Source organism: Lynx rufus, unplaced genomic scaffold (genome assembly GCF_022079265.1).
Source record: "Lynx rufus isolate CCGP_SWC_20201006 ecotype Redwood Valley unplaced genomic scaffold, mLynRuf1.p SCAF_6, whole genome shotgun sequence".
In the NCBI taxonomy this organism is placed as follows: Eukaryota; Metazoa; Chordata; class Mammalia; order Carnivora; family Felidae; genus Lynx; species Lynx rufus.
Genome location: NW_025814878.1, coordinates 56,666,004 through 56,810,182, shown reverse-complemented (window position 1 = coordinate 56,810,182; position 144,179 = coordinate 56,666,004). Strand labels below are relative to the sequence as shown.

At 43.5% G+C, this 144,179-nt stretch overlaps 1 protein-coding gene and 1 pseudogene across 1 annotated transcript; one reads left to right on the top strand and one right to left on the bottom strand.

The window, feature by feature from the left end:
* The first annotated feature begins 60,678 nt into the window (after positions 1-60,678).
* Positions 60,679-60,767, top strand: LOC124529485 (uncharacterized; annotated as a pseudogene).
* Positions 60,768-72,732: 11,965 nt separating this feature from the next.
* On the bottom strand, positions 72,733-143,440 carry FAXC (failed axon connections homolog, metaxin like GST domain containing). The gene is made up of 6 exons (XM_047102852.1): positions 143,149-143,440; positions 137,627-137,762; positions 123,191-123,387; positions 114,436-114,659; positions 81,667-81,783; positions 72,733-73,539 (listed from the first exon to the last, which is right to left on the bottom strand). The coding sequence occupies exons 1-6, from the start codon at positions 143,412-143,414 to the stop codon at positions 73,250-73,252; spliced, it is 1,230 nt and encodes a 409-aa protein (XP_046958808.1). The 5' UTR covers positions 143,415-143,440; the 3' UTR covers positions 72,733-73,249.
* Between the last annotated feature and the right edge of the window lie 739 nt (positions 143,441-144,179).

Below are 144,179 nucleotides of genomic sequence, written 5' to 3'. Positions count from 1 at the left end.
TTGTTAATGTGGTTTTACTGATTTGCTGATGTTGAACCATCCTTGCATCCCTAGAATAAATCCCACTTGATCATGGAGTATGATCCTTTAAATGTATTGTTGAATTTGGTTTGCTAATATTTTGTTGAGGATTTTTATCTGTATGTTCATCAGGGATATTGGCTTGTAATTGTATGTGTGTGTGTGTGTGTGTGTGTGTGTGTGTGTGTGTGTGTGTGTGTGGTGTCCTGGTCTGGCTTTCATATATTTCTAGCCTTGTAAAATGAGGGGTAGGTTCAATTTTTTGGAATAGTTTGAGTAGGCTAGGTTTTGACTCCTCTTTGAACGTTTGGTAGAATTCACCAGCAAAGCTGGTTAGTCCCAGACTTCTATTTGTTGGGAAGTTTTTCACTGCTGATTCAATCAGCCTACTCAGGTTTTTAATTTTTTCAGTCTTGGATTCAATCTTGAAAGATTGTAAATTTCTAGGAATTTATCCATATTTTCTAGGTTGTCCAATTTATTAGTGTATAGTTGTTCATAGTAGTCTCTTATGATCCTTTGTATTTCTTGGATATCAGATGTACCTTCTCTTTCATTTCTTATTTATTTATTTGAGACCCTCTTTTTTTTGATGACTCTAGCTAAAGATTTGTCAATTTTATCTGTTCAAAGTAACAGTTCTTAGTTTCATTGTCTTCTTAGTCTCTATTTCATTTATTTCCACTCTGATTTTTATTCTTTCCTTCTATTAACCTTGGGTTGCATTTGTTTTTATTTTTTTAGTTCCTTTAGATATAAAGTTAAATTGTTTATTTGAGATTTCTTTTATTTCTTGAGGTAGGCCTATATCATTCTAAACTTCCCCTTTAGAACTGCTTTTGCTGCATCCCACAAATTTTGGTGCCATATTTCTGTTTTCATTTGTCTTTAGAGGTTTTTAAAATGTGTTTATTTACTTTTAAGAGAGAAAGACAGAGTGTGAGTGGGGAAGGGCAGAGAGAGAGGGAGATACAGAATCCAACGCAGTCTCCAGGCTCCGAGCTGTCTGTCAGCACAGAGCCCGACGCCAGGCTGCAACTCACAAACCGTGAGATCATGACCTGAGTCGAAGTCAGATGTTTAACTGACTAAGCCACCCAGAGGCCCCTAGGGTTTTCTTTCTTTTTTTTTTTTTTAATTTCTCTTTTGATTTCTTCTATGACCTAGTTGTTCAGTAGCATGTTGTGTAAGCTCCACATATTTGTAGCTCTTCCAGTTTTATTCTTGTAATTAATTTCTACTTACATACTATTGTGGTTGGGAAAGATGTTTGATATGATTTTAATCTTCTTGAATTTATTGAAACTTGTTTTATGGCCTAACATACGATCTATCCTGGACAATGTTCCACGTTCACTTGAGAAGAGTGTGTATCCTGTTGCTTTGGATGGAATGTTCTATATATATCTATTAAGTTCATCTGGTCTAATGTGTTATTAAGGCCAATGTTTCCTTGTTGGTTCTAATAGGATATCTATTTATTGATATAAGTGGAGTGTTAAGGTTTCCTACCATCATTGTATTGCTGTCAATTTCTCCTGTTAGGTCTGTTAATATTTGCTTTATATATCCTAGTGCTCCTATGTTGAATGCATATTTGTGTATAAATATTATATATTTTTGCTGGATTGACTCATCATTATGTAGTGCATAATGTCATTATCTTTTATTACAGTCTTTGTTTTAAAGTCTATTTTGTCTGACATGAGTATAGCTACACCAGCTTTCTTTTTGTTTCCATTTACATGGAATATCTTTTTCCATCCCTTCACTTTCAATTTGTGAGGGGATTCTGAGTGAGTCTCTTGTAGGCAGTGCATAGATGGGTCTTGATTTTTTACCCATTCAGCTACTCTATGTCTTTTGATTGGAGAATTTGGTCCACATATATTTAAAGTAATTATTGATAGGTATGTATTTATTACCATCTTGTTCACTGTTTTCTGGTTGCTTTTGTCATTCCTCTCTGTTTTTTTCCTCTTCTCTTTTTCTCTTCCATTGTGGTTTGATGATTTTCTTTAGTGTTATGTATAGATTTCTTCTTCATTTTCTTTTATTTACCATAAGCTTTTGCTTTGTGGTTACTGTGAGGTTCACATTGATCATCCTGTGTATATAACAGTCTCTTTTAAATTCATATTAAACACATACCCAAACTCTAAATTTTTAGTGTCCCTCCACATTTTATGTATTTGATGTCACTTTTTATATCTTTTTATTTCATGTGTCCCTTAATTAATTATTATACTTTTAATTCATTTTATTAGTATTTTTTAACTTCTTAGTAGCATTGTAAGTAATTAATCCACTAACTTTATTATACTTACCTTTTCACTGAGATTTTTACTCACATTTATTTTCTTGTTTTTAATTAGTGCCACTTCTTTTCAGTTTAAAAAAGTCCCTTTAATATTTTTTGTAAAGCTAGTTAGTAGTGATGAACTTCTTTAGCTATTGCTTGTCTAGAAAACTCTATCTCTCCTTCATATCTGAATGATAACTTTGCCAGGTAAACTTTTCTTGGTTACAAGTGTTTTCCTTTCAGCACTTCGAATATGTCATGCCACTACCTTCAGACTTGTAATATTTCTACTGAGAAATGTGCTGATAGCCTTATGGGATTTCTCTTCTATGTAACAATTTGTTGTCCTCTTGCTGCCTTTTAAGATTTTCTCTTTATCTTTACTTTTGACATTTTAATTATAGTTAAATGCTTAGCTGTCTTTTGTTTCATATTCTTTGGAACTCTCTGTGCCTCCTGGGCCAGGATGTCTATTTCCTTCCCCAAGTTAGGGAAGTTTGCAGCCATTATTTCTGCAGATGTGTTTTCTGGCCTTTTCTCTCTTCTTCTGGGCCCCCTATAATGTGAATGTTATTCTTTTTTTTTTTTTAATTTTTTAATGTTTTATTATTTATTTTTGAGAGAGAGTGTGTGAGTGGGGGAGGGGCAGAGAGAGGGGGAGACATAGAATCCAAAACAGGCTCCAGACTCTAAGCTGTAAGCACAGAGCCTGATGCGGGGCTCGAACTCACAAGCTGTGAGATCATGACCTGAGCTGAAATGGGACACTTAACCGACAAAGCCACCCAGGTGCCCTGTGAATGTTATTCCACTTGATGTTGTCCCAAAGGTCCCTTAAGTTATTTTATTTCTTAAAATTCTTTTTTCATTTTGCTACTCTGTCTGGGTAAACTTAATTGCTTTATCTTCCAGGTTACAAATCTATTTTTCTGCTTCATACAGGCTGCTGTTGAACCTTCCTAGTTTATTTTTCAGTTGTTATTGTATCCTTTGGCTCTGTGATTTTTGTTTTTACTTTCTTATGTTTTCTATTTTTGGTTGAAATTCTCACTGTGCTTATCCATTCTTCTCCCAAGTTCAGTGAGCATCTTTAGGACCATTACTTTGAATTCTTTATGAGGTAGATTACTTATCTCTGTATCCTTAATGTCTTTTTCTGAGGTTTTGTCTTCTTTTTGAATTTGGGATGTATTTCCCTGTTTTCTCATTTTGCTTGACCCTCTGTATTTGCCTCTACATATCAGGCAAAATAGCTACACTACCTCTCTCAGTCTTGAAAAAGTAGCCTGTGTACATGATGATCCTTCTCATTTAACCCATCCCTAGCTCTCAGTTGTCTCTCAAACCTTTGCAATTGTCTAAACTGCTTGATTTATTCTTGTTGAATGTGTTCCAAGACTTCTCAGTGATCCAAGACGAGGAATCTCATTTAGCACCTACTTTCAGGCTATGTGGAAGCCAGACCGACAGGCAGCAGCTTTTAAAGTATGCAAATATGTATAATCCTGTGGGATCACAATTGTAATCCCTGATGGCATCCAGACCAGGAGATCTGGAGATGTCTCCTGAGCAAGTAGCAAAAATTGGGGCTCCAGACGAGTATATAAGCTCTTTTCTGGGAAATCTTCAACCTGTAGCAAGGCCAAGGGGGTGCACACGAATGGTGTCTCCCTGCTTACATTCCCTAGGAGTGCCTTCTTAGTCTCTAGATATGTAGGAAACCTGAAATCTGTCCCTCAAACTGAAGTTCCAGGCTAAATAAATAGGTCCTTTTCACAAGAACACTAGGGCTGGGTTTTAGTGCCCTGGGATGGTGGCCTGCCGAGAGCTTCTTTCTGATTATTAAAGTCCCATGGAATTCTGGTACACTAGCCTTCTTGGCCATGGGGCCAGGAGATCAAGAGGTGTCCCCTGTGTGGATCACATGCCTCCCCTGGCTTTAACGAGGCAGCTGGAGAGTGTAGGGGGCAGGGCACTCTTGCCAACTTCAGACAAGCAGTGGAAAAATGTCTTGTCCTGTGCATGCCCACAGGCGTCAGCAATGCAGCAAGAGAATGCCTTGTCTGTGCATGTGCCCCAGCTTTAGGCTAAGAGCAGGAGAATGCTGTGACAGCTTGTAGTCACCAGCCCCAGCCAGGGCATGGGGGAGCACTTGCAAGAGCCTGTGCTCTCTGGTCTCAGCCAGTGCCGCAGCTGCTGGCTCCACCCATCCCAGCAAGGTGGTGAGAAGATGCCACATCGGAGCCTGCCCGCCTGCCCATCCCAGCCGGTTATATGGAAAGTGCAACGATGGTGTCTACCCGCCTCTCTGACTGACCTCCCTAGCTCCTCTAGCCAATCCCCCCAGATTGGTAAAGGTACGTCCCTCACGAACAATACAGGCACTTTTCAAACTGCTGTTTCCTCACCGGATCTTGGGTCAAGCAGGACCAAATGTGAGCCCTTCAAGAGGGGTCTCTGTTTCTCTTAGCACCTGGGGACACCCAGATGTCAGCCCCATTGGTTTTCCAAGCCAGGTGTTCTGGGGGCTCAGCTTTCCGGTGCAGATCCCCAGGGCTGGGGTGCTCCATGTGGAGCAGCAATCCCTTGCTCCTCTGGGAGAAGCACTTGTCTGATAAGATCCCTCCCTATTGTAGTTGCTGTGCTGGGGGGGGGGGGGTGAGGTTTTCTGCCTCTTCTCCTTGTCTCCACATTGTCCTTTTATCCTTTGTTGTGGAGAGCAGTTTATCGAGTTTTCAGATCTTTTTCAGAGGGAAATGATCCCTGGGTAGCTGTGGATTCAGTGTGTCTGTGAGAGGAGGTGAGTTCAGGATCTTCCTGCACCACCGTCTTGGAGGCCCCCTGACACATCTAGTATAACGCTTCTAACACAGCTCACCTGTTCGGTCCCATTTAGGAATAAGCAATACAGCAAAATTAAGTGAGGAAGAGGGGGAGAATTGGAGACTCAGTTCATTCTCACGTGTACAAAGAAAGGTTCCCACCTTGCTGAATGTTTCTGGCAGGTTATCATCCTTCATGATGAAAGCACAAGAGAAGACAGGTAAGGAGGGCATTTAGCACAATAGTAAGATTAGAAACATAGTAGTTGAGGGGCGCCTGGGTGGCGCAGTCGGTTGAGCGTCCGACTTCAGCCAGGTCACGATCTCGCGGTCCGTGAGTTCGAGCCCCACGTCGGGCTCTGGGCTGATGGCTCAGAGCCTGGAGCCTGTTTCCGATTCTGTGTCTCCCTCTCTCTCCGCCCCTCCCCCGTTCATGCTCTGTCTCTCTCTGTCTCAAAAATAAATAAACGTTGAAAAAAAAAAAAAGAAACATAGTAGTTGAGACCCTAAACAACCTCATACTTCATGAAGCTTAAAAAACCCAAAAGGAGAAGTTTCAGAAATAATATGAACATCACTTGAGTGTTTACAATGAATAAGTCAAATATTTACCATTTCTTCACCCACAACCATGATGAAAAGGTCTATGGAAGATGTTGTAAACAAACTCCTACTTTTTAGCTAAAGACAGATAAGTCTCTAAATTTATTAACTCTGTTTCTGCCTTTGGCTGGCTGTATGCAATATGCTCAACTTCCTTTAAAACCTTGAGAACTATTCACCAGCCTTGAGGTAAAAGGGAAATTGAGGCAGCAGCAACCAAGCTGCCAGAAGGAACAGTTCAAATGTTTCCCAATATCCAGTCAACACCTGGCAAGCATCTAGAGGTTGGAAGAGTTAAGTGTGCCCCCCAGGAATAGATGTGAAAAAATGGATAAGGTGAACAAACACATCCAGTGTTCAAATGTTTCTTGCTTTATTTTGGTTTGCTGATGTGAACAGACTGCCGCCTCTTTCTGATTCTCCAGCCCTTTCCGATCACAAGGGTGTCAGAAAGCACAGTGGCGACTGCCCCGCAAGAGGGCCGGTGGGTGCGGCTGGGAAGGAAAGGAGACCTGCTCACTCCAGCTACTGCCTCAGGCTGTTCAGACCACCCCCCCCCAAGTCCCTCCCCCCCACCCCTGGAGAATTTCCGACCTCCTCCTACAGGCCCCTGCTGAGAGTTAGACTTCTAGGTACCTCTTCCTGTTTTTGTGTTCAACTTGCTCATTCCCTCCAAAAAGGACTTTGCTCTAGATTAAACTGCTCACCTCCCTCTACCATTTCTCAGGTTGCATTCAGAATCAGAAAATCCAAGAAATATATTCACAGATGTTCCCTTGTTTATTTGTTGACTCTGTGTAATTTGTTTGCCCTAATTTGTTTTTGTCTACCTTGGGACTTCCCTTTTTAATTTCCCTTTCTCTGTTTACCCCTCTTTGTGGAGCAGCGGTCTGTTAAGCTGTGAGAGGCACACGCCAAATTAAAAAAAAAAAAATGCACTGCAGATTGTTTTAAGCATGGGCTGCCCCTTTGGGCCTGAAGGCCTTGCTTGAAGCCTGCACCTGCTCCTCCTCCTGAGACACAGGGCTCCTGATCTTTATCCCTTGCCTTTAAGCTGCCTGATTCCTATTATCCAAAGTCAAACAGCGTTCTCTACATTCACGCCTCCAGCACTTGGCATGAAATTAATAAGCCTGGCTGATATATTTCCCTGGAAGCCTGCCACTCTTTAACAGTGGTGTTAGATTAAAAATTTTGGCATGGTTAATGAACAGGGGAAAGCTGAAGCCAAAAGTTTCATGCAGCAATGCAAAGATTTGGGGGTTATGAAAAGAATACCAACTTTCCTCATATTTTCTGAATGCCATCCTAATTACAGGGTTAGATAACAAACACAACTAGACAGTCAGCACTAGAAGAAAGAGTGCATTCTCAGGCTGTACTCATATTTAGATTTTATCGTCTGTCCTTTCAATCACATGGCCTTGTGTTAGACTGGGTTATCTAAAATTGTAATAATAGCTATTTGTGCTCTAAACAGGCTTCTCTCATGCCAGGTCACTATTTTCCTCATTAAAGGAGCACTGTGAATGATTTCAGGCCACAGACTGATCTTCCTGAAGTGAAAGTCAATCCAGTGAAAGGAGATTATTTGGAGTTTACTGAAGACCAGTGTCTCATTGTTGGAATTCCAGTACTCATTGTTTAAGTCTGTAGCCACGGTCCTTGAGTCGTAAAAACACTGCCTCCCCATTGCAGAAAAGGTGGACACTTGCTACCCACCCCTTTGTTCCCCACCCTTCTCTCAGCGCAGCACCCAGCCATAAAGGTTAGCCTCACTCAGAATATTTAAGACCCAGTGGGTACTCATGACTCATCCCACTGGCTAAGGATTTCGCAAAAGGGTTACAAGGGTTTGGCAAAACCCAGGCAAAGTCTTGTATCCAACACAGGGTCATCTCAGTGCAGAAAGGAGCATGAACACAGAGACATGAGTACTCTGCTCCTGGTTACCCACCTCTACTTCTGAGACGGGAATACCATGCAACCAGAAGCCTGGAAGCATGAAAGGACCAGAAAGTGGTGGGAGGCAGGAAAGGAAGAAGGAGAAAGAGGAAAATTATCTCTGCTTCGTGAAAGCACAAATATGCTCCACAACTTTGTTCTATCCCCTGAAGAATGGCTAGCACAGGTACATGCCATCCCCCTTTGGAAAGCCTTGGCTTTGAATTCCATGGTCCAGCAAAGGCAAGATCTCGGGTGCTATAGAGCTCCTAATTCTTTGGTCCAATTTGGAAAACCTGAGCAAAGAACTCAGAAAGGGATACTCGGCTGATCAACACAAGATTTGTTTTTTATGTACTCAAAAGTGTCAGATAAAATCAAACTAAACCTGTCTATGATCCATGGGTAATATAAATCCAAGAGACTGTTATTTTTAGGTTTTACATTAGTTTTCCTGGTCGCTGGAACAGTTGTAAGAAAAAGCATCATGTCAAAGTCACCAGTATCACTCAAAACATTTATTTACAACTGAAAAAAAAAACCACCCAAAGATAGATGAATGGAAATCATGTCACCTCCACTTGTATTGGCCAATGTGACAGCCATTTTGGCACAGATACCCTGTCTAATCAATGACTTGAAGGAGAAACTTAAATGGAATAAATACCCCTCCCTAGACTAAAAATAGAAGTATGACTAACACTCTTCCCTTAGGTTACTGAGAGGCAAAAGGCTTTTACAGCACGTGAGGGTTTCATCAGGAGACAAGAGTTGACCCTTGGTAGAGTCAAATCAATTTCATAGCAACCCATTACAACAGGAGTCTACTGTATTCATTATTGCAGGATACTTCAAAGCTTTTTTTCAATATAAAGAAAGCATAAAGAGATCAAAGCTCCTGGACCACACATAATGCAGTTGAAAGTTGTCCCAACATGTTCTCTGCCTGCAAGACAAATAAGTTAAATATATTTGCAAATGTCAACTTCGTCCCTTTTAATGCCTCTTAAATCAGGTCAGTGAGTCTGTTTTGGAAACAGAAGTAGGATGACTCACATATACTTGCTTGTCTCATTACTTGAGCTTAGACAACAAAGCAACTCAATTTTAAGCACTCTGGAGTTGCCCCCCTATGGTCCACATCCTTAGGACATTGTTATACTCAGACCATTTATATTTACAGCCCCGTGCCTTTGTTTGAGGACAGTTTGCCACTATTGTACACACACGTCATTATCAAGAAACCTGGGAGAAGTAAACCCATTTTAAAAATATATTTAGATTTTCTGGCCCTAAGACTAAATGCTGGTTTGTTCCTGTGGCTGTGCTGAGAGTTGGGTCTCTCAAACTAAACTTGTCCTAAATACTAGATTCCTTTCAAAGTAGGATGGACTTTTGCAGTAGATGATCTTCCATCTGATTTTTTTTTTTTTTAACACTTACTCATTTTTGAGAGTGAAAGAGACGGATCATGAGTGGAGGAGGGGCAGGGAGAATGGGAGACACAGAATCTGAAGCAGGTTCCTGGCTCCGAGCTGTCAGCACAGGCCCCGACGCAGGGCTCAAACTCACGGACTGCGAGATCATAACCTGAGCTGAAGTTGGACGCTCAATCAACTGAGCCACCCAGGAGCCTCATCTTCTGTCTGATTTTAAAGACACGTTCCAGTGTCCCAACATATTCATTTTATCTTTGACCCTCTGAACTCACATTGCCCCCTGCTAATACCTCTCTTGGGAAACAGCCTAATCTCCCTTGTAATAAAATCAGGGCCTGGTACTTGTCTCAGTTCCTCAGCTCAAGGGTATGTACTTCAAGGCAGATCCCATGTCCTTCTCTCAATGCTCCTGAGCATATGTATCCTCATGCTCGCTTATATAGAGGAGATATGTATCCTCATACTGGTTTATATAAAAAAAAAAAACCCTAAAGTTAATTTGCATTAAACAAATGAGTACATGTTTATAATCAGCCCAGTGCTATGAAGACAAAAACCTCTTTTTATGATTCTTCATGTTCAGAACAGCAAAAAACCTCCAGCAACAACTGCTTTGGCTGAACAAGAACACAAAGATTCCAAGTGGACAGTAGATTAAAAGAGGGACCACAAAAGAACTACATGTAAGTAGAAAATTGCTTCAAGTCTCCAAGTATCATTCCTGTGTCTTTCTTATCTCCTCATCATCCCAGTTGGCCCAGTTCAGAAATATCCTGCAGCATCTTCACAGGTGCCTCATGCCTGGCAACGATAGGTTTCCACCAGATAATCAGCATATACCAACCAAGAGAAAAACACAACATTGAGCTCAGTGGGAGCTCAGCCAATATTCCTACTGGCTTCCAGGTTGAGGGACAGACATCTTGGGCACTGTATTAGTTTCCTGTTGCTGTTGTAACAAATTACCACAAATTTTAGAGGCTTAAGATGACACACATTTATTATCTTACTGGTTCTGGATTTCAGGGCTTTCAAAAGGGTCTAGTTGGGCTAAAGTCAAGGTGTCAGCAGGGATACATTCCTTCGGGAGACCCCAAGGGAGAATTCGCTTCTTTGTTTTTCCCAGCTTCTAGAGGTCACCTGCAATCCTTGACTCATGGTCCCATTTCTTCATCTTCAAAGCCAACAACATCAGGCTGACTCCTCACATTCTTCCCTCTGGTTCTCTCCCTTCTGTCTCCCTCTTCCATGTATAAGGGTTTCTTATGCCTATACTGAGTCCACCTGGATAAGTATACTCTTCCCAATCTCAAAGTCAGCTCATCAGCAACCTTAACTCCACCTTCAACCTTAATTCCCTTGGCCATGTAACCTGACATACTCACATGTTCCAGGGATTGGGACTTGGACAGCTTTTTGGGCCATTATCTTGCCCACCACAGGCTTGCATAGCAGGAAAAGCAAAGCCCCAAAGTTCTGAGAGACGCTGGCCCAGAATGGAGCAGGAAAGGACCACATGCTAGAGAACATTCCCTATAGAGCCCTATCAAAGGGCCAGCACCACGCTCCATCCCCGGAAGCCCACTAGAGCACCCTGCCTCAAGTGTGGCCTCATTTCTCCTTTCAGGAAAGAGTGGAAAGTGATGGACTAATCTAGGCTAAAGGACTTCCCATGTCTTCCCATGACATAGGAGCTCCCTGAGAAAGGGCAACACTTGACACAGGCTAAAGCTTCAGACTTTATTTGGGAAGCCATTTGGATGATTTCTCAAAACGCATCATGTACTCACTCCTCTAGCCACCTTTGCAATTAGGCTGACCTTATACCAAGGCAACTACAGATTATCCCACATAAGGATGAAAATGAGACAAACCACAAGACCCAAATCCATATGTGCTCACACACATGTGCATACACACACACACAACTTTCTTATATTGTTCTTAGACATCTGAAGGATCTTTTTCTCAATTTGAAAGTCACATAGGAAAAGAGTAACTTTTCCATTATAATTTGCTGCTGCCACCCCCTTAGGGGTGTCTGCACGGGTCGCTTAATGCCCTGAGATGAGCAGGGGTGAGATTTTTTTATAGGGTAGTGTTTATCTTCACCATATGTTTTCTACTATTGACTGAGAGTGTTAATTGGTGTTTCAGGAATCAGGAGGGGGAAGATCAAGGGCATCTAGGGAGAACGCATCATCTAGTGTCCCCCTACCCTCAATTAGTAGGTTAACACATGTCTAAATACTCATAATTTGTGCTGATCTACTGCTTAGCCAGCAAATGGGTCCCACTTGGAATGTGCTGTATGTCAGCCTCACAATTTCCCTGTCTTCGACTTTACTTAGGAAAAAGGAGGGAGATTTTCTTTATGAATATGCTTCCCCTGCAAAATAAAAGTGAGCGTGACCACCCCAAGCTTCATAAGAAGTTGGAAGGTTTAGGTGGCTCCTGGATGTCCTAACTCCATCCCCTCCTCCCAGGAAGATCCCCCACCATCCTGCCCGAGCCTCATTTCCCCTCCTTGCCTCATATTCCCACCTGCCTTCCTGGGCACATGGACAGTAATCCCTTGCCACATCTACCACTGCCCTTCCCCCTCTTCTCTTATAGACCCAGTCCCATGTCTCCAGAAAGCCCCCAGAATGCTTTCGGAGTATTCAACCTCACTACAAATAAAGACATTCAACTTAAAACTGCACAGAAAGACGGACTCTCAAAATGAAAAAGATTCTACAGCTGATGGCGCTGAGTGTAATCAGGTTGCTGACAGCGTGAGTAAGCAGGCAGCGCCGTTTGGAGTATTTGGAACAACTTAGCTGGAGGACAACTTGGACACAATTGTGATGAGTCCTTTAACTGTTCATGTGCTTTGACTCAGTAATTCCCCTTTGGGAACCCATATTAAGGACATGGAAAAACTTATGTACAATGTTTTTATCACTAAGTTACTTGAAATTGAAAAAAGATCTTGGAAACAATGTGCTACAACCTGAGTGTTCGTGTCTTCCCAAAATTTGTATGTTGAAATCTTAACCCCTAAAAGTGACAGTATTAGGTGGGGCCTGAGCTAATGGGATTGGTGCCCTTGTAAGAGGCTCCAGACAGATCCCTAACCACCTTCTACCAGGTGAAGCTACAGCAAGAAGTCTGAAGCCCAGAAGAGGACCCTCCCCTGCCCAGCAGGCATCCTGATCTCAGAGTCCATCCTCCAGGACTGTGGCAATAAAACTCTGCTGCTTATAGGCCGCCCATTCTGTAGCATTTTGTTAGAGCAGCGCTAACAGCCTAAGACACAATGAATCCTAATGATAGAAAGGTAGTTGTATAGGGGCGCCTGGGTGCCTCAGTCATTTAAGCATCCAACTTCAGCTCAGTCATGATCTCGCAGTTCATGAGTTCGAGCCCCATGCCGGGCTCTGTGCTGACAGCACGGAGCCAGAGACTGCTTGGGATTCTATGTCTCCCTCTCTCCCTGCTCCTCCCCCCTCACGCTCTGTCTCTCGCTCTCTCCCAGTCTCTCTCTCAAAAATAAATAAACATAAAATTTCAAAAAGAAAGGTAGTTGTATAAATGATGCACTCATTAAAAATCATGTTTTGGCAAAATATTTAGAGACAGAAAATGGTGGAAATACAATTTTAAATAAAACAGCAGGAGACACTATCATCCCCAAATTTGCTTTATAGGTTGAATTATTTGCCAGAATGTCGCCCTAATATTCCTTATTACTCCTTCTCTTCTTGATGTGGCATTAATTACCTCAGGGAAGAGATGACACAGTATAAAGTAGAAAACACGGGAGTCAGTTGTTGACTCAAATGCCTCAGCATTTACACAAAGTAGTTGGAAAAATGTAATGTGAAGAAGAGCAGAGCCTCCCCCACACATCCTATCCCAAGATTGGATAAAGATCCCCTTGCCTGGATAGAGGAAGGGTTGGAGGAGATGTCACGAAGTAAAGTGCCTATTCATAGTGTGTGTGTGTGTGTGTGTGTGTGTGTGTGTGTGTATGCTGGGGGAAGGCGTGAAGTAGGATGCTAGGCTGGAAAAACTGAAAGCAAAGAGAACCTAGCCCCTTCCTGACCAGAGCCCTGGGATAAGAGCAGACTGATGCAGAGTCCCCTGTGCCCAGAGAAGAAATGGCCACGAGCCGGGTCTAGGCTGATAGGTCCTTCAACACACACACAGCCAGTTCCTGGGAAAGTGTGGGAGCCTCAGAACGAATCAGCAAATTAACGTTCAGGAGTAGCACAGAAAAGGCAGGCCCCCTGATGGCCTTGTGAAATCTCTGACAGCACGGGTGGCACCGAAACAGCCAAACAATCCCTAGGTGATCATGAAGGGAGGGAAGTGGCCGAGAGACAGAGGCCCAGCCTCAGAGGACCAGTGCACACCCTCCCTCAAAGCTCTAGCATTGCACCGGCCCTTTCATTCCTTCACCAAAGACCAGAAACAGAGTTCCCTCCCATTTTGCACGCCATGGTCAATGACTCCACCAGAGAGTCGTGTTTTAAACTTCTGACCTATATGAAATTAGTTATCAAAACCCGTGTCCAGCCAAGCCTGTCCACTGTGACTGCCCTCCTCAGACAAATCCCTCCTCCAGCACCATGACTGGACCCCTGAGCACCGGCGAAGGATCTCCCTCCATCCAGGCTCTTTCCTCATCATTTTGTCCCCCATGATGCCAGTGGAGTCATCCTCTTGGAACAGTCATCCCACCAGCCCTGCTTGGAAGCCTCCAGCAGATCCTCAGCCCAGAATCCAGGCTTCCCGTGGCCCCGACACCACATGATAAGCAGACCTGCCCAACGAATCCCCCGTACCTTCCCATTCTCTGCAACAGAAATCCCACTTCAGGTTCTATTTTCTTGCCTGATTCATTTTTATGATCCAAACTAGCCCCTCTTCAAATCCCATGTCAAGTCCTATTTCCTCTAGCAGCACTTCCCCATCCTTTTCGTTGCCATAGATCTGTCCTTTCTTCGATTCCTATAGCACTTATTATATACACCATCCCTTCAAACTCCTGACTACTCATGGCCTCATTATTTCGTAACTGAAGCACATTGTGTCTCTATGGCTCAACCACCCAACTAGGCCAAGCTCCTGGGGGGGGGGGCTAGAGCAGGTCTTCTCCACAAGCTGCCCAGTGATGAGAGCAAAGTGCTCTTTAATGCATTTGTCGAACATCAATTTCTTTTCTAGTCCTTCATTACCAGCTTTGTGCAGCAGAGGGGAAAACAGAGCAGACTGCAGAGAGGGGCAATGGGCAGTGTGAGGACCTAGGAAAGGATTCCAAACAGAGGCGGGAGTGTTCACTCTGGAGCACCACATTTGAAGGAATTCATTTAGCCCGTATTTGAGACTACATTGGTAGGACTTAAATGCCTAGACAATGTCAACACCACCAATGTGCATTTTAGATCTGAGATGAAGAGAGAAGCAAGGTTTTAAAGGAAAGAATATGAGACTAGGACTTCTTTATTGAAGTGATTTACACACAATTTACCAAACGATGACACAAAGCCAAGGCCACAGAGTAGCTGTGTGTGTGTGTGTGTGTGTGTGTGTGTGTGCGCGCATGCATACACATTCATGGCCAAGAGAGCTAAGAACTGGCCCATCACATTTTATAAGAAAGTGTTTAAATAGTATATGCTAAGACCAAGAAAGAAAAGTATATCTGCCATATCAGAAAAATAGATGAGGGATAGAAACAGGAAATTCACACACACACACACACACACACACACACACAAGTTCAGTAAACATAAGGAAAAAAATTCCACCTCATTAGTAATCAATCAAAAGCCTTTCTCCTCGACTCTGTCCTTACAGTCCAGGGCCATCACAAGTATGAATTTCAACAAACAAATCCGATTGAAGTTTGCTTTGCATCTACTATGTCAGATGCTGAGCGGCAATGGAAAGCCATCTATAAGTTCAAGAAAGAGATTGGGGGGGCGGTGGGGAGAGGGGAAAATGGGTGATGGACGCTGAGGAGGGCCCTTTTGGGGTGAGCACTCAGTGTTGTATGTAAGCGATGAACCATGGGAATCTACCCCAAAAACCAAGAGCACACTTTACACACTGTATGTTAGCCAATTTGACAATTATACTAAAAAATAAAATAAAATAACAATTTAATACAAAAAAGTTCAAGCAAGAGGCGACATGATCCTCTCCATCAACCCATTACTGTGGATGGTGACTGTGGAAGGGGACACGGGACAAGCCATCCTAATCGTCTGTGCTAAGAAACGAGGAGAGCCAGGATTAGGAGAGTGGTAGTGGAGGGGACAAGATTTGCTTCAAACCCGAATCATTCTCTTTTCCCCTCTAACCTATTTTTTCTTTTTCTCATTTGAATTCGCCATATCTCCCAATATTACAAGTATGGCAGAAAGGGTGTTCTCAGGAAAATCTAAAAACGGGCTTTTCCTTTTCACCAAAGTGTTGAATTCTAAACCTTGGAGGTTGTGTACAAATGTGCTCAGATTCAGGAGTGAAAACGAGCCATTTACTTTTGCTGCCTAAGTTAAGTGAACCGGAGATCAGAAGACAAATACTCCCCAGATGAAAAGTCAATTCGCTTCAAAGAATTATTTTCTCTTTAATAAATCATAAAGCCTGATTGTAAGTCACGTCGCACATAGCCAGTGCTCTGTGACTGATATTTGATAATGATGGTGACGGTGGTCATCTGATCAACAGCAAGTTGCTATTCGTTACACAAATGAAGAGAAAGACATCCAGGGCAGGGGGCCGATCTCAGATCTTCAACTACAAAGACACTGCATTTTAAGATATTCTGTTTTACTTGGTTTTTCTTTCTTTCTCTCTCCCCATCAAGTAAAACAAATGCTAGGTGTTATTTTATGAGAAGCCTTAAATCTTCTCATAAGGAAATAAGGAGCAGAAGTTCAGCTCCCGAGAGCTCCCGCTCACCTTAAATGCTTTCCTCCGCTGCTGGAGAACATGACTGGAATCAAAAGGCCCGATTGACGTCTGTGGAGATGGGCTCTCGGCTCCTGGCGATTTCCAAAAGGACAATGTCAACCTCCTAAGGTGGGATTTGGCTGTGAAAGAGCAATGTATTCTGTTAAAGACGCACATATTCGTGCCTTGGCTGGAAGTGAATCCCAGCCTGTTGTTTTCACTTGGAAAGGGTATATTTGGTGATATAGAATAATGCAGCACACGGAATCAACTCAGCTGGGAAATATTCTGGAGACCTGCTCAGGCCTCAGTTTATGGAATTGAAGAGAACCTGGAACGTTCTGCAATCCACTCCTCATGAACAGCACACACCTGGCCAATTCGGGGAAAGCCGAAATCAGCTGACTCAATTGTTCGGCATCAGGGAGACGTAACCGGGGTGTTGGAAGGTAGATACACTCCAGGGCCCTGGGTTGACCAGGAGTTTGCTACTGTTTGCTATTTTTCAGCAGTATGTGAGGCTAGAGAAGCTCCGTTAGAGCTTTCAAAACTGTTTTTTGGTCCTCGTGTTCCAAAGGGCATTCACTACGGCTCTAATGTTATCCTGTTCGATTTCAACAACTCAGGTATGAGCCCTCACAGGTGCCGGGTACTGCACTAGGCACAGCAGCGAGGAAGATCACCAGGACAGGAGTCCTCCTCCATGGAGCTCAGCACGAAGAGACCGCAGTTTTACTCTTGGGGGCCACCTTCCAGTCTAGACATCTGTTTATGATTCTTTTGTTCAGAGAGGGAGACAAAAATCTCCCCCTAAATCATATTTTATAACTGAGAGCATAAAGTGAAGGTTTCTTTTTTAAAGTCCACTCCCCTCTAGCAAAGGCAACACTCAAGGCATTTGCAAGTGAGGAGGGAGATAAATTTATCATGAAAAGCATAAGTTTGGGGCACCTGGGTGTTTCATTCGGTTAAGCGTCCGACTTTGGCTCAGATCATGACCTTGCGGTTCGTGAGTTCGAGCCCCACGTTGGGCTTTGTGCTGACAGCTCAGAGCTGATTCTGTGTCTCCCTCTTTCTCTGCCCCTCCCCTGCTTGTTCTCTGTCTCTGTCTCTCAAAAATAAATAAATGTAAAAAAAAATTTTTTCTAATTAAAAAAAAAAAGAAAAGGATAAGATTAACCAGGGGAAAGTTATTCGAAAATATGTTAAAAGATCTTATGACGAAGGCCTGATTGGCTTCAGGTGCCTGTTTGCCAGACTATAGAGTTAGCTGCAACCATTTGTAACATTTGGTGAGGTGGAGCTTCCGGGACCCACTGTAAGATCTCAGCAGCAGAAGGTTTCTGTACAGGGGTGCCTGGGTGGCTCAGTTGGTTGAGTGTCTGACCTTGGCTCAGGTCGTGATCTCACAGTTTGTGGGTTCAAGCCCCGTATCAGGCTCTGTGCTGACAGCTCGGAGCCTGGAGCCTGCTTCTGCTTCTGTGTCTCCCTCTCTCTCTGCCCCTTCCCTGCTGGCTCTCTCTCTCTCTCAAAAATAAATAAACATTAAAAAGGAAAAAAAAAGAACGTCTCTGCACAAACGTGTCCAAGTTTTTTGGGTGACTTTTTGAGTTTCAAGAATTGTCCTATTGAACCTTCCCTTCCCTGAACCCTCATCCAGGGAAATGAAATCATGAGAAAAATGACTCTTCCTGCCAAGAGTAGCTAGAGAAAGAGACCACACGCAAAGGTCATAAATGTCCAATGTAATCCCTGACACATCCTTCCTCAAGACTCCCAGAACATCTGCCTTCCTACTTGTAGCTCTGGCCATATCAATCTGTAGTCACTTGTGTATGTACAAGCGACTTATCTCCACCTTCTAGAATGTGAACTTCTCTGAGGCATAGGCTTTGTGGAATTCACCTTTGTAAATGCCCTCAGAAGAGGACCAGAGGAGCTAATGGCTGGAGGGGTTCTGCCTAGTCTTGACACTGTCCCAGGAACCTTGAGGGGTCTATAGAAAGAGATTCCAGGGGCGCCTGGGTGGCTCAGTCGGTTAAACGTCCGACTTCGACTCAGGTCATGATCTCACGGTCCGTGAGTTCGAGCCCCGCGTCAGGATCTGTGCTGACAGCTCAGAGCCTGGAGCCCGTTTCAGATTCTGTGTCTCCCTCTCTCTCTGACCCTCCCCTGTTCAAGCTCTCTCTCTGTCTCAAAAATAAATAAACGTTAAAAAAAGAAAAAAAAAGAGATTCCACACCCTTCCCTGAGGAAGAACCTCAAGAAGGGGTGTGAGCCACGGTCCCTGAGCAAGAGAAGTGTATGGCCTATAAGGGACAGGCCTCCTGTGAGACAACCCCATCACTAAGAGCAGGTACGTAACTCTCAGAGTCTAGTGCAAAATGAAAATGCACTTGTTCAAAAATTCAAAAATTGTTAGGAATTTCAAGACAGTGACAGCTGAAACCAAATGTAGGGCCCTGTGCAACTATACAGGTCCCATGCCCATGAAGCCAGCCCTGCTTGTCACCTCCTCTGCTTCACCCCACAAATGCCATCTGGTTGTACTACCGCTCATGCCTGATCGACTCTGACTCCAGTGTCTTTGGCTAAAGAGAGGAAATGGGGTCAATATTCATGACACATTAATGACCTAGACAGAATTGTAGTAATAGAAAGAGCTGTCCTTGGGTTCTTGGAGGACCATATTTAGCCAGCGACAAAAATAATAAGTACTATTTTCTACCAGATGTCTAGAGACATACAAAGCATTAGCTCATTTAATCCTCAGAACAGCTTTATAAGATAGGCACTATTCATATCTCCATTTTATAGGAAAGGAATCTAAGGCTTTAGAGGATTAAGTAACTGTTTAGAGGTCACACAGGAAGTTGGTGGCAAGATTCACATGCAGGTCTTCTGGAGACAAAGTCCATAGTCAATATACTTACAACCCCTTAGCCCCCAGTCTGCCCTGAAGGGCTCCGATTCAACAGTGGGAGAGAATGCACCTGGAGAGCTGCTTGAGACACCAATAAAGACATCATCACCTCCTCCAGGAAGCCTTCCTGGATGTCCTGCCTCCTTGATTAATCCCTTCCTTCTCTACTCCCTCTACACTATGTATTTACCCCTATTGTACTATTATTAACCCCTCAACTGATAATTATTTGCATGTTTTTTCCCTATTCAACAGTGAGTCCTTTGAAGGTAAAAATTATGTCTTCTTGATTTGTTCTCTCAGCTCTTGATACAATGCCTGACTGATAATAGGTGCTTTATAAACATGATTTAATTAGTGGAATCGGGGGGAGGGGGGGAAGAGTGGAATGGTGTGTCTTAGATTTATCATCTTTTCCATACATTCCAGAATCCTTTAGGTTAAAAGGGCTCTAGGGAATAGTGGTTTGAAAAAAAAATTTTGCAGGGGCGCCTGGGTGGTCGGTTAAGTGTCTGACTTTGGCTCAGGCCATGATCTCATGGTTTGTGAGTTCGAGTCCCGTGTCCAGCTTTCCGCTGTCACCTGGAGCTTGCTTCAGATCCTCTGTCTCCTTCGTTGTCTGCCCCTTCACCACTTGTGCTCTCTCTCCCCCTCAAAAATAAACAAACATTTAAAAAGAAAAAAAGAAAAAAAATGTGATTCAGTGGCTGTGACCCTCTTACCTGTTGAAAAGTGGAAATTTAATTCATTTCTGTCCTTGAAAAGTGGATGCTTCTCCATCTCTGCACCTTCTGTTTCTTTCTGAGCTGCAAAACAGGGCGAGCAAGGGTACTCCCAGAAAGAATAAGATAGATCCAATGACCTTTTCAACAGTCTTTTAGTCTTTTGAGTATAAATATTCATTTTAATCCTCAAAAGCAATCATTTTAGGATGTTTGCCTAACGACTGCTTTTAAGGGGCAGCTCCTTCATAGAGCAGCCCTGTGCAGTTTGCAGTACGGAGAGACCTGGGTCAATATGACTCCCTGCTCTGTGATCCCTGAGTTCTTACCTCCCAGTAACTAATTCTCAGAATCAGTGTTGTCCTGAGCCCTCTTCTGCCAGGACTGGCTTGCTCTGGTAGCATCTTGGTACATTTTCATGTAAGCTTTAATTAAATCTTGTCTGTTAAGGTGTCAGTGACCCTTGGTAGCTAAAAGGTAACACGTAAAAGTTAATTTCCTAAGGTCCTAGGGCACAAAACCCTGACAATGTGCAGGAGATACACATGTGAACTCATTTCAAAAGAAGCATGTCTGAGGGGTGCCTGGGTGGCTCAGTGGGTTAAGCGTCTGATTTCGGCTCAGGTTATAATCTCACGGTTTGTGAGTTTGAGCCCCCGCGTCCGTCTCTGTGCTGACAGGCCAGAGCCTGGAGCCTGCTTCAGATTCTGTCTCCCTCTCTCCTGCTCCTCCTCCACTTATTCTCTCTCTCTCTGTCTCTCTCTCTCTCTCTCTCTCAAAAATAAAGACTAAGAAGTTTTTTAAAAAGCGTGTTTGAAATGGACTGTTGGGAGTGAATACAATTTTTTTTTTAAATGTCTTCAATCAATGAGAAAATGTTTATAAAAGTTAAGATAAACCAACTCAAGTCTTGACTTACTGTTACATTGGGAATATGTGAGGCTGCTGGGGAAAGTAGTCATATGGGAGGGGGTGCCAAACAAGCCAGTTTGGACTAAGGAATCCTAGAACTGGACACCGACTAAGAGGCCTATAGTTATTAACACAATCCCCACAGCTGCTCTAGTCTCCTGCTGCTGCTGTTGCAAATTGGGTGACTTAAAACAACACAAGTATATTACCTTACTGTTATGCCCAGAATTCGTGATCCCCAAAGACCACCAGGGAGCCGAGTCCGATGCAAAAGCAAAAGAGCCTTTATTCGAGCTAGCTCGAGCTCAGTCCCCTACCTGCACCGACGCAGCGGTGAGATACCGGGGAGAGAGAGCGAGTTTCAAAAGCACAAAGGTTTTATAGGGGTCTAGGGGCAGCCGATTGGCTGGGGAAGGGTCGTGGCCTCGGCCGATTGGCTGGGGAAGGGTCAGAGTCCTGTTACGCAGGTCGCTGGGCGTGTTTTGATCAGGAAGTTACTCAAGGGGAGGAGGCGTGGTCTAGGTGAAGGACACAGAACAAGATGGAGTGGGCCGGCGTAGGCCCGCCCTTTCACTTACAACTCTGTAGGTCAGAAGTCAGACGCGGGTGTCTGTGAGTTAAAACCAAAGTGCCTGAGGGGCGCCTGGGTGGCTTAGTCGGTTGAGCGTCCTTCAGTTGAGCGTCCTTCAGCTCAGGTCATGACCTCATGGTTCATGAGCTCGAGCCCCGCGTCAGGCTCTGTACTGACAGCTCAGAGCCTGCAACCTGCTTCAGATTCTGTGTCTCCCTCTCTCTGCCCCTCCCCCACTTGTGCTCTGTCTCTGTCTCTCTGTCAAGTTAATAAACATTAAAAAATGTATATTAAAAAAAAAAAAAAACAAGATGTCTGTAAGGCTGCATTGCTTCCTGGAGCTCTAGGGGAGAATCCATCTCCCTGCCTTTTCCAGCTTCTAGAGGCCACCTGCGTTCCTTAGCTTGACGCCCCCTTTCTCCGTCTTCCAGGCAGCAATGTTGCATCTTTCTGACCATTTTTCTGTAGTCACATCACCCTCTGACCATAGTCTGGAAAGCTTCTTCACTCTTAAGAATCCATGTATGTTGATTGGACGCACCCAGTCTCCCCATACCTCCTCCTACATAAGGCTGCACTGACCTTTGGTTCTATACATCAGTGGAGACATAAGCTTCCCTCAGCTTGACCGTCTAACGACCTTCCAGTGGAAATGGCTCCTCTGCCCCTGGCCATCTGCATGGCCACCTCAACTTCTTGTGCCAACACCAACCGAAGCCCCACGGCAACCACAGGTACATACATCCACCTCCAACTCAAGGTGGTCAATAGCATTAAGCAACAACTAAGTTTACATGCATGAGCCAGGAAGAGATGGAATGTTTTTTTCTGGTTGCCTCTTTTTTTTATGTATATATAAGCCTTTTAAGGTCATTCCACTGTCCAAAATAAGAAACAGTATTTATAATGTCAACATCGTTATTTTCATTGGAACTTTGTGGTAGTAAAATATACAAATGTAACCCATAATATTTGATTAATGGACATGTATACCAAGAGAGAACTGTAACACTATCTTTACATCAAAATGCATTTCCCTCAGCATAATAGACAGGTTATAGAAACACACATAGTCCTTTGTTGCTCGGCTGAAATATGAGTCTTTTAAAAAGCATATGTAGACAAATTAATTAATAAAGTAATAGAAAGTGTAGCTGTCAATGTTATAAACACAGCTGTAACAGAAGAGAGTTCTCACTTATGTGTAATAAAAATTGTAAAAATTTATTTTCTCTCCTGAACAAAGCATATTTGGCTTTCAAATGTTTGCCTTCCCCTCATGGTTTCCAACCTCCCAACAAAAATAAAAGTGTTAAAGGTCCCTGTGTATGCAGAATTCCTTTTTGTCTGTTATCAAGCATACTACATTTAAATTACAGGCTTTTTAACACTGAAAACTGCAAAGTCTTTAATGCCTTTTCTGAGATGTGTGGGATGCTCCCCAGAGACTCTCTCTCTCTCTCTCTCTCTTTTTAAAGTTCATTTGTTTATTTTGAAAGAGAGAGCATGCACGAGTGCATGGGGAGGGGCAGAGAGAGAGAATCCCAAGCAGGCTCTGTGCTGTCAGCACGGAGACTGATGCGGGGCTCCATCTCACAAACCATGAGGTCATGACCTGAGCCAAAACCAAGAGTTGGACATGTAACTGACGGAGCCACGCAGGCGCCCCTCCTTTTTTTTTTTTTTTTTTTAAACTAGGTATTTCTCTCTGCTTCCTTTCGGCAGGGAGGAATGTATAAGACCTTCTCTGTCCAATAGATTACTTCTGAGTTCTTCCACTTTGGGACACTCCCAGGTCCAATCAGAGGGACTGCCTCAGGTGACAGAGATGAACTTGGAGCATCGGCTTTCTCAGAGAGCCCCAGTCAAGGCGGGGGGGGGGGTGGCAGGGTGGGGCGCTGCACCCAAAGCCTGGCACCTCGACAGGCCGGGAGAAGAATCTCAGTAAGGGCTCCCAGCCTGGAGCCACTTGTGACAAGTGACTGGAACCTGTGTGCTCCCACTGTGTCTCTGCAGTGCTCAAAACACAGGCCTATCAATTCATAGTTTATTAGCGATGAGGGTAAAATACTAGAGACTTTAAGAATACTGTCTAGCTTACTAGCCTTTCAGGGTGTAATGGAAATGAGAAAGAAATGGGAAAGGAAGAGAAAGGAGAGGAGGGCAGGAATAGAGTGGACATGTTTTGAGCATCTCCTGTGAACCAGGGGCCTTCCATACCTTGCCTCTTACAATCCTAATAGTCCGCAGCCATCATTATTGTCACTGATAGCAGGGAAAGGGGACTGCGGCTGGGCATGTTTATCAACTTGCATGTGGTCCAAGACTAATAAGCATCAGAGAAGGTCTGTCTTTTCCTGCCATCCCTCTATGATTCCAGCTCCCAAGTCCACTCCTTGCAAGCGGTTACACTGGGAGGTCACTTAATGCATATTAGGGCCCTTGCCCTCACCCCTCCTTTTGGGTGAGGTCTCGTCCTAGCACACCAAGCAATTCCCTTGACATGGCACATGGGTGTCACTTCTTCTGCCACCAGACCCTGGGTATCAACACAGTCCACCAGCATGAAAACACTTCAAGCAGCAGACAGCCTGAATCGGGGCCTCATTGTCTCCTCAACACTCCCACAACCCAAAGAATTTTCTGGGCTCCCCCCTCCCATCCATCCCAGTGGAGTCCAGCCAAGCCCCAGGCCCCCAGGGGTTTCTCCAGGCTGAGATCAGGCCCTAGGGCACTATCTGAGGGGTTTTAAGGCTTCCCCTCAGTGGTTCAGAGTAGTCTGAATTTTATAGGCTGCAACTTGAGTTGGTTTCCTACCATCCATGGGCAGCTGACAGCTGTCAGGGAGGCAGGTCTCCCTCTTGCCGCCGGCCAGTCCTGAGGCTCATTCACTGAGACAGGGACAGAGCCCAGACTGACAGACCGCTTTGGCTGTTTCAGTGAGGCCCCAGCAAACTGGGTTTGGCTGCCAACAGCAGAACACGCAGGTTTCTCGAACACCACTGGATCAGGTTACCATGAAATGGACATGAATCTGGTAAAAGACACTGGCCCCTACTGCCGATTGCTTTGTTTCAGCCAAACACGCTTTTCTCTCATTCCAGTAACGTCTTTTGAGCTCCTCCCATGTGCAAAGTCTGGGGATACAGAGCATCTGGAATGTGTTCTGCCCACACCTGCGCTGATAAAGCATAACGTGCCGTTTGTACATTCATTCGTTCATCATTTACTTATTCACTTATTCAGTGGATAGATACTCTGAAAAATACTGTTAGGGAATGTGGAAAATGAAAGAAGCACTTGCCAGGTATCCTGCCCTCGAAAAGGTTATACTTTAACAGAGGAGATAAATCACAGATACAACTCTCTAAGATGAGGTAAAATACAACAGATGCAACGTAAAAAGGACAAGTGGAGTGGGCATGTGTCTCAGGAATAGAAAGAAATTACTGGCATTTGGAGTATCAGGGAAGTTGTCTGGAGTTTGTTTCCCCAAAGGCAGATCCTGAGACAAGGATCTGAGTGCAAGTAGCTTATTTGAGAGAAAGAGGATTCCGGGAGGCACAAGTCAGCGAAGGGAGGAAAACCAAAAAGAGGTACTTTACTGAGTAGGCTACAGCTATGAGCTCCCCATGGGGAAGCCCTGGGAGAACACTGAACATGCCTCAGAATCATCGTGGTGAGGGATGAGGAGTGTTCATCCCCCAACTTGCATCTCTACATTGGGGCTCACTCCTGGACGTTAACTTCTTTTGCCTGGCACTCTAAACCCAAGTCTGTGGCCAGAGAGTACTCTCCAGAGTTGGGGGGGGTGGGGGGTGGGGGCAGGGAGTCCCAGTGTTTACAGTACTTGCCTGTGGATCCTCCAGGTGGGGTAAGAGAATGTGGGTGGGGTACCCAGCATATGCTATGCAAGTCTTCATGGAGAGTCAGTACTTGAGCAGGTCTGTCTTTAGTCCATTTGGGCCGCTATAACAGTTATACCACAAACTGAGTGCCTTATAAACAACAAACATTTATTTCTCACAATTCTGCAGGCTGAGAAGTCCAAGATCAAGGTTGTCTGTAGATTTGATGTCTGGTGAGAGTCCACTTCCTGGCTCATTGGCAGCCATCTTTTTGCTGTGTCCTCACATGGGAAGGACAAGGGAGCTCCATCAGACCTCTTTCAGGAGGGCAGTAATTCCATTCATGAGGGCTCCACCCTTGACCTGTTCATCTCCCAAAGATCCCACCTCACAATACTGTCATGTTGGGCATTATGTTTCCACGTATGCAGTTGGGGATGACACAAATATTCAGCCCATAGCAGGGTCTTAAAAGAAAGATAAGATTTGGCTTGTGGAGATGCTATAAGATCAATATGCAGGATGGATGGTTTGAAATAATTTTTTAAATATGGATGACATTTTAAAGATTCAATCCCTGCTTGAAGAACCTTCTTCTATCTCAGTGACGAACTACTTGACTTGACCAAGAGACCAGCTCAAATGGAATCTACTTGGTCTTTGTGTCTGTGGGTGGCCTCCAATATTGGTTGTGAAATGCTCCTGCTCCTCAGCTACAGTTATCTTTATGATCCACAAAAGATGCTTCAACTACGTCAGTGGCATGGCTCTCAGCATTGGTAAATAAGTACTTCAAAGCAATGAAAAGAGGTTGAATTTTATAGCCGAACAGTAAATAACCTGCCTCATCTCTTATATTTTAGAAATTCTCTTCCCTGGGTGTATCACCTTTCTACTGAGGACTTGCCTCTGCCTCTTGACTGCTCTGGAAGCAGATCATCTCCCAACAGCCCAAGCACACACAGGGACATTCAGCTCTCTGTAGAGGAGAACGCTCGCACTGAGAATCACCAGGGCCTGAAAGCCAAGGACTCAGATACAGCACCACCTGCTGTCCAGGGACTGCCTGTCCCCACGACTGCTGTTCCGCTGCATGACCCAAGGCACAGAGACAAGTGGGTGAATTGGAGAAATGCTTCGAATTCTGGTCTTAGGAATTTAGGTTTTAGGTCCACAGCAAAATTAGGGAAGTTCTTCTCCTTCGGGGTCAGAGCACCACACATTTTCTGACACCTTAAGGAAAATCAAACTTTTTTTTTTAATGGCTTTACTAGAAACAGAAGTATCTGAGTTCCTTAGTTCATGAAACTAACATGTCCTTAAAAGAAACGTGAAGATGAATTTCCCAAAGTTAAATCTTATTTTTAATTCAACATGGGAGCTTCCTCTTTAAACACATTTTTACTATGTAAGTAAGAAACCATTCGTAGTTCGAATCTTAACTTCCCTCACATCCAAACCAGCCCCACCATCTTATATATCTGCTTCCTAAACCTCAATGGTCTTGGGCTCTCTTAATTTGCAGCACATTCAATTAAAACTGTTGTTTTTCAGGAAACTTTTGAAGGTGATGGGTGTGTTTATTACCTTGATTTGTGCTGAGGGCAACAAGTTGTATACATTAGATACGTGCAGTTTTTTGTATATCAATTATACCTCAATAAAGCTGTAAAATAAAATAAATATAAATAAGTGAAATTTAGTTAATTAAAATAGAATAAAATAAAAGAATGTTGTTTGTCACTTGGCTCAGCTCCACAACTCTTTACTGAAGGCCTGCTGGGAGGAGGGAAGCCCTAGGCTGAGACAGAGAGGCAGAGGGGAATATGGTTCACTTCCTGTAGGCTGCCATCAGTAGTTGGCATCATTCTTTTATTTTCACTGAATGTCACAGTGGGCATTATCTCAGGACTATAGAAAAGCTAGATTTTTTTTTTTTACTAAAAAAATTTTTTTTAATTTTTTTAATGTTTATTTATTTTTGAAGGAGAGAGAGAGTGGGGGGGGGGTGGGCAGAGAGAGAGGGAGACAGAATCTGAAGCAGGTTCCAGGCTCTGAGCTGTCAGCACAGAGCCCGACACGGGGCTCGAACCCACAAACCGCGAGATCATGACCTGAGCCAAAGTCGAACGCTCAACCGACTGAGCCACCCAGGCGCCCCTTTAAAAAAATTTTTTTAATGTTTATTTATTTTTGAGAGAGAGAGAGTGTGAGCAGGGGAGGGGTAGAGAGAGAGGGATACACAGAATCTGAAGCAGACTCCAGGCTCCGAGCTGTCAGCACAGAGCCCCATGCAGAGCTCGAACCCCACAAACCATGAGATCATGACCTAAGCTGAAGTCCAGTGTTTAACCGACTGAGCCACCCAGACGCCCCAAAAAGCTGGAATTTTTTAATGCAGTGCTGAAAGGGTTACAATGATAGTAATTCTACAAACTAATGAAAAAAATATTGACCTCAATAAATCTTTTTAGATTATTTGCAAAGTGTCTAAAACCATAAGAATAGGCCCCTACTCATTTTCCTTAACTGAAATTAGAAGGCAATGTGTCAGATGAACAATAATCTTTACATTTTTATTGTCTCTCTCCATAGACATTTATAATTTTATTTATTTGCAAGAATTCCTGCCACATCTTGGAATTCTTTCCACAAGTCCAACTTCTGTTGGACAATCCTCATTTTTTTCTAATCATCTCAGACATAATCAGTCATATCAAAGTCCTTGACCTTGCACAGGGAAGTCATTAGAAAAGAATTTAGGAAACCCAGCAGGAACGCTTTCCTAAAACCCCTTCAACAGTGTGAGACCCAGGCTGGCTCTGGGCCTCAGCACAACAGGTCACCCCAGTTGGGCTACTTGTTCTCCATTTGCAAGCCCAGCCCCATTCCTGGTTCTAATTCCCAGATGGGGCAAAAGAGATCTAAGAAAGTCCCTTTGCACGTCTACTCTGTTCTGAATGCATTATACAATTTATTCAACATATTTAATTGTTGCACCTCCCCCCCTCCCCCACCGAGCTAGGTAGTGTTAGCTCTACTTGAAGGTAGAACAGACCTGGAGGCTTTTACCAACGGCACAAGCCAGTCAGCAGTGAGGCCAGGATCGAACTGAGGTCTGTCTGGCTCCAAAGCCTATGCCTCTCCAGCTGTACCACATGGCCAGTGCTAGACCCCCTCCATGCTCTTGTGCTGCATGTTCTAGGCATCCGGCATCTCTAAACCCTCACCCTCTGACACCCTGCTACCCACTGACTGGCTACTCACTGGAAATTCAGAACACTGAATAACTCTTTCTGCTGGGATCTGCCTCTCCGTTGGGGCCCCCAGCTACCTTTGTCTTGGATCCCCATTGCTGATTGCATGGCTGGGCTGGGCCAGGCCATGTCTCTGTTCCTTGGACTCTGTGCTGCTCTGGCCCCACCAGTCCTCTCGTGGCCTCTGTCGCTGACCGGGAGCTATTCCCAGCCTCTATCCAGTTCGCCTCAATCTGCCCCATCTGCATGTGAGCGTGTGACCCTGGGCGGTGTGTGTCTCAAACAAGGAAAGGAGGGGCGCCTGGGTGGCTCAGTGGGTTAAGCGTCCGACTTCGGCTCAGGTCATGATCTCACGGTTTGTGAGTTTGAGGAGCCCTGTATCAGGTTTTGTGCTGACAGCTCGGAGCCTGGGGCCTGCTTCAGATTCCGTGTCTCCCTCTTGCTCTGCACCTCCCCCTCTCAAATAAATAAACACTTTAAAAAATTAAAAAAAAAAAAAAAGGACAGGAAACACTAGGGCACCAGAGATGTCAGGTTAACAGCCTCCGTGATAGCACCATGTCAAAAGGCTAAGCAAAAGCCAACCTCCAAAAAAGTGAACGGGCTTTTGCCCAGAGCTTTCTGGATTTCTAGCCTCAGACTCAAGTATTCAACTTTGTTCCAACTTTGCTTAGAATTTCACTGACCACAGACAGCCAGGGCCAGACTGGCAGTGAGGAGAACTAGAGAACGAAAGCAATTTTCTTGAGTAGCAGCCAGCAGGCTTTGCAAGTGAGGCCCCACACCAGGCTGCTCCCTGCTGACACTCAGGCATGGGCCAGGGGGGTGGGGAAGCCTACCGACTCTCAATGGAAACCACATGCTGCAGGTCCTACCCCAATTTAGAAGATGCTTCTGTTCAAAGCTGACTCATTCCGTCTCAGAAGCACTCTGGCCTCGGATTGTCTCAAGCCGTGGCTATAGAATAAAGCGATCTGTTGAACTGAGGCAATTCTCTAAATACCTCAGAGCATCCCACAGTCTTGTCTTTAAGACCCAGATAAGGAAGACCAAAGCAGGATGTTCCTTTTCGAGCATGATCAGAAATCACACATTTTCTCGTGTATCAAGGACAGCAAAGCCCATGATTCACACAAAAAGTGGTTCAGAATGATTTTCTCCAAGTTGAAGATAATGAGGACGATCATATGGTCCCTACTATAGCCGTGAGCACCCTCTAAGTACAATGTTTCCTCAGTCCTAATGTGCTTAATTTTCTTTTCTTATTGCTAATAGCATACATTTATAGTAAAGAATTTAAAAAGTACAGAAAAGCACAAAAACCTGAAATCAATCATTATCCAGTAATTCGGAGATAACTGCTATTAGCATTTTAGTGAATATATTCCAGTCTTTTATATTATACGCATACACATTTCTCTCTTCTGTTTTTGTGTTTTTACAAAAATGGAAACATATTATATATGCTATTTGTATCCTGTTTATTTCTCTTAATGATCTATCTGAAATATTTTCCTATGACATTAATTTTTCTTCTATAAAATAATTATAAGGGTTACATAGTATTTACTGTCACATATTTAAGTTGTTTCTAATTTTCTCTGTTACGAATAACATCAGTAGTAAAAGTTCTTCTGGGTAATTCTCCTTGTGCATCTCTACTTATTAGTTTCTTAAGATAAATTCCTTAAAGTAGACAAAGTCAGGAAATATGAATGTTTTTAAGCTTTCGATTTGTATTCACAAGTTGCCAAACAAAAGTTGTACACATTTGTAGAATACACCCTATTCCTTTTTTTTTTTTTTTAATATGCCCTGTCCCATATATCTTTGTCAATTGTGGACATTTCCCTTTTTTTGGCCAATTTAATATATGAAATTGAGAGCACTCTGTTTTGTTTTAATGTTTGTTTATTTTTGAGAGGGAGAGAGCCCGCTCATGGGGGAGGGACAGAGAAAGGAAGACAGAGGATCTGAAGCCACCTCTGCCCTGACAGCAGAAAGCCTGTCACAGGGCTCGAACTCATGAGCCATGAGCTCATGACCCGAGCCAAAGTTGGTTGCTTAACCGACTTAGGCACCCAGGCTCCCCAAAGAGCATGCTGTTCTAATTGGCATTTCTTTGTTTACTAGTGAGATTGAATATTTTATCGTATGCTCTTTGGACATTCACTTAAGTATGTATAACTTTTATCTATTTTTTTATATTGTAGTATTTATTTTTATTTATTTTGAAGAGCTCTTTATGCACTAAAAATATCCATCTTTGGTCTAGCATATTGTCACCAGTATTTCCCAGAGGCTATCTATCATTTGCTTCTTAATATCACTTAGGACATTTTTTGTATTAGTTACAATTTATTTATTACTTACAATTTAATTTGGAAAGTGTTCCAAGAAGGAGGTAAGAACCCTAACATCCACTGGTGGGAACAACTCCACCATGTCACCCAAGCGCATCCACGCTGAAAGCTATCTGAACAACACCCCCGGTATGCACAGGGGCATGCAGTCATCCTGGGTTGTGCGTAGAGATTGCAAACAAACAAACGAAAAGGAGCTGAGACTTAGACTGAGATCCTACCTGAGTTGATTTCTGACCAACGATACAGGACACGGTGCAGCAAACTTTTTCTGTAAAAGGCCAGACAGTAAATATTTTAGGCTTTGCAGGCCATACAGTCTCTGTCACCACCATTCTTTTCTGCCACTGGAGCATGAAAGCAGCCGTAGACAATAAACAAATGAGTGCTTTTGTCCAAGTGAAACTTTATTTACAAAAACACGACAATCTGACTTTCATGTAATTTTCACGTATCACAGATATTTTTCTTTCAAGTTTTTTCAACCTTTTGCAAATCTAAACACCATTCTTAGCTTACAAGCCATGCAAAAACAAGCAGTGGCCCGTGAGCATTAGTCTGCCAACCCCTAATGCAGGATGAATATCTGGTTCATACGGATCTTCTAGAGAAGCCTGAGATAAAGGACATGTTTTGATTTGTGAGAAGAGATGTGTAGCACTTCCAAGTAGGATCTTTAAAACGCATCACATGACTGCACCATATTATCTTTTTCTCACTCCTAGCAATGTCCCTGCGGTGAGTCTGGATCCCAGAGGGAAAATATATGGAGCAGGACCATAGTCAACATGCAATGAACATGGAACGTGATTGAGAAATAAACCTTTGCTGATACAAGCCACCAAGATTTGGGGATCGCTTTATTACTGCAAATACCTTAGTGTGTGCTGACTGATACATACCCGAAAAGATTAATTTGTATTTGTATTTACAGACATTTGAGTTTAAAAGTCTGTTTTAAGCTATTTGAGCTTAAGTTTCTTCATCTATAAATTTGCAGTACTATTTACACTAGCAGGTTGTCGGGAGATAAGATATGTGAAAAATGCTTTATAAATCACAAAGCACTATGGGAAGGTTGTTATTATTTTTATTATCAAAAAGCCACAGAATAAGGGGCACCTGGGAGGCTCAGTCGGTTAAGCATCTGATTTTGGCTCAGGTCATGAACTCACAGTTTGTGAGTTTGAGTCCCACATCAGGCTCTGTGCTGACAGTTCAGAGCCTGGAGCCTGCTTCAGATTCTGTGTCTACCTCTCTCTCTGCCTCTCTCTCTACCTCTCCCCCACTCACACTCTGTCTCTCTCCCTCTCTCTCAAAAATAAATAAACACTTTTAAAAAAGCTATAAAATAAGACAGATTTTACAGATTTCTACTACAGAAGTAAAAGGGACTCTACCATAGAATCAGGGAGGGACTCAAGGTAATTCCAATCACAGAATTTTTTTTAAGAGAAAATGACATTTGAATAAGATGTTGAAAGATCAGCAAGATTCTAGTGGAAACGTGCACATAGACAGGCGGGGACAGCTCTACCTTAGCACAGTCTTGAATTCCCTGTGTCTCTACCCTTGTTCTAGGTCCTAAGACTGGTCTCTGTTCATTAAATTTTGAGAAGGCAAAAAAGAAGTTACATTACAGGTAAACAGTGTGTAATAGAAGAATGTTCATTCTGAATGCTAGACTTTGGGGTTCAGAAGCCAATCTAGGTGTGAACGGCTAGTATGATCCTCTGCTTGAGTCTATAACAGAGATTAGTGGTTAAGACCTCAGCCTCAGTTTCTTAGCCTCTGAAATGGGGATAATAACAGTACCTACTTCATAGTATTGTTCCAAAACTAAAATGGATATGTATGTTTAGCTATATAAGCTCTCTCTCACATATGTATGAATACATATATATATATATATATATATATATATATATATATATATATACTATATATATTCATTAGAACAGGGAACCTGGCAAATACTAAATTCTAGGTATGTGTCTGGTATTATTATTTTTTTTTGGGGGGGGGTAATATTTCAGCATCCCTGTTGAAGAGTTTCATGTCCTTTGGATATGGCTAAACAGTCATATTTAATTCATTCTTTGGATTTTATAGACTAAAAATAAGAATGATTCTCATTTCCCCCAACAGCTAGAGACCTGTTTCCTAACTGTATCCCAAACAGAAAGAAGGCATCGGGTGGAATAAAAGGTCCACAATCTGGGCTCCAGTAAGCACCTCCTCAAGAACGAAGCTTGTTTCTTCCATGGCCTTCCCCTGGCATCCAGGAACTGAGAATCTTGCCCATTAGAGCACCAGAAACAGTGATTAAGATGGACATCCTCTGAAACAAATCGGAAACTTTTTCTAAAGGGGAAAAAGGCTGAACTTCCACAGTATAAATATTACTAGATGGCCTCGGGCTCAGATGCCATTCACAAACTCCTCAAGCTGCGCTCTCGCAATTTCTGACATTTAACAGAGCCCCTGGAGAGAGCTTCAGTCCTGCCTTCGCTCTAGAGCCAAATATTAGCCTCCTTGTGTTAATGAGGCTGAGTCAGGGAAGAGTAAGAAGGGAGATCATTTGAGTGATTTTGCTTGTTAACTTTCAGACCTGTCCTCTCTCCCGTGCTCCAGAGAGAATGCTGAAAGCTTTCAGGATGAGGACTCAGTGTCCCCCTTCACCAGGCACCAATGCTCAGCCATAACAAAACTCATCGCCCCAAGTGTCCTGGGCTGCCGGAACCCCAAACCCCAGGTCACAGCTGGGAAGGGAAGAGGACAGGATGACACGCAGGGAAGAGGCAGGCACAGTGGATGGCACAGGGCCACTGGCCTAACCAAGGCCTGCCCCCTCTAGCCCCTCTCGTGCGAGCACCTAAACAGGTGTGGCTCTGATATAAGCATGTAGGCCTGCAGCAAAGGGAGGCTTTGTACTGTTATACAATGTAGGCGGCCAAGGTCCATTTCTGGGCGGGAGGCTATTCATTCGAATCAGCCCCATACCTCCTCCTACACCACAGCAGCCCTGACCTCCTCTTGAGTAGGGCAGCTATGCTCCCTAGGTCTAAGGTTGTCAGATTCAGTAAAGATGAATAATATTTTTTTAATTTATTGTAATGCTTATTTCTAAGAGAGATGGAGAAAGAGCACGAGTGGGGAAGGGGCAGAGAGACAGGGAGACACAGAATCCGAAGCAGGCTCCCGGCTCTGAGCTGTCAGCACAGGGCCTGATGCGGGGCTCGAACTCACAAACCGTGAGATCATGACCTGAGCCGAAGTCAGACACCCAACCAACTGAGCCACCCAGGCGCCCCAAAAGTAAATAATTTTTAACATAAATATGTGCCGTGCAATATTTGAGATACACTAAAAAAAAATTCTTCTTTGTTCATTTGAAATTCAAATTTGACTGGGTATCCTACATTTTATCTGGCAACCCTATCAAGGCCTCAGTTTCCCCATCTAAATGGAATATTAAGCCAGATCACTGATTTTCAAGCTCCTTTAAGGACAAAGTTCTTCTGTCAAAAGAACCCTTCCCCAGATGCACAATAAGAGAAATAGGTAAGAACAGAGTTGCCGTGGTTGGTGTGGAGGTGGGCAGCCAGAGCCCTCCTCCCACCTGTCCCTGAACTCAGATCTGCACTGGCTTCTGTTTCAAAACCAAGAGAGTCTGTCATCTTCCCCCCTCCCCTCTCTGACCCTCTGTTTCCACCAGCCCGGGTTTCCAGGGGCCTTCACAAACAAAGATCTTGCAAAATTTCGGGCCACTAGTGTCTGTTTGCCCCGGCACTAGAATCCTTCACATGTCCACGGTGGTGGGAGGTAAGAGGCTCGTCTTCAGATCTTTAGGTCATGATTCCAGGCTCACAAATCCATGAGACACGGGCTCGGCCCCTGCTCTTAGACTCATGCCATGGCGACGTAGCACTTCAGAGACTGTGTGTGCTGTGAGGGTGTCCCAGCCAGGCTGTGCACAGCAATGGGGAAAGCCTGGGCTCCACTGCCACTGTTCAGCTGGGTGACCTTGAGACTTAGCCTCTCTGGATATCAGTTTCATGGTAATAGAGTTATCCACATAATAATTAGATAAGATAATGTATATAAAAGAGCTTCGTGAATGAAGACAAATTTCCTCCACAAAAGAATACAATATTGTATGATTCCATAGACATAAAACTAAAAAATACAAACTGGTCCATAGGAACAAAAAGCAGATGAGAGGTTGCCCAGGGAGGAGGTGCCAGAGAGGGACTCCCAAGAAGCATAAGAGGACATTTGGGGGTGATGGATATGTTCAGTAGCTTGATTGTTGTGGTGTCGTGGTTGGATATACAGGTCAAAGCTTATGAAATGTATAGTCTTTAAATATATGCAGTTTACTGAATGTCATTTATATATTAATAAAGCTATGTCAAAATAAATAAGCACTAAATATTGAAAAAGTAATATACGAATGTTATTATCATCATTGTCATGCTTACTTTTCTGCTGGCTTTGAGAATTCCTCCAGGGTTGGAGGAGTGTCATTTTCTCCCTACAGCCAAGGGCATTTCTAACAAAAAGTTTTCAAGTTTGTGTGACCTTGTATATGCCCAAGGCTTATGGAATGTTATCACTTCAGAGGAGCAACGGACTCTGAATGTCATCTAGGCCAACCTTGTTTCAAACGCACCCGTTACTCTTCTTGCACCCCCGCATCCAAGTCCTGTTGGTTCTCTCTCCTGCCCGTCTCCCGTGTCTCTCCCCATTTCTCTACCTCCACTGTGCTCACCTGGTCCAGACACTACCCTGCCTTGCTAGACCATGGCAACAGCCTCCTGCTAAATTGCACACTCTAGTCTTGCTCATTTCCTACCCATTACCTACACTTCAGCTGGAGGGGTCTTTTAAAATGCAAATATAGGGGCGCCTGGATGGCTCAGTGGGGTAAGCATCCAACTCTTGGTTTCAGCTCAAGTCACGACCTCACGGGTTCATGAGTTAGAGCCCCGCTTCGGGCTTGCACTGACAATGCGGAGCCTGCTTAGGATTCTTTCTCTCCCTCTTTCTCTTCCCACCGCCCCCCCCCCTCACCTCATGCTGTCTCTGTCTCTCTCAAAATAAATAAATAAACTTAAAAAATAATAATACATAAAAATAAATAAATAAAATGCATTATAATCGTGTCACTTCGCTGCTTAAAACCTTTCCCCATGCCTTTAGAAAAAGACTCAAGCTGTCTAGCATGGCCCACAAGGCCTACAGGATCTGGCCCCTGCCTAACTGTCTGGCCACAACCTGTACCACTCTTGTTTCGTCTGTGCCAGCCAAACTGGGTTTCTTTAAATGGGTCCTTCTCAGTTCAAGTCCTCCCCATGTTTCCCATAAGCTACTTCTCCTGCCTGGAATATTCTCTGTCCTTGCTCCTATAGCCAACTTATCCTTTGGGTTTCAATAGGAATGTCACTTTCTCAAACAAGCTTAATTAATTCTCCAGACAAGCCCTGGTCCCCCTACTTTAAATACCAATGCATCCTATTTTCCTTTTGGTAATCAATTGTTCAGTATCCATTGTCCTTCCTGAAGGAAAAGGACAGGAATCATATCTACCTTAATCACTTCTACATCTTTACTACTGAACATAGTGGCTTACACATTGTAGGTTCTCAATAAATTGTTGCTGAATGAATTAATGCAGAAATGTCTGCTACATGCTACAGTCATGTACTATTCTGTTGTGACTCATGTGCAAACCTTCAAAATCCTTAAAATGTTACCATATTAACCCAAATTTGCGTGAAATTACAGAAGTGATCATTGGCCCTATAAGCCAGGATCACCTTGTGGCAAGACTTGAAGAAAAATTGAAGAACTTGGTCAATAGTGATTATGATTATAACATGAAAATATATTTTATCTCTTGGATTGGCAGAAATTAAGAAAATAGACACGCCTCTTGTTGATGGAGTTGTAGGGAAGCAAGCCCTCTCAATCACTGTCAGAGGGAATATAAACTCATACAACTTTTTGATGAGTCACTTGACATCATATATTTATATTTGAAATGAATATACCCTTTGTTATGGACTGAATGCTTGTGTTCTCCCAAAAGTCCTATTTTGAAATCCTAACCTCTAATGTGACTGTATTAGGAGGAGGGGCTTTGAGGTGATTACAGTAGGTGATTAGGTCATAAGGATGGAGCCCTTATGAATGGGATTAGTGCTTTTTACATAAAGGAGGCTCCAGAAAGATCCCTAGATCCCTTCCACCATATGAGGATACAATGAAAAATCTGCAACCCAGAAGAGGGCCCTCCCCAGACCATGCTGACACCTGATCTTGGACTTCCAGCCCCCCAGAACTATAAGCAGTACATTTCTGTTCTTTATATTATTTCATTATAACAGCTCAACAGTAGGTAGAATTTTACAAAACAAATATGGGGGAAGAAAGCCTAGAAGACATCTACTAAAGTGGAGATTAGGTAAAACCTTCCCTCTTTTACATCATAAATTTGTGTATTGTTTTAATTTTTACACCAACATATATTACTTTGGGAATCAGGTAAGTCAATACAGTTTTGTTTTGTTTGTTTGTTTGTGTTCTTTTTTTTAATATTTATTTATTCTTGAAAGAGAGAGAGAGTACACAAGTTGGGGAGGGACAGAGAGAGGGGACAGAGGACCCAAAGCAAGTTCTGTGCTAACAGTAGAAAGCCCAACGTGGGGCTTGAACTCACAAACCATGAGATCATGACCTGAGCTGAAGTCAGACTCTTAACAGACTGAGCCACCCAGGTGTGTCCCCAGTTTTATTTTTTTTATTTAGAGATGTCTTTCATCCAATTTCTTTGTCTTACTATTGAAGAAACTGGAGCCCAGAGAGGCAAGGAATGATTTCTGTCTTCCACATTTACTTTTTTGTCTGTCCAGCTTTTTCTTTGGGTAGCTTCCCTTCTGTCTGATGGAATTTTCAAACCCAGAAATGGGCACATGGTTCTGGCTGGCCAATCAGAATATACATCGCCCAGGACATAGAGTTTGACTCATGGGTGGAAATATGACATAAACACAATCAATTAGAATCATTTTCAGGAATTGGTGTGGATATGGAGGGAAGAAGATTTCACATCTTTCACCCTAGATTATTATTCATGAAAAATATTAAACAGTAATTTAAAAAATTCGTTCCATGTTTATGGTTTTTAATGACAGGCAAAATACCAAGATTGAGTGAAAAGGTAATGTTTATTTTACCTCTTCCATTTTACTACATCTAACATAGCTCAGAAATGTTTCACTAAAACTATCTCTAATTTGGGAAGGAAACTGACACAAGATAGCCAAGAGTTAGATTTGTGGAAGAGAACTGCAGTGGCAAATTATTATTATTTAGTTGAAATAATATCAGTGCATGCAATATACATCATTGAACACATTTTCAGTCATATCAAATATCCCTCACATCCTAGCTACTAGAGTCCCCGTGAATTGTTTACACAAAATCTTCGAACAAGTAGCCCCAGAATGATGCCCTTGAGGCAAACAACTGAGCGAGATGACAAGAGTGTATGTCGAATTACGTGAAGCGACCCCACAGGCGATTTTGGTTCTTCCAGACCAGTTACCCGAAGTCAGGCACACAGGAGCTCCCACATAACTGAGGATATTTCCTCTTTAAAATGAATATTCAGTGTGTCCCTTGAGATGCACTCATAACCAATGGGGAATATTTCTGTCCTGCTTCCTGCCTTCTGCATCAGTGACTGACATACAACTCATCACCTTACTATGTTTCTCTGGCAAGAAATCATGTTTCACCAGGCAATCTTAACCTTTAATTCTGCTCTTGAGAAGTAGATTAAAGATGTCATTAGTAAGGTAAAGATCTAGGAAGTATTGTTTACTTGGTTTACTGTAGAAACTATCCAGGAGTTATACTTAGAAGCAGTTCGGTGCAGTGGGAAAAGCTTGTGTTTTAGAGTAACAGAAACCAGAGTTCAAATCCTGGCTGAGCCTCTTTTGAGATATTTAGCCTGACCACACCTCAGTTTCCTCACAATATAATGCTCAAATACCCCTTTGCTGGGTGGTGATGAATTTGAGCCCTGTGCAGTGCCTGGCACACTATGGAAGTAATCAATTGTGAATGAATCACCTTACAATGCTTCGTCAAGTGCCTTTCCGTGCCATTCAGTGCTTCCCAAATTTTAAAGTTCACGGTGAAGTATTCTGGGATCTTGATAAAATGCAGATCAAGTCTGGAATGGGGCCCGAGCATTCTGCCTGGCTCCCAGGTGATACCAATACTGCTGGGATGCAGACCAAGACCTGAGTAGATTTTACACCATGGGCTCCCAAAGCTGACCCTGGAACCTTGCCAAGACACTTTTAAAAATACTAATGACTGGGTCCCACTCCCAGAGATTCTCACTTAATTGGTCTAGGGTGTGGCCTGGGCATTGGGATTTGTAAAAGCTCCCTTGGTAATTCTGAGGAGCACCCAAGTTTGAAAACCACTCTATGACCAATGGTAATTGTAAATTTGACAATTGTAAGTATTTGTAATTGTAAGTATGACCAATGGTAATTGTAAATTTGCTGAGGATCCAGATGATGGTGGTCACATTTAGGTAACATGTACTATAACACTTTTCTATAACAAATAATGTATATCATGGTGTAATAAAGAGCAGAGAGAGCCATATAACTTAGCAGGTAGGTCTTAGCTAAACAATTTGCCAAAAGAGCAGAAGAGGGTAAACCATTCAGAGTCTATGCGGACTTCAGAGTTTTCTAGACTTGAAATTAAACTACTTTAAATGAATTATATGCAATGCTCTAAAGAAGAGGGATTTTTTAAGGGCGCCTCATCAGATGAATTCCAGTGCGTGGCACAAATAGGGAGGTTTCTGTCCTGTCTTATTAACTAAAATGTTTGGGTTTCTTTTCACTGTGCATTCTCCTTTCCAACAGAGAGCGGGAGCATAAGACACATGATACAATAGGGAAAATGTCGAGGCCACGTTTTCAAACATAATCATCCAAATGTGAAGGGACACGCAGTTCAGAGGAAACAGAGTAAGATGATATAGCAAGGAGAGAAGAGAGCAGGTGACGCAATCTGATGTGACGCTGACATGCCAGATCAAAGACTCTGACGGGTGAGAAACATTTCATTTGGGAATCAAGTGAATTGTTATCAAGTTAACAGAGAGAAGGAGGACTGTGGAGATAATAGAACTGGCTTTCAGCCACCACATCTAAGGACTTTGCCCAGAGGAACTATTCAAGTACTTGTTCAGAACACACAGTCTGGAAGCTTAAATGAAAGTGCCCAGGATTCCAGTGGGGTCCGCTTGCTTTAAATGTCTCCACCCTAATCCCCGGGACCTCCGACCTGCCAGAATATGTCACCCATCGTCCAACAATCTTCCTCAGAAAGGACCAATCTCCTCACCTGAGATCTTTATGTATTCTACCAGTTCACTGAGTTTAGCACTTAATTTGCATGTTAGCACTTGCTATTGGACTAATTTGTTATACACGCCACTAATTTTTGTAACTTTAAAAAAAAAATTCCTTCACCACGTTTTCAGATTAAGTGTCTTTTCCTGCTCCTTCAAACCAACTAATTTTGTTATGTCTCCTTAATTTCTTAACTCTTTTCTACCATTTGACTGTTTTGCAGAACAAATTTACCACTTCAAAGAAAATAATGTTAAACGATTGATTTGCAAAGCTGAACAATAATTACCTTTGAGGAGTCTGAAGAGAGAGCAGTGAATGGCTTTCTCTCTGATCTTGCTCTCTGAGGTTGCCTGAGTTGGGCAAGACACTCCTTTTCACCTTGTTTTTCTCTGTGTTTTCCACAACTTTTTCCATAAGTGTCTTTAAAATATGAGAGATTTTGACAAAACGGTATAAAATTTCTCAGAAGGACACATTAAAATTTATCAAGGTGAAAGTAGGAGTGGAATTAATATGAACTAATTGCACAACTTAGAAGGAGTTTGAACATACCTGAAATAAGAGAATCATGTTTACATTGACCAGAGTCTGACTCTTAAAAAACTTCAAGGAATACCACAGAGTTAGTAATAATTGAATTCAAAATGTTAAACTAAATATGTTTATATGGTGACCAGAATCATAAAGAAAGAATGAAAAAGCTGAATTGAAGACCCTGTCATGAATGGTCAAATAAGAAATCTCAGTAAAGTGGGGCACCTGGGTGGTTCAGTCAGGTTGAGCGTCCAGCTTCGGCTCAGGTCATGATCTCACAGTTTATGAGTTCAAGCCCCACGTCAGTCTCTGTGCTGACAGCTCGGAGCCTGGATGGAGCCTGCTTCACATTCTGTGTCTCCCCGTCTCTCAGCCCCTCCCCTGCTCATGCTCTGTCTCTGTCTCTCAATAATAAATAAACTTAAAAAAACTTTTTTTAAGAAATCTCAATAAAGTATAACTAGACAGAGCAGCTGGAGGGGCCTGACATCAGGGAAGAATGTCCCATGACTGAATCCCTATAATGGAATTGAAGGATAGACCTAGTTATAAGCACTGGAAGGAAATATGGCCCGCTGGGTGCAATGTGTTCTTTAAAGAGTATAGTTACAGAAGATGAGGGGCACATGGGTGGTTCAGTCAGTTAAGCATCTGACTTCAGCTCAGGTCATGCATGATCTCACGGTTCATAAGTTCAAGCCCCACATCGGGCTCGCTGCTGTTAACTCAGAGCCCACTTCAGATCCTCTGTCCTCCTCTCCCTCTGCCCCTCTCCTCTCTCTCTCTCTCTCTCTCTCTCATCCTCTCTCTCTCTCTTTTTCTTGCATTGTCACAGAAAATGATGCCTGGCACACAGTAGACACTCAGTAACTCCTAGATGGATGGAGGAAGGAATGAGTGGATGGATGGATGGATGAATGAGTGAGTGCATGGGTGGCTGGGTGGGTGGGTGGAAGGATGGATGGATGGGCATTTAGTCAGAGTCTGTAAAGAGATAGTATGCTACCAATAAAGGTACCCAATTAGGGGACATGAGGAACACAAAAGAAACTCAGCAGCTCCAACAGGCAGGCAGCACCAGAGCTATCCATCAGCAGGTAGAAGGTATTTAGGGAGAAAGAACAGGGAGGCATCTAATAAGAGAAGAGCTCACATCCTGGAGAAACCGAAACAAATGGCAGATTGTCGACACAATAATTTGTAAGAGGCAAATAACACAAAAACTAAACTCTCCAATGAAAAAGCAACAACTACCAGACAGAAGATCAATTCTCAGACCTAGGGCACAGAGTGAGACGTTGTCTCTGGACCAGCATACAACTTCAGGTTATCAGAATTGGTCATGGCTGTACTCACACCAAAGGCCACTCATGCTGAAACATGAAACTCATTAAATCTCTCCTACCTGGAAATGGGACTCGTCCTAGGGCCCAGGGAAGAGCTGAGACTACAGATGTGTTCAGGAAGATCCAGCCTGGGGGAGAGGAGCCAACAGAGGCTGGAAATTAAACAATCTGGGAAGCAAACAGGACCCTAATGACTCCAGTAAGAAGAAAGGAGAACTGAGATCAGGTTCCAGAAAAACGCAAACACCAACATCTCATGGGCAATTCCAACAAGCACCACAAGCATCTGAAAACATATCCACCTGACAAATAGCTCTATAGTTGAGAAGCTTGAACCCTCATGTGGTCCCACTTCTATGTGCTCCAATTACGTCAGTAACCTAGTGACATTAGTAACCTAATAACACAAGTGCCACCAGCCATCAACATTCCCTGACTCCCTTCCGTGCAAAGAGGCCCTGTCCCAGGCCTCTGTCAGAAAAGAGAATTCCTGTGATTTAGAATAAACTACTGACAGGAATGCTAAGACTGAGCAAGGATTATGTGAAAGATATCCAAGGATTTCTCTTTTCCAAACTCGAGACATAGGCCATTTACTCAAGTAGCAGGGATTTCTGCCATCCATTGAAAGCAATGGGAAATGGTCCATTGGGCTCACAGGAATTCGGCTTGCTGAAATCAAGAAGCCAGAATGTACAGAAGGCATTTGCCTTTCCACTCAATAGTCCTCTTATACCCTCATCCAAGTTGGTCTCAGAGCCTGGGCCTCTCTCCAGCCACAAAGACAGAGCAGAAAAGCTGAAAGTCTGAGTCAGCGCCCCAGGATGTGAGCAATTTGCTCAGAGGGAAAGGAACGCCTTCTCCTACTCCTCCAGCCTGCGGTTTCAAGACACCTTCCCCACATCAGTATTCTAAAGGGGTCCTCCGGACGCAGTGGCATTGAGGCTGAGCGGTTGTTTTGGTTTTAGTCCATTCCATATTTTTAGCCCTCAGCATTGCCTCCAGCCACTTGCACTTGCTTAAGAGGATCATTTGCTACTGATGTTTGCTCGGAGCATCAGCAAGATGTGATGGTGCTGCCTTTGCTTAGCAAATAATCCCAGTTTCAAAGGAGGGAGACAAGCTGCCTTGCAAACCCAGAGCCGCTATGGAGAATTCCAGAAGGAAGACTCGACTTTTCAGAACCAGGGTCTGTGGTGCCTCACCTCACGGCTCTGTGAGGCACCCTGCAGCAGCACACTTCCCCCCCGTCCCCACCCCCCCCCGGGGCACACTGTAGATGTGACAAAAGAAAGGAAGGGCCTCCCCCAAAGTCTGGATCCCTGTATTGAAAACAAAGTGAAAAAACTATCTGAATTCTGAATGCTAATGAGATAGAAGCTACTGACCCAGAATTCAAGAATAGGAGAGTGCCCCCTACACTTATGCAAGATTCTTGTATCTTCCACCCCATAGCATCCTTGGTGCTGGCAATGATGCCAAAGACAGCTGGCCCCAGGGAGCCTCTCCTCCATTCCTGCCCTCCTGCCATTCACCAAGCAAAGAAGACTGGGTCTTCTTTGGCTGGGCCATTCGTGTCTCCTTCCTGTGAAAAAATGGGCCTAGAGGATCCAGATGGGGCAACTCTATCCATTCATCTCCACTCTCAGTCTGTGTGGTCTTTTCTTAGCTTAAACCACTAACATCATTCTCTTTCTCTGCTCCTTCCCCCTCTTCAAATCTTGCCCTCCTTGCATTCCCCCAGGGAAAAAGCAGGGTCGGGTGGGTGGTGGGGAAGGCTCGCAGGCAGGACAAAGAAGCTGAAAGGATAGATGAGGCTGGAGGTGGAGACCGATCCAATTGCTATTTTGTCACCGTTAAAGCTAGCCATATTGACAAGACCTTCCATTGTCGTCCTGGCAGAAAGTTGAAGATCTCTCTTCTCCAGGCTGTAGCTTTCTCTGTTGGGAAATGGGGATGATCATGCCTATCTTGCAGGGCTACTGAGGGAATGAAATGAGATGATGAGTACACAGAGCCCAGCACTCAGTAAGCGTACAATAAATAGTAGCAGTTACCATTGATTTTCTCCCCAACAGGGCATGCACATCGGCGCTCTGTACGCCATTCTCCGTAACTGGCTACCACAACCACCCCACGCAGTTCAACTCAGCCAGATGAGGCAGATGTAGCATTACTTCAACCTGACTGCCTTCAGCTGTGGCCCCTGGAGCTGTGGCCCTGTTTCTTATCACGGCCGGGTGAGCCCCAGAGGACAAACTAAGCTTTGCCTTTGGAGAGGACTAACTTGAAGCTGAAATGGAAATTGAAGTTCCTTTTAGAGTTCAGGACATCCAGATATCTGTCCTTTCCATCTTATAACGCTGCTCAGTATTTGCAATTACAGGCTGGCTTCAAGGAGCCACGCTGTAATTTGAAGGACAGGCTGTATCAATATTTTTGATCCACCTGAACCCATGTAAGTGCCTAAGAAGCTCCCGAACCCTGTAAGATTTACAGACCAATTTTCTCAACCAAAGTGGTTTGCATAGGCTTTGGATAAGAATCTGAAATCATGTTTCCTTATCTAAACTGGACCACTTTAAAAGAAGAAGATACAGGATCAGCTTTCTAGGGAGTGGTTTGTGGCAATACAAGACCAAGGAAAACAATTATCTGGAAAATGAGTGTCACAAATCAACAGTTCCTATACAGGACAGACACGAGACCACATTTCACAGAGCTTGGGAGAGTACATGTGAAATAACTACTATGACAGAAAAATCACTAATTGAACTCAAGTGGTATTATTTATCTGGACCCAGGTCACTATCTCCCACATTATAACAGAAGAGATGTGATAAGAAGAGATATTGTCTACCTGAACAGTAACTTGGGGTGGTTGGAGGTCATAAATCGGCACAGGTATTAACCTCCCATTACAGTCTATAACAGCCCGCACCATGGAAGTGATAATGGTGGCCATGCACCCATCCATCTCAGATAGAATAGAGACACGGAACTCCATGTAGCTACAGTGGAGGCCAGTGGTTTCTCGGGTATAATATCCCCTGTAGTCCATCAGTATTGAGTGCCCCTATGATCAACAGCGTTTTATTGGGAGCCTAAAAGCATATTCTTAGAAGTAGAAGTATGGTAACTTCAAATGGTTACCATACTGAACTGAAAAAAGTTAAAGTCTTGCCATGCAGGAAAAATGAAAACAAATAATAACCTTAAATAGGAAATGGTCTTTCAATAGATTTTTCAAGCATTTCTCATCTTTTTGACCATCTGAGGTCTTGATACATCATTTTCATCTTCAAATGGATTTGGGGCTATCATAGCATCTGTCCATAATCTCTCAGCAGTACCAAAATTAGCAAATTCCCTATTGCCCCCCAGGAATGAATCCCTGAGACCATTTGACGGGTAATAGGAGAAAAATCGAATCCCAATATACTGGGGAGTGCGGAGCAAGGAATATTTAGAAAATATCTGAATTCAACTTGCTGGCGTTATACAAAATAAAAAGACAAAACCCGAGACCGTGCTCTCCCATTCACTCCCACACAGCTTTCTTCCAGAAGGGCGTTGCCTCATGATGTCTCACAGTCCTGCTACAGAAGTGTTCCTAAGGTAAGAGCTGTCCACAGAAAAGTGATTCCATTAGCAGGATCCTCTAGCAACACCTCCAAACTTCACCTCCTTTTCTCCATCCTGAAAACTTTTCTGATTTTTCTTCTCTGCATCGATCCTTCTTGGCAGCATCAGCAAGAGCTGGGAACTTGTTCGAAATGCAGACTTTCGGACCCCACCCCACACGACTAAATAAGAATTTGCTTTTTATCAGGGCTTCCTCCCCATTTCCCTGCACACACAACTTGGAGAAGGCTGAGCCACGCTACATTCTCCCTATTCCTACACTCACTTGGCCCTCCTGAGTTCTCTCCCTTTTTACGAGCATCCCTGAAGATGTTCTTAGTGATCCTGTCCTGATTTCAGTCTCAAGTATTTCCCTTGGGGCTATTTTGTCCTCTCATAGAATATGAAGCTGTGTGTAGGAAGACATTACGTTTTCTTTTGTCTCTTGTGCTTGTCATTATCCATGCTTGCCCAGTTTTGCCCTGTCTCATTCCTTATACTGGTGGCTCGGTGAAAACCAATTAACCGCTTGTCTACTCAGAAAGAGCCTGTGTCCGGTGCTATGGTTACAAGAGTAGGTGAGAGGCCCTGTCCTCTAGGAGATGCAGTCTAAATGGGGACAGCTAGACTCTCTCTTCTCATTCACCCCAGCGGAGGCTCTGCTGTGAGCTCTCCGAGGGCACCAACACTTGAGAAAAGGGCTTCACCAGCCAAAACACAGCAAAAATGACAAAAAAAAAAAAATGATAGCTATTAGAGGTAAGATCTCATTGTCAATTAGGAAAAGCGCCTAAGTTTCCTTTCTGTACTTAGATTAGATGGTCAATGCCCAAAGCAAAGAGACACCAAATACCCTTTTCACCCACTACACTTTCCTATTTCTTCTTAATAAAACATTTGCCAGTGGACACAGACCCATTTGGCATCTTTATCAAAGCAAGAATAGAGAAGCCATTCACACCCTAAAATCCTTGGGGTCAGATCTATCTTTTGGCCTACGTTCGCCCATATCACTACGCAAAGTGTGAACATATGTAGTAGACTAAAGACAGCAGAAAGTGCTTTGTAACTCCCTCCATAAAAGTGTCATTTATTAACCACCCCTTGCATCTATACTGGCCCTCTAACATTTCTAATGATTAGATATGACACTAGGCCCGTTCCAGGCCTAAGCCTTGAGAAAGCCAGAAACTTCCATCTTTGTTCTTTTGGGATCCCTGAGTCACCGTGTAGGTAATCTGTCTACCCTGGTAGAGAATCTCCATGAACAGGTGAGGCTCTGAGACTATGGAGAGAGAGGGAGGCTCAGTCCTACCAGCTTCCAAGTCTAGCTTCAGATGACTCCAGTTCCATTTACCATCTGGCGACAGTCACATGAGAGACTCCAAGTGACGAATGCAGAACTGCTCAGCTGAGTCCAGTCAACCTACAGAACCAAATGAGAGCTAATAAATTGGCCTTTGTCTCAAGCTCCTAAATTTGGGGGGAGGGGAGGTTGTTATACAACAATAAATAACCAAAACAATGTATTTCTGGTAAATCAGGAATGGTCTTGGGATCTCAAGATGCTAGCCCTGCCTATTAGTAATCTACTTCCTGTGAAAGAAAATAAGCAACACGTCCACGTGACCCACCAACAGTTGAATGATGTCTCAGTTGTGGTCCCAGTGCATGTGGGAAACTCCTGTAATACCCAGACCAATAGATGAGGATTGAGAAAGGACAGGGAGGTCGGGGTCCAGCTATACTTACTTCAGAGTGAGGTACTGACTGTTTTCAGGTATGGCCAACCAGACCCTCAAGCAGCTGAGATAACCTGCCACCTTCCCCCCCTAAACTATAAACTTTGCCACTTTCATTAACATCTGAACTGCCAGCCTTCAGAAGAGAAGGAAAGGCTCTACCAGAAACTGGTCAGGCTTCTTGTAGAAGTGCCAAGATCTGATCAGGGATCATGCATGAGGAACGTCTACAGATGTTTGCAGTGAAAACACTTGGCTCTGTCAGAATCAAAAAGCCCCAGCAACTGTTTCCTGATCATCAAGTGCGCCCAGCCTTCAGGTCACAACCATCCACTCACTTTCTGATGCTCGATGGGAAGCAATGCACCCGAGACCTGAATCACTATGCAACCAGTAGTCATTAGTCCCAGAGTGCGGCCGAGTGAGTGCAGAGCGGAGGATCATCCGAGGCCGGCCGACCTGAGACCTGAGAGGCTGGACAAAGAAAGCAGCCACGTGCAGCCGATCGGCATCCCACCATCCACAGAGTTCATCATGAAGTGGTGAAATGCAAAAGCTCTACAAGAGGCCTGCGAGGTCCCAGCCTCAATCTCACACCGGACACATGAGAACCAGTGGGGGTGGTTTAACGGAATCACTGGCTGTAAAATAGTCAGCACCTAATGTATGGTTGGCAGTGCCCTGGGAAAAGACACATATAAAAACCTGCATCAAGATATAATCAACTAAAATTAGGGGAGTAATTAAAGTAATTAGGGCATATTTATATGAAACTTAATCTTGCCATTACAAATTACATTGAGGCAGAATATTGACGGTACAGTAAACGCTCATGAGCCTGCCTGCCTGGATGATCTTGGACACTCACCTTCCCTCGCCTCCATTTCCTCATCTATTAAGGGAAATAACAACACCATGCTTCATTAATTTCGAGATGCATGTTTTCTCACATTTTAACATCTCTGAAAAAAAAAAAACCATCATTTAAAGGGACGTACAACTAGTTGGTAGTGGTTTTTTCTTTCTCTCTTTCTTAGTGTACATAAAATGATGGTGCATCTTAGAACCCACAGCATCTTAGACTCGATGAAGAGGTAGGGCCCTACTGTGTTAGCTTGTTGCGAGGATTAAAAGCATTAATAATGGTCAAAATGTAAAACTGCCTTACGAGGGGCCAGTGCTTGAAAAAAATGTTATTGTCACTGTTACCAAAGGGGAGCTTTTTTCGCATGTAAGTACCCACCTCCACAGGAACAGTAAACTGTCTGCTGGAGAGGGGTGTGCAACACCCCTGATCCCTACCTAAACAAGTGTACCCTTCTCTTCATTTGGCTGCCTGGACTTCACATCACCTATCCCTTCCTGTCCACAAGGGCTGGGCTTCTCAACTCTGGCTGCACACAGGACTCACCTGGGGAGCTTTTTTAAATGTCAGTGCCTATGACATCACCCCCGTCCACACACCTACACACACACACACACACACACACACACACACACACCTTTAACTGGCCTGGGATAGGACCCTGGCCACTGGGATTTTTAAAAGCTCTCCAGGGGCGCCTGGGTGGCTCAATCGGTTGAGCGTCCGACTTCAGCTCAGGTCACAATCTCGTGGTTCATGGATTCGAGCCCCACGTCGGACTCTGTGCTGATGGCTCAGAGCCTGGAGCCTGCTTTGGATTCTGTGTCTCCCTCTCACTCTGCCCCTCCCCTGCTCACACCCTGTCTGTCTGTCTCTCTCTCTCTCTCTCTCTCTCTCTCTCTCTCTCAAAAATAAATAAACATTAAAAAAAAAACTTTTAAAAGCCCTCCAGATGATTCTGATGTGCACTCAAGTGGAAAACCACCACATTAAATTACAAGGTCTTTGAGACTAAAGGCCTTTCTAGGAAGAAAACCAATGGGCACCCCAGTTAGGGTACTGGAGTCAGCCACACATAGGTTCGAATTCCTGCTCCTCCCCTGGGCTAGCTAAGTGACAAACTGCTTAACTTCTCACAGCCTCGATTCCTTCATCTATAAACTTGGAATAATACCTACCTCATAGGGTTGTTTAGGGGATTCATTAAACATCATGATATCAGCTGGGCATACACAAATGTGTATAAATAAATAAGTTGTTGTTATTAGCGTCATTTGAGCACCTACCCAGTGGAGGTGCTTAATAAATATTTGTTGGTTTGGACCCGGAGACCACAGAAAGCCCCTCTCATGAGAAAGAAGGGCAGAGAGAAGGAGGTGATCAAAGGATGCCGGGTTAGGCCATCTCACAACTGAACCGAGGCCTGTCTGAGTCTCACCCTGCGGGCACACGGGAATAATCACACTCCATTCACCAACAGGGCAGTATTCCTCATGATGACCAATGAGGGAAAGTCCTCTGGCCTGGAGACATCTCTACCTGTTCAGTCTCCTGTTTGGGCACATTGGCAACTGACCAGCATCTGATAATTTGGGCCGAAGCACAAACTGAGGAATCTTTCACAACAAGGAGGTTGAAACAAGAAAAATACCAAAGGCAGGTCTGTGTTGTTCCTTTCCTCAGGAACAAATCCTGACCTTGAATGCTGAGCAGAGAGGAAGGCCAGGTCCCACAGGCCTCCCCATCCTGCCTGCTCGGGCCAGGAGACCACCAGCCGGGACTTGCCACACTCCAGCAGTAAGCCGTACTAACAAGGGTACATGAGAATTGTGCAAAAGCTGCACAGGGAAATGAACCCCGGGCCCCATTCCTCCCGTCAGCATCAAATTTTTATTTCTTAACTAAATAGAAGCTCTGTGGCAGAGAAACAAAACCGGAATGGAAATCATTTGCTGCCCTCTTGTGGGTGACTTGGTATCCTTTCCGCCTGGTTTCTGAGATTAGAGACCTGTAAAAGCAGGCGGTGGGGGGATAAATATGATGTCCAAAAGCCCTGCTCACCTCTTCAAAGGACTGGAAAAACTGCACGTCTGCCTGGTCCCCAACCATCCTGCATGCCCAGAAATCGGCCTAGTTCTGGATGGGGCCTTGGGTACCCATAGGAAGTCTGGGTATATCCTTAGCTTTGGAGGAAAAGGGGAAGGAAGAGAAACAAAAACAAACCAAAACAAACAAACAGAAAAGCTCTGATTTGTCATGGTGTATAATTTTCCTATGGTACCGATCTGGATCTGGGCTCTTGGCCTAACCCTAGGCCAGTCAAGGCGGCTGGGGGTTGGGACAGAGAGCAGGATGAGGTATTCCACGACCGATTTCTGAGGGTTACATCTTCTCTAGAGTAGCTGAGATCAGGGGCTTAGGCCTGTCATGAAATCCTGAACTAGATCAACCAAACCAGGCTCCAGGGAACAGGAGGGGAGGTGAATTCACACTGTAGTCTGGGTGGGAAGTAGACATGATGCCCCCGCCGCAGCCCAAGTGCCACCCCAAGTGGGCCAAACAAGACCTTAGCCCTTCAGGGGCTAAAAGGATTTCTTTGTTTTGTTTTTAGGAATGTTGAAAGATATCTTCCCTAGCTTGGAATATATCCAAAATGTGTGTTGAAGTCACAGTCTCTCTGGAGACTATCCTGTGCTAATGAAAGATTTAAGATTTCCCTGTTAGCCACCACGTAATTTGCAACTTAACTAGTGACAGATAAATGAACTAGGATGGATTTTTTTTAATTATTACCTTCTTAATATATACATGAAATTTCAGAAACCTTACAGAAATGCAGCATTCTAACAATCTAAGGAAAGAAGGGGACCTTAATAAAACAGTGTTTATGGGGTAGCTGGCTGCCTCAGTCAGTGGAGCTTGCAATTCTTGATCTCAGGGTCATGAGTTCAAGCCCCATGTTGGACACGCAGCTTACTTTAGAAAAAAAATAATAACATAAGTTTTAACAGTATTTTATGTGCCATTATCTTTTTATTGATATATCACAATACAATGGCTACTAACACTATTACTGGAGCATTCCTTCTGATCCCAGGAGTATACGCATTAGAAGAGCCTATTTTTTGAGCTTCCTCCAAACCAAAATCATCATTGTTTTCATTTTAAGGCTAGTTGATACAAAAATCAATGAATTTATTTTTTCCTTATTTGATTGTCGTAGAATTGCATAAATATAGCTTCATAGTAATAATTCCTCCAACGGAGGATTATCTAATTCTATCACTCACCTACCTAGAACTGCTTATGGCCCCACACGTTCTAAAGTTGCACTGTCTAATATGATGGCCACTAACTGTGTGTGTCTATTAAAATTTACATTTTAATTCACTAAGATCAAAATCCCTCCATTGCACTGGTCACATTTCAAGCGCTCAGTAGCTAAAAAGAAAAAAAAAAAACTCGAGGGCTCAGGAGCTACATGTGGCTGCCATAGTGGACAGCACAAATATCAAACGTGTCCAAAATCACAGACAGTGATCAGTAGTTTTGAACAGCATTTTTCTATAGGATGGCTAAAAGCCTTTGGCAAAACAAACAAGGCTCTTAACACCCTAGTCCTATCAGCCTTCCTACTCTCCTGTCTGGCCTCTTTCTCCAAACTTCCCTAATACGTAGTCCCCTAACCCATCGCTTACACTAGTCTCTCCAGGATGGCTCTCCTGTACTTCCCACCTCCACTACATCAGTGAATTACTACTTTTTCTTTAAGACACAGGTTAATCATCAGCTCCTCCCTGCAGTTGCCCATGATCCACTTTCCCACTCCCCACCACTATAAAGTCAATTGGCCCTTTGAGTAATTCCGTAACTGTTTAATAGTTTTATAACGTATTCGTCACTTATTAATTGTTCTCAATAATATATTTTACTGACCTATACAATATTTGATTATAAAACAGTTTCTTATCTAATACTAATTTCATCTTTAGAAGTTTTATGAAATAATTATTTTTATTTTTTTTTCAACGTTTTTATTTATTTTTGGGACAGACAGAGACAGAGCATGAACAGGGGAGGGGCAGAGAGAGAGGGAGACAGAGAATCGGAAACAGGCTCCAGGCTCCGAGCCGTCAGCCCAGAGCCTGACGCGGGGCTCGAACTCACGGACCGTGAGATCGTGACCTGGCTGAAGTCGGACGCTTAACCGACTGCACCACCCAGGCGCCCCGAAATAATTATTTTTAACACTAAATGTGAACCTGGATCCCACCCTAGTTTGAAATGCAGTTCTCAAAAAACACCCCTGTAGCTTCAGGGCCAGGGTGATCTGAAAGAATGAGGATTGAACCAGGAAACAGAAAACCTGAGTCAAATCCGCAGAGGAAGCCCTAAGTACCTGTGTGATCTTAGACAAGGCAACTAACCTCTCAGTTTTCTCATTTATCAAATGCAGATTTTGGCATGCTGATCTCTGAGAACTCTCTGAGCCCTTCCAGGACCTGTGTCTAAGGAGGGAGCCAATGGGAAAATGGAGGACAAAGCAGAGCAGTGCCATTGGGGGGGGGGGGGGACGGGATCAGAACTTCCCACTCTTCATTATGAAGCTTTGGGAAACTAAATCTAAATTTCTGCCTATTCTTCATACATCCATACCAAGCTGGGTAACTCCAAGGACTACTGCCTCATTCACGCCACCAAAGCCACCATGTTCTCAGAGCCACATCAAGAGTCATCACCTGATAGCGACGTACCTACAGCTGGGCCCTCAGACGTGCTGTGTTTATGATTCACTTTCAAATACTAGAATAACTGGGGAGGACTCAACACTAAACAAGTCAGATACCACTATTCCCCCCAAATCAATACATGGCAGTCTCCTGAGATGTTCAGACCTCGGCTCAACCGTCATCTTCTTAGAATGGCTTTCCCAGACCATGCGCCAGGCCAGTTGTCCTTCTTAACACTACCCCATTTTGTGTTCTTTATAACATTTACTGTTATCCTGTTTCCTTGTCTATTATATGCCCATACACACACTAAATGATAAGCCCCACCAGAGCAAGACTATATCTGCCTTATTCACCATGGTTTTCCTAACCCTGTAGTAATGACTCACACATGGTAAACACATAATAAGCATTTGATGACTGTTTGCTGAGCGAATGAGGTCAGCAAAATTATGGCAGAATCACCCCTACAGTAAAACTCCATTTGGTAGCGTCTTTAAACCTGCCACTATTCCCACGTTTGCCCTCCAGCACTGCAGAGCTGTTTGCAAAAGTCTTTTTACTGTCCTGACCTTGCTGTGTTATACACTAATGAAGCTCCATTCTCATATATTCCAGTGAGCACACTCTCTTCCTTTGGCACTCTCTTTATACTTTGCTGTCCCCTTAGTAGGCCTCAGTGGGGCTTACCAGCCTATACTGTTCCCTCTTTGCTACGAAGTCAAGGGCACAGGAGCTGGGTCCTGATGGCTCTGTGTATATGGAACAAAATTTTGTACCTCTGACTCCATGACTCAGAGCATAGTGAGTCAACCAAGAGTGGGGGGTCCAGGGACCAAGACAGCTCCAGGGACCTCAATGGCACCCAAGTGGGATCAATTAGATGTTTTTCATGAAGACTTTTGAAAGATAGAATGAAAAAACCCAGAGACTAGGAGTCACCAATCTCTAGAAGACATCACGAACACTTACCTGTAGAATTGCCCATTCTGAGATTTGGTTGTCCCATTCTTCCTTTAACGCTGTGAGATATAATGGTTTTTCTAGTTGATTTCCATTGCTTATAATCAAATGAACCTTAACTGATACAGGCAAAGGAGTACTCCATTCCACTCTGTATCAAGTGACTCTGTCACCAACATCCTATCTGGCAGATATCACTGTAGTTAGAAATAAATTAATTGTAGTTACAAATAAACTTACACCTTGACTGAAGTTGGCTGTTCAGCAGGAAGCTGCCGGCACACTGTAAAACGTGGGAATGTGGATGACGGCTACCAATCCAGAAAGAACCGAGGTTGCTGGGGAAAATTGTACAAAACCAAAATGATCAAATTTGATGGGAATAGCGATTAAGACTTAATGTTATAATCATCTACATAATCAGATATGAGGAGCTGGAAAGATCTGGCTTGTTGGCTTGTAAATGGAGAAGACATGAGGGTTTCAGCTGAGTCTAATCTCCCAATAAGCTAACATGATGAGCACTAATAAACTGATCAAATTTCCAGATCTTGATAGGTAATGATGACACTGCAGTCTGTGTGGATTAAATATTGTTTGAAGTATTGTATCTAAATCTGTTGCCATTCTCTAAGGGTGACATTGACTAGAGATCACCAAGGGGAGGGCTCTAAAGCGGTAAGAGATAAAGCATAACCCATGTGACAGGAGGAACCATTAACACAATCAGGGGTGTTTGGTTTACAGAAGATAAGGTTTAAAAAGTGCAGTTCCTTCATCACAAATTTTAAGACCAAACACAGGAAAGGAAACCTTCATTGAAACTCAGTAGACAGAACTAGGAACAGTGGAAGAAAATGGAAGGGAATCAGAATTTAATCTAAAGCATAGCTTTCTATCAGAATGTTCCAACAACAGAATAACACGTCTAACCAAGAAGTAGCCTACCTTCCCTGGAAATATTCTCCACCAGGCTAACTCTAGATATTTTAGAACGTGCTCCTGCATTGGTTGGATGAGTGGCACAGATGACATTCCAGGCCCTTTCGATACTAAAATGTGATGCTTCCCAGGCAGATCCTATCACTCACTGGCTGGCTTGAGCGAGGAAGTTAATTCCTCTTGGGCTTTTTAGCCTCATCTATGAGAAGGAGGAGACTAAATTAGATGGTCTCAAGGTCCCTCAAATTGCAAAACTCTGTAACTTACAACAGAGAGGGAATAGGACGGCTGAGGAGGGAAGGTAGGCTCGCAGGGTAGGAAAGATGAGAGAGAGGAGAGAGGACAGGCTGATGTTTACAACAGGAGAGAAAAGAAGGAATCAAAAATTGGAAGGAGAAGGATGAAAAGAAAATGGAGAGTTTCTGCCTTTCCCCAGCCCCTCCTCAGTCTATTTAATAGCTCCAGCTCCACCTTCATCATTGTTCAGCTATCTTGATAAATTTCAGCTGGCGTTAACATAAAGCATGTGGTTAATATCATAGTTTTAACTTCCAATTCAATTTTATTACTGAAAGCGTCTTTTTTTCCAAACAAGGATTTCTCTGAGACCCACTGCATTTTCCTTTTATATTCATCACATATTAAAGGTTTCCAGGAGCCCCTAAATTTCCCATTTATGCTGATGCTCCCATTTGGTATGCTGAGGGTACTTCATCGCCATTCGTTATGAATGAGCTACAACAGTATTGCAACAGCGCTCAGCAAACAGCTCCTGACTTTCAGGTGTCATTACATGCAAGTTAAACTAAATGGATGAATTTTTAGCAGGAATAATGTAGTTCATGTTGACATTATTCACAGCTTTCCCAAGAAGACAGGTATTAATCAGACAACACTCGTGTAGGTCTCAGTATATAAATATTTGGGTGTCTGGCTAAACAGTGCCCTAACCTTTAAAAGGCATATAGACCTTATGCTTTAAATAGGATCATCAGTATAAAGGGCAATTTAGGACAAATAAAAGGAAGAATTTCTTTGCACAGGAGTATGGATGTATATGGAACCCATTATCTCAAGAGTTTAAACAGCATACAAATAAAAATAGGCCCCCAAGAAGGATCTCAATAACTCAGTAATCACAAAGTTCTATGAATTCTTCCTTCAAAATCATTCATGCATCTGTATCTTCCCCTCTACTTCCACTGTCTTTACCTTGGACAATATACATTTACTGAGGCCTAGAGGAAAATTTTTTAAATATGGAAACTCAGGTGTCATCTCTGGAAGTTTATAATCTAGAATGTAGGATGTGGTATCCAACACGAGATAAATAGAAAAGCATATAGGCACATGCTAGGTGTGCTCAATGGACTGACAAACAGTGATTACTTCAGAAATTAAAAAGAAGGAACCATTTCTCAAAGCAGGAAGACTTCCTGGAGAAGGATGAATTTGATATGGCCATAAGGCATGGAATGGAAACACACAAGCCATTAAGGATGAAAACTCTATAAACCAAGGCATGAAGGTAGCCAAGGATATGACACAATTTTGAATAATGCAGCTTTTTAGGTGGAGAATACAGTGCATATCAAAAAGCTTCACATAGAGGAGCACAAAAATAATAATTTAGGAACCAGATATCGGAAACCTTTGACAATCAAGCTACTGAGTTGAGATTACTCTGAAGGGGGGTAAGGAATCATCAGAGCAAGAAATTCTGACAAGAAGCAATAAGGACCCAAGTTGAGAAGTTGAGAGCAACAATGTGAATAAAAAGGAAGGAACACTCTGTTCTATAAGACACTCTATTCTTCCCTTCTAAAACCCAATGCTGCTGGATTAATCTTCCTTTATCGTTTTGCTGATCTTCCTTCCACTTGAAAGTCCCCGTTGCATCCCACACCAAGTCCAAACTCCTCCTTTTGGCATCCACCATGCTCTAGTGTCTTTCACAGACCTGGTTACAAACCCATTTGCCACTTACTCTCACCAGGACCCCTCCACCGCATTCAACTAGTCAGGGGCACCACTATGGCACCCAGCACATAACACCCAGACTTTAAAAGCATTGATTTCTACTATTTTTATAAGTCTTAGATTAACCTTCATCTAATACATAGGCATAATTAAAACACAAATCATTTCAACTTCCCCGAATCACAATTTGGGAATAAACCTCTATGAAAAATTTATCCTTCATTCCTGGTTTTAGATGAGAAATTTTAATAACTAATCTTTCCCATCAAATTCCACCAGCTTTCCATAAGGCCAAGGGCTCCTACTAGTCACCAACCCAGGTCCCCTGACAGCCCCCCTTGCCCACTTGCCAGATACTTTTCACATATACATAGTTTATATTCTCATATATATTTAGCCCCTCCAAATCACTAGCACAGAACAAAGCACAAGGTGAGCAATAGATACCCATAGATTGATTATATGATTAATTTTTATATATGGATGTTAATTTCATTCTAAGTTACTGAAAGAAAAGGACACTTGGAAATATTCCTGTATACCAATGGGATAGATAGCTTCAGAGTTCCTCAGGATCTGAGAGCAAGATCAACCAGTTCACTGGACTAACAGAGAATATTTCATTCTCTTATTTTGCAGTGATTCTCTTATTTTGCAGGAGCCCATGAGAAGGAACAGGAAAGGTGCAGCTGCTTGGAGCACAGCCATTGTGATAAAAGCCTCCTACATCCAGCCTGAGGAGAGACACCAAAGTCCTGCCCATTTAGGTGAGGACATCGGTGGCTTATGACTAGCAAGCCCACATAAAAATTATTTGATTCTCTTTCACAGGTATATGCCATGTTTTACAGGACGTAAAATTGGGAGCATACCCTCACTTTCTACTGAGGCCCCAGGACAGTAGGCTCCAACGAATCCCACTCTGCGGTGGAGTCTCAAACCACGTAAGCAGGTCTAGCAGAGGTGGGGGAAGGGTGGGAGTAGTTTCCAATCACCCTTGGGGTTTGGTAGAGAGCTCAACATTTTAGTGGAGAGGTCTACATTTTAGCATGAAGAGAGACAGAGATGATGGCACCATCTTCAAGGCACTTTGCTCGAGACACTTTTGGAAAAGCGGTAGAGTTCCAACCAAGGGGAGATGAATTTGCCTGTCATGGGAACTGCCAGATGAAAGATTCCCAGTACCAGGGAGGTCTCCAAAATTTCTGTGAAAGTGCCCACCACAGAGGCATCTTTACACATCTACAAATATCTGCAACCATTTTGGTGGCAGTCAAGTTAGACATGTTTTCCTCTGCGTTCCTCTGCTCTAACCCTAGAATGGTCAGAAGTTATGGCTAGCCAATGCACGTATGGGGTGGGAAAGGGGTCAGGAGGTACAGGTCTACAGAAGACGCAAAATAAAAGTACCATGCTCTCTTCTGGTGGAGATTCGAGCAAAGCAAGGGAGCAGCTTCAGTGTTGAATGCAATTCAGAGTTTTGATTATTACACAACTACACATATCCATAACAGAACTGCACCTGTTTTGAGAGACTAAAGAGACCCCCAACTTTTCACCATGCAAGAGTAAGCAGATAAACAATGACACTTGCCTAAAATTTCACCCAGTGTTAGGGGGGCAACTAGTCCTACTGTGGCTAACTTTGCAAGGCCAGTTAAAAAAAAAAAAACAATAAGTTGCTTTATAACTGTACCTGACATGTCTGCTTTTAAAGTACTAGCTGCATATGTATAAGACCATCTATAGGAAAGAGAGCTAACAACAATAGCTATTCAATTACAATGAATTCAAATTCCTCATATCAGTGAAGGCTTGAAGCAGGAGAGGAAAAAAGTAAAGAAGAAGGCTTATCTCCTACCTACCAGGGATTTCTCCCTCTACTTTTGTGTGCAGAGATCAGGTTAAGTCCATACATGCTAATACTTGAGCAAAGAAAGCACCACTAACATCACTCTGCTTCCTATAGGATTCAAAAGCTGGTAGCTAAAAGGAATAAACTTCCAAGACCCCATAAGAAAGCCAGTTTTATTGGATGTAGTCTCATTAATAAGTTAAATACATTATAATACAGAAAAACAATATAAGACAAAGAGGAGGTGAATGTACCTCACACTCGAGAGGTACATACAAAAGATTTTGTTGGGCAGCATAAGACTGCAAGGGTGGAGAAAAACACAGTATACCAACCATGGGCAGGATTTGGGATTCAGATCCATGGTCCGTGTGTCAAGGAAATGGGAGCTATTTGAATTACGGGGCTATAATTCCATCGAGAGATCCTGAGGACTGCATAAACCACTTGAGCTTACAAAAATTACTACCCCATATTTCAGTCACTTGTGGTTTGTTCTATGAGTAATTTACTGGCTGCCTCTGCACAGTATGTCATTGCAAACTTCAAACTTTGGATATTTCTTAGCAATTTGATTTGTCTTTTACCCGAGGATGTGTCCATTCCTGTAACCAGTCTTTATTGAGCATTTACTATGTGTATCATGCTGTGGAAGAGGTGGAATGTGCGGTTCCCTTTGGGCCTCCACCTACTGCACACGAATCTTAAAGTTATCCAACACCCGAAATTGGACACTCTACAACCACTGGAGAGCCCTGCCTGGGGAATAAATACCCAGCAACAGCAAGTAAAGCGAATGTTTGCTAAGGATGCAACCGCAAGCGTTTGTGGGCGGTGCTCCGTCCTAAGAGTGTCCCAAAGCTAATATGCACTCATAGGAAAAGCTTCGGGACAGTGACTTGCAAAAGCTGCTTTTAAGGAGAAGGGGTTGATCTAGCTGATGCTAAGACATAGGGCACATCCACCCAGTCAGCCCACACCACCTGCCTCCGAGCAGCTGGTGTAATGCCCTGTCCTTCCCTGCCACAGATGTGTTCCACGTCCACTTTAACTCTTTAAAGACACCTCTTTGCCTCCTTTACCCCTTCAGCACTAATGTCATCTACCTGTCTGAGATGCTAATGGTGGAGAGAGGGTCCTTGACAGTGGGGTTTGTCTCAGAAAGATGAGGATCCAGCCGTACTGGTGCTCCTTACGCCTATTACAACTCAGATCACATGGTCTGTGGACCACCATTTTTAAACCTCCAGATTCCTGAAAGCCTTGTTAGCCAAAGAAACACACTGTTTCCTCCTTTCTGTGCTGGGAAGAGGGCCCCTCGGGAAGTGTCATGACTTGGAAAAGTGCGTTACCTTCAGGACTGCGAGAGCAGGGGAACAGTGGAGAGAGGCACAGTGGGCCCCATCTCTTGCATTCCTGGGCCGGAAGGACTCTCCCCACCACAGGGTCCAAGCCATCTTATTTGTCCCTCTCTTGGGGTATTTATCAGCATTTATCTTTTACCAGAGTTTTTATGTGTTCATGTCTCACCTACCGCTGAGGGTAGCGTCAGTGTCTGATTTATCATTCTATCCCCCACCACGTCAGATGAAAGAGAACACCTTTCTCCTTGGCTGTCTCTCCTTGGGGAAAGTCTGGCAAAAGGAAGCACTCAGCAGAGAAAACAGAAAAAAATCAACTACAGTCAACCATTTATTATCAGTGTAAAGAGACAAAAGATGCCAGTAAAAATTTTTTTTGACACAGCATCATTCCTTCAGTGGTGGAATGACAGGTAAAACAAAGTGGCAATTTCATATCTTGGTAGATCTGGAGTTTGGTGTGTGAAGATGGGAAGGGCAGCGGCGGGAAATATGGCGGGTGAGGGAGGCGGGTTCCAGGTCACGGAGAGCCATTTGTGCCCGTACTTCGTCCTGAACGCTACAGAAGCAACACGGACAGTTTCCCTTTTTGAGTAGCTTGACGGCGTTGGCTTCGGCGGCACACGTACTAAAATTGGAAGGATACAGAGAAGACTAGCACGGCCCCTGCACAAGGATGACGCCCAAATTCTCGACTCGCCTGGCAGCAAGGTGGAGAATGGGTACGGGGGAAGCAGACCAGAAGGAAGGAACCTAGTGGGAGGCCGCAGCCCCGGAAGTTCAGGCCGAGCTGAGGAAGGAGATGCATTTAAACTGTTTTCAGGAAGCAGAAGCCACAGGACTGGGTGACTACAGGGGTCTTGCTTAGACATTCGGTGGCTTGGAAACACTGAGAAATGGTAGACTGGGAGAGAGTTGACAGCTCACATCTGGACACGTGGAGACACCCACAGGCAGCGTCCCACGGGCATATGTGTACATGGGTCTGGAGAATGAGGAGCAAGGTCTGGGGTGAGAGGTGGAGACGTGTGCAGCATCTGCTTATAGGCAGTGGAGAACAATGTGCGCGGTGAGCTCCTCTGGGCAGCTGGCAGTAGACACCCTAAGAATCCTGCCTTTTTCAGTCATTCGCCCAGGAATCCCCTCCGTGAGGAGTCAAGGTGAACGAGGTGTGTGGGGCCAATGGCCGTGACCACCAGAAGCAAAGCGACTTGACCAGGGAAACCAGACAGCTCCCCACAGAGAACCAAAGTCTGTCTGAACATGGATCAGGGACCTGATGACAGGGTCTGTGTGTGTTCTGTAAGAAGGCAAACCCCGCAGGGCTGGCTGGGAATGATTCGGGAGAAGTGAGTTAAGTCAAGCCATTTCTGGTTCAACACAAGCACCCTGCATCTTCACAGCCTTGTACTCGAGAGGTTGTGTGGTCTGGGGGTGCAAATGCTAGAATGGTGTAGAGCTAGCGGGGCACAGCAGTGTCACAGCCAGGCTCTTAAACACAGACCATGCACTTGAACCCCAGCTCCGCTGTTCACTTGGCAGAGATCCGGGGTTAAGTTACTTAAACCCCTCTTTGCTTCAGTTCCTCATCTATAAACTACAGATGGTGATGATGGTGATGCTGAGGAGGAAGGTGGTGGTGACAATGATGGTAGTGATGGTGGCGGTCATTATGATGGCGGCAGTGGTGACAGTGACAGTACCTATCTCACCGGGCTGCTGTGAAGGTTAAATGAGTTGCTGCACATAGGTTGCCAAGAACACAGTGCTTGGCACATAGTAAGTGATCTGTAAATGTCAGCTATTGCTGGCTGATTTGCTCACTAAATTCCTCTTTCCAACACTATGAGAATCAACAAAGCAGGAGGTGGAATCGGTGTTTATTGGTATTAAGTGGTATTCAGCCATCGGGAACAATGAAAGGAGGTTTGAGCAAGGAGGGGCTTGAAGATCAAACTGCAAGACCCCTCATCTTATATACAAGGACACCAGGGGACATGGTCAAGGAGTTACTGAGAGACTAACCCTAAAGACAGTGGAACATACAAATGCAGGGTGCTAAAGACTTTTGTTTCAAGTTACTTACTTATTTTGAGAGAGAAACAGAGCACACAGCAGGAGAGGGGCGGAGGGAGAGGGGGAGAGAGAATCCCAAGCAGGCTTCATGCTGTCAGCTCAAAGCCCAAGGCGGGGCTCAAATTCACAAACCGCGAGATCATGACCTAAGCCCAAATCAAGAGTCCAACACTTAACTGACTGAGCCGCCCAGGCGCCCCAGGTGCTAAAGATTTTTACTCTCTCTCTCTCCAGCCCATTTGCTTCCACTTTTACCCCCTTCACAAGTTCCAGCCCTGCACCCCCTACTGGTTCCTCACATTCAGCGAGGCTAAAATCAAACACAGCTTTTCTCCAGACCGGTGTCCCTTTTCCACTTTTCCTACACCTGGCAGCCCCCAGCTCCCAGCAAGACCTCATTACCTTGGCCCTCTCCTTCCCTGCATCCAAGACTCGGCATGTCCTTGTGCTCTGTGGCTGGCATCTCCCCCTCCCCACTCCCCCTGCGCCCCCTGCCCCACTTCTGACTTCTCTGGGAACCACTGAGATTGCCCAGCTGCTCTGTTGCGGCCTCCTCTCTGAGGTGTCCTGTGTCCAGGTTGTCATCAGATAAACCTGAATTAAATATCCTCTCCTCGTGTGAGTCCCCTGCTCAGAAAACCTCCTCACCCTTATAGGGATGACTTCCACACAGTGTGGCCCAGGCTGCCTCCCCACTTACCTCCCATCTTACACTTGTACCACTGGTGAATCTGGACTATTTGACATCCCTGAGCAGCCCTAAGATTTCCACCATTTGCCTTTAAATGCACCAGCTAGTTGGAGGGAGATCTGTGAGGGTGGAGAAGGAAGCAGCAGCACACAATAAACGTGTGGATACAGTAGGGCTGGGGAAGGGGTCCGGGGCTGCTCCCTGCCACCCACAGCCCTTCCCTCAACTCTCCTCCTCCCTTTCGAGGCTCCCTGTGACGCTGTTTCAATCAGGGTTGACCTGGATACATGTTGAGCATGAGTCACTTAGGGTGTCTGCCCATCCTGGGTAAGGTGAACCTTCAACTCTAACAGGCCCTCAACTGGAGAGGACCCCTAAGCCTTCACAATGAGTGCACCACCATGAAAACAGACCAGGTACCTCTTGGACACACAAGGCAGCCACACTGTGAGGGAGGACACTGGTTCTCTTCCCTTCGTTTTCCAGAGTTTGCTTTCATCCACAGCATAAGCGACTTTAACCTTGGTAGGTTTCAAAAGAAAAGTCTGTTGCTAATGGGAACGAGCCCAGCTGGGAAGTGTTTAATGGGTGCTGACAGTGGCATCCTGTGCAAACAAAACAGGCGGCCCCTGAGAGAGCCAGGACACCAACTGCTCTGCCTCTCCTCTAAAAGGAAAGGAGGACAAAAATATGAAAAATCAAGTCATGGAATATTCAGGACAACTGGCAACAAGATACTTCTCTTAACACTTCTGAGAGCACAGCATGTTGGAAAGGCAAACACCCCCCTTCCTTCTGATGCCTCTGAAAGCAAGGAGAGCAAGCTTCCCTAGTGGGACAGACACCAGGCTTGAGTCCAAAACCCCCATACAAGTTCTAGAAGGGTCCGGAGCTCATTTAAGTTGAAGTGGATACACATTGTCTCAAAGCATTTTCAATTATGGGCCTATGTAATAAGGGTCTATGTTAATAAGCAATGCTGAATGGTTGGGATTTATTAGTCAAGAGAGAATGGGGGTCTGAAAGCCAAACTGTTACCTCTAGAATGTGGGACTAGGGGGTTCTCTCATCTTCCACTTAATAGATAGTCCCATGGTTTGGGAAGTTTGGGATTTTAGATGTTACCTTATTGCAATCTGCCCTAAATGCTAAGAAGCTAATATTTGGATAATAGTTGCTCAAATTTCTAGATAGGATTTCAAACACCCTAAATGTCTCCATCAATCCTGACATGCCTTTAGATCCAGCTGTCTTTCATGGTTCATCGCCAGGCACATATGGACAGAACACTAGGAAGTAAGATTTGTATTTCTAAAACCTCACTGCAAATCAATGACTTGAGCATGTCTTAGCCACTGTACCCTAATTTACCCCCCAAGCCTCTTTCCTCATCTACAAAACAGACATCACAATTACTTCACTGGAGAGGTACAAAAACTAATTTAGACACTATTAACAGAAGGGGAAGTTGCTCTATCATCAGGCCTCATACCCACAGCAAAGGTGTTAGAGTGTGTCCTGCTCCCCTCCCCCTTTTCTTCTCTCTACTAGTGGGTATCACTCCCCAAAAGCTCCGAGGGGCACACTGGGCAAGAACTAAAAGGCAGGAGAGGGTAGGAGAGCATATTCAAAGACCTGTTTTCTACTTAAGAAACATTCCGTTGAATTTCTATCTGAAAATCATATGCCTAAAAAATTAATTACCTCTGCTTTAATTATACAAAAACCTTACAAGAAAAATATCTTCCCGATCATCTAAGAGACTACCACTTAACAGTATGTTCGATGCAAAGATTTCAGATTTTCCTCATGAGTGTAAAGTTAAAACATTCAAATCTGCAAAGAGAGAAGCAAATTGGAATAAAGACATTCACAGCAAGCTATTTCATAACCATTAGTTATCATTTACACATCAAATACATACAGCATGAAGACCAAATGTACAGAATCTCCACATTTATATACAGTAATCAACATAGTGCACAATTCAAATCTATCTTACAATCAAGTATACAAGTTTAAATATGGCTTTATAAACTACTAACAATAACTGTGCTAAAGTAACTCATAGGTCCAGAAATAAACACTGGAATGCCACCTCGACATTGAGGCCCTTGTTCAGCAAGATGCTATTCATTGTGTTTGCAAAACAGGTGGTGCAGGTAAATGCTTCCGGGCAGTGTCCATCCATCAGCCCCCAAGCAGCTGAAATGTGGGTTCAAATTATACCATCATTGGTCCTTCCCATCTCAGATCTCTGAAAATAAATCTGTGCACCTTCCACACATTTGGTGACATTGGATTATAAACAAACAGAGAGAGATTTATAATCAGTGAGATGTTGGTTACCAGGAATTATCAAAACATGCTTTGCAGATTGGTATTGAAATTCTGAAGCAATGCATCCCGTATTTGCATTATTTGCTTTTTCCCCTCCTATCTTTTCTTATTTTGCTTAAGTCCATGTACTGTGAAATCTTTCAGAAATTTTCAAAACATTCTAGATCATGTGGTCCCAAAAACAGAATTAAAATAGCTCTTGTAAAGGGGACATCTATTTATTCACCATTCTCTTCCCCAACCCCAAATGCCCATTTTAAGTAAAAATACTTACATACATACATACATACATACATACATACATACATACATTCGTTGACCTAAAATCATGCGCCCATGCCTATTTTACATCCACTTTGCCACAAATGTTACATACACATTCTTTAATCAGTTGCAGCTTTCTAGGTGCTGCCTGTAAGTACTCCTTGCCCCATTCCCTAAACTCTACTGAGTCCAGAACAGCAGCCTTTGAAAATGTCTATGTTTGCCATGGTTTTTAATGTACATATCAGTACTACAGTATGAGCACTCTGTGTGTGTGTGTGTGTGTGTGTGTGTGTGTGTGTGTTTATAAATAAATATGCTAAAGGGCATGCTCAGAAAGTTTTACTGATGAGGTGAATGAGCACAAAGGTTTGGAGACCACTACCTAAATACGAATGATTTGGGGTGTCTCCACTTAAAGGGCATCTATAAAACAAATATATGTTACTTTGTACATTTTATATTCATGAGATGGAAACCATATGCCACGAACCCTTTTGAGAGAATAGAAGGAAGTTCCAGAATCAAAGGAACTGAGCAGAGGCCATCACTGTCAGCTGCTCTCCCATTTCCCAGGCTTGGCTTCAGATGGCACAATCCCAGCACTTGAGCATATAAATTAAGACAAAGATCAACATTATTTCAGTGCTTCCTGCACCGGTCTTTCATACATCCACAAACAATCCTTCCCTACAAATTGCATTTGTTTTTGATTTGTAAACCTGGATTTTGTATTATGTTACTGACGCCACCCCTTAGACAACTTGCGAGGTGCCTGACACGTCTCCAACACAGCCGTACCACGTGCTGCCTGAAGAGGCCACCTTTGTCACCCTTTCCTTCTCTCCTCCCGCTCAGTGAAATCTTAGCATCGCCAAATGAAGGATTCAGACCCTCCTCTTCCCAGCCATCATTACCGTTTGAGTCGTGAGACACGCTGCATGATGCACATTCCTGGGGAAAACACATGTTTACAATAAGCATGATCCCATGAGACTGATCACATGAGGTAATCATTTTGACAGGAGTAACACAAACATGTCGCCCCTACTGAAGCAGAGATTCCTTGAAAATTTGATACTGTTTTTAATCTTATTGCTGCAAAAGAATTCAGATACAATTTGTTTAAGGTAAAAATACAATCATCTGGACATGGTTTGTGTTTGAATAAGCCAAATGCGATCTCTTGTGGAGAGACAGAAGCAAATATGACAGAACACTTTCAATTCTGAACAACTGTTAAAGGGAAAAGTCCACAGATTGTTGTTTGGGGTTTGTTTTGTTTTTTAAGAGGAGGGGGATGGTAAATATCCAAAGCAGTTCTCTTTCCTAGCCCTCCACTCAACAACTGTACTCCCTCTGCTACCTGTTCAGTCACAGCTAATTAACATGGCAATTCAGCAGCTGACTCCTATTGGTTTCAAAGACATAGGTAGGTGTATAAAATACTAAAGAAAGACCAAAGGTTTAAATATTATTGATAAATGAAAGTTATTCTATTCCAGAGTCATAAAGTAAAAAAAAAAAAAAAAAAAAAAAAAAATTGCTTGCTATGGGGAGGGAGGGAGGTGAATGGTCATATGTAGCAATACTACTTTTTATAAAATTAACCAGTATCATAAATATATATTGCTCTACAATTAGTGGATTGTTTCAAAATATAAAGTTGTAATTAGGGACAACCAGAATTTTTTAAACTTCATGAAGGCCATCACGTTCATTGATGACATTATTTAATTGTGTACAGAACACCAAAGTACTGTATCAATCTTTTACTCTAACTTGTTTCTTCCACTAAAATGATCAGGAGTGTGGGTGCTGGCTAGACCACATTCATAAGTTACTTTATTACTGTGATGGGACCCTTTATCTATCTACACGTTTTACAATTTGGGGCATAATCTTCTTGAAATTTGAACATCACCACTTTGTCATAATCTAGCCAACAACAGAAACTTCAGAGAGCGTTGCTGTGGGGACAGGTTCCCTGCCTTGGCAGGAGCCAGCATGGTTAAGGAGGTCCCATTGTCAGCCCCAAAAGAGCTGAGTCACTTTCCTTTAAGCGGTTTTTTAGTTTCCTCTGTAACCATCTCTAAGGAGCAAGGCAGTAAGTTATCCATTCCAGTTATCTTATCCTAAACATTAAGGAACTGTAAATATCTTTTTTTTTTTTAATGTTTATTTTTGAGAGACAGAGAGTAAGCAGGGGAGGGGCATAGAGTGAGGGAGACACAGACTCCAAAGCAGGCTCCAGGCTCTGAGCAGTCAGCACAGAGCCTGACCCAGGGCTTGAACTCAGGAACAGCGAAATCATGACCTGAGCTGACATTGGACGCTTAACCGACTGAGCCACCCAGGCGCCCCTGGAACTTTAAATGTCTTTAGGATATCCTTTAAATTCAGGGACTAAAAACTCAAGTTTCTGGTAAGGAATTCAAATGAAGAAAATATTCATCATCTGTTGACATTTACTCCTGGTACTAGCAAAAGAACTCTGGGAAAGAGGGACCTCCTGCCCCACCTACCAAGGGGATCCTTTCAAACTTCACCCAGTTTCACCACTGGAAGCAATTGAAAAAAGGTCAAGCACTCCACAATCACACATTAATTGATGGCTGGACCTATTAAAGATGTGTTGCCAGAGTTCAGCATTCAGACTTGGAAGTATTTGTCATCGAATGTATTTTCACTGGTTCTTGTTCAACTTAAACAGCACTGCACATAAAGGAGAACAAAGGATCCTGGATCATAGTCAGGAGCAATAAAAATAACTTCACCCTGTAAAAAAACAAAAAGAAGAAGAAGAAGACGACGACGACAAAGAAGAACCTGAGTAGTTACCTATCAACAAAGGCACCATCCTTTTATTGAAAATACACTCAACAGTTATCCTACAAATGAATTAATGAATGATGAATACAGGAAAACTTGACTGTGCCGATCTTTTTCCTGTAAGGAAAAATCCAGCCTCTTCTCTCCTACCTTAATAACCCTAGGCCAAAGCCTACTCCTGCAGAAGTGGTGGGTTTGAGGCCTGAAATGAAGCTTACCTGGCCCTGAATTAATTTTGATAAACCAACTTTTTGGATGGTTAACAGATAACCAAGAACAATAACAATAAAACCTTGTCAGTTTCAAAATGCCAAGCCTGTCAAAACAAAGATATTCTCTCAGTTAACGTAAGACAGCTCTTCTTCCTTCCTTCCCTGTCACTCAACACACACCCAACACGGATAATAACAGAGATTGCTTTTGCATGCACATCCCATACCAATTTTCTTCTCTCTGCATATGTCAAAGGCAAGAAAGAATGAACACTAACAACAGTAGCTTTTAAAGACTCTTTAGAAGGCTTCTTCCACTGGGGTCCATGAGCCCCCTAAAGAATCCATGGATGACTTCAGGTCTCTAAATCCGAAGTTACATGTAAAATTTTGTATATTTGCATATATGTATTTTTCTGGTAATAAGGTATAGGACTTTCATTAGATTATCAAAGGAATCCCTGATGCAAACAGTTTAAAAGCACTACTTTCTAGTGTGTGGTGGCCTGCTTTCTAGGCATACCTTTCCCATGCAGCCAGCAGGGAAGCCAACGATGTGTGCTGTGTTTCTAGAGGAAGGGGAGATTATAATGAGCTGGGAAGTCTTCTTGCAGAACTGATGAAGTTGGGCCTTGGGAGGTGGGCATGAGTTGGGCCAGTGGACAGGAAGGGCAGGGCTTTCAGGAGGGAGGCTAGCAGAAGCAGAAGCAGAGTGGGGACATGAGGCATGTTTAGGCAATGGCAAGGAGACCAACCAGGATGCACTGGATGGCTCATATGGAGAAGCCCTGGGAGACGTCCCAGGAAACAAGATGAAGAAGGAAGAGCTGAGAATACCAGGGCCCAGAGAGTGACCCTCATCCTGAGGCAATATGGCACCCCATCAGGGCCAGAAATTCTTTTAAAAATTAATGGTGTAGGGTGGAATGGATCAGGGAAGTGACCAAGCATTTAGAAGAAGCCATTGCATTAGTCTGGGCAAAAGCGGATGCCCTAAAATCAGGGTGCCATGTCTGTTCTGTTCACCCTCTAGATCTCCTGTGGATCTCAGGGCCAGGAACAGGATAGGTGCTCAGTAAATACGCAAGGAGTGATAATATGGCATAGATTCTTTAAAAGATAAAAAACAAAGAATATGGAGTCTTGGTGACTTGGTATCATTCAGAGTCTAGCAGTGCCTTGCACAGAGTAAATTCTTGAATTGGTCTGGACTGGGCTGAACAGACATGGAGAGCAAGAGTGGAAGATTCCAAGCACTCTTTGAGAGAGGCTGGGGATGTGCTGATGGACACATGGACTGATTTCTCAGGGAATGTGGGTTTTAAAAAGAAACAAAGTCAAAGTAACGTAACGGCAAGAACCATCTAAGGCAAGGTGAAAGACTTCAGTTCAGGTCTTGCCTACAAATGAATATGCATGTGATATGGAGCCAATACGAACCTCAGAGGCTCTCTTGTAAGGGGCTTTCTACAACTAATCCATTACCCAGCTATATACATTCTTATGATCTTATGTTTTCTCTTAAATAACCTAGGCAAGACCCATGAAGCTAAAATTCCTAGCTCTTCCCTTCCTTGAACTCTTACTATTTCAAGCAAACGTATCCTAATACCTAATGCCACAGTATACACAGGCCGGGCTCACTGGAGAGCCAGACTACAGCTATGATTCAAGTTCTTGGGTCTGTGGTCAGTCACCAAGGTAGCTAGCTCATGGCCTCAACAACAGCATCACTGTTCACAATTCATTATGTCACAACAACAAAATGGTCAACTCTGACAATATAGCTTACCTCTGCCTAGCTGACATAGGCAGATTAAATCACACTGCTGCTGCTCCTTAATCCTGATGAGTGGGGACGAGGGGCAAAGGGAAGTGGATAGAGGGGCAGAATTTATTTTTACACTGAGAGGTAAAAAATAAAACAAACACACAAACAAAAAAACCGGACAGCTAGTGGGGCTTCTGTCCAACCAAAAAACATCTGTTAACATTAAAGATCACACCTCCTTAAGTCACTTTCCAGGAAAAAAAGAAACACAACTTGAATAAGTAAGCCAGATGACCAAAATGTCCCCTAATTTCTTGTTATATTTTCTTTTAAGTAGCACCTGTTCACCATATTGGAGAACACTTCAAATCTGGGGAACTTAGGAACAAACCAGGTAAAATTAAAGCCCTTCCAATAAAGACTACCTAGGTCATCCACCCGACAGTGATTTTGTCTTGGTCATTTTGTTTCCATAACCCACATTGGGAAGGTAAAACCTGGGTATATTCCAGGGTTCCAAATCAAGTTACACCTTCGGAATGTTGAGTGCCCAGTCATGAGCTGGCAGGCTAGTGCCCAAGACTCCAAGTGGTAATGTCCATTTAAGCCTCTGTGAGAGGCACCTGGAAAGAATGACTTATTTTACAACTTCACGATGAACACTGGCTCTCTATGTACTTGCCCTGCAAGCAATGCACAGTAAAACGATATGTGACTCTGCACAGCCATAACTTAAATCATTCTTGACGCGAGGACACAACACCCTTTGTGCTATACAGTGAGAATAAATTGCAGGCAAGATTGCAAACACAACTTTTTCCAGCTATGGATGGGGATAGGTCAACTCGGTCTTTGTGTGGCCGGGTCCACAGCCTAGCTGGTTATGACATTCACATTTGCAAGCCAGAAGTTTCCCTAGTCACACAGAACTACCACCAGCTGACCTTGGAACACACGTGTTAGAGACAGGCGAGGTGAAGAGTCCTCCCAAGTGTCGCTGGAGATACAACACGCTCATCCATTCATATCTTCTCCCCCACATTTTCATTAGGCACCAAACGGTCCTCTCAAAGATGAATGCTTTTAATAAGAAACTAACGACTGAGTTTCCTGTGGAATGAGAATCTCTAACTGAAGGTATCTCAGCATCTGTCCCCAGTTACACAGGTCCTACACTGTGGCTCCAATGGTAAACAGCCTCAGCAATTCTCCCCCTTTACCTCTTTGTGAATCCGCAGCATTTTAGGATTGTTTTGCAAAAGCCATATTCAAAGAGAGTCTTTTTCAAGCAAATACACGAACTTCTCAGCAGAAATTGCTGTCTCTTTTGAAAAATGCCTCTTTGGCCCTACCATGAATAACCATTACCCAGTGAGTCCGTTGAGATCAGAAGCAAAGCAGCTCTGCTTGCGGTTGTAAATCATAACACCGACTCTCCTAGCCCAAATCCATGGCCGTCACCCCAGCATCTTCACCCCATATTTCACTGGAAAATGTTCTAAGTCAACAAAAAGGATGTCTTCAGAGATAGAGCGCTTTAGTAAATACAGTAACCCCAAGGGTCCATGTGCTCTACAGGGACAGAGAGGGAGCACAGGGCAGCTACGGGAGATCCTTAAGAAACATTAAGATTTGTCCCCAGCATTGCCTTCCTCTCACGGGGCAATGGCTGAGAACGCCAGAAAAGTTGCATTAGTAAAACTGCATAGAGTCTACACTGCACAAAGTGCTTTGATACCTGTCACGTGATCCTCTTCAGACTTCATCTTTTCGATATGTCTTGCAAGATTTGTTTTCAAAAAGACATTACACGTTGGCAAGCATCTGCTTAGAAAAATCAGTCAGATCCTTTCCCCTTCACCTCTACGAAACCCATCATATTCCTGAGCTTTATTCCCTTCAAATAAATCAAACACAGGCAACTTAACACTCGGGAGTCTACAAAGGACAACATTCCAGCGTGCGGTCAGGCAACGGAAGAAAGACGTCTGCAAATACACAGAACTGAAGACTGTGTGTAGCTGTCGATGCTCTGTGAAAGCATTTTCAACGGTCTTTCAGTAAAAGATTTCCATTCAGGCAAGATCACAAAGAAGAATGGTGACAGAATCCTAACTGCGCCTTTGCGTGTGTTTTCGTCTGCTCGGCTTTGGCGAGTGACTGTGGCTGCTGTTGGCTGGATATGGAATTCCTCTGCCCTCAAATGTTCATACGCAGGAAGCACAATAAAGAATAAAATGTTGTGTTTATGTCACACCTCTTCCAAGAGGTGCTACCACATGAATCCTCACAACACCCCTGTGAGGTAGGTAGGTGGAGAGTATCGTTATCCCCACCTTACAGGTGGGGGAAATGAGGCACACAAGAATTAAGGGACTCGCCCGAAATCACACAGCTAGTCACTGGCAGGACTGAGAATAAATCTTATACTGATTAGCACCTAGCACAGTGCTTTGCACATAGTAGGTGTTCACTGAATATCTATGGATTTTTATTTGAATTATCTCAACATACAATATACACACATAAAATACAAGCAGCCACCATAGGATATTTGTCTCCTGGACATTTCCCCCGATGATTTCTCTCATTACTTGGAACCCCGGTGGGTGAAGGACGTTCGAGAATCCGTCTCACAAATAAGCCCTCGGGATGAAGACGATCTATATAGACACAATCCGCAGACAATCTGCTCTTGCCCCTGCTCTGCCACACAGTGTTAGTTTTCTAATGAAAACAAAAATGGATTTCAGGAACCATGCTTTTTTTTCTTTTTTTTCCTTTTTGCCTGTTTGTTTTAAATGGAGCCATCCGAATGGTTCTGTGTCTCGTTTGTACAAAAAGAAATAAGGCTGCTATCGTCCAGTTAGCTCGTGAGAACTGTGTCGAGCACGAAGATCTCCTCCCAGCTCAGATGGATTTCCACCTGGGAAATCGGACCAACCCCAGGGAGTGGCCGCTCCGGCAGAAGAGGGTCAGCAAGGCTGAACGTCACTTGCACTGTTCGTGGTCTGTGTAGTCCTCCATGTCCACGTCAGAATCAAAGAGCGAGTGTCCGGTGAAATCCGTGTCTGGGGTTCTGGAAAAACTGTTCTCTGCTCCCTCATCTTCAAAGGTCTCTGTCCTTGAGTAAAAGCTGAAATCCAGCAGGGGCGTGTGGGTTTTGCTCCCTTCGCTGCTCTCCTCGGACTCATAGATGGTGTTGTCATCATCATGGTGCCACTCAGGCCAGAATTTCCTCCTTATCCTCTCACAGTACATGGCAAGGTTGATGAGCTCACCTGCGGGGTGGTAAGGAAAGCCAGGGTTAATTCTCAAAGGCAGCAATCTGCCAGCAGCTTGGCCTTCTGCGGGGCTGGGAAGAACGCGGTGGGGTAGACCTTAACAGTGTTTTTCCAAAGACGGACTATCAGATACTTAGATTTTCATGCGCAGAAGAAGAAAGGCGAGTGGAAAAAGTTAAGTGTGAGTGGGCTGGGTGAGTGAAGTGTGAGTGGGCAGGGAGTCGTAGGGTGATGGTGGGGGTGGGGGTGGCGGTGGTAATTTATCCAGAATGGCAGCTCAACTACCATCATTGGGCGTTGTCAAGCATTTTAGTATTTTGTGTTTGCTTATCAAGAGAACTGGAACTTCCACTGGTTCATATTTAAATTAAGTTATGCCCCATGTAAATCCACCAACTGTCAGCGAGGTCAGCCAGCCAGAAGGAATTCCTCATTCCACAAATATTGGTGGTGCTATTAAGGGCTGGGTTCTATGCCACGTCGTTGAAGAAAGTCATGTTAAGATGCAAATTTTGCCCTAAATGATCCTAAATAAAATGGATAATTCACAATTGTCTACGGATGAGTGTGCCCCCCCAGGCACATTTAGTAAAACAGATTTTTTTTTTTAAATAAAATTGAACGGCTATACTTATAATTAGGTTCCCAACTCAGTTACTGGGCTACTTCTTTTTCCTGTGAATCAAAGGAACACTTCTGTTAAGTTGCTAAAATTGTCCGGGCATTTGTCTGAAACGTGACACAGAACTGACTTTCATTTCCAAATTCCAAATGAAAAATAAAGAGGGTGAATTTTTGCCTTTGATCCACCAGATGGCACTATTGCTTACGAATACATGATCTGGCACTCCCTTAACGGACTTCATTGCCCTAAGAATATTCCTTGGATTTTTTTTTTTTTTAAGTTATATAAACATCTACTTATTATAGAGGTAACCCAGGTTTTACTGAAGAATATTAGAAAATACCAACACACAGAAAACAAAAGAATTACTAATAATCACATTCACCATATTAACATTTCCGTTTATATTCTTGGATATACATTTACATATATTTACATTTGCTATTTAGCATTTACCATATACTGTCCCTTATGCTACTTTTTTCCACTTAACAACATATAATGAAAAACTGTCAATTTCACACTATCACCTTGATAACTGCACAGCAGTTCATTATTCAGATGTACCATAGTTTCATTTTGTTTTTTCCACACCCCCTTCAAGGCCATTTAGGTTGTTTCTACATTAACAGGTCTACTGACTATAGTCTTTAACTACTCTATTTTATTTTCTATCAAAGAAGATAATACATTCTCATTTGGGAAGATCAGAAGTCTGTATATAGAAACGCCATAAAGAAGAAAACAAAAGCCCCCTATAATCTCGTCAATCCAAGGTAATCACAGTAGCGTTTTGATGTAATTTCTTTCAGTACGTTTTCTATTTATTGTCATTATTAATGTTTCCTGTTACTTCGTATGATGTTGTTATATACATTTTCCCATGAAAGTTTTTCAACACTTGATCGCTGTTCTGCTTACATAAGCACATCTCCTGTAAAATATAACGAAGCAAATCCCCCTACTTCACAGATCCTATCAAGCAGTGAGCCAGTATTGGTTGCAGGTCACCATTTTCAGTTGTCTCAGATCATAACAGTTCAACTCATACCATATATGCGCCCATTCTGATTGCCCCTTCCTCGAAGAGTTTACACACACGCCCCGGAGCCAGAAGCCAAGGAGCCACAGGATTGCTCCTTAAAAAGATGCATGCCAAACCTTCACTTAGATCCTCCCTCAGGAAAGCAGTCATGAAACACCTCAGCAGGTATGGCTCCCAGTCACTGGTAACCAAGAATCGGATAAAGATGTGGAGGCGGCACCAAGGTTTGGTGGGAGGTGGTAATCAGAGATGGATTATGGTCACTTCATAGCAGGGTCTGGGGCCAGCCGTGTTTGCCTCAATCACGTCCATTCCCTATGAGCTGTTTAGGGAGCAGCTAGAAAGTCAGAATCTATTCCCAATAGCCACAGGATCTACACCATATACGATTCTATCCACTTCTTTTGTGGCTGTTTTTTCCACCACCTGTTTCTTCACTTTTCTTCCAGGAGAGCCGCCCTGCCTTTGTACTATGTGACATTAATACCACTTCAGTGTGCAATAATAAAAAGCAATAATAGCAATACAAATAGCCCTTACTGTGTACCGGGCACTGTTTGAAGTGCTTTTATGCATCTGTTGAATTAGTCCTCACAACAATCCTATGAGGCAGGAACTATTATTATCCCCAACTGTCATGAGAACACTGAAGCAACAGAGAGGTTAATTAACTTGCCTAAGGTCACACAGTAAGAAAGTGGCAGAGCCAAGATTTAAACACCAGCAGTCTCCAGACTCCATGCCCTTCACCACGAACCACCTCTCCCTCTCTCTCTCTCTCTCTCTCCCTCTCTCTCTCCCCGCCTCCCCCTCTCCCCCTCTCCCCCCCCCCCACTGGTGATCTCACAGCCTGACTTAAGAATTCATAGATGCACACTCCCTGTCACAGATTATTTTTCTCAAATTCTCTCTGGGGTACTAAGAATTATGAGAGGATAGGTGCTGCCCCTCAAAGATAATGAGTTGTCAAGAAGTGATCATTCTATCATGCAGTCCAGAAAGAGTTTGCTTTGATAAGCAAAAACTAGGAGCTCACATACCCATCCTCATTTCCTGCCACTGATAAAAAAGAGTAGAACGAAGAATGAAATTTTATGTTTGACTTTGCCAATTCTGTCTGGCTTTGCCAATTCCTTCTGTGCCTAGATTCTCCATCAGCGGACTCAACATGTCCCAGCCAAAAGAATAGAAAAAAGTTGGCAGTAGAAAATGGCTTTGTGTGTGTGTGCGAGATATTCCTTTGTCAACACAAATGCCTACGCTGAGGATGTAAACTTTGTGAAATAATGGAAAAACTGCATTTTTTAAAGTGTAGTCAATAATCAGGTAACAATTTCATCCATCAAACTGGTAAAAATTAAGATTTGATAACATCCAATGTGGAGGGTCAGGCATTGTAAGCACATGTCTGGTGGAATTATAAGATTGCTATAACCTTTTTTGGAAAATAATCTGATGTCATCTATTGAAATTTTAAATGTACCTGTTGGCCCAAAACTCCACTTTTAGTTCTCTATTCTACTAAAATAAAAGCACTAGTATTATAAACATATATGTATACCAACGTCGACAGCATTATGTCAGTAAAAAAGAAAGAAAATATGGAAACAGCCTGAATGTCCATCAATAGGGACTGATTGAATAAATTATGGTGTATCAATTCTATATAATATTTTGCAGATGTTAAAAAGACACGATATTCTATTAAGTGAAAAAAGCAGGGCACCTGGGTGGCTCAGTCGGTTAAACACCTGACTTTGGCTCAGGTCATGATCTCACAGTTCACGGGTTTGAGCCCTGCATCGGGCTCTATGCTGACAGCTCACAGCCCGGAGCCTGCTTCAGATTCTGTGTGTCCCTCTTTCTCTACCCCTCCCGTGCTTGCATTCTCTCTCTCTCTCCCTTTCTCTCTCAAAAATAAATAAACATTAAAAAACAATTTAAAAAAAAAAAAAAGCAAGTTACAAAGTAATGTGTATAATGCAATTCTACTGTTTGGTTTAAAAGTACTAAAAACAGGGGTGCCTGGGTGGCTCAGTCGGTTAAGCGTCCGACTTCGGCTCAGGTCATGATCTCGTGGTTCGTGAGTTCAAGCCCCCGCGTCGGGCTCTGTGCTGACAGCTCAGAGCTTGGAGCCTGCTTGGGATCCTGTGTCTCCCTCTTTCTGCCCCTCCTCTACTCATGCTCTGTCTCTCTCTCTCAAAGATAAACATTTAAAAATATTTAATAAAAAAAATTTTTTTAAGTTCAAAACAAACTTGAATGCTGTGATGAGGACACCACCTTCCCCTCATCTCCTTGAAGCTAAAGGATACAAATTCGTAGATCTCAAAATACAAACACCCACAAAAGTCATCTGAGCCATCCCCTTCCTGAGACCAGACCTCTTGCTGAACACTTCCAGACGGAGAACAGTAAGTGTGGGGGGGTGGGGATAGACTCGGCTATTTCTCAAGGATATCCAGCATTTCTTCCACCTTTCAATTAATCAAATAAGAAGCAAAAAGTCACCCAACAGTAACAAATGACTGCTGGTAAAAGAGCTAATGAATAAAGTGTTTCTCAGCACAAGAAGGTTGTGGTTCTCACACATCCAGAAAAATAGCATCGTGCTGTGGGCCTGCTATATGCTACAAGGCGGGCAGACAGGTCGCAGAACTCCTTCCCTTCTGGCACTTCTGTCCACTTTTCCACACTCTGTAGTGCTCCATGTCTGTTTCAAAGAGTGCCCAAATCCACATGCAATTCCCCAATAAGGACACTCTGAACAAAATGTCAAATGGGACTCTACAGGAGGAATTTGCTGAGAGTAAAACGGAGATTCTTTACTGGAAAAATGGCAAAAATTTCAAAATAAATTATATGCAATCTTAATTGGGGAACAAAATTCGAGGTACTTTCAGACGGTACTCATAAGAATATAAACTGCTACAGTCTTTCTAGAAAACAGTGTAGCCATACAGACCAAGGGCTTACACCTTTTGAGACAGAAGTTCCCCAACTACAAATTTAGCTTAAGGAAATAACCAGAGATAAGCAAGAATATATATTTATACAATATTCATTTCGGAATATTGGTAAACAAGTATGTGAAATAACCCATGAGACCAGAAAAAGATTAATCACATAAATTACAGTGTAGCCATAGGATACAGGATATTATGCAACTACTAAACATATTGTTTTAAGGTATATTGAATGACAAGAGAAATGAAGACACAGTTAATTAAAATTTATAGGTTTATAACTGTATCAATACCGTGATCCTGATTTTTAAAAATATATACATACATGTACTTGATGAAAGATGAGGATACATACCACAATATTCACAGTTGTCTGTGGGTGACAGGGACACAAGTTATTTTTTTTTTAACTTTTCTCTTTTTTCTAGATTCTCTCCAGCAAGGAAATAATATTTCATATATCTACATCTATATATATGCAAACACATACTTATGTATATTTTGAGAACTGTTGAATATTCAAAGTCTGTCCTCCTACTCACCTAAATTAAGGCAAGTTTCTCCCTACTTTAGATGGCTCCAGAAGCAGCCTCTGTGGCTCCCTACTGTAATTAATATCTAGGACCAAAAGCTAATATTTATGCATGTACACTCACACATTCACACATGTAGCAAGGCCAAAAGTGCCCTGGCTGTTCCAAAGCTAGGCAAAAAACTGCCTGATCTAAGCCATTCACATTCCTGGATTTGAGCCATTTCTAAATCATACAGGTTCTTAGTTGTTTCTGCTTCTCCTTCCTCTTGTTACTTCTTGGGAAAGTCTCCACCACAGAAAAAACAAAGGCAGAGAAAGAAGTTGAGACCAAAATATTAGTCTATTAGCAGCTCCAATCAGAAGATTTAGAAGGGCATGAAATCAATGACCAAAATGAGATTTAAAGACCCTCTGTGGACTTTTTTTTAATGTTTATTCATTTTTGAGAGAGACAGACACTGAGCATGAGCAGAGTAGGGGCAGAGAGAGAGGGAGATGCAGAATTTGAAGCAGGCTCTAGGCTCTGAGCTGTCAGCACAGAGCCAGATGCAGGGCTCGAACCCACAAACTATGAGATTATGACCTGAGCTGAAGTTGAATCCTTAACCAGACTCCCAGGTGCCCCTAGAGACCCTCTGTGGACTTCAATGACTCATGCTATACCAGTCCCCAGGGAGAACTGGAAGCTGCTACCTTGTTTAAGAATCAAAGTACATGAAACTGTGTGCCAAAGTCCCTCACAGACGATGGTGTCAGATTCCCCCAAATGTGTGGGTCTTGGGTGGGACTCAAAATCAATCCTCTAATCTTCCAATCCTCCAAAAAGGCTGGCCATTTCTTTAAAAATAACATTAAATGTTTCAAGTCCTTCCAGGAAGTAAAAGAGAAAAGGGCCAAGTCATAAATAATTTAACATAAAGATGCTTCATTCCTACAAGAAGGGATTCTATAGAATTTGAGAGTTCTACTGATAGTGAATACCTAAATGCTCTGACTAAATACCAGATGACCTCAGCCGCGCGCGCACGCACGCAGATGTGTGTGTGTGTGTGTGTGTGTGTGTGTGCACGTGTGCACGCTTGGGTACAAATGTAAGTCTATGTGTACAAGTGTATGGGATATGTGTGTATAAAAGTATGTGAGCAGAGGTGGTGATGTGTGTACATAGGTGTGTAAGAGTGGTGTGCTAGGGAAATGGAGAGAGGGAGCAGGAAGTAATAGGAACAGAAAGTAGATATAAAACAAACCTCTAAATTAACTAAAGGGAACCAATATATTTTAGGTGACCATGGAAAATCTGATTAAAATAAAGGGAAACTATTTTAAATACTATAAGTATCGTAAGTTCCAACACATCACAAGACAAGGACTATCTCCATGTTGATCATTTAGGAAATTAAGTATCAGTCCATACTATTCCTACCCTCACTCAGCTGAAGTTCTGGAAAACCTTCAGTCAATGCTTCCTCTATTTCAACCACATTTGGTAATGTATCTAAAGCCTCACCACCACCAATATGAGGATCTGGAGAATGACTCCTGCTGTCCATGCCCTGGTCTGGGCTTCTGGGCCTCACATGAATAAACACACACACACACACACACACACACAGAACTTCAGCTTTCACCAACCTTCCTATCCACTCACCTATGACCACCACACATGAGTGTTTACCTGCCTTAGTTTCTTATATGATTCTGCCTTGCTTGGTTCCAACCATCCATCCACCCAACCAACATTAAAAGCATTCTATATACTATTCACTGGTGATCTCATCTATACCCCCAGCCTACTCAGTTGGGGTATAAATACCTTGGTCAACTCTGTCACACCCTTTCCCAAACCCAAATATCGGACTTTGATCCCCACATCCCCGGGCCCGAGGCACTTAAGTGGAGATGACTCCAAACAGCTCCCATCTACCAACATAGGGGAAGACTCTCCCAGATGGCCCAGCTGCCATGTGCATCCCCCCACTTCAGTCTGCACCACCCCCCCCACACACACATCAAGATCTGGTCCCTTGACATCAAACCACATTGAGCTCACTTTCCCTGCTCCCTTGCTAACGTGAATTTTACTCCTGGCTTAACACCCCTACCTTCATCTCCACACATATATTCAATCTCTATGCTGGTCCCATTCATCCTCACTTCCACCCCTCCAACTATAAGTTAACTCTGGTAGGCCTTACAGCCAAGATCACACAACAGAGACACAAGGCTGTGTTTCTCTGGCTAAAATGTACTACTACTAGGGCTGCGGCTACTACTAACTACTACTACTACTAATAATAACAATATTTTGCATAGAACCAAGCTTGCAAAACACTGGTTAACATTGCCTCCATTTTTACCACTTGAACTTACTAGCTCTACTGCTCTCAATGGATCATCTACAGACACCCACTGGAAGGGGAGAAAAGAATGTCTTGAAGTCAAATGACACAGAAACATATGTTCCTATACCTACATGCGAAATATGTAAGACCAGTTCAGACTCAAAAGGAGCCTCGAGATGGGCAGTGAGCCCCATCAGCCCCACCCCACCATGGTTACTGCAGCACTGGATATACCAGAAAGTGGTGAGCCACCACTGTCCAAAGGAAATTAAGGAAGACCAACAAGACAAGTGCATGAGGTGGAACACAAGCCCTGTTTCAACAAGTGTTAAGTCCACTATGTAAGGAGCTGAAAGAAAAGCCCTGGTGTAAAACACGGTACGATTAGTGTCAACCTTGTTGACGCAAGATGGCAGGTAAGAAGCCCAGCGTCTCCTCAACCCCTACATATCCTAAGCACAATAAACTGACCCTGGCCCTGGACACGACAGCCTGATGTCTCCATAAAGCACAGTCAAGCTCACAGGCAATGGCCCAGAATTCTCTGTTGTGTTACCCCTGCCTTCACCCCACAGCGACTCCCAAGACCTGAAGAGGTTTGTAGGGCTTGCCTTTGATCAGCCGCTCAGGTCTTGTCCCAGGTAAGGTCCACATTGCCTGTGCCAAGTGTCCAAAGACAGTGGCATCGAGAGTAGAAAGCTTGGGCCCCATGATGTACTTCTTATCACCTGCAACAGACAGAGCACAGAGGTCATTGGGCTGGCCCACACTGCCCTACACAGTCACCATGGCATTCAGCACACATAAATTATAGGTTCATTTAACTGCATGTCAAAAGCTTTGCAGAGTCAAAATGCATGCACCCCCTTTCTCTTAAAAAAATTAGAAACAAAAGTAAAACAAATTAAATAATATTATGATATGTCAACCCATACAATAGCAAAACAGGGAAGTAACTGGGAACATATCAAGAGAAGCAGATGAGGGAGGAGGTTCATGGGCAAAAGGGAGATCTGATCACCCCCAGCCCTCTGGAGCCACCTCCTTGTCTCAAACGCTAGAACTGAAAGCCTGAGATGCTTGAGAACACCTGGAAGTTTGCTTACATGGTCTCAAAAGTAACTCAAACCAAGAACACCAACCTCAGCACTTGCTTTTTTAGATTAATACATTTCCTCAGGAAAAACAAGAAGCCTAAAATAAGTTACTTAGGAAGTTTGGAGGCGAGGTTGTCCATGCTGCCCCACGGTCTCGGCAACGCTCTCGCCACTGAGCACCAGCCTCCGCGAAAATTACAGAAAATAAACAGAAGCCATGAAGTTACAGGTCCAGCCCTGGGATCAGGCTCACATATGACGGTGTTTCGAACTGCTGCTCCCATCTCTCCTTTTCCATCACTACTGAACTAGTTCAGTCCTCGCCACCTGGACTATCACACATGACCTGTTAAAACGGCCCCCGGACGTCTCCTCAGGTGCTGTGGCATACAGAGGCAGCACAGGTGGTTTATATCCTGGCAACATCATTATTCACTGTGGTAGGCTGGTCAGTACTTAACCTCTCAATGCCTCAGTTTGCCCACCTGGAAAATGGGGATATTACCAGTGCCCATCCCTTAGGGGTATTGTGAGGCTGAATGGCATCATGCACCGTATCTATGTACCTCACACATTAGCTTCCACGACAGCAGCCCCTCTGTTTCTCCAGCCCGTTCCATATCCCACCTGAACTTAAGTCACCATGACAAGACTTTTCACCATGTCACTCCCTTTCACAAATACCTTCAATAGGCTGTAAAATGGGTTATGAAATAAAGCCCAAACTCAGAATTCCAGGCTCAGGATGCTCTGCCTCCAACCCATGTTCCAGCTTTATCTGTCACTCCTCCCTTATTCTAGCACACCTGGGGAACACCTGCCATTCCCAAGCACACTTCGTGCTTCCCAAGGCTACACTTTTGCCCATGCTGTGCCCACCCCTTTCCCTGCCCCCTACAACCTGTATGTGCCCCCCACTTCTCTCCATTTGGTAAATTCTATCCATCCTTCAAGGTCCAGCACCAGCCTCCTTTCAAAGCTTTCTCTATTCTTTCTGGTGGTAATGGGAGCTTTCAGTTCACACAGCTCTGTGTTCAAATCTCGCTATTACACACATGACCTTATAGGACTTTAAGGCCTTTTGCGCCTACTGACTTCAATTTATGAACCACAAAATGGGAGGAATTGCTGGTTGTTTAGACGAATAAATGAGGTGACCTGAGGAGAACACACAGAAGATAGTTCTTCGGGCGCTTGGGTGGCTCAGTCAGTTAAGCGTCTCTTTTTTTTTTCTTGAATGTTTATTTTGAGAGAGAGCACACATGTGCCAGCAGGAGAGGGGCAGACAGAGAGGGAGAGAGAGAGTCCCAAGCTGGCTTGTGCTGTCAGCGCAGAGCCTGAAGCAGGGCTCCATTTCATGAACCGTGAGACCATGACCTGAGCCAAATCAAGTTGGATGTTTAACCAACTGAGACACCCAGGCACCCCTAGCATCCTACTCTTGATTTTGGTTCAAGTCATGATCCGAAGTCGTGAGATGGAGCCCCACATTGGGTTCTGTGCTGAGTGTGCAGCCTGCTTAAGATTCTGCTTCTGGGGCACCTGGGTGGCTCAGTCGGTTGAGCGTCTGAATTCAGTTCAGGTCACAATCCCATGGTTTGTGAGTTCGAGCCCCATGTCAGGCTCTGTGCTGACAACTCAGAGCCTGGAGCCTGCTCTGGATTCTCTCTCTCTCTCTCTCTCTCTCTCTCTCTCTCTGCCCCTTCCCCACTAGTGCTCTGTCTCTCAAAAATAAATAAATGTAAAAAAAAATTTTTTTTTAAGATTCTCTCTCTCTCTCCTTCTGCCCCTCTCCCCCACTCACATGCTTGCTCTCTAAAATTTAAAAAAAAAAAAAAAATTAAAAAAAGAAGATAGGGTCTTGCCTCTTCTCACCCTGCCTCTTGAGTAGCATTTTTTTTTCCATAGTGTGCTCTGTGCTGGTGGGTTTTTATCTTTCCAACTATATGGTAAGTTCTTTGAAAGTAGGAAAAACTTATTTTTATGAAACAAACTCAAATACAATGTTTACTACATGCCAGCATGGTTCTAGATGCTGTACTCTAAAAATATCCACCCACTTCACTGTTCTTGAGCAGCAAGCTGACAACACTAAGTATCCAATGACAGTAAACAAATTGGGAAGAGAAATGGCTGGAGGTGCGAATGTGACTTAACAGGCCAACATGGCATAAGTAAAGCTGGAGGCTAATGCTACAGCGCTACCCATATGTAAATGTATCCAATCAACACTTTGTACACCTGACACAATGTTTCATGTCAATTACATCTCAATTTTAAAAGGAAGTTAAAAACAACAACACAAGGACCAAGGAAAGCCCTACAATTTGCTGAACATGCCCAAATTGTCTTTTCTGGTGACTACGAGCAAGCTGTTCAGGCCAGAGCCCTCAGGGGTTTCCCATTGCCAACCAACATATCCCTTATTTGGGTCTTACCCTGGGATCTAAAAGCCCACTACCTGTATGCTGGGAACACACGGAAAAAATACTGTCTGGGCAAAATAACAAAGCAAACCTGGGTAAATCATTTGTTCTCAAGAGTGTCAGTCATTTCTTAAATGGCGCTCCCTGCTGGTTCCATGCCTTGGCATTAGTGCTGGCATGAGAGACGCAGGTTGGCCAAAGCACCCTGGCCCCAGAGCTCTCATGCCACTGTGCAGGGGCGAGAGGTGTGCCAGCCAATGGTCCCTCCAGGATTGTGCCAGGGCTCAGCCCATTCAAGGCCCTAACATAAGAAAACTTTTCTTCCCTCCAGAAAGAAGAAAAACAAGATAGAGGACAACTACGGTAGCTTCCTGATCAAAAGAAAGAAAAGAAACTGTGGATCCCCTTAGTTTGATTAAAAAAGAGAGAGAGAGTCTAAGGGAAATGCCAGAATGAAGTCAGTAAATTGTGATGGCTGTTGTAGAATCCAAAGACTCTGGGGGCAAGAGGCAAAAATGCATATAGATAAACAAAAAAAATTGGGGGGGCACCTGGGTGGCTCAGTCAGTTAGGCATCCAAGTCTTGATCTCAGCTCGTCATGATCTCATGGTTCGTGAGTTCAAGCCCCGCATCAGGCTCTGTGGTGACAGTGTGGAGCCTGGAGCCTGGTTGGAACTGTCTCTCTCCTTCTCTCCGCCCCTCACCTGTTTGTGCTCTCTCTCTCTCTCAAAATAGATAAATAAACTTAAAAAAAAAAAAAAAAAACCTTGGGAAACCTAAAAACAGAGCACATGGGACCTTGATAAAAACAAAAAATTAATTAAAAAAATATAATCATTTGAGGGCACCTGGGTGGCTCAGTTAAGCATCTGACTTCAGCTCAGGTCATGATCTCATGGTTTGTGTGTTCAAACCCTGCGTCAGGCTCTGTGCTGACAGCTCAGAGCCTGAAGCTTGCTTCTGATTCTGTGTCTCTGTCTCTCTCTGCCCCTCTCCTGTTTGTTCTCTGTCTCTGTCTCTCAAAAATAAACATTAAAAATTAAAACGAATATATACATATAAAATCATTTGAATCCGTACCTCAAGTAGTACATATAGTATTCAGCCCAAATTTCCCATTTAGTGTCAGAGCATTAAAACTAAAAGTTCACAGAGTTAGTAATAGAACCAGACTAATAAGGCTGGCATCAGATCTTTTTTTTTTTTTTTTAATGTTTATTCACTTTTGAGAGACAGAGAGAGACAGAGCATGAGTGAGGGAGGAGCAGAGAGAGAGGGAGACACAGAATCCGAAGCAGGCTCCAGGCTCTAAGCTGTCAGCACAGAGCCCAACGCGGGGCCCAAACTCACTGACGGCGAGATCATGACCTGAGCTGAAGTCAGACATCCAACCGACTGAGCCACCCAGGTGCCCCTGACATTCAGATCTTCTGATCTCTGGCCTCATACTCTTTGCTCCCTGCAACATGCCTCATATACACAGATCATAGTCTCAGGGATGTTCCTTCTGGAACAGAAGGAGGGTTGAGCTGTGATCATTTACAAAAAAAAAAAAAGGCTTTAGTTAGGAATACAGAATATAGAAAAAACAAAAAAGGAAAGAAAAGAAGTCTAGGATTTTTAAATGTGCCTCCAAAAAAAATGGATGGAGTTTAGCATTTGTGGAAAATGCTGACTGACAGATACAACATTACAAGTGTATGCACACACACACACGTTATAAATTTAGAGAATATTAAAATATACTCTGCTATTAAAAAGTCCTCAAGTACCAAATGGCAGGAAGCTTTTTAAAACCTTTTTATTTTGAGGGGCACCTGGGTGGCTCAATCGGTTAAGCATCCAACCTTGGCTCAGGTCATGATCTCGTGGTTTGTAAGTTCAAGCCCCATGTCGGGCTCCGTACTGTGAGCCTGCCTGGGATTCTCTCTCTCCTTCTCTCTGCCCCTCGCCCACTCGCTCTTTCTCTAAAAATAAATAAATAAACTTTTTAAAAAAAAATACTTAAACACCTTTTTATTTTGAAATGATTTTAGACTTACGGAAAAGTTACAAAAACAGAGTTCCTGTTTACCTCTTAATGAGCTTCTGCTTATATCAACATCTTACATAACCACAGCACATTTATCAAAACTAAGAAATTAACACGAATACAGAACGATTAACTGCACTATAGACTCCATTCAAATTTTATTAGTTTTCCAACTGACGTCCCCTTGTGTTCCAGGAGCCAGTCTAGGATCCCGCACTACATTTAGGTGTCCTGTATACTTAACTCCTCCAAACTGAAACTTCCTCACTCTCCTTGTCTTTCGTAACCTCAACATTTTTAAAGAATACTAGTCAGTTATTTTGCACCATGTTCATCAATTTGAGTTTGTCTAAGGTTTTTTATGATTAGATTGGGTCATGCAGGGATGCCTGGGTGGCTCAGTCAGTTAAGCATCTGACTTAGTTTCCGTTCGGGTCATGATCTCACGGTTGATGGCTGCAAGCCCCATGTCAGCACAGAGACTGCTTGGGATTCTCTCTCTGCCTTTCTTCCTTTCTTTCTCTCTCTCTCACCATCTCTCTTAAAAATAAATAAACAAATTTTAAAAAACAGATTAGGTCATACATTTTTGGCAAGAATTCCATGGAAGTAATAATGCACCCTTCTGTGATAGGTAATTTTATGTGTCAACGTGACTAGGCCACGGAGTGCTAAATTATTTGGTCAAACATTATTTTGGACATTTTTGTGGGGGTGTTTTGGATGAGGTTAATATTTAAGTGGAGACTGAGTATAGCAAATTACCTTCTCAAATATGGGTGGGCCTCATCCAATCAGTTGAAGAATAAACAAAAGTTCTGACTCTCCCCAGAGTAAGAGAGAATTCCTTCTGCCTGACTGCCTTCAAATGGGGATGTGGGCTTTTTTCCTGACTTTGGACTCAAATTGGAACATTGGCTTATCCTGGGTCTTGAGCCTGCTGACGTTTGGATTGGAACCACTCCAACAGCAATCCTGGGTCTCTAGCTTGCCGACTCACCCAGCTTATCTTGTGACATCAGCCTCTATAACTGCATGAGCCAATGCCTTATACTAAAACTTTATACTAAATACACATATACCAAATATATTTATTTATTTACATACAGCTTATTGGTCTGTTTCTCTGAAGAACCCCCGACTAATATGCCTTCTCAGGGCATCATAATAGAGGGTCCATAATGTCTGTGTGTCTTATCATTGGTAAGGTTAACCTTGACTATGTGGTAAAGATGGCACCTGTGAGATTTCTTCACTGTAGTGGTACTGTTTTTCCTTTTGCAATTAAGAATCTTGGGAGAGCTATTTTGAAACTATATAAATAGCATGTTTCTCTGCAAACTTTGGCCCACTGATTTCAGCATTACTACTATGACGTTTGCCTCATCAGGATTTTCTGTTTCTCTCACTCCTTCTACCTGTATTGATTAGTATTTTACTATTCCCTACATCCCCCATCTACTAATGTATTCAATTATTTATTTATGTAAGTATGTATTCATCAATACTTATCTTATTCTATGGCTTATAATCCAGTACTTTCATTATATATTTTATTGCTCAAATTGCTCTAGTTGTGGCCTTTTGGACGTTGGCAGGAAGTAATTTTAAGAGGGAAATTGAATTTAGATTTGACTCTGCTTAGAGACAAAGAGGCCAAGCTAAGGTCTCAAGACTTCAGCACTACCAGCTTTCACCAAGCAGTTTCAGATCTTGCAGCCAGACATTGCAAAAACAAAACACGAAGAGCAGTTTTGAAGGGTACTAAAGGAACAGGCTTGGGGGATGAGGCAACTCGAGCTTTATCTTCAGTAGGTAAACTACCCCCACCAGCTTCTGTAGGGAGGGACAGAAGCAGCTAAGAGATATCGGAGCACCCACAACTCCCTGCCAGCCTCCAGGCTGGGAGCGTGGACCAGAACCACTGGTGAGGGCAAATGAAGGCTGAACATATCAGAAACCCTGGGAGGTGAGGGATATCAGACTCCCTGAGGGATACTCCACCAGAGGCCAGTCTCCAAGCACCTGGAACACCTCTCCCTTGCAGAGCGCTCCTGACTATAAGGGTGAGCCCCCGTCACAAAAGAGTGTGGAGTATATCCAGCAAATGACGGCAGGGTGACTTCAGGTGCTCAGGGTGATTTCACAGAACTCCATGCCCTGATCTTCCAGTGGTCTTCTTGAGAGACCAGTGAAGAAATGCAAGTACAGGGACCAAACAGCCAGAGGGGAGGAGCCATGGAGAAGAAAAGCCCACAGCAGGGGCAAAAGGAATTGGCTCCACTGAGGGCTAGGGAATGCTAGCTGGTCCTGGGTGTTTCTAGAATCTGATCTTACCTTTCTTGAGTGGTTTGGGCAGCTCCTCTCCATGACAAATGCCATGATGCAGATGCAGTAACCATTGGGGCACCCAAGGATGACCAGAATTGAGTGGGGGTGCTAAGTTAAGAATAACAAAAATGTTCTGGGACCCTAGAGGATATTTGCTCTTTGTACCTCAGACTTGAGCTGTGATTGGACTTTATCAAGATCACTGGTCAAAATCTTGTGGTCCCATTAATATAAGGCTGCTTATCCTGACGTCCAAGCCTGACCTCTGGCTCTTTCCACAGTACCTTCCACTTCTCCTGTCATAGACAGCAACACAGGGCTGTCCAGGAGACACCAGAACACAACAAAGATGAGAGTATATGGAAGAAGACTGAGCATGTTGGCCAGGTCCCTCACCCCCATTAGGATGGACTGAGATGATGGGTAGAAATGAGGGGAAAGGGTGAATATGGAGAACGAAGCCACAGAGTTGTCCAGGGAGAACTAAACCAACATGGAGTCTGAGAAGAATGGTCAGAATCCAAGCCTGAAGATTCAGACCAAACTGAGAGAACAAGCTGTAGAGTTGAAGCAAGCTAGGTTTGGTGAGCAGGGGAATCAAGGGAAGAGGAGAAAAGCAGAGAACTTTTCTAAGTGGGTCTTAAAAGTCTCACTTAGAGGCAGGACCACATAATGGCGCAACTAAGAAAGAACTCCGGGTCCTAGGCTGTTTGCCTGCCGCCTGGCTCTCAGCCTCCACCTTGGGGAGAACAGGTGAGAGCTGACAGCTGCTAACTTTCCTGAGTCCCCAGCTGGGCACACCAAGGTCTAGCTAGTATGCATGCTCTACTTCAGTCAAACATGCTGAGTGTTCATCCTATTCCCCCAGCCTCAAACAACTTCCTATCTGACCTAAGTCTTCCCATCAGACTCAGATCAGGTCCTCCCTCTTCTACTCGGTGAAGACCACCCTCACTGTCGTGGTCCCACAGAGTACCTCTCATTTCCCACTCTTTTGCTAAATCCCAGAGGTATAATGGCTTAGAGCAAGGCTACTCAAAGAATAATCTGAGACCATGAGCATCACAAATTCTCACATCCCATCTACTGAATTAGAATGTCTGGGAGTGAGACTAGAAAAATCTGTGTTTCAATAAGCTTTCAGGTCAGTCAAAATCACCTGGAGGGCCTGCAGAGCTTGGGCCACACTTTGAATGACACTGTTCTAGGTGATTCTTATCGTGCTAGAGTTTGAGAAGTATTGGTCTGGACGAGATCAGTGATCTTCAACTCAAGTACACATCATAATCACCTGGAGGCCTTTTAAAAAACACTGATTGATGCCCTTAACCCCACACCAGGAGTTTCTGATTGAGTGGGACTCAAGAATCTGCATTTCTAACAGATCTCAGGTAATGCTGATGTTGCTGGTCCAGGGACCACACTTCAAGAACCACTGATCTAGCTCTCTCATCAGGTAATTCATACATGCCATCTCATAGTCTTATTTACGTGCATGTCCTGTCTCCTCACATAGTTTTTAAGCTGTTTGAGGACATATAACCCTCTGGTTTACTTTTCTGTCCACCAGGTACCTATCACAATAGAAACTGTCAATTAGATGATAATAGCTGTAATTATGTTTGATCTCTGCCCTTTCTTAGAATGGAGAGCTATTGTAAAGATTAAAAGATAAAATAATGTGAAAGTACTTTGCAAACTAGAAGTGCTATTTTTTTTTTAATGTTTATTCATTTTTGAGAGACAGAGACAGAGTGTGAGTGGGGGAGGGGCAAAGAGAGAGGGGGACATAGAATCCAAAGTAGGCTCCAGGCTCTGAGCTGTCAGCACAGGGCCCAACGCAGGGCTCGAACTCACAAACCGTGAGATCATGACCTGAGCTGGAGTCGGACACCCAACTGACTGAGCCACCCAAGCGCCCCTAGAAGTGCTATTTTTTTATTTAAATTTTTGTTAATGTTTATTCATTTTTGAGAGACAGAGGGAAACAGAGCATGAGTGGGAGGAGGGGCAGAGAAAGATAGAGAAGCAGGCTCCAGGCTCTGAGCTGTCGGCACAGAGACCGACACAGGGCTTGAACTCCCAGACCGCAAGATCATGACTGGAGGTGAAGCCAGACACTTAACTGACTGAGCCACCCAGGCACCCCTAGAACTGCTATTTTGACCCCAGTAGTCACAACAAGTCCTGCCTGTGGACAGAACCAGTCCAACATCTATCCCAGTGTAGAAATCCCTTCTCCCACTTTCCCACCACCTATTTCCCAACCCAATCCTGCTGGGGACTTCTCCATCACTTCTCGGGCAGGACAGACTATTCTATGGTTAGACAGTTCCAAACACTGGACAAAAATATGACTCCTTAGAACTTCCATCATTCATCCCAGCTCTTTCCTTTGGAATCACAACAGAAATTATGGCCATATTTACTCTACCCATTCCTAGGAAAATAAATCTCCACTAACATATTTCCAAGTAAAAGCTGACCACCTGCACATATATCAGTACGGAATAGTGGGTAGTAAGTTTACTTCAGGGCATTGGAAATAGCTACAGAGATGAACCTCTGACTCATGCCTGTTCCCTCCCTTACTAATTTTGCTCCCGTTTTCCACTGGTCATGACCAACTCTGCTTCTGCCATTTAGCTTAAGACAAAGAGCTCTGCGGGGTACCTGCGTGGCTCAGTCAGTTAAGCGTCTGACTTCGACTCAGGTCATGATCTTGCCACTCCCGAGTTCGAGCCCCGTGTCAGGCTCTGTGCTGACAGGCTGGAGCCTGTTTCAGATTCTGTGTCTCCCTCTCTCTCTGCCCCTCCCCTGCTTGCACTCTGTCTTTCTCTCTCTTAAAAATAAACATTAGGGGCGCCTGGGTGGCGCAGTCGGTTAAGCGTCCGACTTCAGCCAGGTCACGATCTCGCGGTCCGTGAGTTCGAGCCCCGCGTCAGGCTCTGGGCTGATGGCTCAGAGCCTGGAGCCTGTTTCTGATTCTGTGTCTCCCTCTCTCTCTGCCCCTCCCCCGTTCATGCTCTGTCTCTCTCTGTCCCAAAAATAAATAAACGTTGAAAAAAAAAATTTTTTTAAAAATAAAAAAAAAAATAAACATTAAAAAAGTTAAAAAGAGAGAGAGAGAAAGGGCTTTGCTAGAAAATATAAGTTCAAGAGAGAAATTAAAGTCAAAAAAATTTCAAGCATGCATTTTTCTGTTAGTCTAAGAAATAAAGAGAAATTGTGAATTTCCTTCTACTTGAGCACTGATATGACTTATAAGCAGATAATTCCAGTGAAGTCAATGTGGACACCACCAATATTTCTATTTGTCCTTCTCTCACCTTTAATTAGGAATTTGAGGAAAATTGAGAAATAAAAATTACTGAATACTTTCCCCAAGGATAGCACATGTCACAGAATCTTGCCAGCCAACTTTCAAGAAGACACATTAAGCTCTTTTTCCGCATATGAATCGCCAACAGAGCAAAGCTACAAGGAAAAATAAAATCTAGTCTCTGTTCTCTCTTACACTCCTGACCAGACCCTCTTTGTTGGGCTACTTCCTTTAAAGAGCTCTTGTCCATATTCCCAGCATACTCTAAAATCGCTGTGTATGTGATTCTTTCCATTACGGGGGAGAAAGGAGCTGCTATCTTATATGTGAAGTTATTAATCAAGGAGAACACCAGCGGAAGCACCTAAATTTAATGCCTCCTCAGATTTAATTCTAGAAAGCAACTAGCTAGCCCTGCAATTTTCTGTAAGATTCTCTGAAAGAACACCCAAAAAGAATTTTTCTCAGCTTGTATGAATCATCTTGACCAAGTCCCCACTGACCAAAACCAATCATCTCGCCTCTCCCTCCCCATCGCCTCTTTGATGATGTCCCGGCTCTTCAGATGCTCTATGGATGAGACCAGGAAGTATATACCATCCCCACTATAAGGAAGGAGTTGCATTTGTTCTTCTGTACTTCAGTCCTCATAATGCGTCCTCATAATGTGTTCATAATGTGTCCGACCTTATGAACGTCACACACCCAAAGCCTCCATGGGCATATAACTGTAACTTTAGAAAACTTGGAGAAAGGATTTGCACCAAGTGGAAAAACTTCACACATGGGAAATCTAGATTAGGAAAGTACTCCAAATGCCTGCTAAAACTCACGTATTATTATAATTTAATATCATTAAACAGTAGCTCCTGGAAATCACAAAGAACTACAACTAACCTCTCAAATGTTATTTGTTAGTAACAACCTCTGTAATGTTACTGACTCACTGATGATTGGCCTTATTCATCTCTCTTCTTCTTTTTTTTTAATTTTAGAGATGGGGAGACAGAGAGCGAGAGGGAGAGACAGGCAGAGGGAGGGAGGGAGAGAAAGAGAGAGAGAGAGAGAGAGAGAGAGAGAGAGAGAATGCTAAGCAGGCTCCATGCTCAGCATGGAGCCCAAGGTGGGGCTCAATCCCACGACCCTGGGATTATGACCTCAGCTGAAATCAAAAGTTGGATACTCAACCAACTAAGCCACCCACGTACCCCATTCATCTCTCTTCTTAAAGTTGCTACAATACTGCTGCTTCTGAGTCTGACTACACATTGGACTGAAATCTGAAGGGTTTAAAAATCACATGGGTCTCCCCAATCTCACCTCACCTTCCCAAGTACACCTTCTTTTTTCTTCTTTTTTAAGTTTGTTTATTTATTTTGAGAGAAAAAGAGAGAGAGAGCACAATCAGAGAAGGGGCAGAGAAAGATAGAGAATCCCAAGCAGGCTCCACACTGTCACCACAGAGCCCAATGCAGGGCTTGAACTCATAAACCGTAAGATCATGACCTGAGCCAAAACCAAGAGTGAGACGCTTAACCAACTGAGACACCCAGGCTCCCCCACCAAGTACACCTTCTGAGGGTAAAGAATACATATCACTCAACTCAAACTACATCCCAGGAGAGGCTTTCCCCTTAATTTCATTTCTGTCTCGGCTGCCCTGTATTCGGTCAAAGGAACCTGCTGTTCCATCTCTGTATTCAATAAGGACTATCTGCTAGCCCCCACATTCTGGTTTGGTTAGTGAAACAACACATCAGACAGAACTCAATGTCACATTGAATTTAAGTTCAAATCCTTTTATAAGGAACTTACCCTTTTAAGAAGACTGACCAGTAGTGGATTCCCATGGGAGGTTTTGTGTTTGGCCATCAAGGCCATGCAAGCAGTCTCCACAGCCCTCAAGGACTTTTATTCATTTTATAGATCTCAGGTTTCACCTTAGTCAGAACCCAGGATCCTCAACCATTTCTAAACATTGAAGCAAGCACCAAAAACTGGTAAAGATCTTTCACCACCAGAACTGTTTAGGGCCTGCCCAGAGTGATGGATCTTACTCAGATTCACTCAATGGGCACAGGTCCGTTGGGGTAAAATCAAAGCTATCGATTTTATCTTTAAACATGGAAATCCTATATGTTCTTAAATGCTATGCCCATGACCATGCTAAATATCACATCAGAGTTCTGTGTGAAGCTTCTTCTTAAGTGCAGGACGGAATTCTTATCCTACTTTATAGGAGACCTTATTACTCCTGTACTGAATGCTTTTGTCCATGTATCCTGACCATTACACGGTTTAAAACGTGCCACATTACTCTCTCCCCAGTGCAGACTGCGTTCTCCAAGATCGCTGAATCCTGAGACAGAAACCTCCCACGTGCCAAGCTCTGTTGCTTTGGAAAAGATACAGATTTCTTCAGAGCCAAGACAAAAATAACCCTTTAAGAATCAGAATGGGTAATCATAATAGTATCTTGAGAGACGGGAAGATAAGATTCTACTTCTGAAAGATGTAAAACCTTTTACTGAAAAACTTGAGGCAAATGAGATCTGATGCCTGCCACCCACCACAGCAGGATAAGCACTCTTCGGTCTGCTGACAGCCTGGCATCACTCTCCACAACTCAGCAGTCACTAAGTCTCCTGCCGGGATTAACAGGACAGGAGCCATGTAAGAGTATTTCTTATTGCTGAATAACAAAGCACCCAAAACTCAGCAGCTTAAAACAACAAACATTTATTGCCTCACAGTTTCTGTGGGTCCAGAATCCAGGCAGCCTTAGCTGGGTCCTCAGGCTCAGGGTTTCTCACAGGCTATAATGAAGAAGTTGGCCAGGGTTGCAGTTAACTCAAGACTTGACTCAGGGAGGCTGTTTCCAAACTCATTCACAGGCCTCGGGTATTTGCTGGCTCTTGGCCAGAGATATGCATTCCCTGCCACATGGACGTCTCCATAGAGCAGCTCACAACAGTGCTGGCTTCCGTCAAAGCAAGCGACAGCAAGAGCAAGAGAGAGGAGATGCCCAAAATGGAAGCCACAGTCTTTTTATAACCTCACCTTGGAAAGGATATCCCATCGCTTCTGCCATATTCTATTTGTTGGAAGCATATCAATAAATCTAGCTTACACTCAAGGGGAGGGGATTATACAAAAGGATGAACACCAGGAGGCAGGAATCACTGGGGGCCATCTTGGAGGCTGCCTACTACAGAAGGAATCTATCAGGGCTACATTCAAAAGCATTTGGAAGTTTAATGTCATGATACCTGTAGTTTACTCTAAAATACTAGCGCGCGCGCACACACACACACACAAATTAGCGAAAGCAAATATAGCAAAATGTTAACAATCATTAAATCAAGATGACGATTATAAAACTATTCATTGGACTACTATTCTACTTTTCTGTGTCTGGAAAGTTTCCTAATTAAAAAAATCAAAACCACCTGATCTTGTTCAGTAATAATGGATCAAGGAGGAAAATTGTATCAACTAGACTAAATCTTATAACATTATAACATTTGGCAGAAAACCTCAATGTTTAAACAGACTATACTAAACCACCCTCATCTAACAGGTTACTGAACTGAACTACTTGGGGTTTATTTGGTACCCAGATGCTCTGACAGTCTCATCAGAATGGTTCCTTGTGACTCTGTCTAGATTGTGAAATCAATGAAGAAAGAAATCACATTAGATGATGAGCACTACTTGAGTGCTAACACGGTACCCCCAGTACCCAGCCCCATGCCCCACACCTAGTAGGTACTCAGTAAACATATCAAATCTTTTAGACCAAAGTTATTCCTCCCATACGTGATGGCATAGAACTCTTGGATCTAGAACTCCGGGGCACAACCAAAGGCTTGTATAGGTGCTTGAGCTAATAGTTCACGAAGAACTATTTGGCCCTGTCCTAGACAGCTACAGCTCACTGTTCCATGGAGGCAAGATGGCCTTCTAACCAGGTAACACAATGAGTCAGGACCTTAAGTTCTCATGAGAGAACATCAAAGCCTGGACCACCTGGTTTCTAATGCAAGGAGAACTGTCTTAAACCAATAACATGGAAGAGCTCTACCTCTGGTAGTCACCAAAAGAATTAAATATAAAAGAGCTGACTCAGGGCTAGCTAAAACTTTCCCTCAACTTCTGCCCCCAAAACTATCTTATATTAAACGGTGGGTCTATGAGGTGCCTGTGCTATGGCTATAGGATAAGTTATAAAAACCTTTAGGCTCTCTAACCTCCAAGTCTATAATAACTTATGTCAGAAAATATATATATAGAAACTACATTAAAGTAGGTCTCCAGGGGTGCCTGGGTGGCTCAGTCAGTTAAGCGGCCGACTTCAGCTCAGGTCACGATCTCGCGGTCCGTTAGTTCGAGCCCCGCGTTGGGCTCTGTGCTGACAGCTCAGAGCCTGGAGCCTGTTTCAGATTCTGTGTCTCCTGTCTCTCTGACCCTCCCCTGTTCATGCTCTGTCTCTCCCTGTCTCAAAAATAAATAAAACGTTAAAAAAAATTTTTTAATAATAAAAAATAAAGTAGGTCTCCAGAAATATGCCTTTGGAACAGCAATTCAATGCTAGACCTAGAGCTTTCGCTAAGGAAAACTTTTATAAATGTTTACATTCAAAAACACTATCTAGGGGTGCCTGGGTGGCTCAGTCGGTTGAGCATCCAACTTTGGCCCAGGTCATGATCCCACGCTTTGTGGGTTCAAGTCCCATGTCGGGCTCTGTGCTGACAGCTCGGAGACTGGAGCCTGCTTCGATTCTGTGTTTCCTTCTCTCTCTGCCCCTCCCCCACTCTGTCTCTCTGTCTCCCAAAAATAAGTGAACATTAAAAAAAAATTAAAAAAACATGGGGCGCCTGGGTGGCGCAGTCGGTTAAGCGTCCGACTTCAGCCAGGTCACGATCTCGCGGTCCGGGAGTTCGAGCCCCGCGTCAGGCTCTGGGCTGATAGCTCAGAGCCTGGAGCCTGTTTCCGATTCTGTGTCTCCCTCTCTCTGCCCCTCCCCCGTTCATGCTCTGTCTCTCTCTGTCCCAAAATAAATAAACGTTGAAAAAAAAAAAATTTTTTTTAAAAAAAAAATTAAAAAAACAAAACAAAACACTGTCTGTAAGGGCCACCTGACTGGTTCAGTCCATAGAGCATGTGACTCTGGATCTCAGATCTTATTTATTTTGAGAGAAAGAGAGCAGGGGAGAGGAAGAGAGAGAAGGAGACAGAAAGAATCCCAAGCAGGGTCTACACTGTCAGCACTGTGAACTCACAAACTGTGAGATCATAACCTGAGCCAAAACCAAGAGTCAGAAGCTTAACCAACTGAGCCACCCAGGTACCCCTCAAGTTTCCCTTCTTACCTTGGTGGCCAAAAAAACTTAAACTGTGCCCGATTCCAGGAATACACTCATTCCAAGTATATGATTTTTTCACTCAGTTTCTGAAAGTTTTGTATTATGGTTCCATATGTTATATTCCCCTCCCTTACATGTGGATTGCCTCAAATTCCTTTTGGAAGTTAGTATTCATTCAGCACACAGTTACTGAGTGCCTACTATTTTCCAGACCTTCTGTTAGGTATGAGGGTTAGAGGGAAGCCAGTCAGTCAATTCCTTCAAAATAATAAATAATGGGGGCGCCTGGGTGGCGCAGTCGGTTAAGCGTCCGACTTCAGCCAGGTCACGATCTCGCGGTCCGTGAGTTCGAGCCCCGCGTCGGGCTCTGGGCTGATGGCTCAGAGCCTGGAGCCTGTTTCCGGTTCTGTGTCTCCCTCTCTCTCTGCCCCTCCCCCGTTCATGCTCTGTCTCTCTCTGTCCCAAAAATAAATAAATGTTGAAAAAAAAAATTAAAAAAAAAAATAATAATAAATAATGTTCTCAGGCAAAGTTTGGGGAAAGTTGGGGTGGGGGGTGGGAGGCACAGAAAGAGGCCAGACAAGTACAATATAGTACTCCATGATGGAAGTCATTACAAAATGAAACAGGAGAGAAGAGCAGCATACAATGTAGGCAGCCCCATGGGGCTGGAGGAGGTTGAGAACATCAAGAAAGTGTCCAAGTAGAAATAAAACTTACACACCTGTGGAATTAAGCAAGGCAAGGGAGACCGCCTATGTGAAGACATGAAACTGTCCAACAGCACAGTGTGCTTCAGGAATCCAAGGGTAATTTGCTGTGGTAGAAAGCAATGTGCATGAGAGGGAGAAGTAGGAAATGAGGATTGAGATGTGAGCAGAATTCAAGTTGTAAAGAAAAGGAGTTTGGATGTTAGTCTAAAAGACTGAGAGCCTACAGTTCAGATTTACATCTTAAACAGTTAGATTAAACACGCTAAGAGCCTACATCTTAAACACGCTAAGAGCCTACATCTTAGATTAAACACGCTAGCAGAATTAAAAAGCAGACCTGGAGATTGGGACATCAGCTAAGAAGCTGTGGCAAAATCTAAGCAAGAGACATTGGGTGCCCCTCCTATAGCGATGGGGCAGAGAGGAAGTCGGAGATGAAGGCATTTGGTGAGCACCCTGGTGATGAGGTAGGTGTATCCATTCCTTCGGTGAGCAAGCACTGATAGAGCCCTCAGCTCTAGAGACCAACTCCTGGGTCCAAGCCTGACCCCACCCCACCACTTATTAGCTATGTGCTCTTAGGTCAGTTAGTAAACCACTCTGTACCTCAGTTTCCTCACTTACAAACCAGGCATAATACTACTGATAATAATAACAATGTACCTACTCTCATATACCTTTGGTGAGGATGAATGAGAATAGTTCCTGTCTCATTTAATTCTCACCAAAATCATATGAGAATAGGTATTGTTATTATATCACTGTGAGGATACACACACACACACATATACATACACCTATATGTACGTGTCATATATTTATAGTAGATATTTCATATCATATATAAGTATAATGTTAAAGATTATTATATAATCAATGTATAATATACATTATGTATGTTATTATGAAAGTAGGGGTTACCATATGAGGATATTATATATTGTATTACTATTTGCTTACACACACTGGCAATGCTCCACAAATATCAGCTCTTGTCAATATTATTTTGGTTATATGCAAGACAGCTCTGGAGACTTGGGAAACAGGGACTAACAGAACAGACAAGGTCACTGGTCTTGTGGAGTTTACATCACATGGAGTGACGATAAACAAGCCAATCAATAAGTGATAAGTGCCACGCAGAGAATAAAAGTAAGGTGACATGACAGCGGGTGGCTGACAGCTACACTAAACAGTTCTGTGAGTCAGGGAAGGCCTCTCTGTGGAGGTGATATTTACCCAGAGATATGAATGTCCAGGAGGATCTAGCAATGCAAAGATCTTGAGGGCAAGAATTTTAGGCACAAGGAACAGCTAAGACAAATGCCCTAGATGGGAAACAAGCTTGGTGGGTTTATGAAGCAGAGAGAAGACCAGTGCAGCTGGCATATAACGGACAAGTAGGATTAAGAAGTGAGACTGGAGGGGCGCCTGGGTGGTTCAGTCGGTTAAGTGGCCAACTTCGGCTCAGGTCATGATCTCGCAGTCCGTGAGTTCGAGCCCCGCGTCAGGCTCTGTGCTGACCGCTCAGAGCCTGGAGCCTGTTTCAGATTCTGTGTCTCCCTCTCTCTGACCCTCCCCTGTTCATGCTCTGTCTCTCCCTGTCTCAAAAATAAAAATAAAATGTTTAAAAAAAATTAAAAAAAAAAAAAAAAGAAGTGAGACTGGAAAGCAGGCAGGGCTCTGGCAATATAGGGATTTGAAAGCCAGGTAGAAGATAACGGAAAAGGAGAAATCTAGAATGACTTTTTAGCATCTGACCTGAATAACTGAATGGATGCTGATCCCATTCGCAGAGAAGTCACAGGTTTGGTGGGAGGGTAAGGAGTTCTTTGGGGATGTGCTGAATTTGAGGTGGCTGTGGGACACCTACGTGAGGATAACAGCTGGACTCAGGAGATGACCAGAATGTGGGGAAGGGAATCTGAGGAACCACTGTAGGGGCCAATCGCAGGCTGTCCCCAAAATGTGCCACTTTGGCATATTATTTTACATAAAAGTTACTTAAGAGAAGCCTGTACAAGGACACTCAGACCATCCTCCACCCCCTGAAAGCAGGAAATAAATCTCCCATGTGAAAGGTGTCCTCCCTGTACCAGCAGACAAGAGACAATCTTACCACCAGAAACCGGAAATTTAGAGCCGAGAAGGCCTTATAAACAACCTGTGTTACTTTTACTAATTTATTACTGCAGCCCAAATACTGTTTAGAATTCCTTACTAACTGAAGCTCCCAAAGTTTTCTTTTTTCTATCAATTCCTCATAGATCTATTGTCTCTTTGTCCAAAAAATATACAATCTGCCTGCCTTGGTCATTTCTTTAGGTCTCAATCTCATTATGGGGCCTCTGCATGTGTGTAATAAAACTGTTTTTTTTTTCCTCCTGTTAATCTATCTCAAGTAAATTTAATTTTTAGTCCAGCTGGAAGACCTTAAAAGATAGAAAAGAATTTTTCATTCCCTTCACCATCAGTATTTAAGGAATTTGGAAAGGAAAAGTAGGAAAGAAAGGTCAGACAGATCCAGTAAGTAAGATAAAGGCTAAAAAGTGTTCTGCAAAGACTTCTGGCTTCTCCCAGACCACCTGGGTTCAAATCTAAGCTCCGCCATTTACTAACTGGGTGTCCCTGGGCAGGGGACTTCTTTGTGCCTAAATTTCTTCATGGGAAGGATCACTGTGAGCACTAATGAGTTCATACAAAGTAAGTGCCCGCATTGGGTTGGTAGGTTATAGCCAATTAGGACACGGCCTGAAACAGCAAGATACTAATGCCTCCTCAGGGGATGCCCAGAAATCTGTGACTTGAAAATGGAGGATGAAGCCTCCAGAGAAAGAGAAAGCCTGAATCCTTTGTTCTTCAACACATCCAAGAAACCTCATTTCCATTAGCCTTACAGCAGCAGACACTCCTCAGAGTCTCTCCCTCAGGTAGACATTTCCTACTTCCAAATGAAGCCTGAAATAAGGCTTTTATGCAGATCTGGTGAACAGGCAGGTTGCCATTTATCCTTCCAAGAGCACCTGAGGGCAGGGTAGGGCGGGCGGCTAGGAGTCTGGATACAGTGGTGCAAAGAGTGAATGGGAGGTGAGTATGACAATCGCTGCTTTTCAGATAAGCTTTGTGAAGGGAAGTCAAGGGATGGGACAGAAGGGAGAGACTTCTATGTAAGTAGGAGGAGACTGTAAAGAAACACAGGGTGAAGAGAGGAAAGAGAGAATTTGAACTCAGACTCCTAAAGAGGGAAGGATGGGAGGGGGCGGGACTCCTCAGAATGACGAGGCTGAAGCTGACCAGGCTGACTGGGGCACTGCAGGATTGGGAAAGGCGGAGGAGAGCTGGGCGAGGGGATGAGAACAGCGTCCGTCATGGATCTTGGGCTAGGCTGAGTGACAGTGAAGTGAATAGGGGAAGGGGGGGCTAACAAAATGCAGGGGTGGGGGGGAGAAGGTGAAGGAGAAAGGAGCCTGAGGTTGACAGACAGTCAGTGATCAAGTGTGGAAGTGAGGTGGCTACTGAGGGTGCGCCGACAGGCTCTGAGGCCCTGGTCAGAAGTCAACAGCGCCAGGTGCCCTCTGAGTCCGGAGCTGGCCCAGGGGAGAAGGCAGGCAGCTCTGTGGAAGGAGCAGAGGTTGCTGCAGGGTTCGGGGTGGAGGCTGGGAGGTGTTGGACAAAGGCCCACACAAGCGCTGTGGATGCCTACGGTGGGGTCAGGACTGAAACCTTGGTCAGGATAACCTTGGGTCTGGCTGTCCATCTGCATAAATCTTTAAGATTCCAAGTGAGATTGAGAAAATACTTGCCTCAAACATCACTGAGCATAGATCTGTGAGATATAAATAGATCAGTTACATTTTAAAGGAAACCTCAAGTTCGATAGAAAAATGGACAAAGGATTGGAACAGCGAATTCACGTAAGAAACAAGAAAATTAAAAAGGAAAAAAAGATTCTTGGAGGTGATTAAAGAATCAGAGTACAAAGTAACCTTAAGGTAACAGTTTATAATGAATAAAGTGGTCAGCTTGTTGTTTTTTTTTTTGTTTTTTTTTTTTTTTTAGTCATCAGACCTGTTACTCATAAGCCTTTAGTGAAACTGGTACCTCTATCTTTTATTGGTTACTTTGCAAATCTGTGCTTGTCTTTTGGAAAACACCATGGCAATGCCTAGGAACAGACCTAATGATGTTCATAACCTTTCACCCAGTAATTTCACTCCTCTGAGTTTACTACTCCAAAGTAAAGTATATTTAATTTTAGCATTTGCTTTAAAAACTGAACAGAATACAAAGATATGTGTACATCACATATATTTCCTAAGAATTTGCATGTGGAAGATAGAGGAAGATAGAAAATTGTTACTGAGTTATGTAACAGAATGATGGTATCTAAAATTTTTTCCATTGTTTTAAATGTTGTTTAGTCTTTTTTTTTTAAGTTTATTTATTTTTGAGAGAGAGAGAGAGAATATGTATGAGCAGGGGAGGGGCAGAGAGAGAGAGAGAGAGAGAGAGAGAGAGAGAGAGAGAGAGAATCCCAAGCAGACCCCACGCTGTCAGCACAGAACCTGATGCAGGGACTGATCTCAGGATCAATCAGTCATGACCTGAGCCAAAATCAAGAGTCAAATGCTCAGCTGACTGAGCCACCCAGGCACCCCTACTGATTAGTCTTTTTAATACAAACTGAAATTTTTAAATAAAAATGATGTATTACCATATATCAGGTCATCATTTATCTATAATTCCTCCCCGGGTTAGGCAGTCTACCCAGTGAATTTTATCCAGGCAACTCACCCCACCAGAACACAAATGCAGAGGGACTTCCATATCTGGCAACAGGAAAGGATGCGTACTGGCAAAGACTTTAAAAGTGTATTATCTACACGGTGCTATCTTGTGAATTTTTCATTCTTTTATTCTAATCATTCAGGAATTGGAATCCTGAAATTTTAATCTAAAGTCAAAGACACACTTTTCTCAGAGTTAGAAATAGCTAGAACTCCCCCAGGGTAGAGACCAGATCACTTCTGTCAGAATTATACCAACCAATCTGTGTTGCTAAATAAGCCGCAAAGATTTCTAAAAACAAGGTACTCATTAGCATTTGATTTTATTCTGCTAAAAGTCATTTTTTTGGTTGTTTTCATGAATAGCCAATATATTTGGACCCACTGAGTTAGCAACAATGAAAATGCAAAAGAAACAAGCCACAGTCTGGCCCCAACTGCCTAGTCCCCATGAGGGCGCAAACACCTTGAGCAGGGCCTGGCCCCACCAGCCCCTGGCTATTTAAGGATACCCCAGCCCCCTGGCCATGCATTCCTCCCTCCTCCCTCTGGAAGTCCAGACTTCCTGAAAACAAGCATTGATGCCCATTAGTGGCCTGCAAGCAATTTAGAGTTATTGAAGAATATGTATAGACCTGTCAGAGTAAATCACTTCCACTTCAGGAGGTGAGTACAGGACTCCAGCAGGAACTTGCAAAAAAGCTTAGGCACTCCCTGGAACCCAATCAATAGAGGTAAAAACAGAATTTATGATTTCCAACTCAAATTATTACTATCCCTGCATGTGATTTTAACAAGCCACCAATGCAAACATACGGAAGTTGTACTAGAGCCAAAGAAAAGCATTACTGTTATCTGAGCAGCCTGAGACCTACTCCTTCGCCTCTCTGACCCTCACTGGGCTTTCTCATCTGTAAAATAACTAGCTCCCAGGGGTGTGGTAAGATACAACATCTTGAAGATGCTGTTAAAAATTTGAAATGTATCTATGGGGCACCTGGGAGGCTGAGTCAGTTAAGCATCCAACTCTCGACTTTGGCTCAGGTCATAGGTCTCAGTTTGTAGGTTCGAGCCCACCTTCAGGCTCTGCGCTGACAGAGCAGAGCCTGCTTGGGATTCTCTCTCTCTGCCCCTACCCCACTCTCACACAAGTGCACGTGCACACTCTCTCAAAAATAAATAAACATTTAAAAATATTTTTAATGTATCTGTCTAAAATTTATCCACACAAAAAAAATCAGCCTACTAGATTTTCGACATGGAAAGAAGGAAAGACTGTGCGAGGCACCATACACACACCCTACTGAATGAAGTAGGCTCAGTTTGTTCTGAATTTCCTCCCTTTTGATAGCTGCCCAAAGGAAGGCCCAGGCCCCTCTTGGGGCCTCTACCCACCCAGTCCCTCCTCCCAGCACCCAGGTCGGCCTTTCTAACCTCCCTGGCTGCCCAAGATTAGATTACAGACACATTTTAGTCACTTGCTGAGTTTAAAAAACACCTTTCCCCAGACCCCCTCCCAGAGATCTGAATTATTTGGCCTGTGCAGCTGTGTTTTATAAGGTCCTGACGTGATTCTAATGCATAATCAGTGCTGAGAACCACTATTATGCTGAGTAGGCGACAGTAATTTGGAAAGGGTTTGGAAACTGCATTAGGAAACACTAATGCTTTGAGGTTCCAAAACATTCCCTTTAGTGTCTATTATTTTCTTCTTTTATCTGTGTGTTTCATCTTTCTAGCTAGATTGACAGACATAATTACTTCTTTTTCTTTTTAAAGCTTTTATTTAACTTTATTTATTTCAGGAGACAGAGCACGCAAGGGAGGGGTAGAGGGAGAGGGAGAATCCCTCTTAGCATGGAGCCCAGTGTGGGCCTCAAACCTACAAACAGTGAGATCATGACCTGAGCCAAAAACAAGAGTCAGACTAACCAACTGAGCCACCCAGGCACCCCAGGCATAATTACTTCTATGTCTTTATTCCTCTGGCCTCAACATATGCTACATGTGTTCGTGTGTGATATATAACCTAATGCTTCTCATCTTTTTCTCATACCTGGTCCAGAAGGCTTCTCCAACCCATCACCTTCACTGGGAGGTATCATGTGTGGCTGCTGTGTCCCAGGTGGCTCCCAGCCTAGGCCTAAATGCCTAATGTGAATGGAGTGTTGTTTGCATAATATAATTAAACAGGGTAGGAAGAGCAGCTATTAAAATAGCCTATTCCCAAGCTCACTTAAAAACAAAATTTCCCTGTTCATAAACCTTTGAGTAAAAATAACTTCCAAAGAAGTGGAGGTTTATTGAAAACCAACCACTGTTTATAAAGTAGATTTAATAGCAAGACATATAAACACAGATCATTTAAGGGACCAGACCTTCAGAAGGCAGGAGAGACAGCCAACCATAAATCACACACAGTCCAAGAGATCAACCAAAACTTGAGTGATCTCTATTTTGGCCTCTGCCTTGTTTTGTAGCTTGGAAAGTCACCTCTGCTCTCCCTTGTTTTGTAGCTTGGAAAGTCACCTCTGTTCTCCTCTCTAGAGAACCAATATAAAATCATGAAACCATCAGAACCAGAAGGAACCCCCCCCAGAGACCATCTCTAGTTAGAGATCTCACCGCCTATAAAAAGACTCCTCAGCTTTCCTGATGGTAGTCAGCAAGCTCACCTTAGAATAATTCCAAAGAACAGCCACTCCTACCACATCACAAGACAAGCCCTTCCAATTCAGGACAGGTCGTTTTAAAGAGCTGCCTCACCCTGACTTGTAATCTGTGGTCGTTCCCCCACGTACACACTCCACCTTCTCCTCTGTCCTCCTCCCCTCTCCCCAAACATGTCCATCATCTGCTGCAACACCTAAGTCACTACCCATTTCCAATATTTGAAAAAAGCTGCTATATGACCCATACATCTTGGCTTCTGCAGACCACCCTTCCCCAGGACCCTCAAATTCCTTGCCTGAAATTATTTTGAGACTAACCACCTTCCTAACCACCCTTCTCTGGATACACCCTAGTTTGACCAAATTCCTTTAAAAGATGGATCCCAGGGGCACCTGGGTGGTTCAGTCGGTGAAGCGTCAGACTCTTGATTTCGGCTCAGGTCATGATCTCACAGTTCGTGAGCTGGAGCCCTGCAGACAAGACCTGCTTGGGATTCGGAAAAAAAAAAAAAAAGATGGATCCCAGAACTTAACATTGAAACTCTCTGTTCAACAAACACTTGTTGAATGCCTAGTGGGTGCCAGGCACTCAGGCCCTAGAAACAGAAATAAAAACACCAGTGAAGCTGAGGAGACAGTCAAACCAAATCATTAAAACATTAAAAGAAGGTGCAGGAAGTGCTCTGAGGAGGAAAGCACCAAGTGCCTGGAAGCAAGGAACAGATGTGCCCGACACACTGAGAGAAAGACCCGAAAGGTTTCCTTAAGGAAACAACTTTTAAGCTGAAACAGTGGGTGGCATTTAAAAGGCTAGGTTTTTATTGGCTTCTTTGACAGTGCATCATACCTGCGGTATACTGAGAATGAAATCCACAAAAATCCTGAAGTCTCTTTTTCACACGTTTCTCTCCACCCTATATTTGTGGAATTCAATTTGGTGACCTAAGTACAGAATTTGACATTTATCCCTATTAGACTTCCCGTTAAGGTTCAAAGCTTTGATTCCTGGGTTTTTTTTTTTTTTATTATTTAATAAATAAATATGTGAAATGGTATGACTTTTGAAACTGTGGGACTCAACTCCAGAAAGTAGGTACTAGTTTTTATTTCTATTAGAATATGTCAGCGCCTCCTTCCCACCCCCACCAACATGCCACATTAAAAAACAAAACAAAACAAAACAAAACAGGGGCGCCTGGGTGGCTCAGTCGGTTAAGCGTAAGACTTCAGCTCACCTCATGATCTCACATTTCCTGAGTTTGAGCCCCATGTCAGGCTCTGTGCTAACAGCTTGAAGACTGGAGCCTGCTTTGGATTCTTGGGCTCCCTCTCTCTCTGCCCCTCCCCTGCTCATTCTCTGTCTCTCGAAAATAAACAAACATTAAAAAAAACTAACAGAAAAAATAAAAACTTCGCCAATTTGATTGACAGGGCGGTGCCTCATTTGTTAACTTAAATTGTTCTGATTACCAGAGGCTGAATGCTCTTCATGTATTCATCATTTGTATTGTTTTTACAAATTTTCTTTTTATGTCTTCTACCCAGTTTTCTCCTTCAAATATTCACTCTTCTTACTGATTTGTACAAGTTCTTTAAATAGTAACATTAATTCCTTGTCACATGTTGCAAACATTTTTCCAGGTTTTCATTTCAATTTTAACTTTGTTTATTGACATCCAAAAGGTTTTATTTTGCTCAAGAAACCTAGCGATTCAACTTTTCTTTTGTTACTTTTCCCTTTGGTACCATATTTAGAAACACTTTCCCAAGTTCAAGATTATATTAAAGTTTCCCATATTTTATCCTGACGCCTTGATGGTTTCATTTTTTGCATTTAAATGCTTAATCTCTTTGGAATTTATTCAGGTGCATGAAATAAAGGCAGGGGTACCGTGCTTATTTTGTTCCACATGGTTAGCCAGCTGTCCCAACACCATTTACTGAATTAATTTGTGTTTTTTTTACCGATTCAAAAGGGCACCTTTATCATATGCTTTGTCTCCACTTGTGTCCACCTCACACGCATCTGAGACTCAGCATACCCACACCTGAAATTCATGACCTTCCCCTTTTCTCCAGCGTTCTCCAACTCTGAATGGTTATTTGTTCACTAAGTTTTCACGTCAAGAACATGGTTACTCCTTACCCCTGCCCTCTCCATCACCATCTCTCTCCCCTCCCACACATATCAAGTCCCCAAATTGTAATCAACCCTGTCTCTAGAATATAGCTCTAATCCATCATTTTATGTCCAACTCTACACCATAGCTGTAATCCACAATGCCATCTTATTTTTCCTGGACCTCAACAGCCTCCTCACTGGGCCCCCAAATAAATCCACTCTTGGTTCCTCTGGCACATTAAATATAAATAAGGTCAAGCCACCTCCCTACTTTCAACTTGTGTTAGAACACAACCCAAGATTATGTAAGTGATATGAAGACCATGTGATCTAGCTCCTTCCTACCTCTACCTCATGCCACACTTTGGTTCTCACACAGTTTCTAACACACCAGCCATCTTTTCACTCCTTGAAGGCTCCCAGCTGCTCTTCGTGTCAGAGCCTTCACATGTGAAGTCCCTTCTGTATTACATGCTAGCCTCCCATCCCACCCCGTTCCTGCTCCTCACACACATGCCTGCCTAACTCTGGCTTATCTTTCAGAGTCCAGCTGAAGTATCACCTCCTCAAAGAATCCTTGAGGAGGGGCGCCCTGGTGGCTCAGTTAAGCATCCAGCTTTGGCTCAGGTCATTATCTTGGGGTTTGTGGGTTCGAGTCCCACATCAGGTCCTGTGCTGACCGTACAGAGCCTGTTTGGGATTCTCTCTCTCTGTTCCTCCTCTGCTCATGCTCTCGCTCTCCCTCTCAAAATAAATTCTTTAAAACTTAAAAAAAAAAGAACTATAAAAGAGGCAGAAGGTGGGGTTGTGATGAGTTTTATGTCATTTTTATAACATCAAGTGCAATACCAGGCACATAGAATTGTACAGTAGAGAAAAAAATACTTGCAATATATTAGGTGAGGAAAAGACAGGTTGGAAAATTATATGCGTGTATGTGTGTGTTTTCAAAAATACATATACGTGACTCAAAATTACACACATATATACTGGAAAGACATGCACCAAAATGACAACTGTGGTTAGCAGTAAGTAATAAGATTACAGTGACGTAGTTTCCTTCTCAGTGTTCTTCTGAACCTTCCCAACTTTCTACAATTACTACTAAATTTAAAAGTCAGAGGAAAGGTTTTTTTAGACTTGTTTCCCCAAAAACAGTGCTCTTTTTTTTTAATATATGAAATTTATTATCAAATTGGTTTCCATACAACATCCAGTGCTCATCCCAAAAGATGCCCTCTTCAATGCCTATCACCTACCCTTCCCTCCCTCCCACCCAACCCTCAGTTTGTTCTCAGTTTTTAAGAGTCTCCTATGCTTTGGCTCTCTCCCACTCTAACCTCATTTTTTTTTCCTTCCCCTCCCCCATGGGCTCCTGTTAAGTTTATCAGGATCCACATAAAAGTGAAAACATATGGTATCTGTCTTTCTCCAAAACCAGTGCTCTTAATGGAGTTGTGTTACATACAAAATCTGTGGCGGTGATAATGGTAATAGCTAATACTTATTTAGCATTTTTATGTGCCAAACGCTATAGAAAGTACATTACATAAATGCTTATTGAGTCCTCGTACTCTATGATGAAGGCATTGTCCTGACCCCCCTTCTGTAGATGAAAAAGTTCAAGCTGTTCATGGGAAGTCACACAGCTGCTAAGTGTGTGGAGTCCAAGATGCAAACCCCGGGGATCTGACTCCAGAAATCCTTCTCTCATAAACTACTTCCCAAAAACCTAACCTTTCTGCTCTTGATTTTTACATCTTCCATGCTTTGTTAATTCTCACCCTTTGGGGAGGGGATAGAAACAGACAATATATGCACTTCTTGCATGAGATGAAAATCAGGCATCCACTACATGTGGTATCTCTGCTTCAAACACACCCACCTTCCCAAAGGGGACATGGGAACAAGCAGAACCGAATGGAGATTAGCACTGACCACTAGGCAATCCTCCCCCCATTACTGGCTCTCACAGCACCACAAGCCTCTCTTTCCAGCCCTCATCACAGCTGCATTTTACATTTGCTTGTTACTTGACTGCTTACTATGTGCCAGCTGCAATTCTGAGCACTTTACATGTGCTTCTTTTCACCATTATGGTCCCCATTTTATACATTAGGAAACTAAGGCCTAGAGAAGTTACGAAACTGGCCCAAGGTCACAAAGCTAAGAGGTGATGGAGGTAAGGTTTGACCTCTGGCGAATGAATGAAGGTATGTTCTCCATTTTCTAAAAAACCCTCTATCTCTTATTAAGATGGCTTAATTTTATTTCTGTAGGTCCTGAATATTTCTCATATATCATATTTCTAGTATTTTCATTTTTTATTATTGTAAATGGAAATTTTAAATATTTTCTAATTGGTTATTTGAGATATCAAGATGTTTATATGCTTGTTACTTTGTAAACTTTTTATCATTTTATTCTATTTCATCATGGTAAGTGTACTCTTTAATCCCTATCCCCTATTTCCCCCATACCCCCACCCACTTCCCCTCTGGTAACCATCAGTTTGTTCTCTGTAATTAAGAGTATGTTTCTTGGTCTGTCTCTCTCTCTTTTTATTTCTTTTGCTCGTTTGTTTTGTTTCTTAAATTCCACATGAGTGAGATCATATGGTATTCATCTTTTTCTGACTTATTTCACTTAACACAATACTCTCTAGCTCTATCTATGTTGTTGCAAATGGCAAGATTTCATTCTTTTTGTGGCTGAATAATGTTCCATTATATTATGGAACCTTCTTTATCCATTCATCTACTGATGGACACTTGGGCTGCTTCCATAGTTTAGTTATTATAAATAATGCTGCAATAAACATAGGGGTGCATGTATCTCTTTGAGTAGTGCTTTTGCATATTTTGGATAAATACCCAGCAGTGCAGTTCCTAGATCACAGGCTAGTTCTATTTTTAATTTTTTTGAGGAACCTCCATACCGATTTCCACTATGGCTACACCAATTTGCATTCCCACCGACAGTGCAAGAGTTCCCCTTTCTCCACATCCTCACCAATGCTTATTGTTTCCTGTGTTGCTAATTTTAGCCATTCCGACAGGTGTGAGGTGATATCTCATTGTAGTTTTCATTTGTATTTCCCTGAGGATGAGTGATGTGGAGCATCTTTTCATGTGTCTGTTAGCCATCTGTATACCTGTAACTTTGTAAACTTGTCAAACTCTTTCCATTAACTGTAATTTTAATTGATTCTCCATTATTTTAGCTATATAATCTCTTCATTTCTATAAATAAAAATTCTGTCTCCTCCTTCCCAACATGAAGACATCATCTTTTCTCAACTAATTTTTATTGTTTAAATTTTTTATTTTTATTTGAATTTAATCAATTTTTAAAACTACATCCGTAGATATGTACTGCCTATATTTTAGTCTCTCTCTACCACCTACCCCCTCAGGCCCAAGCCAGTCACTATGACACCAACAGAGCCACTTTTCTAAATCACAAATATGGCTCTTTCTCTCTTATACTCGGAAGTCTGTACCACCTCCATGTTTTCTGTATGATAAAGTCTCTCAGCATCATTATTACTTTTTATAAGATGACCCCAAACTACTTCTTAATCTTCATTTAGACCATGATTCCAAAATCCCCCTCATTCATGATCCCTTTTCTCATGATTTCCCCAAATGGTCCTTCCTTATTTTCTTCCTTGGGACAACCATTTACTTTCTGGGGCCAACATGACTGCCACCTCTACTCTGGCTTCCCATGCTTCCCTGTGTTTCATCCCTGCTCTTGCCATGTCTTCAGAGCACCACACACAGACCTCTGTCATGGGACTTGTCACAGCCCAACTTGAACATGGGTACTTATTTAGAGCAGAGGTCAGCAAATTTTCATGGAGCATCAGATGGTAAATATTTTAGGCCTTCTGGGCCATATTTGATCTCTGTTGCATTTTTCCCCCCTCACATTTTAATAGTAAAAACGAGTCTTAGCTCAGAAATGATTAAATAAATAAATAAACAGGCCACCAGCTATGGGCCATAATTTGCTTATTTCTAGTTATAAGTTCATCTCTCCTAGTTATAAGTTCATCTCTCCCACTGAACAGGTATCAGCTGAGAGAGGGGACAATCTCTTACTCATTTTTGTATTCCCCAGCTCCTGCCACATAGAAGGTGTTCAATCCTTGAAGTCAATTGAACTGAAACATCAATAATTAATTTCTCCTGATGAGTCAAATACATCCCTGGACAATTTCCCCAAATCTTGAACTACCTTAACAAAAGTCATTATGCATTTTCAGTCTCTTAGGCATCTTAAAAGACAGCTATATCCCCAGGGGAGGGGGGAGGTAATGCTTTTTGCCTCGTTTAGTAAGAAAAACTCTGATGTTCAGCCAAAGACTCTCTCCCTCCCCAAAGGCAGCAAAAGTGCTTCTCCTATAGAGACTAGGCTGCTCCCGGGGCCCCCACACAGAACAGAACTCCAGCAAACTCCTTCTTTTCAAGTAACTGAATCAATTTCTCATTTCAGGAAATCATCTAGACTTGATGCTGTCTGGAGTACTTGCCAGGTACCCACCCTAGCCATCAACAATAGATCTACCTCCCATCTCACCATAATTGGGGAAGAAGGATTTTGCTAACTCATTAAGTGCCAGAGAAACATAGATAGTTACCATTACTCTTTTTATTTTATTTTTGAAAGAGAGAGAAAGAGACAGAGCATGAACAGGGGAGGGGCAGAGACAGGGGGAGACACAGAATCCAAAGCAGGCTCCAGATTCTGAGCTGTCAGCACAGAGCCCAACGCGGGGCTCGAACCCATGAACTGTGAGATCATGACCTAAGCCAAAGTCGGACACTTAACCGACTGAGCCACCCAGGTGCCCCTGGTTATTATTATTCTTCTTGCTATCACCCTGCTCCCCTGGTTCTCCCAACCAGACAAAGTTCTCCAGAAACTGATGATCACCACCTCCCTGGTTAAGAAACCAACACTGTTAAGTTTTTCTTGAAGAGCAGCACTTTATTGGCATAATCTCTGTCTTAACTTTGAGAGCTCAATGCCTGGCTTGCTGGGCTCCCACAGCATGAGCTAGAAAGGAAGCTGAGAACAGGGAGAGCCATTACTAAGGAGAAAATGGCCCACTGCATGTCTGCGCTGTGAGGCTGAGAGTCCAGTACTGTTTCCATGGGAACAAGGCAAACTTGAGGCTAATCGCTTCATACCTACAACAGGCAAGCCCCTCTGGGCCCAGAAAAGCAAAGAACCAGAAGATACAGGCAGCGTCAGTCTTCAACCCAGGCAGTGCTTTTGAACGTCTGTGTAGAGCAGGAGCCAACAGCAACCCCCCCACAAGACAAAGGTGGCAGAGAGCTGGCCATGCTGTTGGGATTCTCCCCCTGCAGGCCAGGGTTCAAGGGAGGACTCCAGGTCTTATGAACATCTGGAGTGCAGAGCAGGGAAGGAGCCAGAGTGAGTCACCCTGTAGGGGGCAGGTTATACCCAGCAAAGGCTCCAGTTCCTGGAGCACCAGATGGGTTTCAACAAAACAAGCCCCAAACCCCACTTCCTAGAGGAGATGAGGAACCCAATGTGCTCTAGAATGGAGGGGGCCAAAAGACAGTTAATAAAAACCCACGTCCCCCAGGCAAAATAAGCAGTCGCATAAGACTAGGTCCCATGACTAGTCACACAGAGGGCTTGGCTCCCGATATGCACTAGTTGTCTCCAGGAGAAACCATCATTTCACACACAGGAGCTTCTGAATTCAAATAACCGTGTTTACTAGCTGACATAGTTAAGACTCAAGCTCTGCCCAGTACAGAATCGCATCGGCCCAGCCACCTCCAGTGTCCAGCGAGGTGACAAAGGACACATAACTCCACTCTCGGTAGCCTCAGCTGCCCAGACCTACGCTGCTCCGGGCTTCTCTCTGAGGGGCTTCCCCAGCACAGTTCAACCCACTGTGCGCAGTGAACGCAAACTCAGAAGAGTTACGACATGCTGGTAAGAGGAGGCCTGAGATTACAAACGCGAAACGTGAAAAAGGACTCGGGGCACGTGCACGAACCTGCGCCGCCGGCCTTTCTAGTAGCTTGAGGTCCCCCGGATACACAGTTGACGCTTCAAGCACGCGTGCTTACAAGCAGCCCTTTCACCCTGGCCTGTGTACACGTGAACGAGCTTCCCTGCCCAGAACCGCCCTCCGCTCACAACACGCGCAGAGACGCCAGCGGCGTTTCCGGCCAGGCAGCCGTGCCGCGCCACGTGCTACGTTATCTGCTCGCGGGGGTCCCCCCGGGTCCCCCCACCCCCCGCACGAGACTGTCTCGCCCTAGCGTCTGGGAAGAGAAACACTCGCTCCTGGAAATGAGGCGATCTGGTTAAATGGGGGGGGGGGGGTACTGCAGCCTCCAGGTGGAAGCAAAGAAACCAACCAACCAAAATAAAACTTTAAATCAGTACGCTAACAGTGCTTTACTAATCATGCAAAAAGTAAGGATAGAAAACATAGAATATAGAAGGTGTGGTACGTTACCCAAGAGCCCTGCCAAGGACCGCATGTCCTTCTCCATCAGCATGTAAATCTCCTCCTCCGAGAAGCGGCCAATGCCGTGGCCGTGCATCTCGCGCTTCACAATTCCTTTCGTTATGTGGCACACGACCCACCTCAGCAGGTTACTGAAGGGACCGCCACCACTAAGAGAGAGCATCTTCCGGGTCTCATTGAGATTGTCCACCCACTGGCAATAAGCTAACGTCCTGGAATTGTGTGGAAACAGGTTACTACCGGGCATTAGATACATGTCAGCTCCACAGAGTCCATTTCCAGGGAGTGCGTCAGAAGTTCGCACGCTCCGGAGGAAATGAGTCAGCGCAGCTTTTACAAAGAGCAGCGTGCATGGCAGATATTACCACAGTTTCTGGTCAGGGCCTAGACCTCGGGTCTGGAAGAGAAACTAAAACAAATCCAGGTAACGATGCCATGCTACAATGCCACCAAACCTCTCTTGGCACCCGCCCTCAGATCCACGCCCCTCACCCCCCCCCAACACCTCCCAAGGCACGCTTCTGCTTCCTCTGAGGCAACCCCTCAGAAAATACTAGAAACCCACTACAACAGGCTTTTAGGTGCGTACCTACGGGGACCCCAGGAAGGAGGCACAGTGACTGCGGTGCTGGCTTCACTCTCTTTGTTGATCTAAGTAATGGATATGCAGGTATATGCTCTGTGGTAATTAATTAAGCTGCACTTTGGTAATTTGGTGCAATTTGGGAGTGCATTTTATATTCTACAGAGTCAACGAGTTTTTTTAAAAAGGAAAACTTTTGCCTTTTTGACAGAGGGTTAGGGAGTAGGTAGACCTGTCCATGTTTATTATAAACTATATAAATTATAAATATTACGTATAGGATTTGCTCTCCAGAAAGTCAACTCTGCTTCAGTTTGTTTCTCCAGGGCTCTTAAAGCGAACACAAACACCAAAGGAACTTAGTTGAGTTGTTTTTCCCATCTGGGTGATGCTCGTGGCCAAATGCTCCCGTCCAGGAGTTCCCATGTTCTGTGCACAGACAGCTAAGCAGCTACCCGCTGTCGGTGCGGTGTGCTGGCTGCAATACTCAGGCCGACACTGATTTTGTTCTTGGAACTTGTGCAATTGCAGGACTGTTTCTATGGCTAATAAAGCTGGTAGATAGAAATTAAAATGGTTTCCTGCTGAAGGCTGAGAAAAGTATAGCTGTGAGAGTAGAGACATAAGATACTTTAGTTTTTCCCCATAATGAGCAATAAAAGATATACTGGTAGTCATCTCTACTCCTAGTGTTAGTTGACAGAGCAATGATGGCCACTTTGGAAAAATATGTTTGCAGAGAGAACACAAGGAATCGTAATAAATTATAGCTACTTTTCTACCTCGTCTTTTTAAAAGAAAAACAGAGTCCCTGAAATGTTGATCATTTTATATAATTCTATTCTTTCCCATCTTCTTTTCTCTACAAAAGGAAGAAACAGAAGATTTCTGTAAAAAACTTTAAGCATTCCTGATTTTTACTGGAAAAGTCCTACAGCCAATTTCAACATACCCTTTGTACTGTAACCGTAACTCTTCTTTAGTACCTTTTTAAAAGTGCTTAGAAATCTTGTTAGAAAGCTTTGGGTACTTCTTTTTGTAAATTTCTCAAAATAAAGTATTGAGTCAGGGAATGGATTTTGCTGAAAACAGGAAAAAGTACATTGTAATGGTAAGTAACGAATATCTACAGTCAGAGCAGTCAATGGATCCTTTGACATAAAAGAATCTCACATATACTCTAGTACACTCTTTATAAAACATGAAAACTAAATGCTTTCCTATTTGTTCTTCTTTTTACACCTGCAGTTATTAAGGTATACATTCTCACATTCCATTAGAATAACTCAGCACTTCGATTCTAATTGTACTAGATTGAAATGCAATAAAAGGGCTATGGCATCCTTGATTATTTTGCAAGTCCGTGATCTGAGAATAAAACTAAATTATCCCAAAAAGTGTGACCAGGTAATAGCATCCAGGAAGCATCTAAAGAGTAAAAATGAGGAATATGGTGGCTCTACACTGACGGGTTGATCTGGAAAAAAAAAAAAAAGTACCTTCTTTGTAGACAAATTACACAGGTTTTATGATAAGCATAATTGGTCCTGAAGGATGAGCAGAAGCTCACCAGGCAGAGCAGAGGGAGAGGGAGAGAAGGAGTGTGTGTGAAGAGCACTGGCCAGGGGATACAGGAGGCCTGGGGAAGCCTGTAAGAGTAGAGGCTGGAAGGGTGGGCCAGGACCAGATACGGACAGGCCTGAGACAAAGGGTGCTGAACTTTATTTTGGAAGCAAAGTTTATCCACCAAAAATTTTAAGCAGATAAGAAACGTAATCGGTGTGTCGATGGAAGTGGAGAAACCACCGGTAGGAAGGTTGCTTAGAAGACTATGGCAAGACCCAAGAACTAGACCAATGGCAGGGGTGGTGGGCGGGTGTGGGGGGTGTACAGGGAATGCAGAGGAGAAACCCTGAGATATGAGAAAAAGAGTCTGTTGACCAATGGATTAGGTAAAAGGAGAGATTAGGTATTTCCTCTCAGGCTGATGGTTTGAGAGGATGATAATGCCATTAACCTTTATAGGCGGGCACACATCAGGTACAGATTTAGGTAATGAAAGATGCATTAAGCTGTTGCATTTGAAGGTCCCATGGAACCCCCAAGTGAGAATATCCAGAGGTTGAGAACTCAGGAGACAGGTTTGGATTCAAGATAGAGAATTTGTGGGTGAGGGCATATCAGTGAGAGTTCTAAAGCCGTCAGAGGAAAAGGGGTCACCTAAGGAAGTTTCTAGGGTAAGGAGTGGTAATAGGGCATCCACAGTTCAAGGACCAAGATAGAAGGTGAAAACGCCAGGCTGGAAAAACGCCAGCTTGGTGAGAAGTAGAGACACTGCTTTCTTGGAGATAGAGAGAAGGGAAGTGTCGCGTGAGGGGCTGCAGAGAGGTACAGAGCTCCTGCCTAGTGACTTCACTTTCCTCCATAGAGCAGGAAATGGGGGCATGGGCACAGGATGAGGATGCAGCGATGGAGAGAGAGCTTTGGATGACTACTGGGTTCGAGTAGCAGATGGGGTTGGAAGAGGCAGCCGTTCTAGGTCACACAGCTAAGCTGGTAGGAAACCCTACCAATGCAATGGTGTAAGGTTCTCTTCTTGCCTTAGCGTGTTGAATGCAGGGCACAGTAAAAGGAACAATGGGTTGATCTGGAAGTCTATAGCTAGAGGTAACCCGAGAGACTGTCTGGTCTTCCTCTGTTCTCTTTCCCACCCTGCTTTTGGTTTCTTTCCTCATTCACTCCCTGTGCCCAATACTGTAGGCCAGTGTCAGGGAAGAGAAGCAGAGGGCCAGGCAGGCTCTATAAGGGTCAACCCCTGTGAAGTGGGTACAAACTTTGAATACCAAAGAAAATGGGTAACTCACGGATTCCTGAATCAATCACTGCAGGCAACAGACCTCATTTACACATGCTTCCTGTCATTACAACCAAGAATCCACCTCCTCCCATAACCAAGCTTCTGGCAAACTATTGACACTTGACGGAAACCACTCTCCTCCAAATCAACGATACCTCCTTCTTGCAAAATCCAAATAAAGACTCTTTCTATATTTATCTTTCTTGGGCTTTCTGCAACATCTGGCACTATCGGTGTCTTTCATAGAAGAGCCCTCCCTCAGCTTACGTCGGTCTCTACTGCTTTTCCTGCCCCCTCGTGCATATTCCTGAGATTTTCATCGCTATTCCTCCTACCTCTTACTCCACACTTGTGGGGTGATCTAATTCACACCCCGATTTCAAACTGATGACTCCCAAACCCATACCCAGCCCAGACCTTTGTCCTGACACCCAGGGATCCACGTGAGGCGTCCTCAGGAGCTGCAAACCCACATTTCCAAAATCAGACTCATCAGCTTCCTTCCCTTCAAATCTGCTTCTCCTCGCCCAAATCTGAAAGAATCCCAGGTGTTGTTCCTCACTGCTCTTTGTCCCTCACTCCTGACAGCCAGTCCCCCCTGTGAATTTGCCCTTTTCTCCAATTCAATTAGCACATCATTCAGCACAGGTCTCCTGACATCCCTTCAAGGCCCTTCAGAAACCCAATTGCCCCAAGGCAGCCACAGTGAGCTCCTAAAACACAAATCTAGTCATATCAGGCTCCTTCTCAGAGTCCTTCATGAACTCCCCATTCCTGAGCTTGCACACCAGCCCTGCTCCCACAGTCTGACCCAGGCCTCCTGGTCTGGCCATTCTCTGGCCTCATCCTGTTGCGGATGCTGCTACTCTGCCTGGATATCCTAATCTTCCCCTGCCACCCAGCCCCTTCACCCACCACTCTGACTGTCCCTAGCTTCTGTTGTGACACCGTGTCCTCTGGGAAGCCTTCCCCTCATCACTCCAGCAGGTGCTGGCTGCTTTTCCTCAGTTCTTCAAATTCTACCCCAGCACCAACCATTAGGATGGCTCAATGTCTCTCCCTGCCTAAGAGTCACCTGAGGACAGAGATAGCATCTGATCACCTTGCTTCCCCACCACCCCCTCCAGCATGGAGCCCGGCCACAAGTAGTCATTCATTAAGTTTACTAAAAGAATGAACTATTGATTGAAATGTAAAAAAGCTTCACTTCTGAGCCAGCTACTGCCAAGTAGTGTTTCTACGGGGTGACAATATTTAAACAGAAAGATGGAAAAAGAGAAATGCCTTTGAAGAATGAAGAAGGGGCTGACATGTTCCCTTCTGAGGTCTGCGTCACTCTCTACTGGGAAGAAGCCCACTGCACAAGGATTCATGAATCATTAACTGGAGAGGACAGGGAGGGCCAATGTGGAAACTAGACTAGGCTGAACAATTAAAATAATTCATCATTCTGAGAACCTCTTTCAGGAAGTTGATACTCATTTTCTTTATCGCAACTGATATATCTGATCTCTTCTGCAAAATGGGGTCAAGGTTTCTTTTGAAGATTGATTAGCTTAGTTGGAACAGAAGAATAAACACTGTTCAACACTTTTTAAAGGAGCTCAAGAGGCCAGGAAAGAAGAACTGACCCTGCTGTTTCCATGAAGATATCTCTCGTTATAACCTAACATGAGGCCTTGCCCATAGCAGAAACGATATTAACCTGTGGGAAGCTACACACCATGGCAAACTACCGTTTGACGAGTGAGTCTTTGCATGTGCCCTTCCTGACCATGAGGATGCCTTTCTCCATGTCCTGCTACATCCCTGTCATCTTTTGCTTGTCTTCTGCATGCATGAGGGTGCAGGAGCATACAACCGACTTCTGTGGTTTCACCAAGTTGCATAGGCACTAGACTCTAAGCCCCTCCAAACAGGACCTCTCGCTACATCTAAAATGGGGGTAAGGGGAACAGGGAAGAGGGGGACACATCAACCCAGTTGTAATCAAAGAGAGAGAGACTCCTGGCTTTTAGACAAGATCTCGGGTAAGTCATTTTCGTAAGGATCCTACCTCCCCCAATCAGTGAAACTATACCAAAAGCCAAACTCAGAATTTAAAAATCATGGCCAACCTAGAAGAAAAACTGAAATCCCTGTTCTAATGCCTCTATTTTAATGGGTCAAAGTGGGATGACTAGATGGCTTGACCACAGTGCCCTGCACACTTCCCTGTGGGTCTGGAAGACTCTTAACACACTAGTGTCTCATACAAAAGCAGCTGCAGTGCCTGTTACCAAAACTCAATGCCATTCCACTGATTTGACCACGTGTCTCTCATACTTCCCTTTATACCAACTTCCTTGCGTTGGATCTAACATAAGCATCCAGTGGAACGAAGAGGATAAAAACCTGTCTTCTTCATGTCCAGTAATAGTTTTATAATGCAAGTTGGACATGCTTGTATGGATTTCAAGTGCAAGAAAGCCCACTTTTATAGCAGAGTGTGCTTACTTGAGCAACGCTGAAGCAGAGCCTCAGAATTATGTGATGGTATTTACATAACAATGCCAGCTTGCCATTGTCTTTGCTTTTCAGAACATCATACCTGGAGTACTTTTATAGTTTCAGACCAAAATAAACGTATCTGAAAACTTCAGATAGTTTGAATCAATTGGGTCAAACAATTGATTTCCTCCCCTCCACCGCTATAAATACAGACACAGCCTTGGAGCTTGCTGAGTGTCAGGATTTATCAAGTTCTCATGAAAAGCTCATACTTGCAGTACTGTCCTACATACTACGGGCCATTCCTTAGGCCGGCCCTGGTTTCTACGGGTGCACATCTTGTGTGTGGCCCTCAGACAAGGCAGGGGAACGAGAGGAGCCTGAGGAAGAATGTCCACAGACTCTCTGCCTCAGGCATGTTCTTACCGGAGCGACAGGGGTCTCTTCTCCATTGGGATTTAGAGCTCACGGGAAAGCCCATTCGAGGTCTCCTCAAGGCGAGAACATGGCTAAAGGTTAAGAGACCTTATGAAACAGAGGAAGGCTTGTTTTTCCTTCTGCTGCTAGGGACCAAAGGGAATTGAAGGAATTAGGCATTTGTCTTTGCAAGTTCACTGGATATTTGTATCTCAGTCAAGACCTGACCTTCCACCTTCACTATTTCTTCCTCAAATTAACCTTTGAGGAGGCACACAGGGGAAATAGTAGCTAACCTCCTCCCCACCCCCCAAAAAAAAACATACACTGTAATTAAAGAGTGGATTAGAAAAGCAAAGTATCCTTAGAAGAGTCTACGTATGACCTAAGCAACTCCCCAAGCACTTGGGTGTTTATGGTCCATAAAATTCAGATTCGTCCCCACCAGGGTACCACCTCCCAGCCCACACCCAACCCTCCCCTACCGATAGCTGCCTCCCGTCAAGTATTAGCTGGCGCCTGTGCAGGGAGAGAAGGGGAGGGAAGAGCAGAAGGTGAACTTCTACCGGGGAGCAAACATATAAAACATCTGCACACCCAGAGCAAAAAGCAGTGACAGGTGGTACTTGGGAATCTCGCTGGATCAAAGCCTTTCTAACTGGAATATACACTTTATGAACCACTACAAAAATCAAACGGTTGTAGCAAAAGTACCAATAAAAATGTAAGGTGACTTTCAGCTTCTTTTCAGACAGCTCACAAAGCGACAGCTCTCCGCATTAATGGGACGTCAATCAAATGAGATGCTCTGGGGGCTGCATCAAAAGAGGGCACAGAGGGTCAGGGTGGCCCTGTGCTGTTTCTTCATTTCCCTCAACTGCTGCAAAGTGGGGACCAGAACCTGGCAAGCAAGTGACACGGGCTCTGTGCCACAGGCTTTTCCCTGAGGCTAGGCACATCGCATGCAGTCATCCATTTGGCCCATCCTGCAACCCCTGCACTCTTTAAGAGGGGAAGTCCAACGGTTCTTCACAGGTTTCAAAAGAAAAACACCTGGGTTCATTCCGGGAGAGGAGTCTATGATGACTTCCATGCTAATCGGCACCCCTGCCTCCACTGTCTGCCTGGTTCCCCCTTGCTCCCACCCCTTTCACCTCCGCAGGAGAGGGGGAAGAGAAGTGGTTGTTTCGGGTCTGCCCTGGAATCAACCGGGCAAGAACTGCAAGCAGAAAGAGGAAAAGAGAAGTAGAGAGTCACTTAAAATCCAAGACAGGGGACAGCAAGTTTCCATTTAGAAGGAGAGCTGAATTGATGAAATAGGAAGGTAATGGGGAAGAACTTCTCTAATCAGCTCCACGCTGAGTGTATCTCTCAGTGGAGGACGTAAAAACTACCGCGTGAGCAAGTGACCCAGGAGTAACAATTAATGCCCAAAAAAAGTGGGCTTCATGATTCTTAATTAAACCTTTGGAACAAGGTAAGTTTACAGAAATCAGAGAGAAAACTTCTCTTATCCACTGGAGTGTACAGAAAGGTACAAAAACTCCAGAAAATGGATGAAGGGAAAAGAAAAAAAAACCCGCATGACCATGACTTTGTAAACCAAGAGGAACCGCATCTATTTCACTCACGTGTCATAGCCAGCACAATGCCACATGCAGAACACAGACAACTCATCAACACAGACAAGGAAGACAACCTAGGAGCCAGCCAGTCGGGGCAAAGACACCCAGAGAGCAGTACTGCAGTTTATTTCTGGAACACGAGAGAAGCTCTTGTCGTCTCAGGAAAACTGGAAATAATTTTACAAAGCTTGAATAATTTACTTCACCTGAGACTTCTATCCTGACTTAGTCTTCTGTTCCCTCCTCTGGGTATCTGATGTAACTTTGTTTTAATTCGGCAGTTTGTGGTAGTAAAGGGCAGAATCCATTGAAATCCCTTCCTCACCTCAGTGAGATCAGGGGTCAGCAAACCACAGCTAGGAAGATTTTACGTTTTTAAATAGTGGGGGGGGGGGGGGTCCAAAAGAATAACATTTTGTATTAAATGAAATTTCAAATGTCAGTGTTTTCACTGCTTTAGCGAAACAGAGTCACGTTCGTCATTTCCACGTCGTCCATGACTTGCATTACAGTGACAGAGTTTAAGCAGCTGCAATAGAGCCACGGCCTGCTCAGCCTAAAAGAGGTGCTAGCTGGGCCTCTACAGAAAATGTCTACCCCTGGTCTAGAGACCTAGACACTTAATGGTCACAGCTTTGACCCCAAGTCGGTCAGAATGTAGAGAACTTTGAAAAGGCTGGGGAGTATCTGACAAGTGCGACAGAACCTGGGCTTCCTCCAAAGGCTGGGGACAGGCCCTGGGCTCTCACCCAGCACGCCCGGGGGACTCACCAGTAGAAGTGCTCCTCCACCATCTTGGTCACTGCTCTGGAGATGGCTCTTTCATGAGGGCCAAGGTTTTTGTTTAAATTCACTCCAAGTTTCTCTTCCAGAAAGTCAATTATGAATTCTGTGCCAGAAACTTTCTCATGATTATATTCAATCCAAGGCATTTTCCCTTGAGCAGAGAGTTTTCCACCAAAATAATTCTGGGCAGAGTAAATTTGAAAAAGAGAAAAGCAATGTTTTGTTTAAATTTCACTGTATGATTAACAGAAACAAACATTCCAACCCTATATTGGTTGGAATATATATTGGTCTAGCGATTAGACCGTTTAAGTAAATGAATTCAGCACATAAACTCTTTAAGGCAATAAATAGTTACTCTTGGAGGAAAAAAAAAAAAAAAAAAGGATTTACCTCACATGAAGATACTACTTTACTCCCACAGATTTTATCCAGGGCTCTGGTATATTGTTACAAAAAAGACCAGAGAGCAGAGGTAGTGTTGAAATGATCCTGGTAACAGTTGTCCAGTTACAATGCATGAACAATCCACAAATGCCAAAGCAAGTAAATAAACCATAATGAGGCTGGCACTGACCAGGCTGGTAACCAAAGACCTCATCTGAAACCCAGCAGCTCAGGCCTGAATAATGCTTAATACCACTACACTGCAAACAAGTGGTCCCAGAAATTATAACACTTGGGTATAACAATGTGTATCCAATTTACTTGACTCAACTCCTGTGCGGGTTAAAATGTAGATTCCTGGGTCCCAGCCCAGACCTCTGCAGCAGAATCCTGGGAATGGGGCCCAGAAATCTGTGTTTGTGATAAGCTCCCCTTTGATTCACACCCATGCTAGAATCTTACAGCATCTGGCAGCATGTAGTCCCAGATAGGGGTGGAGTGGGGGGGGGGGGGGCGGGAGGGGGAGTCATACACTTTATGAACACTGGGAATTACAGTGACATTTGCTGCCCGCCATATAAAAAGTCAAGATCTTAACCATGCTGGTGGAGAGGATTCTGTGGTAATGATTGCATTTATTCTATCAGTTTGTCAGTAAATCTGATCTGGGTCATTTAAGACCTCAAAGTTAATTTTTAAATCTGAATCAATTTTTTGGTTGTCTACACAGCCTAAATTAATCAGATTATTACAAACTCTTCCTCATACTTCATGCAAGTCGATAGTTCAGATACTATTGGCTAATAGCAATGTTAGCTCCTGCAGAGGAACAAAACTCTCAAAACACTGTGCGTGGGAAAGTAAAGTGCTATACCCACTTTGAAATCATTTGACAATTTCTTTAGAAGTTAAATATACACCGGCCATATGATCTAGCCATGTCACTCCTAGGTAGTTACCCAAAAGAAAAGAAAGCATATACCCATGCAAATGGGTGTACGTAAATGTTCACAGAAGGTTGATTTGTACTTCAAAACAAAAACAAAAACCAGAAATGCCCTTGAGAAATACAAAAATAAACAAATTCTGGTATATTCTTACAATGGAACATCACTCAGCAATGAAGAGGAATGAACTATTGATACACTCCATAACCACAGATGAATCTCAAAACAATGTTGCTACGTGAGATAAGCCAGACAAAGAAAGAGTACTTGCTGTAGGATTCCACTCATATAAAACAAACCCCAAATAAAACAAACTCATCTATAGTGACAGAAAGCCAACCCATATTTGCTAGGGATGATGGGAGACAGGCAGGGACAGGATTACAAAGGAGCACAGAAATCTGGGGGGTGAGGGATACTTGCTATCCTGACTATAGTGATGTTCACTTGAGTATTTATATGTCAAGATTTACCAAGTTATACATTTTAAATATGGGCAACTTATTATATGTCCATTATATCTCAATAAAGCTATTTTTTTCTTTAAAAAGACAGCATGAGATAAATTTTAAATGTATCAACCCTCTACGTCTTTAAACTTTTCTCTGAAATAGAGGTCAGCAAACGTTTTCTGTGAAAGACCAGCCAGTACATTTCAGGCAGGCCATGGGGGCCTCTGTCACAACTCAACTTCACAGTTGTAGCATAAAAGCAGCCACAAACAATATAGAAACGAACGAGTGTGGCAGTAAAGGGTTGTTTGGGGGCAATGAAGTTTTCATTTCCTTTTTGACTTTTTTCAACTACTTAAAAATATAAAAGTCCTTCCTAGCTCACAGGCCCGATTTGATCCACAAACCTATAACCTGCTGACCTCTGCTCAAGGGGTATCCAGTAACCCTCATCGCATCCTCGAGAAACAAAATAATCTTAAATTACCATTTGCATCAAGCCCTGGACAAGTAGATACCTCCTTGCAAAGATGACAGAAAACTCTGCCAGGGCCCCACTCAAGAAGACACCTGGTCAAATCCTCGTTTTGGGCTCAAAACCAAAATTTACTGAGAAATGAAAAACTACTGTTTTTTGTGGGAAACCATTGGGTTTAACAATGGTAACTATCATTCTAGTTCTCACCCAAATCACAGCAAGGTTTGCGCATGAATTTCCCCCAAAACCAAACCATATATCTCACCACAAGGGATAAAAACATAGAATGTTGCCAGTTTTCTAAGTCAAGTCTCTCTGTGTCTAGAAATTTTGCTTGCCAATTGCACGTGGTATATACTAAGCATACCTGAAGACTATGTTGGCCTCCAGCAAGATAACAGGGTTATAGCTGGATATCATGGCCCTTAAAGGCAATTCTCTATTTAAGCCCACAGAACTGAGCTTAGACTATGCTTGAAGGTCCTGGGCTTCTCAAACCTTTGAGGTAATATCACTTTTCTGCAGAGTTGAGCAGGTACTAGTTAAATGTTGCCACTCCTGTCTTTGGTAGAGAATAATGGGGACTTTAACTGGTCCCTGTCTCTTGGTATGCTGTATCTCATTGCTTATTCTAAAGAAATTCATTCTGTGCCTAGCCTAGAAAAGGGAGTTATTGGGGCTGCTGTTAGCCATATGTTTTTGTTGCGATTTGGAAAACAGAACATCCTCTGGGTAAATAGAGTCTATGCCAGGGTTCACAGCTTGGCAAGCAGAAGTGGGTCCAGATGTCGCCCCTACTCCCTAGCCAGGCTCTGTTGTACAGCGAACAACCTGCACAACAATACATGGCAACCCTAGACATTTCCCTTGATGTTGACCAGGAGAAATGTCACATGCCTCTAAAAGTTGCTATTACATCAGACATTCTCATGTGTACACTAAAGATCTAGATTTACCATATAACATAGCACCTCTTTCAGATCACCCTTGATAGCACCCATATCCTCCTAACACAGCCCCTTCAGGATTCTTGTCATTTGCAGATGGATTCTATCCTGCACACTGACACCAGAGGAAACTGCAATGCAAACAGCAGAGAGAGAAATTTCTGTGCTGCTCAAAATTATCCAGTGGTTTTACATGGGGCTATTCTAACCCTTTCCACATAGCAGTCTAGGCCTATGCCCTCTAGCTGCTGCCCACCTGCCCAGCCCCCTTGCTATCAACCCTCCCGGTTTCCTGAATTTCAAACTGCCCACACCCGTGTCAAGGTCTTTGCCACCCCTCTGACCTTGCACACTCTTTACCTTTTACGGGAATCCTTTTCCCCAACCTCTGCCAAGTCGTATCTATCCTAAAATATTTAGTTCAAATTTCACCTTGTTGGTGAACTATTTCTCCCAGGTGCAACCATCATCTCCTTTCCTCCATGCTTCCGTCACGCAGCGTATGTTCCCCTCTTCTTATAATATTACTGTTTGTACCTCTGCCTTTCCTTCTGAACCAGCCCCTCTCTGAGTATTTGGTACATTTTTATCTAGATCGCTTTTAAAAACCGGATTAGCAAAAATTAGTGGCTGACTCTTACGGAAATGAAAGTTCTAGTAGGTCATTATCATCAAAAATTTTATCTTTAGAAACAGAAAAAGCATTTGACAAAATTTAACATCGATTCTTGGTAAAAAGTCTCAACAAAGTGGGTATAGAGGGAACACACCTCAAGAGAATAAAGACCATATGTGAAAAACACACAGCTAACATCATAGTCAATGGTGAAAAGCTGAAAGCTTTTCCTCTAAGATCAGGAACAAGGCAAGGATGCCCACTCTTGTCACTTTTATCCAACATAGTACTGGAAATCCTAGCTGTAGCAATCAACCAAGGAAAATAAATCAAAGGCATCCAAATTGTTAAGAAATAAACTGTCACTATTTGTGGATGACATGATACTAAATATAGAAAACCCTAAAGACTCCACCAAAAATTTATTCAAATAAATTCAGTAAAGTTGCAGAATACAAAATTAATATACAGAAATCTGTTGCATCTCTATACATTAACAATGAACGAGCAGAAAGAGAAATTAAGAAAACAATCCCATTTACAATTGCATCAAAAAGAAAAAAATACCTAGGAATAAATTTAACCAAGGACGTAAAAGACCAATACTCTGAAAACTAGAAGACACTGAGGACAGAAACTGAAAGGCAACACAAATGAATAGAAAGATATCATCTTGCTCATTGATTAAAAGAATTAATACTGTTAAAATGTCCACTCTACCCATAGCAATCTACAGATTCAATGCAATAAATAGCATTAATATTTATCAAAGAACTAGAATGAATAATCCTAAAATTTGTGTAGAACCACAGAAGACCCTGAATACCAAAGCAATCTTGAGAAAGAAGAACAAAGGCATCACACTCCCTGATTTCAAACTATACTACAAAGCTACAGTAATCAAAACACTATGGGTACTGGCACAAAAACAGACACATAGATCAAGATCAACAGAACAGAATAGAGAGCCCGGAAATAAAACCCATGCTTATACCGTTAATTACATGAGAAAGGAGGCAAGAATATATGAAGGAAAAAAGACAGTCTCTTCAATAAATGGCACTGGAAACCTAGAGACCTACATGCAAAAGAATGAAACTGGACAGCTTTCTTACATGATACACAAAAACAAACTCAAAATAGATTAAATATCTAAATGTAAGACCTGAGACCATAAGACTTCTAAAAGAAAACACAGGCAGTAATCTCTTGGACATCAGCCTTAGCAATATTTTTCTGGATCTGTTTCCTCAGGCAAGGGAAACAAAGGCAAAAATAAGCAACTGAGAGTACATCAAACTAAGAAGCTTTTGCACAGCAAAGGAAACCATCAACAAAACAAAAGGGCAACCTACCAAATGGGAAAAAATATTTGCAAATGATATATCCAATAAGGAGTCATATATAAATATATAAAGAACTCCTACAATTCAACACTAAAAAATTTTTAAAAACTGATTCTAAAAAGGTCAGAGGACCTGTACAGGCATTTTTCCAAAGAAGACGCTTACATGGCCAACAGATGCATGAAAAGATGCACAACATCACTAATCATCAGGAAAATACGAATCAAAACCACAATGAGATATTACCAGTCAGAATGGCTAGTATCAAAAAGTCAAGAAACAACAGATGTTGGCGACAACATAGAAAAAAGGAAACCCTCATGCACTGTTGGCAGGAATGTCAATTTGTGCAACCACTATGCCAAACAGTTTGGAGGTTCCTCCAAATTAAAGACAGAACATACACTCCAGTGATTCCACTACTAGGTATTTACCCGTAGAAAACAAAAACACTAATTTGAAAAGACATATGCTCCTGTAGGTTTACTGCAGCATTATTTACAATAGCCAAGGTATGGAAGCAACCTAAGGGTCCATCAATAGGTAAATGTATAAAGAAGATGTGGGATAGATACACCGATAGATAGATAGATACATAGATACATAGATAGATACATAGATAGACAGACTGAGAGACAGTGGAATATTACTCAGCCATAAAAAAGAATGAAATTTGCCCTCTGAACAATATTGATGGACCTACAGGGTATTATGCCAAGTGAAATAAATCAGACAGAAAAGACAAATACCATATCATTTCACTTATCGGTGGAATCTAAAAAACTAACCCAAACACACAAACCAGAAACAGACTCATAAAAACAGAAAACAAATTGGTGATTGCCAGGGGGAAGGGATGTAGGGGTCAGGCAAAGTAGGTAAAGGGGATTAAGAAGCACAAACTTCCAGTTCTAAAATAAATAAATCATAGTGATGAAAAAGTACAGCATGGGGAATATAGTCAATAGTATTGTAGTAACTTTGTATGGTCACAGATGGTAACTACACCTACTGTGGGATTTTATGACGTGTAGAATTGTCAATCACTAGGCTGTACGCCTGAAACTAACGTAACGTTGTATGTCAACTATACTCCAATAAAAATAAAAATAACAAAATATCAGCTAAGAATAAATGTATTTTGCTTACTAGATAAAAAAGCAGAAAATAATACTTTAGAGACACTATGATCGTACCTAATTAAAAATTAGATGAATTCTATTTTTTCAAAAAACATTTAAAAGAGAAACACAAAAATGTCTAAAGTAACCGGCAAGACTATGAGATGCAGATGATCTTTCCATGAATTTCAATTCTTCAGAATGTGGTTTTGTTACTTTTAAAATAAAAGTGTTTATTTTAAAAAGAATACTTAATTTTCTTTAACTTCCTTAAATATATTAAAGAACTCCTGGTCTGTTTTATTTAAGCAACTGGAGTCTGACTGGGCCCATTGAGGGGAGTTTCTGAAAGTAATTTTGAGAAGAAAAATGAAGAGGTAAAACCTCTGTATTATTTCTGAGCTGAAGTTTCCCCCTGTAAGTCTGCCTGGGTGAGATTAATCTATACTTACACTACATTATTAGCAAAGCAGTGAAAACCATAGGCTTTGGGTTTAAAAGTCTGGTTCCATCATTTATTCAGTGTGACCCTGGTCCCTTTCTGTGTCTCCCTTAATCTTCCCTGGGCCTCAATTTCCTCAACTACACAATGGGGATATCAAGAATCATAGGAGTAAATGAGAAAATGCACAATGAAGTGTTTGACAAGTGCCTTCATCAGACATATTAACATCACCATCACCATTTGGAAATGCAGAATGTGAAACCTTAAAAGAAATCCCAAAGTCTTGGGACACTGACTTGCTACATTAGCCATGGTACCCCAACTTTTCAGCTAAATATATATCCATTACATTCACTGCACCCCTGGAGCCATCTTGAAAGGTCTCCCACTGGCTAAATTTCAGATATTTGAGAAATTCTGTGGATTATACCCCATTGGAAAAAAAAAGTCCATGCATCCACTGTTATGAAATAATAAGAAATATATACGTTGGTCTCTGCTCCCAGTTCTCAGAACTGAGCTCCTAAAAGCCTTATAAAAATTCATAAATGATAAAATCACTAGGACAAGAGCTCCTAGAAGCATCTTTCGTGTTAATGAGGTGACTCTGGGTGGGCTCCTTGGATGGCTTTTAGATGGTGGCAGGTCACCACAAAGACCAAACCTTTTGATTAGAAGCCAGGAATTTTCAGCCCCACCTCCTCCTCCATCCTCTCTGGGACTGGAAATAGAGTTAATAATTGATCACGTCTATGTGAGGAAGCCATAAAATCCCAAAAGCATGGGGTTCAGAGAGCTTCCAGTGGGCAAAAACACCCATAGAGAGAGGGTGACTCACCCCAACTCCACAAGGACAGAAGCTTCTACACTGGGACCCTCCCACACCTCACCCTAAGTATGACTTCATCTGGCTGTTCATTTGTTGTTGTTGCTGTTGTTTTTAATGTTTGTTTATTTATTTATTTCTAAGAGAGGGAGACAGAGAATCCCACGCTGCTGGCACAGAGCCCGACGTGGGGCTTGATCTCACAAAACCCGGGATCATGATCCAAGACGAAATCAAGAGTCAGACACTAAACAGACTCAGCCACCCAGGCACCTCAATTCATTTGTATCTTTTACTGTAGTCTTTAATAAACTGATAAACAGAAGTGTTTCCCTGAGTTCTGTAGAGGGGGAGGGATACAGTCTGTGAGACTGAGCCTTTAAAGTGTGGGATCTGACAGTGCATCCAGGTAGAGTATCAGAATTGAATTAGATTGTAGGACACCCAGAGGGTGTCACAGAGAGTTGCCTGGTGTGGGGGAAGAACCTCCTCACATCTGTCAGAAGTGTCAGAAATGAAGGGTTTTATGTTAGTAGTAAAGAAGACTCACAAGAAACACACAATAGGGAAAAACTGGGTTTTCGCCTGTGTAAGAAGGAAAAAACTTGAGTACTTCTCCTTACAACTATGTATTGTAGCTTTGTAAACAAAATATCCATATTTTCTTATGTTTTTATTTATTTTGAGAGAGAGAGCATGCAAGCAGGGGAGAGGCAGAGAGAGAGGGAGGAAGAGAATCCCAAGCAGGCTTCACGCTGTTGCACAGAGCCTGATGCGGGCATGACCTGAGCTGACATTGATGTCAGATGCTTAACCAACTGAGCCACCCAGGTGCCCCAATGTCCTTATTTTTTGGAGATGCCTACTGAAGTACTGAAGAGCGAAGTGTCATGATGCCTGCAGCTTACTTTCAAATGGTTCATGAAAAATTGTTCACAAAGGTATAAAGAGAAATAAAGCAAAAATAGGCAATAACTGGTGAATCTAGGTGAAGGTCATATGGGTATTATAGTACTATTCTTTTAGCTTGTCTTTAGAAAATTTCAAAACAAAAAGATGGTGGGGGAAAACAGACAGGATCAGCAAGTAAACAGAACCATCAAAAGTTATGGGGCGCCTGGGTGGCTCAGTCGGTTGAGCGTCCGACTTCGGCTCAGGTCACGATCTCGCGGTCCGTGAGTTCGAGCCCCGCGTCTGGCTCTGGGCTGATGGCTCAGAGCCTGGAGCCTGCTTCCGATTCTGTCTCCCTCTCTCTCTGCCCCTCCCCCATTCATGCTGTGTCTCTCTCTGTCTCAAAAATAAACAAATGTTAAAAAATAAAAAAATTAAAAAAAAAAAGTTAGGGCTGAAAGCCAAAGCAGAGAGTTCCTAAGGAACCATTTTCTTTCTTTTTCTTTCTCCTATTTAAAAAGAATCATTGTGTGAAATACATGCTTCCTTTACAACCAGTTATGGCAAATGATGTAGGTGTCCTTATCCATGTCCAGAGAAATGTACGGAAGGGAGACCAAAGTATCAGTGATGGTAACCTCCAGCTAGTAGGATGGCAGGTGACTTTCATTTTCTACTTACACTTTTGTGTAAGTATTGTTTGAAATTCTTATCAGGACTATATGGCATCTACGTGTAATCAGAACAACACCAGTAAAGCTATTTTCATTTTGGAAAAAAAAAATTAACCATATCTGCAGGACCCCAATATGAATCTGTAATTATTACAAAATGAAAAGTTTTTGAAATTGACCTACCAATATTTATAGCCTGATTTTTAAAAGATAATAACTGTGGCCAATAGATCAGGCTTTAAAAAAAAAAAAAAGGCCTTGTGAGTTCCTACTAATGGTCATCAAATATTTATTCCAGTCCCTCTTAGGTTACAAAATAAAGAAGCTTCAACTATAAAGTCGTGCTCTTAGGAATATGGCATCTTAACCTTTTTTTTCTTTTTTTTAAGGCACAGCGCAAAGAAGGGGCAGAGAGTAGAGCTCTCTGGATCTCTGACAAAATGCCTCTGCACAGACGAGTCCAGGCGCTGAGCCCTCCAGCACCTCCCAGGCACCACTTACATGAGCACAAACCCTCACTGATGGCACACAGGTCCCCAGGCACCTGGGACAGGCACGGAGCATCCCTTTCTAAACCACAGAACCATTTTTCTGTTACCTAAATCTCCGCCCGAACTGACCATCTCCTCCATTTATTTTCCATAGAGACCTCACAGAAGAAAAAGCATACCTACACCTTTCTTTAAAAGAAAAAAAAAAAAAAATTACACACACACACACACACACACACACACACACACACACACACACAGGAAATAATAATTTTGCAAGGGGGTAAGCGGTCACCTCCTCGAAGGCCTCTGAAACAGCTTCAGGCTTCATGGTGAGATGTGTGCCCACTGCTCCAGACACACTAACTAAAAGCAGCTGCAACACGAACAAAGGTAGTTAGGCTACTGGTAAGGACAGGGCCACAGCAGTCAGTACTTGCAGGCGTGAAGACAAGAAGGGAAAGGGGAGCACGCCCTGGCAGCTGCCACAGCCCTGCAAACAGCAGAACCGCTTCATCAACGGCGGGGGGGGGGGGGGGGGGGGGGCGCGCAAGAGACCCAGGAGCCACGAGAGGCTACCGAGCACAACGTTTGGTATTGGCACCCTGACTGCCCCAAAGCTGCCAAGGCTGATGGATATGATTTAGTCAAGAGTGATGATGGGACAGAGACAGGCAGCTATGGGTAGCAGTTCCTTCCTTCAGTGTGAGCCCCTCAGTGACATATGCTTTCCAGTGCCGACTGCCAACACCAAGCTGAACAGTGATCTTTGAACTCTGATCCACCGCCTTTAGATGGTTCAAGATTTGTCTGTCTTCAGTGCTATTTTATTCTCTATTCCTGCTTTGAAAGTCCTGAATGATCTCTCTGTTCCTCTCTCCAGACTCAGCCCTTGCATTCCAGTTCCCAGTCATAAAGAACCTCCTTCTGTCCCCCAAATACCACATGCCCTCCCAGGGCCCCTCACCTGAAGCCCAGGTCAGGTGCCGCTCCGACACACCCCCAGTGGGGCCCCCAAGCCAAGAGGATGCCACGCCTCTCATCCCAGCCCCGCCTTAGGAGAATCACTACCACCCCACCCCTTCTCTTCTGTAGAGAAACTGGCTCAGAAAGCAGAGGCCTGGGGGCGTCAGCAGTTGGAGGGGTAACGTCACTATCAGGGAAGCCAAAAGCTTGGCTCCCCCTGTTACCGGCTAAGGAGACCACCTCCTCCCAATGCTGCTACTTTGTAAGACCAGTAGGAGGCATTTGGAGGAGTGGTTTGGGGATGCCTGGGGCTCACCTCCTTACTTTTCCTACATCCCCTCAGAGGCTAAGCTTTCGCCCTTGCCCCCTACAAATTCCCAGGCAGGGAAGCTGACATCTCTGGTAAAAGGAAATCGGAAACAAAAATAGACACCTGAGGCATACAACCACTATAACAGAAGAACAACAGACTGAATAAATACAACATGATGCAGGATTATGGGGACAGACCAAACAGTTTTAATTAGCATAATAAATGTCATCTAAGGTATAAGAGAAGAAGTTGTAATACAAACACAGGAGAAGTATTACGAAGAAAAATAAAAGTGGGCCTCAATAGATAAATAGTATGACAGATACAAGAAGAGAACAGAGTGGTACAATGGCTCAGAAAGGTGAATTCACCCAGAAGGAAGAAGAATGAAGGAGTATGTTCAAAAATACAGAAAATAAAGGCAGAGATTCAGTATCTGGATAATAAGGCACAAGAAAGAAGGGTAGAGGTGCCTGGGTGGCTCATTCGGTGAAGCATCTCCTCCTGATCGGCTCAGGTCATGATCTCACCATTCGCGAGATCGAGCCTCGTGTTACGCTCTGTGCAGACAGCATGGAACCTGCTTGGGATTCTCTCTCCTTCTCTCTCTGCCCCTCCCTTGCTCTCTCTCACACTCTCATTTTCTCTCTCTCAAATAAACTTAAAAGAAAAAAACTTACAAAAAAGAAGGGTAAAACAAATAAAAAAAGGAAGAAGAATTTGAAGAAAATTAGTAATTCCCCAGAATTAAAAAAAAAAGATTAAGGACTTCAGACTAAAAGAGTTTAGAAAGGACCAAACAAGATACATAAAGACCCACACCAAGGCATATCATAGTGAAATTTAAGTATGTCAAGATTAAATGCAAATTCTAAAAGCTTCCAGAGAGAAAGAGAAAAAGAATCAGACTGACATCATATTTTTCAATAGCAATATCAATGCAGAAAGACAAAGGAATAATACTTCTACAGCCCTGAAGGAAAAGAACTTTGAACGTATCTGTGTCAAATGTGAGGGCATAATGAAGACGTCATCAGGCACACAGAGCCACTAGAAGTTCCCTGCATAATAAGCCTCACTGGAGGCTCAATCGGAAAATATCAAGGACTTGCTCTAATAAAAAGAAATAATCCTGGCAGAGAAGATATATGGGAAATAAGTCTGGTCAGAAACTTATTAAGGTTTATTGCTGAAAAAGAGCCAGGATTTCCAAAATCCCAGAATTAAAACGTTAGACAACAACACACTTGGGATCAGGGCTGGGAAAAGAGAGACCCAAGAGTCATGTGAACCTGTAACACACTCGTATCATCAGAGGACCAACACAGCATTTGAGAAATGGGGAGAAATAAGTAAACTCAAATTTGCATCTTCAGAGAAACCACCAGAACGACATAAATAGAATTTGCTTTAAATGACAAAGTTTTTCTTTTATCTATCCATTACAAAGCAGGAAGTGAGAAAAAAAAAAGTATGATAAGGAGAAAAATACTAAATAATATGTTAGAGGGGTACCTGGGTGGCTCAATTGGTTACATGTCCAACTCCTGATTTTGGCTCAAGTCACGACCCTATGGCTCATGAGTTTGAACCCTGCGTTGGGCTCTGCTCTAACAGCACAGAACCTGCTTAGGATTCTCTCTCTCTCCCTCTCTCTCTGCCTCTCTTTCTCTCTCTCCCTCTCTCTCTCAAAATAAATAAATAAACTTTAAGTAAGATGTTAGAAATAAGTCATAGTAAGAGAATAATTACAAGCATAAATGGAAAAACTCACCAGTTAAGGAGTCTTAGATTGGCTATAAGTAATACATTGCCCATGAAAGACAATACACAAAAAATAAAGAGGATGGGGAAGGATATCCCAAGCAATTATGAACAAAAAGAAAGCTAGAGAATCAATCTCAATATCTGATAATATAAAATTCAAGATTACAAAAAGAGGGGAGGGGCGCCTGGGTGGCTCAGTCGGTTAAGCGACCGACTTCAGCTCAGGTTATGATCTCACGGTTCATGAGTTTGAGCCCCACGTCAGGCTCTGTGCTGACAGCTCAGAGCCTAGAGCCTGCTTCAGATTCTGTGTCTCGCTCTCTCTCTGCCCCTCCCCTGCTCATGCTCTGTCTCTCTCTGTCTCAAAAATAAATAAAAACATTAAAAAGAATTTTTTTTTAAAGGGGGGACTCAGCTGAGTGCTATATACTGGGAAAAGAAACAAGAGAGTACCAATGTGTTCTTTCATATGATGTGTACCTAAACATATAACCTCTTGCATAAAGCAAGAAGCGAGAGAATGGCAGGAAGAAAAGATAAATCAATAAATACCATTGGATATTTTAACCCACTCCTTTTGGAAACTGCTAGAACAGGCTAAAAAAATAAGCAGAGATATACAAGATCTAAAAAATACACTAAACACACTCAAGCAAGTAAATCTAGGGAGCTCTTCACCCAAACAGAGAATATGTAATTATTTTCAACATTTATAAAAACCAGCCACACATTAGACTAAAGCCTCAGCAAATTCCAAAGAATCACTATCACAGAGACTGTCTGCTCTGATCATAAAGTTAAAAAACAATAACAAAAACCAAAGCATTAAAATATTGTATGTGGCTAGATCTTAGCTGAAAAAGAAAAAGGGAAAATTTTTCTTAAAATACATAGAATTGAATGACAACAAAAATACAACCTGTCAAACTTGTGAGACACAACTCACAGAAAAATGTATACCTTTAACTGCGTTCCTCTGTTCATTCTTTAATGCTGAAATGGGCAAATGTTTCACCGAAAGTCATCTGAACACAACATGGAGCCCCATGGAAAAGCTCTCACAAAATCCACAACTATCTCCCTGGTGGCCTGCTGGGTGCTCTGCCCCCCAGGATTCATGAGAGACAAAATATAATGCCGTCAAACAGACACCTAAAGGAAAAAACCACGTGGGGCAAAGGTGGGCACCCACCTTTATTAGTAGCTGCCCAGGAGGCCTATCCAATCTTAACCAAAGCCTACTCTATGTCAGAAAAGCAATACCATGACCCTGAACCCTACAAAAGTCCATACCCTTTGGATCCCTCATTAAATTGAATGTAAAAATCAACAGACACTAGAATCAAGTCTCTGCTAAGTGTCTAGTAAGGACTGGACCCTGCTAATTTCACACCCACCCCTTCAGCACCAAGAGCAAGTCCTTCCCACGGTGTGAGATTAGGAACTCCCCCTCTGACATGACTGTCATGAAAATAAAACATGTTTAGGGGCTGCTGGGTGACCCAGTCAGCGGAGTGCCCGACTTCTGCTGAGGTCATGATCTCACGGTTCGTGGGTTCGAGCCCTGCCTTGGGCTCTGTGTTGACAGCTCGGAGCCTGGAGCCTGCTTTGGATTCTGCGTCTCCCTCTCTCTCTGCCCCTCCCCCGCTCATTCTTGCTCTCTCTCTCTCTCTCTCTCTCTCTCTCAAAAAAAAAAAAAAATTAAAGTAAACTTAAAAAATTAAAAAAAAAAAGATACATTTGTTCACAAGTACCTGATAGGGTAAGTCAGCCATCCTTAAGTAAGTTTCCATTTTCAAACAGAAAGGAGACAAACTGGGGACACCATTGTTAGGTCTTGCAAACTGATGCAAAATAATAGCATCTTTGGAGTCAATCTCTTGCTGTTTCCTGCCAAAACCAAAACAGAAATAAAGAACAATCCACATGTTATACATACAATTCCCTTAGTTCCTCAGAGGTCCCTGGTGGGTTGTAGCTCCTCAATGAACAAGCAGATCTCTTTGTCATAGGGGCTTACCTCACCCAGAAGCATTTAGAGTAGAAGCTTAGCCAAAACACGGGAGAACCTTACAAACTACCACCATGATCCCGAGGACTTAGTTAGTAACTATATATCAACCTCCTTCTGATGAGAGCTATACCCTATGAGCAGGAAGAGTGCTTTCTATAACAGGCCCACCTCTTCTCCAGCTGGCTATGTTTACCTGCCAGGGACAAACAAGTTGGATGGATAAAAATGATTCTGTGTGCTTACTAGGTGTCAAGCATTGTTCTTAGGGGTTCACAGGTATTATTTCACTTAATTTTCACAATAACTTTATGAGGGAGGTACTACTGTTATCCGTGTTTTATAGATGAGGAAACTGAGGCAGAAAGGATTAACTTGCCCAAGGTCACATTGCTAGATGCCAGAACCTGGACTGAACCAGGCAACCAGAGTCTATGTTCTTGACCCCTAGACTATATGATGAAACTGTCCATAGAACCCAAGTGTGTCCATGTGTGTTCCTCTCACACATGGAAAGTGCACACAGTATCAGTTCTGCACCAATTATCATGAGGATTAAATTTTAAAAATCTATAAACACTGGTCAAGCTCTCAAATACTGTAGAGGAGTCATAGAATCTATTCTCATTCACAGAGTTTTAATCCCCTTAAACTACAATATCTCCTTAAACTACAACATCTTCCACACAGCTTCCCTCTTACGCCACCCTCAGGAACCTTTTGCAATTCCCTCTCTTCTTTCCCTCCACCCAAGCACTTCCCAGTCAGATAAGCCTGTTCCTTCTCGTTGGCCTTCCCTGGGCCTCTGCTTCCCTCACATCACTCCCAGTCTAATCCCACACCCACTTTCACCCAAGCAAGAGACAAGCTCTTTGTATCATCATCCATGGATGCTCACTTACTATAGTATCTGCGTTCAGCGAAACAAACTCTTTTGGAGAAGTTTACTGGCAAAGCGTCCATTCCACTTAAAGAGTTGAGAATGACTCAGTTTGAAAATACTGGTCAGGTCAAAAGAATAAAAATATTTGCTGTTTTCTGGCAATATTTGCTGTATAAAACAAAGATTTTCATCTAGATGAAAGGCAGGGGAGGTCAGATACTAAAATCAAGGAGCCACTTAGACTATTCCTAGAGAGCGTGAACTAGATTTGACAATTAGCTGATTTTGTCCAGGCGAATAATTCAAGTCACAGAGTGGTATTTTCATGTAAATTAGCCAGGCAAAATTTAAGAATTGTTAAGAGGGGAGATAAATATAAAATCTTCTGGTCCACTGGCCAGAAACATTTAATTCTAATGGTTAACTTGAGCCATCTCATAATAAGAATGGATGTGACAAGCATATGGCGATGACTTTGTATACATCATGCATATTATTTTATTTCATGTTGACAGTAACACCACCGAGTGGATATTGTTAGGGTTTAAATTTAGTGTATCATACAGTAGATAAAGAAACTGAAGCTTAACAGAGGTTAAATAACTTGTCCAAGGAATATCATTTTAAGATCAGGTCATTAATAGCTCCAGATCCCAAGGTCTTAATTTTTTTTTTTAATGTTTATTTTTGAGAGAGAGACATAGAGCGTGAGCAAGGGAAGGACAGAGAAAGGGAGACACAGAATCTGAAGCAGGCTCCAGGCTCTGAGCTGTCAGCACAGAGCCCAACATGGGGTTCGAACTCACAAACCACAAGATCATGACCTGGGCTGAAAGCGGAAGCCAAACCGACTGAGCCACCCAGGCACCCCTCCAGATCCCAAGGTCTTAAGCAGTACACTGAAATGGGCAATTTCTTAGTTAATTTGACCAAAACAGCCAGTTTGACTCAGGTTGCTCAAGCCTGGAACTTTCTAATAAAAGTTATAATAGCTAATGATGGCCAACTTTTAAAGAATGCTTTCTTATATGTCAAACTCTGTTCTAAGCATTTCACATTCAACTCAATTAACTCTATAAGGAAGGCTACTGTTATTATCCCCATTTTACAGATGAGAAAACCATGTAGCCCAGAAGCTTACTCTCATATTCAAGGTTACATGGTTAAAAGCAAAGTTAGTTTGAACCCACTCTGGCTCTAGAGCCCTTCTTCCACACAGCAGGAACTACTCTCTAACTTAGGATCAGAGGAGCAGGTATTTTATAAAACACCTACATAGCTGTATTTTCTAAAGTGGCCTTATAATGAGAGCTGTATAAGAGGTCATCTACAGGAGCCTGGGTGGCTCAGTCGGTTAAGCATCCGACTCTTGACTGCGGCTCAGGTCATGATCTCACAGTTTCGTGAGTTACAGCCCTGTGTGGGGAGTTTCTCTCTCTTTCTCTCTCTCTCTCCGCTCCTCTCCACTGCTTGCGCTCACAAATAAACAAACAAACAAACTTTAAAAAATAAATAAAATACAATATCTTAAAAAAGAAAGAATACCCACAGAGCAGCAAAACTAGCCCCTCCTCCCAACATGAAGGCTGTCACAGATGACAATGCCTCTGTGTACAGCTGATGAGCGGTTTGTGTATGGAGGTCAGGTGTTGGTGGACCTGTGGGCTGCTGTCATTCCCTAAGTTCTCTAGGGCAGGCTGAGCCCAAGTGCCCAACGTGCAAATGAGCTACCAACAACGAAATCATCACTTAGTCATTCACTTTACACACAACACATTTCCAAATGGATTGAATTTAAGATAACTGCTAGGCTATCCCCACTCAAGGAAATAAAGTAGAGGGTTGAGGCAATATTTGTTTAAAAATACTGCAGCGGGAAAAGCATGCACAAAATCCAAACTACTCCTTTGGTTCTATACTCATGAATTTAACTCCCTAAATAATTCTCACTGGCCAGCTTTCCTTTAGACACTGGAGACCTGGCCATACACTGGGGTTAAGTCCATGCAGCAGACAATTCAAGTGGTCACGACTTTACCGTTGCCCATGACCTCAGACATTGTGATCTTTTCCAGATGTATTTTCCATCCTGCATATTCCGGATTGTTTGGTTTTGCTTAAACTGAGACAACTGAAACTTAAAGTTCATCCTAAATGGAAGTTTCTGTCTTGTGACCTCCGATGGTCAGTTCCAGACCTTGCTCCGTCTTTCCCCCCTATCTTTTTGTGCCACTAGAGGCTGTCAAAAACTCTGGTCCCCGCCACAGGCCTCGCTTGCCTGAGCAATGCCCCAGTTCTCTACATTTCTCCTCCTCTTCCGCCATCCAAGTTTATTTCACATCGGTACTTTCTAGGAGCCAGTGGTAAAAAAGTACAGACTCCACAGACACACATTCCCAGGTCTGGATTCTACTACTCTTACCGTGTGATCTTGGGCAAGTGTTTTAACCTCCCTCAGCTGTACTCTCCTTATCTACGAAATGGGAATCAAACATCCAACGAGAGCTGTGAGGGATAAATAAGTGCAAGGAAAGCACTTCTATGAAGAGTCCCTACTAAGGGATCAAAAACAGGCAGCCATTTTTATTATGTGCATAATAACAGGGTTGTCTACCCCGTTATAACATATTTCCTACCCAGGGTTTGAACATTTGTCAAGAAACAAAAGTGAATCAACCAAGGATTAAAAACGCCTCGATCGAAGTAAGTATCCAAGTAGTCCACTAAGTGGGGAAGGACACTTCTGTGGGCAGAAAGTCTTCCTTGTCCAGCAACCACACCTGCCAGGGCGTGGCCTGCTCCCAGGATGAGCTCTGGGCTACTCCCTATTTCTGCAAGGTCATTAAAGCAAGGTTTAGAGCTGGTCCTATGAAGCTGTGCCTTCACCCCCTCCACAAAGTGTTAAACCGGTGAGAAGTCACACAGTTCTGGATCCTGAAAAGGCTTTGGGCTGGAAGATAACTGAGAAACAACTGGGTTACTGTTTAAAGTACTGCACAAATGTTTTAGTTGTTCATACAGCTTGCCTCCTAACTTGGAATAGAGTTCTAAAACTAGCAAAAGTAGGAAATAATCCAGAGAAATAATCCACTTACAATTTTTTTTACTTGGTTCAACTAGATGATTCAAGGCACTGTGCTGAGAGAATTCAATGTATATAATACGTTCAAGATAAAACTTCGCAATTATAGCTAAATAATAGTGAAAGCCAGTACTTCCCTCAGACCTAAATGATTTCCCACCCTCTCAAAGACTAGAAATATTCAAAATACCTACGTTAGCCTGTCACCATGCCCAGGAATCCCCGCAGGCCTGTTAAAGGTCACCTGTCACTGTCTTTGTTTATAGCCTATTGTGTAGGATTCCCCCCGCTGGAAAAGGGCAGTGTGAACGCATTTCTCGCTATTTAAAAAATACTGGCCGAAGGATTTTCTGAGCTACTGAGAACCGCTTGCTTCTGGCCTTCTCCCGGGGACAGAGGGCTCAAACGCATGGAAATTTTAACCATAAATCGATGTATCCACAAGCCAAAGGACCATCCCAGGAGCCTATGTATTACCCTACTCAAAGATCTCATGTCGTTCTGGATGTACCAACAGTAGGGGCCTCCATTTCCTGGTATTTCCGAGTCAGTCCTGTAAACATTCTGCGGCAGGGGATGAAACTGTTTACGGCACTGGGTGACTCCCGTGTTCCTGTCAAACACGCCCATGTGCTAGTGCTGTCCTCGGATCTTCTACTGTTCACACAACAATGGCACTGAAACCGGAATATGGTGCTTAGCGTTAAATACCTGATCAGCAGATAACCAGGTTAAGGTTGCATCAAACCTGCACACCACTACAATTGACCATGCCTCTTTAACAGGGACCTGGAGGTCTCTGGAAGCTTTTGCAATTTCAGCCTTTTGATGATGTTGACAGATGGGGAAGGATAGTGGAGAACTAGTAAAAGATAAGGTTAGTGGTTAACATTCCAGCATTATTACCTATAAACAAATAAGGCATTTCATAAAAGTGTAACTTAATATTTCTACAAGGCCTAGTTCTATTGTTGCAAACATTGCACTTAGGATCTTACTAAGGGCATTTCATAACAGACTATTTTGCTCCACAACAACCCAGAGAATTTTTGCTTTTAGCGCCGAAGGATTGGGAGACCAATGTTTTTCCCTCCCAGTACCGGGTTAATTCTCCCGTTAACTCCGAACTGCCCCTCAGGGCAGGTGACCACGGACTGCCTCTAGGGAAAGGTAAGGGCAGGATTCTTGGGCATTTTGGGCGGCGTGACCGAGAGGCTGGCACGGTCCCCCCTCGCGTCAGCCCTGCCCTGGCCAGGTGCCCCTCTCGGCGCCCCTGCGCGGGGCCCTCTCTCCGGCTCACCTAATGACCAGGAGTTCGTGGAGCAGATACGCAGCTGCGGCCAGCAAAGCTCCCCCGGTCAAGTAAAGTGTTTTCTTCCACCAGGGATCGGAGCCCAGCCCTGCCATGATCCCACCGTAATCCTGCAAAGGGAAAGCGATGATGTCCCCATAAAAGGAGAAGGGCTCCTCGGACCCGGCCCACCAGCCGAAGAAGGAGACGCTCTGGTTCCAGCTCAGATCCACCACGCACGGCCTGGACGAGGCAAAGCCAACCCCCCAGTGCATGCTGCGCGGCTGGCTGCGGGCGCCCCTCCCAGGGCCCGCGCCGCCCGCATGGGAAGAGGCCGGCGCGGCCCGGCGCGGGCTCAGCGGCGCGCTGGGGGCGCGGGCGGCGCGGGCGGAGGCGACCGAGGCGGCGGCGGCGGCGGCGGCGGCGGCGGCGGCGGCGGCGGCGAAGGAGCAGGAAGGACGAGGGCCGCGGGCGGCGGGCCTGGCCGGCGGGGCCCCGGGGCCCTGGGCGGCAGCGGCGGCCGCCGGCTCCCCCCGCAGCGGCCTCTCCGCGCCGCTCTTTGTGTCGGCGCCTGGAGAAGGCCGCGTGATGTCATTGCTCCCCGGGGCAGGGAAACAGAGGCGGGATAAAGTCACCTACCCCGCGCCCTGCCCCCGCCCCGCATCTCCGCGGTCCGGCGGCCTCCGCCCCGGCCGGAGCTGCAGGGCTGGGCGCGCCCGGCGGGCTCCGCGCCTCCAGGCGGCACGGCCGGGAACGGCTCGGCGCGCGAGGGATAGGGCTGCGGCGGTGCCTGGAAATGCGGCTCCGCCGGGAGGAAGCTGCAGTCAGGGCCCGGATCTCGGTCCCCCCCAAGCCCCGGCCCGCCCTCCGCCGTCGCTCCAGCCCCTCCCGCAGGCCGGAGAGCGGGGAGCGCGCGGGACTCACCTGAGGCCGCGCCGAGTGGCAGGCAGGAGACGCCACCCGGCGGGGGCTGGGAACGAGCGCCCGGATTAAGGTCGGGAATTAAGATTGTTCTGGCCATCAGGAAGGCGCTGTGTATT

Coding starts and splice junctions, on each gene's coding strand:
- FAXC (XM_047102852.1), bottom strand. CDS start 143,414: ATGCACTGGGGGGTTGGCTTTGCCTCGTCCAGGCCGTGCGTGGTGGAT. Junction 114,660..123,190: donor GTGGAGGAGCACTTCTACTG/GTGAGTCCCCCG, acceptor ACACAATTCCAG/GACGTTAGCTTATTGCCAGT. Junction 81,784..114,435: donor GTCCTTGGCAGGGCTCTTGG/GTAACGTACCAC, acceptor TGTCTGTTGCAG/GTGATAAGAAGTACATCATG.